At 47.1% G+C, this 109,964-nt stretch overlaps 2 protein-coding genes across 2 annotated transcripts; one reads left to right on the forward strand and one right to left on the reverse strand.

Moving 5' to 3' along the window:
- The first annotated feature begins 6,301 nt into the window (after nucleotides 1-6,301).
- On the forward strand, nucleotides 6,302-67,906 carry EBF4 (EBF family member 4). The gene is made up of 18 exons (XM_077160217.1): nucleotides 6,302-6,616; nucleotides 7,145-7,266; nucleotides 17,421-17,577; nucleotides 17,814-17,877; nucleotides 18,034-18,089; nucleotides 19,835-19,908; nucleotides 20,977-21,045; nucleotides 57,112-57,193; nucleotides 57,889-58,006; nucleotides 58,101-58,234; nucleotides 58,330-58,456; nucleotides 60,016-60,104; nucleotides 60,209-60,274; nucleotides 60,360-60,537; nucleotides 60,646-60,834; nucleotides 63,983-64,180; nucleotides 66,774-66,849; nucleotides 67,115-67,906. Exons 1-17 carry the CDS (start codon nucleotides 6,302-6,304, stop codon nucleotides 66,842-66,844), a joined length of 2,109 nt encoding a protein of 702 aa, XP_077016332.1. The 3' UTR covers nucleotides 66,845-66,849; nucleotides 67,115-67,906.
- Nucleotides 67,907-81,834: 13,928 nt separating this feature from the next.
- On the reverse strand, nucleotides 81,835-88,469 carry CPXM1 (carboxypeptidase X, M14 family member 1). Its single transcript, XM_077112328.1, has 14 exons — nucleotides 88,260-88,469; nucleotides 86,759-86,938; nucleotides 86,549-86,658; nucleotides 86,290-86,429; nucleotides 86,127-86,217; nucleotides 85,408-85,558; nucleotides 85,234-85,322; nucleotides 84,806-84,929; nucleotides 84,526-84,722; nucleotides 84,269-84,448; nucleotides 83,902-84,199; nucleotides 83,607-83,746; nucleotides 82,954-83,056; nucleotides 81,835-82,859 (listed from the first exon to the last, which is right to left on the reverse strand). The coding sequence occupies exons 1-14, from the start codon at nucleotides 88,408-88,410 to the stop codon at nucleotides 82,618-82,620; spliced, it is 2,196 nt and encodes a 731-aa protein (XP_076968443.1). The 5' UTR covers nucleotides 88,411-88,469; the 3' UTR covers nucleotides 81,835-82,617.
- Nucleotides 88,470-109,964: the final 21,495 nt, after the last annotated feature.

Genomic DNA, 109,964 nt, shown 5'->3' on the forward strand with positions numbered 1-109,964 from the left:
TTTATCAAAGCGTACACTTAATAATTTGTGCACGTTATGTAGGTAGTAAGTTATACCACAACATAAAAGCAAGTAAAAAATGTTTGAAATTAAAAAAAAAAAAAGGCATTGGGTCGACTTGATCACCCATAGATATTTCACCCATGTGAAAGGATCTTGCCAGCAAAACTGTCCAGATACAGCTTGGCACAGAACATGGGGCCCCATCGTCCAGCACTTGTTCAAGTGAGGGGAGACCTCAGTCACTGGAACCCACGCAGGAGTGTGCTGTAGCCAGCTTGAGGGCACTGGCTGTGCATGTCTCTTCCCAACACGCACAGTAACAGCACGCTGGGAGTCGAAATCATCTGTGGTAAGAACACGCATGTCATGAAAACTGGCAAATGCTACAAATTCAGTTTGTTTGTTTGGAAAGCCAGTTCCAAATGTTAAACACCATCACACCCCTGGACCCCCAGCCCCTCAGGCTGGGAGTAGGGATACCCTGGCCACTGGTCCCCCAGCACACAGCCTTACCCATGAAATTACTGATGCTGAGAACGATGTGATGACTTGCCCAAGGCCGTGTAACTGACACTCACACTCGGGTCTGCAGACTTCACCCCAGGGCCCTTTCCACATTCAGTGTACTCCAAGGACTCGGCTCCATCGGGCCAAGTGGCCACTGGAGGCTAAGGGAGAGAGGCCTTGATGCTCACTCTCCCGGGAGTGCGCCTGGGTGATGGGAGAGAACAGGGAGAGGTGGGAGGGGTGCTGCATCCATCAGTTCAGGACACCCTGCGGGACCCCAGGCACCCAATCAATCATGATGTCCTACCCTCTACTGCCCGGACAAGCTTTCGTTCTTCCAAAATTTACTGAGTGCTTACGGTGCGTCAGGCACTGCTCTCAGCACTGTGAAGACAGACAAATTAAACAAAGTCCCCACCTGCACGAGCTACAGGCAAGTGAGTAACTGCCCTTTCCTATCAAGACACGTCCCTGTTCTGTGGGTCCTGACATAATATAAGTCTTTATTATCTCCAATCTGAACTGTTCCTACGCCAAGTCCAGGTCCCAGGGGAGGACGAGATTTTGTGGGTCTGAAGTTTAAACAATTGGGGGCATGGGGCAGGTAGCTCTTTAAGGAAAAGAATATCTCATTATGAATCCACAATTATATATCAGCACTTGAACACACTGCGGGGACCTCATGAAGGACCTCGGAAGGGTCTGTGTTGGGGAAGTGGGGAAGGGCCCTGAAGCTTAAGCCTCATGGAGATTTGGCCTTTGATGGGTCCTCTCCCACCTGACTCCCAAGGAGGGGAGGGACCACCCTCTCCCACCTCCACCCCCCACCCCCTCCCCGACCTGCTCCACCTCAGAGGTGGCTTCTTTTCCTGTTGTCCCCACAGCGATCTGGAACATGCCTTCAACCAGGAATCTGAGCGTGCCCAACAATAAAAAATACATTTTTTTTTTTTTAGTTCAAATTTTCTGCCACTGCCTGTGGGTCATTAGGGACAGCCATCCCGGTAGTGTTGGGTGCTGTTGCAGTTTCAGGTTGGAAGCCTACAGGGCTGGCCTCTCTCTGAAAGCTGGGGGATGAATGAAGGGAGCTCTGCAAAACAGCCCGGAGTGGGCAGACCCAGCCGCACTTGGGGACTTAGCCTGGCAGTCTTTAATAGGCTTTGAGGTTGGGGGAGTGGAGTGTGGACAACCAGGGGGTAATGAGGGACACAGCCAGTCTCTGCTTCAGCCCAGACGATGGAGGTTGGAACTTGACAGTCAAGACAATAACTCAGCCCAGTTGGGGGGACAAGGACACATCCTAGAGCAACACCTGTAGTGGGGGTGGTTCCTGAAGCAGGAGTTAACAAGGAAGGCTTCAAGCTGGAGCAAGGGATGGCCGTGGCCTTTTTGGTTTTCTTCATGGGGCTATGGGAATAGCCATGCTGAATGCATGCTTTAATGTTTTTTTCTTCCTACATTTTAATTCCCATGAGGGAATGTGACAGGAAGAGATCCAAACGCCTGCCTGCTGCCCTTGGGCCTCCAGGGGGCACTACAGCACAACACTCAGCCTGGACAGCCTGCCGCAGCCTAAGGCACCACTGTGGATGTTTTCTTGAATATGACATCCCCCTTTTTTGAAGAGGTGGGGGGATAGGAGGGAACCATTCTTCTGATCTAAATATATAGAGAGAGATATTTAGATATAAATATATATATTTAAAGCCCCAGGCCTGCAGGAAATATTTCAAGCTCCTTAACACAGCCTCTTAGGTATCAGCCCAATGCTCCAGGTGCTGAAACCTCCCACCTTGAAGCAAGTGCACCAAACCCACTCAATGCGCATTGCCAGTCTTTACGTCTGCTGACCCTTCAGCGGGACCTCTCAGGCTCAGGCCCTTACCTGAGTGTTTACAAATCTCCACCCCAAGCCACCCCCACCAGACTGCGAGCTCTGTACGGGCAGTCTGTGTTCAGCCTTTGCTTATCCTCCAGCACTGGGCACACCACAAGCACCCTTCCCGCTGATGCAGGCATGACTGTCCATGATATATGGAGGAGGAAGAGGAAGAGGAGGAGGCCGAGCTCTGGGCTGGGGGGTTGGGGTGAGCCCCTGCTTGGGCCTGTGGGGCTTGGATACAGCCTCCTCCGTCTGTCACCACCACCACTCCAGCTCTCTGTGGCCACAGCCTTGGCAGCCCCCCCCCATTCCCTTTCGCATGGAGATGCTGCAGTTGTTGAAAAGGGACGTTCGCAAGAGGAACTAAGGTAAATAATGCAAAAGTAAGAACCCACATAAGGAGCTCTAAGAAACAGATTTCCAATTGGGTCTCAAGCAGAGATACTAATCTCTTACCCCACAGCCTGACTCAGAATTTGCTCATTAGCCTTCCACCTGCTGGAAGCAGGTGAGAAAAAAAAGCAGCCCTCCTGGCCCAGAGGCTTCGGCCCTTGCTTCTAACCCAGGACACCTTCCCTGGGGCTGCCTGGGAAGCCTGGCTTGCTTCTTTCTATTCCATGTTGTTAGAGTAGAATAGGAACTAACAGGCATCCTGAGCCTTACTTAGCTCAATGCTGCTTTCCCAGGTTGACCAGGTCCCTCATCTGCCCAAGTTAATTCTGAGCGCTTTTCCCTCGGTTCTGCTTTGGGGAGAGGCTTGCCAGAACCACTGCGGTCTGCAGCACCAAAGCACTTCAGCTATCATGAAAAGGAATGCTTCTTCCTCCCAAGAAGCAAAGTGTTCCAGCTGGAGAAAGCAGGCAGAATAAAAGCTTGGAGCGGAGAGCATGGGAACTAGTGTTTGGGAAACAGTGAGACTGTGTTAGGTGAGCAAGAACTCACAGAGCACGGAAATGGAGGGGAGGCTGGGAGGGGAAATCTGGATTGGGCATCAAAGGGCCTAGAATGTGCCTAAACTGAGCCAGCCTTCTATTTGGGGAGCCACGAGAGACATCTGAAAATTTCTAAGTGAGTGATTGCCTATGACAGCACTTTAAAAAGCAGTGGCAGGAAGGCAGTGTGATAGTGGCTAAGTGGCAGCATTCTCACCTGCCATGCCAGAGACCCAGGTTCAATTAAAACAAGTTAAAAGCAGTGGCAGGAGATGGGGGATGGTTGGGGGGAGGGGGCAGCTGGGGGCTGGGGGGAAGGGGAGTAGCTGAGGGCGAGGAAATGGATGAGGAGGCTGTGGCCAGAACCGGGGCAGATTTCTCCTCCAAGCCAGGGTGGAGCACAGCGGAGGGTAAGTCTCAATTCTAGATGTTAGCTGTGGGCACTGGGGTGCGGAGAAAGGCCTGGAAGGGAGAAGCCTTAAGACCCGAAGAACAGGTGGCTTCGGGAACAAGGCAAGGTATCAGAGATGACTCCCAGGCCCCAAGGCTGGCAGGCAGCAGGAAGAGGGGCTCTGGACAGATTCAGGAGTTGCTAGGTGTGGGGAACAGGCCCAAGCGTGGCCTGGGCAGGCAGAGATTAAGGACAAGCCACCCCACCATGGGCCCAGGTACAGAGCCACGTGTCAGGGGTCCCTCCCCAGAGACAGGTGCCCCTTTTCCTCTAAGGGATAAGCCCAGCCCTTTCCTCACCAGTGGAAGTCCAAGACTGGCGGAAGCAGGCCAGGGACCCACTCTTGGAGGTCATTTTCCCAGAGATGCCTCTGAGGCCACAGAGAGCAGGAGAGGGAGCAGGGCAAGGCCCAGCAGCCTGGAGCTACTCATGGGGACAAGAGGAGGAACGGAAGTTGCTCTGGCCATGGGGACGGCTCTCCCAAGCAGGTGGGGGAGGAGGAGTGGAGAGTCCAAGGCTGCAGGGAGGTCACAGGGCCTGGGGCTCAAGAGAGGCCCAGGGATGTGAGAGAAGGTGCCTGCAGCAGAGCTAGAGGGAGCTAGAACCTGAAGGCACAGGGTTGGCTCACTAGGGGGTGGCAAGGTACCGGGAACAGGAGGGCAGTTGGGGAGGAGGTGTAGACAAGGGAGGGTTCTCTGAAAAATGGGGTGGTCTGAGCAGAAGAAAGAGGGAGACTCAAGACACCAACAGGAGATCTGATGGGACACATAAGGGGCAGAAGAGGAGACTGAGCAACGAGGTTCCGGGGTCCACATCCTCCTCCGAGGCAGGAGGAGAGGTGGAGAGACTAGGGAAAGAGACTGAAGAACTGTGAAAACCATGGAGGGGCTGAGAGAGCTGCCAGGGACCTGCCAAGATTCTCTGCACTCTCTCCACTAAGTAAGAGGTAGGGAGTCTACCTGGGAACTAGAGAGCCAGAGTGAGGTCTGAAGGTGGGAGAGGGGTAGAGCAAGAATGGAACCACTCTGGAGGTTTCTCTAGAGCAACGCTTCTCAAGCGTCAACGTGTATACCCATCACCTGGGATCCTGTTCAAATGCAGGTTCTGTTTCAGCAGGCCCGGGTTGGAGCCTGAGCTTCTGCATTCCTAACAAGCTGCCAGCTGATGCTGGTGCAGCTGGTACGCCGAGCACTGTAAGGAGCCAGGTTCACAGTCAGATGGGCATGAGGTGGAGACAGTGATTGGCAGAATTCACCTTAAGGAGAGACCTACCTTTGCTAATCCCACTCAGGGTAAAAGCTAAGACCTTGAGGCACATGGGTGGAATGACAGACCCTGCAGGTGATGGGGAAGAGGGGAGAAGGGAATAGTAACAAGGAAAGAGGTCAGGAGAGGAGGTGGCAGAACCTCCCTGGGGTGATGGGAGGCTTGACCCTGAGCGGGGGCAGAACCCTAACCGCGCACACTTGGGGTCCCCCAAAGGGGATGGGAGTCAGTGGGGGTAGGAGAGTGAGGCCCAGGGATGGCTGATGGTGAGAGCAGCAGGCAGGGGAAGGCAGCTCCTCCCTCTCCCATCCTGATCTGCAGGAAAATGCTGGACTCACTCCGGGGTTGTTCGAAGCCTGGCCAGAATGTGGAAGACGAGGGCAGGAATGGTTCTGCCCCAAGGTCAAGGGCAAGATGACTTCCGTGCCAGGAACTAACAGAAGAGGGAGGAGATGTGAGTTGGGGAGGCCGCAGGGGAGAGGGGAGGGTGAGCTGGGCTAAGAGCCCTAACCCGGGACACTTGCCGCCGGAAATCAAGAGGTTTCAGAAGGGCACAGGTTGGAAACAGAAAGGTTTTGGGTGTAGACAGCCCAGTGGCTGCGAACTGGGGTGAGGGGCGCAAGGAGCTGCCCTGCTGGTCCTGGGGCCAGGGCCCCGGCCTCCGGCTCAAGAGCTTGCGTCTAGGCCGGGGTTAAACCGGGGTCAGAGGTGCCCGGGAAAGACAGAGAAGACAGCCCGGCCGCGAAGAGCACCGAGAGGAAGGGCTCGGAGGCGTCAAAATGAGCAGCAAGTCTAGAAACAAGGCGTCTGCGTGGAGAGTGCAGCGAGTACTTGGGGGAGGGAGGGGAGGCCGCGAAGACGCCGGAGCCTCGTCCCGTGGCGGTGAAGAGTGCGGCGTGGCACGCTCCTCGGGCTTTGGCCGGGCCCCCTCGCCGCGCCGCGCGGCCCCCTCCCCGGCCCGGCCTCCCGGGCCCCCGCCGGCCCCTCCAGCTCCCTCCCGTGGCCTCCACCAGGCCGCAGCCCCCAGCCCCGGCGACCGACTCGCCAGGGTCCGCCCCGCCGCGGCGGCCCGAGCCCGGCCGCTCCTCCCCCGATGATGTCACGTCCCCGGCCGCCCCTCGGCCGGCCGCGCCGCCCCGCCCCCGCCTCCCCCGGCCCCTCGTCCCCGGGGCCCGCCCGCTCCCGCCATCCCTCCTCCCTCCCGCGCTCCCTCCCTTCGGCTCCCGCTCCCCCGGGAGCGGCGGCGGCGGCGGCGGCGGGATGGCCCGGGCCCGCGGCCAGGCCCTGGGGAGCGACGGTCGGCGGCGGCCGCGGCGGGGCGGCGCGGGAGCCGGGCCCCGGGGGGAGTCGGCCGGACTGCTGCTGCTGCTGCTCCAGGTGCTGCCGCCCGGGGCTGCGGCAGGGCCGGGGCGCCGGGGCGCACGGGGCGCTGGCGGCGGCGGCGGCGGCTGCTGGCCTGGCGCTGCCCCTGCCTTTCCCCGGGACGCGCGGCTGCTCCTGCTCCTGCCGCCGCTGCCGCCGCTGTCGCCGCCGCCGCCGCCGAGCTCGGCGCCCGCAGCCTCCGCCTCCCGGATGGTAATCAGCGCCCCGCGCCGGCGCCGCGGGCGGGCGGGCGGGAGGTGGGGGTGGCGAGGGGGAAAGGGCGGGCAGCCCCGCGCCCCCGCCCTGTCGGAGGCAGCTCCCGGGGCGCTCGGGCTCCCCCACCCCCCCACCCCCGACGACCGCGGCCCTGGGCAGCCTCCAGAGCGCGCCTCTGGGGCGCCTCCGCGCGGACCCGGTTGCCGGCTCCGCTCCCGCCCAGCCCGCCCCGCGCGCAGTCGCCCGCTCGCCGGCGCTCAGGCCGCGGGGGAATCCCTCCATCTCCCCGCCCCGCGCTCCGGGAGGGGAGGGGACAGCGCGGGCGCTCGCGGACCCGCTTTCTCCGAGGGAGCGCCCGAGAGGCTAGCGAGCACTGAGGCGCCGAGGCTTGGCGCTGCACTGCGCTCCTGGAGGCTCCCGGTGCCGTCGGGTCGGGCTGAGCTGCGACGCCCTGAGCCTCCACACGGCCGGATCCCGGGCGGCCGGGGCGCCCACCCACCGCGCGCCCTTATGTTCCCCGCGCAGGACGCTCTGCCTCGCGGCGGGCTGAACCTGAAGGAGGAGCCGCTGCTGCCCGCCGGCCTGGGCTCGATGCGCTCCTGGATGCAGGGCGCGGGCATCCTGGACGCCAGCACCGCCGCGCAGAGGTAAGCGGTCAGACGGGACCCGGGCGCGCTCGGGCTGGACGGCTCCTCCCGGTGTTCGCTGTGCTTGCTCAGCTGCGGGAGTAGGGGGCCGGGGGGAGTCTCAACTCTGGACGGTCCCGGCAAGTTCTCCCGCCCACCCTGTCCTGAGCGCCTGTGCTTTCTCCTGAGGATGTGGGGCGGGCCGGGGCGGGGCTTCTGCATCCTCTCTGGGCTGTCCCGGCTTTGACTTCTCTGACAGTCGCTCTCCGGGTGCGGTGGTGAATGCCACCCGGGTCTGCAGGAGGAGGTATTCCCGCTGCCCGCGACTGTCGGGCCATGACCCACAGCTACCAGCCATAGAGAAACGGTTATTCCCCTCCTTCCTGGGCAGTCCTACTGCCTCCCCTTGTCCAATTCCGAGGCTCTCTGCCGGGAAAGGCAAGAAATCCAGCCCCTCCTTTCCCACGCCCCTCAGAGTTGGAGGGTGGGGTTGAATAGAGTAGGAGAAGCGGCTGGAGACTAAAAAGCCTGGAAGAGCTGAGGTAGGCAGTCGGCTTAGCTGGAGTGATTGGGGTTGGGACTGGGACAGAATCCTCAGGCCTGCCTCGCTTAAAGGGTTGTTTCTGGTGGTCATGCAGAACTGAGGGTCTCTAGGAACCCAGCACCCACATACATATCCTCTGACTCCTTTTCAGGAGTTTGAGCAAGAGGGCCTCTGAGGTGAATCAACTCCTGGATCTGGAAGATAACTTTACTACTTGATGGCCCACCCCATACAGGACAGGTGGGCCGCAGGCTGTGTGTACTTCCAGCTGCGAGGGCAGGGGGGCAAGTCAAGACATCCCAGAGGGAGCTCTCAGTGCATAAGAGAGAACAGGACGGTGCTGACTCTGGAGACAGCTGGAGCAGGGTGGGACTGGGCTTTCCAGAAGGTCTGAGCTGCTTTGTCCAGCAGCCTGAAAGGATTCTGCTAGCAGGTTGCCAGGGCACACCTGGCCTGGCAAAGGGGCCACACACTCACATCCCTAGCCATGTCCACAGGACACCAGCCATAGTCCAGCAACCCCCTCTCCCTGGAACAGACACACACCTTGTTTGAGGCTCAATCCGAAACCGTGTCCCTGTACTTATGTCCTTTCAGAGTTGGGTATCAGGGAGACACATGGGGCTCTGTCTGGGGCCCAACTTCAGGTGAGAAAGAGCCTATGTATGAGTTAAGTTCTGTAAGCGTTAAAATGGGTAGAAATATATTTCAGAAAAAGTGGAAAATAGAAAACAAAGTCCCACCTCTCTGTCGTAACTACTATTAACATGGTGGTGTGTCCCTCCCATCTTCCTTCTTTCTAACGTGTTTTTCCTGTGCTATCTGTACAATTCTGTCCTGCCTGTTTTTCTGTTGGCTTTTGACTTCTTATTTAACTTGTGAGGATATATTTCTTACCCCATCGTCATCTTCACCACTGGTTGGGTGGTGGGAGAACCTTGTAAGAGAGTTCCAGGGCCTCTGGGATTTAAAGTCCCCATTCCCCTCCAGCTCTCCCCTCTGTCCCTGCCTGGAGCCCACAGCCTCCGTGAGGGAAAGCAGGTGCAAAGAAGGTAGCTTATGTGGGTGCAGGGAGCGGGGCTGGGGTTCCCCCAGAGGATATGGCTGCCAGCACTGCTATTGGTAATTGGGGGTCTTGAGTAGAGTCCCCAGGGGCATATCTCTGGGACTCAGGGGGCGTCTCCAGTTTGAATAGGGACATTTTTTTCATGTCCAGGCTGTTCATCCCCAAATTCAGAACACAGGTTGGGAGCCCCCACATTTTCACTCAACTCTGCAGTCCCCTCCTGCCTTTCTCCTCATACTCCCTAGTAGTGCCTGTCCTCTCTCCCGTTTATATCTTGATTCGCAGTCTTCAGCTCAGGTCCTACTATCTGAAAACAGCAAAAACAAAAATTCCTTTCCCTGTCCCCACCTCCCTCTTCAGCCTCAGCCTGGTTGCTCTGCCTCTCATCTCGGAGGAACCTCCCAGGAGCCCCTGCTCCCTGCCCAGGCTGTTGGGATCTGAGAGTTGTCTTTGATGCCTCACCTCACAGCTACCTGGTTATCTAGGCTTACAGAATTTCCCTTCTCTTTCCTCCCAATTGCAGTGCCCACAGTCACCACCTTTAACAACACGCCACATTCCTCCCTGGCTTGAAGGCTAACTGTGCCCTGGTTTTCCTGCTCAGCCTTCTGGCCCACTGCCCCAGCCCCTCCCCCTACCGTGCCCTACCCCAAGCCACACACCTGGGCCACAGCAAAGTTCCCCAAGAACTTCTCTGATCATATCTCTCCCCTGATGTAAAACTTCAGTGACTCCCTACTTCCCCCCAGCTGTTCCACATTCAAGGCCCATCATGGTCTCACACTATCTCCCCGCCACCACCCCCTCAGTCTCTATACAATGCCTGGAATCCAATGATGTTGGAGAACCAGCTGCTCCAACAGTAAGTCCTATTACCCTAACATTTCATAATCACCCTGCCCCCTGGCACCCACGTATCCAGCCTTCAGAACCCATCCCATGGATTTTCTCCTCCCAGCCACCCACCGAATGGAATGGATCATAAGACTGCCTAAGGAGGCTTACCACAGGCCAGAGGCTCCTGCCTGCCCTCCCTGTCCTTGCCTGGCCAGCCTGGGCCTTCCTCTAGGACAAGGATGGTGGCTCATTCATCCTTGTGTCCATGGCATCCAGGACAGGCTTGAGCAATCAGTAGGGAGTCAATGAATATCTGCTGAAGAAAGCAGGAGTGCATCTAAGAAGGCTCCTGAAATCCCTTTCTGTTGTGTTCCCCTCTCCACCTTGATGGTCTCCAGGTTCTTCCTGAGTCCCAAAAGCCAGGTACTGAAGAAGCTACTGTTTCCCAGTTTAAAATGTCAAGGTTTTACTGAAGGTAGGTGAGGAGGAGAGGCCTAGAGCCTGCTTAGATCAATGAGACAGGCTCTGCCAGCAGGAAGGAAAGTTCTCAGCACAGGAGAAGTAGGGGAGAAGGCAAGAGACATAGTCTTAATCTGGAGGCAACAGAGAGGAAGGCTGGAGTGGAGGGCTTGCTGAGTCTCCCTAGTAGGGAGTCAGGAACTCTGCACAAGGCCCCCTGGCCATTGTTGCAAATCCCCTGCCCTGAGCCAAAAGGACTTTATCTCAGAGACCCCAGCCCACCTTTCCCAGACTCCCTGCAAACCTGGGGCACTCAGTGCAGAAGTCGTTCTCTTTTCCTTCTGATATGCTTCTCAGCTGGGGGAGACCCCTGGAGGGTCCAGGCCAGCCCTCCCCCTTGAGCTGGCCCCAACACACTAGCAGGGTCCCTGAGAGGGAAGCCAGTTGGGGCTGCCTTTCCTGTAAGCAGCTGCAGGCTAGCCTCCCTGCTAGGAAATGCTTTTGTTGGCTTTAATAATTAATAGCCACTCTTCAGCCTGGGACCTGGCAGGCAAGCTTGTAGTGGGTGGCAGGAGGATAGGCAGTCAAGTGGGGTGGGCAGCCTTTTGGTTGGATGGAGGGCAATTGTGAGGGCAAGAGGAAGAGTGGGAGAGCAGGCAGGTGAGATACTCCACCACCATCCCCCCCCCACCCTGGGATCTTGGTGGCTGAGCCATTTCCCTAGGGCAGGTGAGCAGAGGCTGCTCCTAAGCAGTGGAAGGAGGGACTGTCAAGCCTCCCCATCCCTTAAGTGCCCTCTCCAGCAGGACCCGCTGGACACAGGTTCTGGGCTGCTGCTTCCCCTTGCCAGCAAGCACTCCCTCTACCTGCCTTGCCCCACTGTTGGTGTGGATGGCCTCTGGTGAGCTGATGCTTTTATCTTCTCTGGTCTGCAGCACAGCCAGGCTCTGGACGTTGTCAGGGGCTGGTCCACAGGTCCTGACTCGGGGCAAGAATTCCAGGCCCAGTTTGATGCTTATTGGCAATCCCAGGGTCCAGGGCCTGCCTGCAGGGCAGACTAGGGGCCAGTGGGGTGCTTGGAGGATGGGAGGATGTAGAGGAAAGGAAGAAAGAAGCACCAAGGAAGAGGGAGCTGTGTAGGGGAATAAAACTTAAGTTTTATGGCAAATAAACTGGGACTGGGAAGAGCTGGATTTAGAAGAGAGAGGCTTTAGGGAAATCTGAGACCAGGAGAGAGATGCAGGAGACATACACATTTTTTGTCCTTGCCACTTCTCCAGGGGGCAGGGGTGGGGTCAACAAAGCCTCCTCCATTGTTGATGACCTCAAGGCTTGTCCTCTTCTCCCCTGCATCCCAGACTTGCAGTGGTTCAGGCCCAAGACAAGGCACTGCTCAGAACTTTGGGCTATCCCAGCCAGCAAGAGTAGGGGGAAGGGAGGGCAAAAGGCCTGGGGTTCCTCTGGGGCGAGGAGGGGGCCCCCCAGGCTCCAGCCCTAGTCACTTGTCCTCTGTAGGGTTGGGGACGGTTTTAATTTACTCTTCTTTATAATGAGCTTGTAGTTAAGGATGTAAAGGGTCACAAGCAGCCTTCTGAGGAGCAAGCACAGCTGGAAGGGAGGCTTTGACTCTGCTGGACAGTCATGGCAGCGTCTAGTGGCTGCCACGAGAGAGGAATCTGGGGCATCCTGCTCAGCCTTTCAAAGGAGCATCTCCAGGGGCGGGCCCAGCAATAGCAGCAGCCAGACAACTCTGCAGACCCCCAACAGGTCCCCACATGCATCCCCGTGTGTCCGGGCACCCAGGCCCCCTGAGTGGTCCCAGCTGTGAAGGTCAAGGTGTCTTTGATGTCACCTTTAACCTGGACTCCCAACTGTACCCACAAAGCCCGTGCACTGCCACGTTTGCGAGTATCTGTGCAACTGGTGTCTGTGCAAAACTAAAGCTTTCCTTGCACCACCATCTCCTGTTGGCCTGTTTCAGAACAGAAGGTAGGAAAGGGGTGAGTGGGGCTTGGTGGAGATTGGAAAAGGAGTACCCTTTCCTCCCATATCTGATTCTTCATTTCAGAGGCATATACCCCACCACCTCAGCATGCTCTGGAGTAGAGAGGAAAGTATTTTGAACATTTCGTTAAACATAATCTTTATAAGGAAGTGTAGAAATATGACATTCATTCTGGAGTCTTTCAAAAGCAGTGCATGTGGCTGTTTTTGTCACTTAGTGAAGTAAGCTACATCTATCTGGAAAAAAAGTTCTTCTGTGGAACGCTTTGTTCACTAACGATGCTAAGTGAATAAGAGGTTTCTGAATTCGGGGCTCCATCCGTAACCACATATGCCAGGTGAGGCGGGTCTTCCTTTTATTTGCCATAAACTGAACTAATAATACCTGTCAGGCTGCACCCTCCTGGCTGTAGCTTGAGTGGCTGCCCTGGCCCCCTGGCCCTGGATGGCTGGGTCAAGTAGTGCCCTCGGGATCCTTGGCAAAAAGCCTGCTTCCACAGCCAGCGCCTACTCCCCTCTGCCAGTGCCCGCCCTGCCCCCTGGCAAGGCAGGCAGGAGTGCCTGAGGAGTAGTACAGCCAGGTGACTGACTGAGTTGGTGGATAAGGACCCCAGCTCCTTCACCCAGCCCTCCGTTGGGATATCTGAGGCCCATGTTCTGTCCTGTTCCTGCAGTTCCCCGGTGGGTCAAGCTCAGTTGCCCACGGTGGACATGTGCTGAGAACCTGCCCCTCAGTGTCTCCCCCACCTGAGTGATCGTCTTGGGCAGCCCTACTTTGGAGACCACTGAATCAGAAGCGAAGGCCTTTACCCTCGTCTCTGTCTCTAAGCCAGTCTGAGAGCACAAGTGTCCCCCATGTCTCCCCCCCCCCCCCGTTTCCCACACATTTCTGCACTCAGGATGTCCTGTGGGGGCTCTCAAGCCACAGGGCTCCCCTTGTGTCTAGCTGCTCAGTTATGTGAGGAGATGTGAGCTTATCTCTGTGTTTCTTCTTGTTCTTTAAACTTGGTTTGTTTTCTCATTACAAGAGAATCAGCTATCCCCAAGGGAAGAAGCGCAAAACTTTCCCCTTCCCCCCTCCCTAGCTCTCTCCCTTTGGGGCCTGCATTTCCACTCACTGGGTGTTGATTGGCCACTGGCTGCACACTTCGGGGTAAGGTGCCTCGAGGGAAGGCCCTGTGCAGACCTGCCTCTCACCAGCTTCCTTCCTCTTCCTCCCCATGTGCCCTCCTGTCATTTCTCCGACTCTTGTTCATAGGAAATACTAGGATGCCGTTAAAATGGAAACTTTTCTCATTCTACCTTGACTTTCTCACAAGTGCCACAGCAAGTGGGGGTATGAGCAGGGTAAGCTGGGACACTTAGACAGGGAGCTTGCCCTGCAGGGGTCCTGCCCTTTCCATCCTCCCCTGCCTCTGGGGGGTGGGGGATGAGGGGGCTGGGGCTGTTGTTCTTTTGTGCTGGTGACAATGATCCTGCCCCTTGCATTGCATGGATGAGTGTGAGTCTGGGAGGGTGAGTGGGCCCCAGGCCCCCTGAACTGCAGCAGGCTTCGTGGGAAAGCGCTGGAAGGCAGGCCCCTGTGCTCGAGGTAGGGCATGGGCACCGAGGCAGTGCGGGCTCCTCCGTGGTCCTTAGCTCCCAGCCCAGGGGACAGGCCACAGACCCGAGAGGTACCTGCTCTCCTCTCCCTCACCGGTCCCCATGCCCTCTCTCTCTCTAGGAGGGCATGCAACCTTTTCTGTCTTCACTTGCCCTCTCTCTCTCCAGGAATCCCCTCCTGGGAGGAGGAAGAGACCTTTGGAGGGGCTTAGACCAAAATTCCCAGGTCTGGCGCTCAAGCCCCAGAGGCCTGGCTGGAGCCGGCAGGCAGCCAGGGCCCGGGAGTAGTGATATTTGCCAAGGGGGACGAGTGGGAGAGGAAGCATCTTCTACGGCTCAGGCCAGCATCCTAGATGTATTCTGTGCTAATTTGGCATTTGGCCTGAGTAACATAGGTGTATCTATGTAGAAAGCTTCTGGCGAGTGGTCCAGGTTGGGGGGTTGAGGGGCTTTATTATTTCTCAGCATCTGAATGGCCCTGCCTTGGGGACCAGCCCCATCCCCACTACTGCCTTTTTCCTTCTCTGTCCCCTTCTAAGAGCCTTCTGATCACGGTGCTCCACAAGCCCACCCCCTCTGGCCTTCTCTCCCCCAAGGTGGTCCTTGAACTTGTCCCTGGTGGAGTTCAAGCCAAGCTGGTCCAGAGAGACAGGGGGAGGAGCTGAGGGCTGGTGCCTCATTAGCATATTCATCAGCAGTAATCAGGGGCCTGCTGTGACTGAAAGCCCTCTTCGGGCTTCCCAGGCACTTGGCAAATGGGAGAGGGGGTGGCTGGAGCGGGTCAGGGCCTAGACCTGAAAGGACTGCAGCCTGAGAGGGAGGCAGGAGGGAGAGGATGGAGGTAGGGCCTGGTCCCTGGAGGAAGGAACCTTGCTAGAAGGAGCCTTAGGGAAGGGAAAAGAAAGTGTTGATGGGCCTCTCTGGCCCCGCTGGACCATTGCTTCTGCCTCCTACATCAGCATTTCACAGGGACCATTGGGACTCCAAAGCAGGAAGGAACAATTTTCATTTTATTATGTCTTAATTTTTGTAATCTGTATGAGTAAAAACATAATAAGCCCTATGAAATCCCAGATATGGTGGCTTACATGAAGCCGAGTAAAAGAGTGAGTTGATTTAAAGATATATAAAGGAAAATATTAAGTGGTGAGGAATCTGGCACATCGGCGATGGGAATCTTGGAAAGCTGGTCTAAATGACTTTCCAGGCAGTCCCACCATCCTAGTCCTCTTTCCCGCCTCCTGCAGCAGCTTTCCACCTGCCCCCCAGCCGCGCCCTGCCCACCTGCAGAGTCTTCTAAGGCCAGTCTGACACTGTGCACTGTCTGGCTTCAGGACGTTCTTGTGACCTTTAGTCATGTTTCCCAAACCATGTATTTTAGTTTCTTTGGCTGCCCAAGCAAGTACCATGCAATGGGTTGGCTTAAACAATAGGAATTTATTAGCTCACGGTTTTGAGACTAGGAAAAAGTCCAAATCAAGGCATCATCAAAGCGATGCTTTCTTCCTGAAGTCTGGCGTTCTGGGGCCGGCTGCCAGGGATCCCTGGTCCTGCACATTTCTGTCACATGGCAGTACACAAGGCAGCCTCTCCTGCCTCTCCCTCCTCTTCTGGGTTCCATTGACCTTCAGCTTCTTGCTTCCCAGGCTATCTCTCTGTCTGTCTGAATTTCATTCTGTTTCTAAAGGATTCCAGTAATAGGATTAAGACCCATCCTGACTGAGGTGGGCCACACCTTAACTGAAGTAACCTCATCAAAAGTTCCTACTTACAATGGGTTCACACCTATAGGAATGGATTAAGTTTAAGGACATTTTTTTCTGGGGTACATAGCTCCAAACCACCTCACCATAGCCCTCAATAAAAGTGCTGTATTGCTGCATAAATTACCTCAAAATTTAGCAGCTTAAAACAAAAAACATATCGCACAGTTTCTCAGGGGTAGAAATCTAGGAAAGGCAGAGTGGTTCTGGCTCACTGTTTCTCGTGTGGCTGCAATCAAGATGGCAGCCAGGCCTGCATCATATGAAAACTTGAATGCTTCCAAAGATGGCACACTCATCTAGCAAGTTGGTACTGGCTCTTGATGGGAAGCCTCAGTTCTCCAAGTGGACCTTACCATAGGGCTGCTTGAGTATCCTCAAGGCATGGCAGCTGGCTTCCTCCTCAGTGAGTGATCCAAGAGAGAGAGAGAGGGCAGAAGCCACAATGTCTTTGATGGCCTAAGTGCAGACTCACATACAATCACTCTGCCATCTCCTGTTGCCACACAGACCAATCCTGATAAAATATGGGAGGAGGATCCACAGGCATGAACACGAGGAGATGGGGGATCGTTGGGAGCCATCTTGGAGGCCCATTGTCACTTATAGGGAGCACTGGCCTGAGCCAAGCCAAATAAGGTCCTTTCCCGGAGGGTCGTGTTCAGATACACCCGTGTCTGCTTTGAAGTTGGATTTCCCAATCCCTGTTGCCAGAGCACCCTTTCATATAGGGGCATCTGGAGCCATGAGATCTAAGGAATTCACTTTGGAAGACCTTAACTCATAGAGAAAAGTCCACACTCCCTGGCCTGGCTTTTGTAGTCTCACAGGCAACCTTTTCTCTCTTCACTTTGCTTTTTGAAATCTGTGGTCCAGGGACACTAACACTCCCACTTATAGCCGTTTCTTACGCTATCTGTTCTGCCCTTTTGCCTCCTCCACCTGTTCAGCTCATTCATTCCTCAAGGCCTAGGAAAAGGCTACCATCTCCAGAAGTCTTCTCCTTAATCCTCACAAAAAGAATTCATTTTTTCCCCTCCATTACTTCTATAGTTTTCTATATGGTGATATCTTTTGGGGGATACCTAACACTTTGTCTTTTATTACAGCTTTCTGTATTTCTGACCTCCACCACCATGCATTTAGCTTCAACTCTTTGCTTTGCTTGGTACATCACTGGAGACCAGGAAATATTTGTTGAATAGGACTTAATTCTTCCCTTCATCCTACCCTCACCCTGGCTTTGCTTCTAGGAATGGTTTCTGTAGAAGAAACTCTTGGCAAGGACAGACTAGAAGTTCCTCCTGCCCACGGGGCCTGGGGGTTGTCCTCCAAGCCTTGTGGCAGGCCCCTCTGTACCAAGGAGGGGTTGCCCACTTCCAGTCCAGCTCAGGGTCCAGGCTGGGCAGACTGGTAGCCCTAAGCCCATTTCATGTCTCTGAGGGCCTGATGGATATCATTTCCCAGACAGTGTCGCAGGCTTATGGAAATCTCAGCCATTGGCTGGGGTACAGGGGATATTTGTTTCAGTATCCCCAAGCTCCCCCCGATGTCCTAAAGGGGGTGCAGTGGGCACTCACAAGGGCCTGTAGTTAGTATGATGGATTGATCCATACGTCTGGTTTTGGAGCTCAACCTTTCAAAACATGGAATCCAGGAGAAAAGACCTGGCAGGGTTGCCTCCCTTCGTAGCCACCTGCTGTGGTCCTTGTTCCCCAAAGAGCAGGCTGGGGGTGATATCAGTTCTGGGAAGCCTCTGGCTGGAACCGAATTGCCCCCTGGCCAGGGTGGAAAGGGCCTGTCCAATTTGATTTCTTCCAAACTCTTCATGCCAAGCCCTGGCCAGCCCGTCTACCTGAGGGTACTTTCAGTGGTTCCCCAGCTCCTTTCCTTCCTGCAGTGGTGTGGGCCTGGCACGAGCACATTTTGAGAAGCAGCCCCCTTCCAACCTCAGGAAATCCAACTTCTTCCACTTCGTGCTGGCCATGTATGACCGGCAGGGGCAGCCCGTGGAGGTGGAGCGCACAGCCTTCATTGACTTCGTGGAAAAGGACAGAGTGAGAGGCTCGTGGGCCCGGCTGGGTCGGGCACAGGGTGGGATGGGAGAGCTTCAGGGACCCCCCTTCCACCGCCCCACAACAGATGAATCGATTGATGGATAGATGAGTGGAGAAGAATGGACGGTGAATGGATAGAAGACAGGAAGGAGGGCTAGGGCTCGGGAGGAGGCAATGGGCAGGAGAGAATGGAGGGTGGAGAAGCACTGGCGCATCCTGCCATCTTGTCCCTGCAGGAACATGGGGCCGAAAAGACCAACAATGGGATCCATTACCGCCTCTGGCTGGTGTATAATAATGGTGAGTGGTGCCCACTGCCCCTCCCCAGGCCCTGACCCTGAGGAAGTCTGTCCTGCTGCACTGTGCAGGGTGGGGCCAGGTGGGGAGTGTGGTCCAGCTGTCGGAGACCGCAGCTCCTCCCCAGGAAGCAAGCCCTCCCCACCCTCCCACCTGCAGGACTTCGGACCGAACAGGACCTCTACGTGCGCCTCATCGACTCCATGTCCAAGCAGGTGAGCCAGCCAGGGTGCTCAGACCCGTCCTGCCCTTTTCTCAGACCCCTGTTCCCGATGGAACATCCCTTTGGTTTGAGTTTGCATCCTCGTTCCTGCCCTCCATAGGTGCTGGACTGCCTACAGTAGGAGCAGGTGTGAGTCATAGGCTAGAAAAGGGCAGCATTTGTGCAAAGACCCTGTCTTAGGTCCTCTTCCCTAAAAGCCCATCCTGAAATGGAAATTCAGGTGCATGTGGTTTATCGGGGGATGGGACAGAGGTGCTTTTAAGAAAAGGAATGAGAGAGGCAGGACAGGGCGAGGAAGAGAACTGAGCAAGGACGTGGTCTGTGCTGGAGTCTAGCCTCAGACTGATCCTGTGGGGAGCTCTGAAGAAGGAATGGCACAAAGGCTGTGTCCCACTGAGGCCAGGATTTTGTACCCTGTGTCAGTCAGTCATGGATGAGCCCTGGGGATCACTCTTAAGAGGAGGGTATAACCTCCCAGACAGCTTCAGAGAGGCAGTTCCCATCAGCTAATGGCCATCAGAGGATGAGTGCACTGGTCCAGGAAAGAGGACCCGGGTGGGGCTCCAAGAGCTTCTACTACAGGCCCTGCCCACCTTGCTGAAGTGGAAGGACCGAGGAAGGAGCCTCAGGGGACCGGCTCTTGAGAAGAGGAGAAACCATGGTGGCCTGAGATGGTCTTAGGGATAGTGGGAATTCCTCCCTTTCTCCCTCCCTCCTTCCTTCCTTCCTTCCTTCCCTCCTTCCCGAACATTTACAGAACACCACAGTGTGCCAGGCAGTGTAAGGATCTCAGGGAAATGGAATCCTGACCAAGATCTGATGATTTCTGCTGAGGCAGGGCCCCAGGTCTCAGGGCTTTTCAGAGAAGTTGCACCTGCTGGTAAGGAGGGAAGCGGCCAAATCAGTGAACCCAGCCTGCAAGTCCGGGACTGGGGCTTTCCCACCCCCTGCAGCCTCCACCTAATCCCAGGGCAGAGGAAGAATTGGTTTATTCCAGAAGGCTGCAGTCGCTGTGGTGGAGGAGATAGGGCAGTGGCAGTGTGGGATTGGGAGGGGCATGGATGTGGAAGTGCTTGGGGAAGTCCAGGGAGAGAAAACCCTTAGAAATGGGCTATAAGGCCCAGAGAGTGATAAGCTGGGAAGCCAGATTTACAGTTCAGGAGGCTCACTCCTTTCTTCAGGGCAGAGAGTTGAAGCTGGGAGGTCGGCGAGGAGGCTGATCCGACAGTCCCAGGGAGAGATGCTGCCTTGAATTGAGGGGAGGGGATGGGGTTGGGGGCAAGAGAAGAAGCAGCTGCATGTCCCTTAGGGCAGATTAGCTGGCACGGGCGGAGCAGCTGGCAGGGAGAGCACGAGGGGCTTGGTGAGCAGACCGCAGAGGTCCAGCCGGAGCCTGGGAGCAGCCTGCACATGTGGCCCGCGCTCAGCACAGGCAGAAAATGTGTCCACCCTTCCGGCAGCCCTGACTGTGGTCCCCACCCAGGTGGCACCCCTGGTCTGGGAGGAGGGATTTATTCTCCGCCTGGGCAGCCAGGCTCCCAGCTCCTGCTTGGCCCTCCTGGGCACCACCCCCCCCCCCTTCAGGTGGGACCACATGATCTTCCCAGGGGGCAGGGTCTCCCCTCCGCCTGAGCTTGGAGGATGCGAGGACAGAACCACAGGTCCGGTCCCCGCTGACACCTGCACTTGAGAGAAGCCTCCTTTCCCTCCAGTCTGTGCACTTCTCCCACCCCCCAGGCCATCATCTACGAGGGGCAGGACAAGAACCCTGAAATGTGCCGAGTGCTGCTCACCCACGAGATCATGTGCAGGTGAGATGGGCGTGGACACATGGCAGGGGTGGGGGGTGGGACGGAGTGGGGGGACACTTCGCTCCTTTGCCAAGATGTTACCAGGGGCTCCTGCCACGCCCTTCCTCTACCGCCCTCTGCTGGCTGCTCCCTGGGGAGGCGTGGGGGGAGGGGGAGGCGGGGAGGAGAGAGGCCCCTGGGCCCTGCGCTGGCTGAGGCGAGGGTCCTTGAGGCCCCATTAGCCCGGCCTGTTTATGTGGCTTCTCCGAGTGTTTTTGTAAGAGAGGCCTCCTGCCGATGCTGGGAAGCTTAACTAATAAAGCCCAAGGGAGAGGCTTTCTGGGGAGGTGGGGGCAGGGCCCGGGCCAGGCGACCCCCTGCGGCCTCCGGGATCCGCTCAGCCTCAGGAGGGAGGGCACTTGGCTGCCCCACGGGATGCTCGGTGCGCACAGCGGGTGCGCGACTCCCGTGGACACAGCCATTGGGCCCCTCTTCCCTGTGACCCCTCTTTGGCTTTGGTCGGCAGCGTCTCCCCAAGAGATGGAAGCCTCAGAGGCAGTGCCTTACGCATGGAAAAGGGATCCCTGTTCAGAACTCGGGGCTTGGGACCGTGATAGGGAGGGGGCACCAGGGGGCTTCTGAGGCGCTGCTCAGGTGGCATTTCTTGGTCTGGGTGCTGGTTACATGGGTGGTTCCGCCTCGTGATCATTCATGGGCCGCATGCTTACAGCGTGAGCTCTTTTTCATATGTAGATTGTACTTCAATAAAAAGTACCCTGTAGGGGCCCGTAGCCTGCCCTCTTCTGGATCTGCCTGGAGCAGCATGCCTCTGAGACAAGGGTTTCCTGGCCAACCTTATCCCCAGGGCTGGGGTCTCAAGGTCCCTGCGGAAAAGCCCTCACTGCTTTCCTCCCCGTGGCCTCTGGGAGCCCCCTGAGACCGGACATCAGCATCCTCACCCCTGGGCTGCCCTGGTAGAGGGGCTCCCCCACCCTACACACACACACACACGCACACGCACGCACGCACGCTGCAGTGTCCTCGCCTTCACTCCCTTCCTCCTTCCCCTCCTTCTCATCCTTCCTTCAGCCGGTGCTGTGACCGTAAGAGCTGCGGCAATCGGAATGAGACGCCCTCGGACCCCGTGATTATTGACAGGTACAGGAGGGGGTGGGGCCTGGGAGCTGCACAGCCCGAGGGAGCTGGCTGGGTTCAGCTACTCAGCTCAGGGGCTCAAGGAAGAGGCTAAGCCACCCGCCACCCCACCCCCGCCCCCAGCGCCTACGCGGGGACACCGTGTTGTGGGCCCTGAACAGAGAGAAACTGTCAGGGACCAGGGAGCCTCCAGTCATGGAAGGGAGGGAAGGAGGGGGAGCTGTGGGGAGGTGTTAGAGGGCCAAAAGGGGAACAGGGAGGAAGGAGGTGAACACAGAGAGAGAGAGAGGCGAAAAAGCCAGGTTCCAACACTTTTACACTGTTTGACTTGACTTCTCCCCGAAGTCCATTTCCTTTGTTTGAAAAATGGGGAAATACTTGGCAGGTTTCAGTCACAGGATTGTCAAAGTGATACATGTACGCCACAATCATTATCTTGCTTTTAAAATCATTCTACTTCTTTTTGAGTAGGAAATGCATATGTAAGGTACCAAACTAAAAAGGTACAAAAGAATAAGTAGGGAAAATAAGTCTGCCTCTCACCCCTATGTATAGCATATTGTACGCATTCTTGTGCACCTTTTTTTCAGTAAAACAATGTATCTTAGAGATTATTCCATATTGGAACATAAACCACCTGCTTATTCTCCCTTTAACAGATAGGTCATTCAGATGATTCAAAAATTTAAGAATCTTCAAAGGATTTACAAGTCTCTCACCCATCTATTCCCCTCCCAATAAGTGCCCATTGTTCATATATCATTTCATGCACATTTGATTTTATCTGAAGGATATTGCTAGAAGTAGAATTGCTGGCCCAAAGGATATGTGCATTTGTAATTTTGATAGTTAATGCCAGTTTGCCCTCTAGAGGTTATACCAACTGACATTGCTATCAGCAACTTTAAGGATGCCTGTTCCCCACACTCTGGCCAATTAAATGTGTTATTCATTCATTCAGGAAATCATTTTCAAGCATCTGCTCTGTGCCATAGTCTATTCTATATGCTGCGGATTCAGCAGCAACCAAAATAAACAAAAAGCCCTATGTTCATGGGCTTACATTTTAGTAGTGAAGAGAGACATAAACTAATTAATAAAATATGTACCATAAGAAAATGTATGCCATGTTAGATAGTGATATGGGCTAAGGAGAAAAATAAGGCTTGAAGGAAGATTAGGGGGTGCCAGGGAAGGGAATATTGCAATTTTAAATATAAGGAAGGTATCATTGAAAAGGAAGTAAGGACGAGCCATGTATATATCTGGGGGTGGAGTGTTCTTTGCAGAGGGAACTGAGTTTGCAAAGGCCCTGGGGCAGATGTGTCTGCAGTGTCTGAGGAACAGTGAGAGGACCAGATGGCTGGAGTGCGGGAGGAGTAGGACGAGGTGATGTCAGAGAAGCAGTAAGTGGGGCAGGAGAAGGGCCAGGTCATGCAGGGCTTTGGGGCCATCATAAGGCTTGAGCTTTATTCTGAGTGACAGGAAAGCTTCTGCAGGGCTTTGAGAAGCGTGATGGGGCCAACATCCCACTAGCTGGTTGGTTGAGATGAACCTGTTGAGGGGCAAGGGTGGAAGCAGGGAGATGAGTTGGGGGCACCATCATGATAATCCAGGTGGGAGATGATGGAGGCTGAGACCAGAGATGTAATAGAGGAGGGTACAAGAAGTCGTTGGATTCAAGATATATTTCACAGGCAGAACTGGCAACATTTGCTATGGAAAGAGAGGGACTGAGTAACAGAAAGTTGAGAGAAGTCAAGGAAATCTCCAAGGTTTCTGACCTGTACGAATAGAAGGATGGAGCTCCCATTTACTGAGGAGGGGGAGTTTTCAAGAGGAGCAGATTTGGAGGGAGGAAAATTGGGAGTTTGTTATTGGATATGTTGTGTTTAAGATGCTCACTAAACATCCAGGTGGGGATGTTAAGCAAGCAGTTGAAAATATGAGTTTGGACTTCAAGGGAAAGGACCAGTCTGCAGATATAAATTTGAATGAGTGACATCTTCCTGGGAATGAGCATTAATAGTAAGAGCATTAATAGTAACTAGAGGAGGTCCAAGAACTGAGTCCTGAGTCTGCCATTTAGTGGTCATGGAGATGTGGAACCAACACAAAAGACTCAACACAAAAGACAAAGGACTAGATGAGAAACTGTCCCTAGAAGGAGACAGTAGTTAGCTGTGTTATGTGCTGCTGACAGATGTAATAAAAAGAAAATTAGACTTAACAGTGTGGAGGTCATTGGTGAGTGCCATTTCAGGGGACTGGAAGGGGCATCCTATGATTGATAGGAGAGGATTTAAGAGAGAATTGAAAGACAGAAATTAGAGAACAGAGAATCCAGGAACGTTTTTGCATTTGGCTCTAAAGGAATAAAAGAAATGGAGTGGTAGCTGGAATGCAATGTAAGGTTAAGGAAAAAAAAATACATATATATATATATATATTTATATACACATATAATTTGTCCATATGCTCACGAGAAAGATCCTGTAGAGAAAGGTGAAATGGTGGGCAAGAGAGAATTGAGAATGGCTGAAATAACGTCCTTGCGTTGGCAAAGGGGTTGGGACCTAGTGAGCAGGAAGAATGACTGATTTAGCTGGCAGCATGGACAGTTGCTCCGTGGAAGCAGCAGGGAAGGCAAAAAGCTTGGGCACTGGAAGCAGGTAAGTGGGTATATCCACTGTGGGAGCTTATGGCCATCCTCGTCTGATTGCTTTGTTTTCTTGGTCAAATGGGAAGCAGAGGATGGAAGATGAGGATGAGGATGGAGAGAGAGCCATTGGAGGGGAGGAAATAGTTGTCCACAAGCATGAACAGAGCAGGGAAATGTCACATGTTTGCCAAACAGCACGAAGGGTCCACCTGAGGTGTGTGGTCATAATTTTAAAGAACTGTTTCCAGCCATGTTGAGCTGCACAGCTGCAGGAATAGAACAGGTGAGTTGTTGCAGTCAACCAGAGTTAGGGATTTGCCACGTGAGTACAAAGAAACCCGAGAGGGCAAGAGTGTGGAAGGTGGATGCAACGGGCCTTTGCAAAAATGAAATGAGATTTAAGCTGGGTAAGGAGGGGAATGTGGAAGAGTGGCAAGAAGAAAAAATGAATGGAATGTAGGTTCTGCTGGCGCCAAAGAACTGTTGGAGTTGAGGTACTAGAAGGGGCTTGAGCTGGGAAGTCAGGAGGTAGTTGGAGAACGGGTTGCCTGGAGGTGGAATGATTCAGGGTTGCATTGGCCAAGGGAGGGTAGAAGCCAAAGTTGTTGGAGGAGAGATGGAAGACTTATTTATGTTGATGTTGAAATCACCAGGTGTTATGACAGGACCAGTGTTTGAGAACATATACTGTATAGTGATCCTGGGGCTGACGTTTTTAACAAGTTTGGTAAATGACTGCCACAAGCAGAGGTTGCAAAATTTTAAAAAGAAAATTTTCACCATCTTGTAAGTGAACAGTCAGACCCAGTGAATTTCATTTCTCTTACTGTGAATGAGATTGGGCATGCTTTAATGGGTTTAAGGTCAATTTGTATTTCCTTTTATGTGAAATTTGTCCATATCCTTTATTGATTTTTTCATAAAAGGTTGGCTTTTCTTATTGGCCTTTAAGAGTGTATGTATATTAAGGAAATTAGCTCTTTGTCTGTCTTAACTTGCAGATTATTTTTTTTCTGCATGGTTGTTGTCTTTCATCTTTCTTTATGGTAAAATTTGAACAGTTCATCAGTCTTCTAAATACTCTAGGTTTTTTGTTTTTTGTTTTTTGCTTTTGTCGTATTTAGAAAGGGCTTTATCACTATTAAGGTTTTTTTTTTTCTTTTTTCTTTTTGTGTGGGCAGGCACCAGGAATCGAACCTGGGTCTCCGGCATGGCAGGCGAGAGCCCTGCCTGCTGAGCCACCATGGCCCACCCTAAGATTATTTTTTAAATGTCTCCTGTGATTTATTCTAGTGCTTTTATTATTTCATTTTTTTACATTTAACTATTTGACTCACATGAACATTTTTTATGATATCCTATATGATACATACAAATGAAAAACATAACTAATAAAAATTGTGGAGTACAATAATCAGTGAACACTGTGAATTTGTTCCCAAAATTACAATTAGGATATGAACAGTGCCCCAGCTCTGTGCCTCCCCAGTCTCATACCACTACATACTCTGCTCCTAAAGGTAATGAGACTCAGATGAATGCTGTGGGTATCATGACTTTGCTTTTCTAAAAAAGCAGAGTCACAGATTTTATAATGCTAAACAATATTCTGTTTAATTGCACTTGTATTTACCTTTACAAAAATTACACCATACAGTGGTAGACTTCTGCAATGTCCTTTTTTTCTTTGCATGGGCAGGCACCAGGAATCGAACCCGGGTCCTCTGGCATGGTAGGCAAGCATTCTTGCCTGCTGAGCCACTGTGGCCCGCCCTGTCCTTTTAAAATTTAGCATTGCATTTTTAAGATTCATCTGTGTTGCCTTTTGTAGCTGTAGTTTGTTGTGTCTGGTTATTACTATGAGACGCAAAGCTGCTCTGAACATTCTTGTTTGTGTCTCCGTGTTTGAATAGTTGCAAGAGTTTGTTTAGGATGGAAACCTAGGAACGGAATAGCCAAGTCAGAGATTGTGCACATGGCCAAGTTTACAAGTTAATCTCAAATTGTTTTCCAAGGCAGTAGTTGTACTGAGTAACCCTCCCACTCCCAGTGATTGAATTCCTGTTGCTTCACATCCTCACCAACACTTGAGAATGTCAGACTTCCTAATATTTGCCAATTTGACAGGTATACAAGGGAATTTTGTGGTGGTCTTGATTTGTATTTTCCTGATTATTAATGAAATTGAGCCTCTTTTCTTTATTGGTATGTAAGTTATTTTTTCTGTTACATGTATATTATAATCTTTTTATCCATTTTTAAATTATTTTTAAATCAATTTTGTGTATTTTTTTTCATAGATTCTAGGTACTGATCCTTTGACAGACATGTGTTATAAGTTTTATCTCAATGTAGTTGAGCTCATTTGTATTTTCTTCTAAGATTTTTTTCTATATTTTATTTAAGAAATCATTCCCTATGTGAGGTCATAAAGAGTCTTTTATATTTTCTTCTAAAAGTTTCACAGTTTTTCCTTTCACATTTAAGTTTGTAAACCATGTGAAACTGATATTCGGGTATGATGTGAATTAGAAATCAATATAATTATTTTTTCTTATGAGTCACTAATTATTCTAGTACCATTTATTACATAGCTTGTCTTTTCCTACTAAGCCATCTGTGTCCTAATCAAGTTTCTTTCTATTTGTGGATCTGTTTCGAGGCTCTGTTTTATTCCTTTGATCTATTTGGTAATCCCTGTACCAATATCACATTGTTTTAATCACTACAGTGGCTCTTTTTTTTAAATAGCTTTATTGAGGTGTTATTGATACACAATCAAATGCAGATATTTAAAGTATACAAAAAATTCTGAAGAGCTTTGACATGTATAAATACTCATGAAACATAACCACAGTCACTTCATGTGAACATATCCTTCACTTCACTCCCCAGTTTCCTTATGCCCCTTTGGAAGCCTTCCCTTTTTCTCCTCCCCTCCACCCCCAGGGAGCCACTGATCTGCTTTTAGTCACTAGAGATTAGTTTGAATTTTCTAAAGTTTTATATAAATGGAATCATACACTATGCACTCTTTTTAGTCTAGCTTCTTTCAGCAGAATTACTTTTTCAAGGTTCACCCATGTTGTTGTATGTATCAATAGTTGATTTCTTTTTATTGTTGTATAGTATTCACTGTGTTTCTAGTTTTAGCTACTACAAATAAAGCTTTATAAAAATTCATGTGCAAGTCTTTGTATGCTTTTATGTCTCTGAGATAACTACCTAGGAACGGAATGGTCGGATCCTACGGTGGGTGCTATGTTTAAATTTATAAAAAACTGCCAAACTGTTTTCCAAATCGATTATACCATTTTATATTCCTACTAGCAGTAAACGACAGTTGCAGTATCCTTTTCATCCGAACCAGCACTTGGTGTGGCCTGTCTTTTCAATATTAGCCATTGTTACAGGTGTGTAGTGGTATCTCATTGTGGTTTAATTTGCATATCCCTCATTAATATTGATGTTAAGCATCTTTTCATGTGCTTATTTGATGCCCATATATTTTCTTTGCTGAACTGTCTGTTCAGATCTCCCCTCCTTTTTTATTTTGGGTTGTTTCTTTCCTTATTACTGATTTTTGAGGGTTCTTTGTATATTGTAGATAATAAGTCCTTTTATTGCATATATGGTTTGCAAAACTTTTTTTCTAGTCAGCAGCTTCTCTTTTTATTCTCTTAAAGCTATCTTTTGAAGTGCAGAAGTTTTTATTTTGATGAAGTCTCATTTATCAATTGTTCCTTTTGTAGATTGGTTTTTTTGTTATCATATCCAAGAAATCTTGCCTAACCCAAATTCATGAAAATTTACCCTTATTTTTTTCCTGGAAGTTTGTTAATTTTAGGTTTTACATTTAAGGCTGTGATCATTTTGAGTTGTTTTTTAATAGATGGTGAGAGTTATGGACTCAAGGTGATTTTTGTTATTGTTTGGCTGGTTTTTGCATATAGATATTTAGTTTTTCCAGCACCATTTCTTGAGAAACTGTCCTTTCTCTATTGTGTTGTCTTATTCCTTTGTCAAAAATCATTTGTCCTAAAAAACCTCATTTGTCCATATATGTGTTGGGTTATTTCTTGACCCTGAAGTCTGTTCCATGGAGCTATTAGTCTGTATTTATGCCAATACCACGCTCTTTTTTTTTTTTTAATTTGTTTTTTATTTATTTATTTTTACTATTTTTATTGATAATCAACATGCAAACACAAGCATTCTTAGCGTACAAACATTCCATACATGGTATACAATCCGTAGCTCACAGTATCATCACATAGTTGTGTATTCATCACTGATCATTTCTTTCTTTTTTGGCATGGGCAGGCACTAGGAATCAAATCTGGGTCTCTGGCTTGGCAGGTGAGAGCTCTGCCTGCTAAGCCACCATGGCCCACCCCACTGATCATTTCTTAGAACAATTTGCGTCATTCCAGAAAAAGAAATAAAAAGAAAAAAGAAAAAAATTCATACATACCATACCCCTTACCCCTTCCTCTCATTGACCACTAGTATTTCCATCTACCAATTTATTTTAACATTTGTTCCCCCTATTATTTATTTTTAATCCATATTTTTTACTCATCTGTCCATACTATAGATAAAAGGAGCATCAGACACAAGGTTTTCGCACTTACACAGTCATATTGCAAAAGCTATATCCTTATACAATCATCATGGAGAATAGAACACAGCTCTGCAGTTTTCAGGCACTTCCCTCTAGCCTCTCTAATACACTTTAAACTAAAAAGGGGAAATCTGTAAAATGCGTAAGAATAACCTCCAGGTTAACCTGTTTTTGCTTTGTTGAATTTGTAGATAACTACATACAGATTTCATGTTAAACTGACAGAAGATGATTTCCACCTTGTTCTTGATCCTGTTTTAGGAAGGTTCTTTTTTTTTTTTTAATTTTTTATTAATTAAAAAAATTACAAGAAACAAACATTCCCAACACATACACTCAGCAATTCACAATATCATCACATAGTTGCATATTCATCATCATGATCATTTCCCAGAACATTAGCATCAATTCAGAAAAAGAAATAAAAAGACAACAGAAAAATATAACAAAAAGGGAAAAAAAATTTTACAGGCCATACCCCTTACTGATCCCTTTCATCGATCACTAGCATTTCAAACTAAATCTATTTTAATATTTGTTCCCCCTATTATTTATTTTTATTCTATATGTTCCTCTCATCTGTTGACAAGGTAGATAAAAGGAGCATCAGACACAAGGTTTTCACAATCACACAGTCACATTGTGAAAGCTATATCATTATACAATCATCATCAAGAAACATGGCTACTGGAACACAGCTCTACATTTTCAGGCAGTTCCCTCCAGCCTCTCCATTACATCTTGGATAACAAGGTGATATCTACTTAATGCATAAGAGTAACCTCCAAGATAACCTCTCGGCTCTGTTTGGAATCTCTCAGCCATAGGCACTTTGTCTCATTTCCCTCTTCCCCCTTTTGATCGAGAAGGTTTTCTCAATCCCTTGATGCTGGGTCTCAGCTCATTGTAGAGTTTTTCCCAATCCCTTGATGCTGAATCTCAGCTCATTCTGGGATTTCTGTCCCACGCTGCCAGGAAGATCCACACCCCTGGTAGTCATGTCCCACGTAGACAGGGGGAGGGTGGTGAGTCTGCTTGCTGGGTTGGCTGGAGAGAGAGGCCACATCTGAGCAACAAAAGAGGTTCTCTTGGGGGTGACTCTTAGGCTTAATTTTAAGTAGGCTTGACCTGTTCCCTGTGGGGTTAAGTTTCATATGAACAAACCCCAAGACTGGGGGCTCAGCCTATAGCTTTGGTTGTCCACACTGCTTGTGAGAATATCAAGAATTCAACTTGGGGAAGTTGAGTTTTCCCCCGTTCTCACCATTCCCCGAAGGGGACTTTGCCAATACTTGTCCACTCACTGATCACATCACTCTGGGATTCATCAGGGCATCACCTGGACAAACCAACAAAATCTCATGTCCTATACAAAGTTCCATGTACTTAAGGTATTCAATCAACTATCTACATAAGTTATATTAGGAGATTCACTACTCAAAGTATAGATTTGTACCAAATAAACATTTTTTGCTTTAGTCTCACACATTAGTTGAAATTTTAAAATATTAAGTACCATCTATTTTCAGCACACTGCAGTAATGACATTCTTTTGTTCTTCCTCATGCAAAAACATTTTTTAAATTTGTACATTTAGTCACTATCATTATACACTCTAGGCATTCCTAGATTACACCATCTCAATCTTTATCGTCTATCTTTTTTTGTGATTTCATTTATGCCCCAGCCTTCCTCCCTCTATCATTCTCATATGCAGCTTCATTCAGTGTTTTAACATAATTGTATTACAGTTAGGTAATATTGTGCTGTCCATTTGTGAGTTTTTATATTCAGTCCTGTTGCACAATCTGTATCCCTTCAGCTCCAATTACCCAATATCTTACCCTATTTCTATCTCCTGATGGTCTCTATTACCAAGGAAATATTCCAAGTTTATTCACTAATGTCAGTTCATATCAGTGAGACCATTCAGTATTTGTCCTTTTGTTTTTGGCTAATCATACTCAGCATAATGTCCTTAAGGTCCATTCATGTTGTTACATACTTCATAACTTTATTCTGTCTTAAAGCTGCATAATATTCCATCTTATTTAAATGTCACAGTTTGTTTAGCCAACTGTCTGTTGATGGACATTTTGGCTGCTTCCATCTCTTGGTAATTGTTAATAATGCTGCTATAAACATTGGTGTGTAAATGTCCATTTGTGTCCTTGGCCTCGTGTCCTTTGAGTAGAGACAGCATATAGATGGGTCCTGTTTTTTAATCCATTCTGCCAGACTATGTCTTTTGATTGGAGAGTTTAATCCATTAACATTCAGTATTATTACTGCATGGGTAGTACTTTCTTCTACTATTTTGCCATCAGGATTTTATATGTCATATCTAATTTTCCTTCTTTTTACCTTTACTCATAGTCTTCCTTTCTACACTCTTCTCCACACCTCTTTCTTCTGTCTTCGTATCTGTCTCTAGTGTTCCCTTTAGTATTTCTTGCAGAGCTGGTCTCTTGGTCACAAATTCTCTCAGTGATTTTTTGTCTGAAAATATTTTAATTTCTCCCTCATTTTTGAAGGACAATTTTGCTGGATATAGAATTCTTGGTTGGCAGTTTTTCTCTTTTAATAATTTAAATATATTGTCCCACTGTCTTCTACCTCCATGGTTTCTGCTGAGAGATCTGTGCATAGTCTTATTGGGTTTCCCTTGTGTGTGATGGATTGCTTTTCTCTTGCTGCTTTCAAGATCCTCTCTTTCTCTTTGACCTCTGACATTCTGATTATTAAATGTCTTGGAGTATGTCTGTTTGGATCTATTCTCTTTGGGGTACACTGCACTTCTTGGATCTGTAATTTTAAGTCTTTCATAAGAGTTGGGAAATTTTCAGTGATAATTTCCTCCATTACTTTTTCTCCTCTTTTTCCCTTCTCTTCTCCTTCTGGGACACCCACAGCATGTATATTCGTGCACTTCATATTGTCTTTCAATTCCCTGAGTCCCTGCTCATATTTTTCCTTTTTTTTCCCTATAGTTTCTTGTTTCTTGTCAAATTTCAGATGTTCCATCCTCCAGTTCAGAAATCCTATGTTCTGTCTCTCGAAATCTACCATTGTAGGTTTCCATTGTTTTTTTCATCTCTTCTACTGTGTCTTTCATTCCCATAAGTTCTGTGATTTGTTTTTTCAGATTTTCTGTTTCTTCTTTTTGTTCTTTCCTTGCCTTCTTTATATCCTCCCTCAATTCATTGATTTGGTTTTTGATGAGGTTTTCCATGTCTGTTCGTACATTCTGAATTAATTGTTTCAGCTCCTGTATGTCATTTGAATTGTTGGTTTGTTCCTTTGACTGGGCCATATCTTCCATTTTCCTAGTGTGATTTGTTATTTTTGCTGGCGTCTAGGCATTTAATTACCTTAATTAGTTTATTCTGGAGATTGCTTTCACTTCTTTTATCTAGGATTTTCTTGCTGGATGAATTTGTTGTCTATCTGTTCTTAAACATTCCATTCAGCTTTATCTGGACCTCTAGCTTAAGTTTTGTTCAACAGAGGAGATTTTTCAGTTCTTGTTTTCTCGTTTCTTGCCCTGCTTGTGTGGTGCCTTTCCCCTGCTCCCACACTTGGGAGGGTCTACTTAGATATTATAGACCCCAGCCAGGTTTTCCCAGACCAAACTGGCCTCTTATCAGGAAGAAAGAGTCACCTGCGTCGGTTTTCCCTGAGGGTGAGACCCAGCAGGTTGAAAGACTTTCCTGTGAAGTCTCTGGACTCTGTTTTTCTTATCCTGCCCTGTGTGTGGCACTTGTCTGACTGCAGGTCCCACCAGCATAAGATGATGCGGTACCTTTAACTTTGGCAAACTCTCCCTCCTGGGGGCGTGGTGGAGACAGAGGAGAGGTTGTAGGCTGGTTTTAATGGCTTCAAATGACCAAGCCCTGGGGTCTGAATTCCTTGATGGAGGGATTCCACCTGGATGGGGCTTCACCCCTCCCCTGGGGAAGGCATAGGCTCCAGATAAGCCCCCAAAAGAGCTCACTTCTGCCTATGCCTGGGGCAGTTGCAGCCTGAAAAGTATTGCCGCTGTATCCAGAGGCAGTCAAGCCTTTGTAGATACACAGCCACAAAAACCTCTGTTTCCTTTTTTTTTCCCCCCCTTTTTCTGTCAGTCCTGCTCCCTTGGCACCGGGGCAAAAATGAGCAACCTCCACTTTGATCAGGTTCACCTAAGCTGGGGGCCTATTTTTAGTAGTCAGAATTTGTTAATTAGTTCCACAATTGGCGTTTGATTGTGCCCAGTCCCTGCTGCTGGTAAAGTCCTTTCCTTTCCCCTCTGGGAAGCGGCCTGTCGGGGAGGGGCGCCGGCCGCTGCAGCTTTGGGAACTCAGGATTCTGGGGGGTGCTCGCAGCCCATCCAGCTGGTCCAGACTGGGGTACGCTGTGTGTTTGGTCACTATCGTGGCTCCGGGAGCTGTTCTGTACTGTTTCTGGTTATTTAGTAGTTGTTCTGGAGGACGAACACAATGTCCGTTACACACATTGTTAAGCCACCATCTTGACCCGGAAGTCGATATACCACACTCTTTTGATTACTTTAGCTTTGTAATAATCCTTGAAATCAGGTAGTGTAAGTTCTTTACCTTTGTCCCTCTTTTTCAGAGTTGTTTTGACTATTCTAGGTTCTTTGTATTTCCATGAGGATTTTGGAATCTACTTGTCAGTTTCAACAGAATAATCCACTGGGATTTTGATTGCAATTATGTTGACTCCATAGATCAATTTTAGGAAAACTGACATCTTAAGTCCTCCAATCCATGAACAATGCATATCTTCCCATTTATTTAGGTCTTCTTTAATTTCTCTCAGCAATATTGTTTTCAGTGGATAGGTTTTCACATCTTTTGTCAGATTTATCCCTAAGTGCTTCATGTTATTATTATTTTTTCGATTTCCATTTCTGATTGTTTATTTCTGGCATAGAGAAATACAGTTTATTTTTGTGTATTGACCCTTATATCCTGCAAACTTGCCTAACTCACTTTTTAGTTCTAGGAGCTTTTCTTAGATTCCATGGGATTTTCTATATAGACAGTCATCTTGTTTGCAGCTAAAGACAGTTTTATTTCTTCCTTTCCAATCTGAATACCTTTTATTTATGTTCCTTCCTGATTGTACTGGTGAGAATTTCTTGTACAGTGTTAAGTAGTAGTGGTTAAAACACACATTTCTCTTGTTCCTGATCTTAGAAGGAAAGCATTCAGTCTTCACTGTTCTGTATGATATGAGCATAGATTTTTCTCATATGATAGATTTTTCACAGGGCCCCTGTATCACATGGAGAAAATTCTCTTCCTCAACTATTTTGTTTGCTGAAAAATTTCATTAGGAATGGATGTTAGAGTTTGTCAAATGTTTTTTTTTTCTGCGTCTATTGGGATGAGATCGTGTTTTTTTTTTTCTTTTTAGTTGGTTAATATGGGGAATTACATTGATTGATTTTCTAATATTAAACCAATCCTACTTGTGTTAGGTAAACCCCACTTGGTTGTGGAGTATTATTTTTTAATACACTGTAGATTGCATTTGCTAACATTTTATTTAGAACTATGGCATCTGCGTTCATGGCAGGTACTTGTCTGTCGTTTTCTTATAACTTCTTTGTTTTTTGGGCATCACAGTAATGCTCGCCTCATGGAATGAGTGGGGAAGTAGGTCCTCCACTTCAACTTTTTGGAAATTTGTGTAGAGGTGGTATTTATTTCTTCCTTAAATGGTTCCCCAAAATTCACCAGTGAAGTCATCTGGGCCAGGGTATCCTTGTGGGAGGGTTTTAAACTACAATTTCAATGTCTTTAACAGATATAGGAGGTTAGCTCTTTCTTGGTTGAGCTTTGGTAATTTGTGTCTTTCAAAAAATTTATCTATTTCTTCTAAGTTGTTGAATTTGTTGGCATAAAATTTTTCATAAAATTCTCCTATCACCCTTGTGATATCTCTAGAGTCTCTTGTGATATCATCTCTCTCAGATCTGATGTTGATAAATCATGTCTTCCTTTTTTTCCTGATCAGTCTGGCTGCAGGTTTATCCATTTTGTTGATCTTCTCAAAGAGCCTACTTGTGGCTTACTGATTTTCTCCGCTGTTTTTCTGTTTTCTAGTTCATCGGTTTTGACTTTGGTGATTTTTATTTCCTTTCTTCTGCTTATTTTAGGTTTAATTTTTTTCTCCTTTTTCTAGTTTCTTAAGGTGGAAGCTGAGCTCATTGATTTGAAACCTTTCTTTTTGTCTAAAAGGCTTTTAGTACTCTACACTTCTTCCTAAGTACTGCTTTAGTGGCAAACCACAAACTCCGATATGTTTTGTTGTGTTTTCATTTTCATTCAGTTTAAAATATTTACTAATTTCCCCTTTGATTTCTTCCCATGTAGTTGCCGTTTCCAATGCTCTTCTTTTCTTGTTTAGATTCAGATTTACATCTGGTATTATTTTCCTTATGCCTGAAGGGTATCCTCTAATATTTCTCGTAGTATGGGTCTGCTGGTGATGAATTCTTTCCACTTTTGTTCTGAAAATGTCTTTATTTCACCTTTCTTTTAAAAGTGGTTTTGCTGGATATGGAATGTAGGTTGACAGGTTTTTTTAAAAAAAATGTTGCGCCACGGTTTTCTTTTTTGCATTTCTGATGAGTAATCTGATGTCATCTTTATCTTTGTTTCTCCATATATAATATACCATTTTTTTCTCTGCTTCTAAGATTTTCTCACTGTCATTGGTTTGGGGCAACTTGATTATAATGTACCTTAGTGTTATTTTCTTCATGTTGCTTGTGCTTGGGGTTCATTGATCTTTGGCGATTCATTACATTTGGAAAGTTTTTGACTATCATTTCCTCAAATATTTTTTCTGACTTTCCTCCTTTGAGGACTCCAATTACCCTTATATTAGGCTACTTGAAGTTGTCCAACAGCTCATTAATGCTCTTTTCTTTTTCTTTCTTTCTTCTTTTTTTTTCCCTCTGTGTTTCATTTTAGGTCATTTCAATTGCTGTTCCTTCAAGTTTACTAATCATTTCTTCTGGAATGGCTCAGCTGCCATTAACCCATCCAGTGTATTTCCCATCTCAGACATTGTAGTTTTATCACTAGATGTTTTATTTGTATCTTTTTAAAATCTCTTCTGTATCTCTTCTTAGATTTTTGAAGGTATGGAATACAATTATAATACTTCTTTGAATGTCCTTTTCTGCGAATCAAAATCTGTGTCTGTTTCGATCAGTTGCAATTGATTGACTGTTCTCCTCATTAAGGGTCATATTTTCCTGCATCTTGGCAGGCCTGGTAATCTTTGGTTGGATGCCAGACATTGTGAATTTTATCTTATTGGGTAATAAATAGTATTGTATTCCTACAAATCTTATTGATCTTTGTTCTGGGATATAGTAAGTTACTTGGAAACAGTTTGATCTTTTTGAGTCTTGTTCTTATGATTTATTAGATAGGTCCACAGCAATATTCTGTCGGGGACTAATTTTTCTCTCCTACTGAAGTAAGACCTTCCTGAGTATTTTTCTCAATGCCCTATAAGTTGTAAAATTTTTGGTCTGGCTGGTGGGCATAGGTACTCTTCCCAGCCCTGTGTGAGCATCAAGAACTTCTCTCTTTATTCCTCTTAGGTGGCCCTTTCCATGGCCTTTGGTAGTTTCTTCACAAGCACGCACTGATCAGTACTCTACAGAATACTCGTTTAGGACCCTCCACAAATCTCTGGGGTTCTCTTTCTGTGCAACTCTCTCTTCTCTGATACTCTGTCCTATGATTTTTAGCTATCACGGTCTCCCACTCCATCTCCTCAACTCTAGGAGTCTGCTGAGTTCTGCCTTAGTTCCCCCATTCTCACCCAGCTGCAGCCTGGAAACTCTCAAAGCATTAACTGGGATATCTGTAGGCTCACTTCTTTTGTTTCCCTCTCCCAGGGATCACTGCCCTTCATTGTGTGATGTCCATTGTCTTGAAAATTGTTGTCTTGTCTAGTTTGTTTTGTTTTGTTTTTTTAAAGGCCAGAGGGAAATCTTGTCATTGTTGCTCCCTATTGGCCAGAAACAGAAGTAGAAGTGTCTTTCCTAATTTCCAAATGGGTATTTTTCTTACTATCTTTTGTAACTATTTGTTAAAAAAATTTTGGACATATAATGGGGTCTACTCTTTTACGTATGTCCATTTACTCAAAATTATTAATTGCATTGCCCAGATCTGTCTTTGTTTATCATTGTATGTTTGACTTATGAATGATCGAAAGGATAGTTATAATCTCCCACGTGAATTCTCAGCTTATCCCTGTGGGTCCATCAATTTTTGATAAGTCTGTATTATTGAACATTTTATTGTGTGGATAGTTTAAAAATGTTATAGCTTCCTTTTGAATTGAATCTTCTATCGGTGTGTATTGACTCTTTATTTCCAATAATATATTTGAACCAAATCTGACCCAAAACTTGGTACACTTTCCTCTGGGAGGATCTGTATTTGATTCTGCCAGGACACAGGGGTGCCGCCAACCTGGGTGCTCTTTACACTCCCCCAGCACTCAACCATCCCCAATTATTTTTTATATGAACTTTGGAAGTAGCTGGTCTAGGTCCCTAAAAACAATATCCTGATGTCATTTTTATTGGGGTCCTGTTTAACTCAACATGAAATATTGATGATACTAAATCTTGAAAGTGCTTTGTAAAATGTAACTCATTTATTGGCTGAGCTACACCAGGAAGGATATGAAAGAAAAAAAAAAGCTTTAGTTTTTTTAACTGCCCTATAAACCTGCTCTTCTGGCTTATTTCAGCCTGACCCCGGATGCAATTATGGTCCATTCCCTCAGCTTTTTCCATCTCTCTCTCTCTCTCTCATAAAATGAAAATCCTCTGGTTGCTTTCAAGTGATAACATATCCAGAGGGTCTAACATAGAAATTCCAGGGTCTGTCTAGTGCTGAAGTATCTCTCCTCACTGGCTTGGTCCTGCCTCGGGCTTGGTGATGTGGGGAGAAGTTGGTAGGAGGGTCTTCTCTCTTTCTTTTCCCACTTCAGCCCTAGTTATTATCTGCAGTTTAGGGTCCTCCTCCAGGTGAGACAGGGGAAGGGAGGAGAGGTTTAGGACATAAAGCCTCACATGAAAATTCATAAAACCTCTCATAAAATTCCCTCCTGGGACCCTCATATCCATGCCTTCTGCATGTCGTAGATGACTCAGGGGGAGCTTTTGTGGATCTCCAGCAGCCCCCTCTGGTGTCCTCTCTTATGGCCTCCTCTGTCCCCCTCAACATCTACACTACCCGTTCCTGCACAGCAGGGCCACCTCTCCTGAGGTCTACAAAATTCCCTGGAGAGAATTTGAGATGTACAAACTTGGATATCTTTATTTTAACCAACTTCTGGTTGAGGAAACCTTTAGCTAACCTTTAACATTTCCTTCAATAGTAAGACTCTAGAAATAGATCGCTAGAGTATGAGCACTGTATGTAATTCTGTCACCAGAATAGGTGTTTTTCATGTCATGGTAGACTTGTTGCAAATCCTTTGGAATATTCTTAGACTCATTGCTAGTTCAAATTACTACAGTTATTAGACCTGCTGCTAGATGAATTAATAAAGAAGCATGTATGTACATAACTATCACAATTAAAAAATATTTTGAGAACTGTATTTCACTATAGTTGTTTTCCTTCATAATCCTAAGTATTTTATTTGTACATTTAGAGCATATTTTGAGAAGTGGAGGCCAGGATACCAAAACAGGTTCACAACTCCTGATTTAGAATCTCCCCATTCCCTTTGGGGGGAGCTTCCCTCCAAGAAGCCAGATCAGGCTAAAGAGAAAAATAAAGTCATGATCCCAGCCTAATAAGCTCTTGAAGAGCATCTGATTTCCAATGTCCCCACCCCCAACTCCTGTCCCTGCTCTGCTGCCCAGGACGAGCTCACCCAGCCCCAGCCTCTTGCTGTTACACTTCACAGATATGAGTTCAGTAGCATTTTCTCTGCTCTTCAAAACTAGGGACTTCTGTCACCTTCTCCAAGCAGTTCTTTGGAAGTCCCCATAGCCCGAAGGGAGACAGAAGCCTGCCACGTCTTCCCTTATGGAGAAGGAGCCCACTGCCACCTCCTGAGAGCTCCATTCCATACCACTCCTATTTTATACCCTAAAGATAGATGATCACAAGGTCCCAAAACCCATTTCACAGTCTGCTAGCAGGTACATCATAAGCAATCCAGCAGCTACTCTACTGTACGTAACTTTGAGGCCTCAGCTGAAACCAAGACAAACAAGTCCCATTTTTGCATCCTACTACACAAATGTAAGTAATGGTCATTACTATTTTGTAAACCTGTTTGTCTTCCTAGAAGTAGAGCCAGAGACAGGGATTCTTGTGCAAGGGATTTCTTGAGAAAGAGCTTTCAGGAGGAGAATGAAGGCAGCGGGATAAGTCAGGGGATGGAGCTAAGCAAGGAGTGGGCTCAGCTGAGTCCAGCCCCAGTGTGATCCCACAGGGAGCTCTGGAATGGTGACTCCACCCTGTGACAAGGGGGCTGTCATTTTGTACCTCTGCGAGAATAAGCCAGTCATGGGCTGCAGGCCACCCCTGTGGGCCCCCAGAGGGGCATTTCCAGGTGAGGCCATTCCCTGTCTGCTGAAAGCAATTGGCAGCTGGGAGATGAAAGCACTGGACTGTGTTTTAGTTCCTTAGGGCTGCCTGAACAAATCACAATGAACTGGATGGCTTAAAATAGGGGAAATGTATTCTCTCTCTGTTCTAGAGGCCAGAAGCCCCACCAGGCTCTAGGAAAGAATCCTGCCTTGCCTCTTCCAGCTTCTGGTGGCTGGTGGCATTCCTTGTGGCTGCATCAGCCCCATTTCTGACCTTGTCTTCACATTGCTACCTCCTCTTATGTCTGTCTCATCTCCTTCTGCCTCTTTTAAGGAGACTTATCATTGGATTTGCTCTCACCTGGGTAATCTAGGATGATCTCATCTCAAGTCCCTTAACTTAATTGCATCTGCAAAGACTCTTTTCCCAAATAATGTCACATTCACAGGTCCAATGTGAATGGTCATAGCCCTAGCCTTTGGTGAGGCACCATCAGCGTCCCTACACAAATAATTGTCAAGCCAGTAAATCACCCGAGGCAAGCTCTGTGGGCCTTGCTGTCCACATAACTGCCTGGGAAACGCATCAGCACACATCAGAAGGCACCCCAGAAGCACTTTTGCAGCCTTTCCCTTCAAGCATGTTAAAGCTTGCTTTTTTACCCTCTGGCAAAGGGCATACGGGGTGCCTGCCAGCTAAGTGGCAGTTCCACTGGTAGAAAGCTCCCTCCCCTCCCCCAAACCCCTTAGTCAGTGCTCCAACTATGAGGTCCCTTCCCTCTCACTCCTACCAGCCCCCTCCCCCCCACCACCACCATTTGCTGGCACTGTATGAGGTAGGGTACTCTACTGCAAGAAAGAATCCTCAAATGAAGTGGCTTAAATAAGATATTTAGTTATTTCTCTCTCACAAAATGGTCCAGAAGTGGTCAACCCAGAGTGGCTCTTCTCCACAGAGTAGAGCAGGCTGTCTCGTCCTCAGCTGTCCCCTGGGGTGACTTCCTCATCTCCATGCTCCAAGCAGGTTCAAAGACACCAAAAAGGGATAGAAGAAATGGGAGAAGCAAGTTCCTTATAAGGACATGACCTAAGGTCACACTTCACTTCTGTTCATGCCATTGGCCAGAACATGGCCATACGTATCTGCAAGGGAGGCTGGGAAAGTTAGACTTGAAATGGGCAGCCCTATACCCAGATAAAACTCAGAGATTTCTGTCATGAAAACAAAGGTAAGAAGATGGGTAACGGGGGGCAATGTTAATTCTCTGCTGCAAACACCTTCCCTCTGTTTGTCTGCTGTGTACAAACCAAGCTTCTGACTATCCATGTCTTCTAGAGTCCCTCCCTCTTGTGGGAGCCCCTGTTATTTATGGTATTGCTTTTAGAATGGGGAGCTGGCACAGAGCCCAGGCCTTCCTCTGCCCGTGATCTTAATGACCTTTGCCTGTGTGGATGTAAAGGGTAAATTCTTAGAAATGGAGCTAAAACCAGGCATGCCTCACCTTCCACCTGCCACTTCATGTCAGTGGAGCTTCAACACACACAGAACTTTGGCTTCTTTACCAATTGCATGCTGGTTTTTGGCCCCTATCAAACTTGAATCCACTAAAATATCTAGTTTCCCTACTACCACCACCTCAGAAACACCTGCCTGTCTCATTGCAGTTGGTTTTTTTAGTAACAGCTTTTTCAACATATAATTGACATGCCGTAAAATTCATTCTTCTAAAGTATACAATTAGTGATTTTTAGTATGTACACAGGATTGTGCAACCATTACCACTTTCTAATTTGGGAACGCTTTCATTAACCCAAAAAGAAAGTCTCACACCTATTAGCAGCCACTCCTCATGCCCCACTCCCTGCCTCCAGATTCTGGGAACCACTGAGCTATTCCTGTGTCTATGGATTTGACTGTTATCGATATTTCATATGAATAGTATGAGGTCTTTTATAACTGGCTCTTTTCATTTAGCTTAATGATTTTAAAGTTCGCACATGTTGTATCTTATATTCATACTACATTCCTTTCCATTCCAAACAGTATACCAGTGTATGATATACTGCATTTTATTTATTCATTTGTTGATGGATATTTGGATTGTTTCCATGACTTGGCTATTATGAATAATAGTGCTATGGACATTTTCCTATAAGGTTTTTTGTGGATGTATGTTCACAATTCTCTTGGGTCACATAATTACTGTAAGTTGAATTTTTTTGAGGATCTATCAAAACTGATTTCCAAAGCAGTTGTACTGTTTATACTCCTACTAGCAATGTATGAGTGCTCCTATTTCTCCACATCCTGGTCAATACTTGTTAATGTCCATCTTTTTATTATAGTTGTCATAATGGGCATGGAGTGGTATTTTGATTTGCATTTCCCTGTTGACTAATGATGTTGAGCATCATTTTCACGTCCTTATTGGCCATTTGTATATCTTCATGGAGAAACATCTATTCAAATATTTTACCCATTTTTAAATAGAATTATTTGCCTTTGTATTGTTGAATTGTAAGATTTTTTATATAATATGGATACTAGACCTTTAAAAGACATATGACTTGCAAATATTTTTTCTCACTCTATGAGTTGTCTTTTCGTTTGCTTGATAATATACTTTGAAATCCAAAACTTTTAATTTTGCTGAAATCTGTTTATCTGTTTTTTCCTTGGTTGCTTGTTCTTTAGGTTTAGTATCTAAGACAGCGTTGCCTAATCCAATGTTACACAGATTTACTCCTATGTTTTCTTCTGAGATTTTTTATTGTTTCAACTCTTGGATTTAGGTCTATGATTCACTGTGAGTTGATTTTTGTATGTGGTGTAAGGTAGGATCCCAACTTCTAGTTTTTGGAAGAGTTTGCTATTTGAACATTTAATAGTATGTTAATTAAAAGAATTGATATTTGTTCCACTTTGAACATTTAATAGTATGTGAATTTGGAGGTTTTAAAATTACTAAATCAGCCTTTTTTCTTCTTAAAGGTCTATTTAGATTTTTTAATTTATTCCTGAGTCATTTGGGGGGGGGGATTGTCTTTCCAGGAATTTGTCCGTTTCATTTAGGTTATCTAATTTGTTGGATACAGTTGTTCATAGTATTCTCTTGTAATCTCTCATTTCTAAATGGTCAGTTGTGATGAGCCATCTTTCATTCCTGATTTCAGTGACTTAAGTCCTCTTTTTTTTTCTTCATCAGTCTAACTAAATTATTCTTTTTGTTGAGGTTTTAAAAAATTTGTTTCAGGCGGGCCGTGGTGGCTCAGCGGGCAAGAGTGCTTGCCTGCCGTGCCGGAGGACCCCGGTTCGATTCCCGGCCCCAGCCCATGTAAAAAAAACAAACAAACAAACAAAATATAATAAAACAAGAAAATGTTTAAAAAATGTTTCCCTTTCTTCCATCCTTCCTTCCTTCTCTGTCTTTCCTTCCTTAAAAAAAAAAAAAAAAAAAAAAAAAAAAAAAAAAAAAAAAAATTTGTTTCATTGGTTTTTTTCCTTTTATTTTTTAGTTTCTGTTTCATTTATTTCTGTTCTAATCTTTATCATTTTCTTCCTTCTGCTTGCTTTGAGTTTTGTTTCTTCTTGTTTTTCATGTTTCTTAAGGTGGAAAGTTAGGTTACTGACTTGGACCTTTCTTCTTTTTTCTATAGGCATTTACAACTATAAATTTCCATCAAAGCACTTCTTTAGCTGAATCCCATAAGTTTTGGTATGTTGTGATTTCATTTTCGTTTGTCTCAAAGTATATTCTAAGGTAGCATGTGCTTTCTTTGACCCATTGGTTATTTAGGTGTGGGTTGTCTAATTTTTATATATTTGTAAATTCCCCAAATTTACTTCTGTTACTGGTTTCTAATTTAATCCCATTGTGCTCAGAAAACATGCTTTGTATGATTTAAGTCCTTGTTAAGTTTATTGAGGCTTTTTATGGCTTAATATGTAGTCTATCCTAGAAAATGTTCCATGTGACTTGAGAAGAACGGGCATCCTAACTGCTGTTGAGTACTCTAGAGATGTCTTTAGGTCTAGTTGGTTTATTGTGTAGTTCAAGTCTTCTGTTTAGTTGTTGATATTCTGCCTTGTAGTTCTATCCATCATTGAAAAGTGGGTATTAAAGTCTCCAACTGTTATTGTTGAATTATCTATTTTTTCCTTCAATTCTGTCCGTTTTTGTTCATGTATTTTGGAGCTCTATTGTTAGGTGCATATATACTTCTAATTGTTATTCCTTTCTAATGGATTGATACTTTTCTAATTATAAAATATCTTTTTTGTCTCTAGCAACAATTTTTGTCCTAAAATCTGTATTTTATTTTATTAGTATAGCTACTCTAGCTCTATTTTAGTTAGTGTTTGCATGATATACTTTTCCATCTTTTTATTTTTAATCTATTTTTATCTTTGAATCAAAAGTATGTCTCTTGTAGACAGCATATAGTGGATCATGGTTTGTTTGTTTTTTTATCCATTTTGACAATCTCTGCCTTTTAATTGGAATGTTTAATCCAACTACATGCAATGTAATTGCTACTAAGATAGGAACTTATATCTGCCATTTTGCTATTTGTTTACTGTCTATGCCTTTTTTGTTGTTGTTCTTCTATTCCTCCATTACTCCTTTTTTTGGTTTAAGTAGATACTTCCTAGTATACTATTTTAATCCCCTTGTTGTTTCTTTTACTAATTAAAAAAAATTTTAATTAGAAAAGTTGTAGGTTTACAGAAAAAAATCATGTAAGAAATACAATGTTCCCATATACCCCTCCTATTATTAACACTTTACATTAGCATGGTACCTTTGTTACAATCGATGAAAGAATATTATAATTGTACTGTTAATTATGCTCCATAGTTTAATTTAGGGTTCTTTTACTTTTTAAGGTTATTTTCTTAGTCACTGCCTTCAATATTACAGTTAACACTTTAATTTAAAACAATCTGTTTGGGATGAATACCAACTTAATTTCAACAGTATACAAAAATATTGGTCAAATATACCCCCATTTCCTTTCTTCTCCTTTGTACTGTCATTGTCAGTCGCTTTGCATGTTTTAACACTCTAAGCTCATCAATACAATATAATAATTATTACTTTATGCAGCTGTCTTTTTAATCAGAGAAAAAAAGTTACAAACATAATTTTGTTATACTGGCTCTCATATTTACCTATACAGTTATTTTTACCGGTGATCTTTATTTCTTCTTGTGGATCAAGTTCCTATCTAGCATCCTTTCCTTTTACCCCCTGAAATACTCCTTTTAGCATTTCTTGTAGGACAGGTTTATCAAACCTGTAACAAACTCCCTTAACTTTTGTTATCTGGAAATGTTTTACATTTTTCCTTCATTCTTGAAAGATAGTTTTGCTGGATATAGAATTCTTGATTGGCAGGGTTTTTTTTTTCTAGCCCTTTAATATGCCATCCCATTGCCTTCTGGTCTCCATGGTTTCTGAAGAGCTATTAGCTGTTAATCTTTGGGGGATTCCTTATATGTGAGCAGTTGCTTCTTTCTTGCTGTTTTCATGATTCTCTCATTGTCTTTGTATTTCTGCAATTTGTCTATGATGTATATATTTATGGATATCTTTAGGAATCATCCTACTTGGAGTTTACTGAATTTCTCAAATATGTGGATTAATGTTTTTCATCAAGCTTGGGAAGTTTTCTGCCATTATTTTCTCAAACATTCTTTCCGCCTTTTTTCTCTTCTTCTCTTCTTATGGGACTTCCATTATGTTTATCTTGGCATACTTGATGATGTCCTGCAGATCTGAGGCTCAGATCATTTCTTTTCATTCTTTTTTCTTCTTGTTCTTTGGACTGGATAGTTTCAGTTGACCTATTTTCAAATTCACTGATTTTTTTTATCTGCCAGCTCAAATATGCAGTTGAGTTGCTCTAGAAAAATTTGCATTTCAGTTCTCATCCTTTTCAGTTGGTTCCTTTTATAATTTATTTTTGATGTTCTCTATTTGATGAGACATCATTTTCATACTTTTCTTTAGTTCTTTAGACATGATTTCCTTTAGTTCTTTGAACATATTTATAATAACCAAAACAAAGTCTTTGCTAGTAAGTCTAATATCTGGACTTTATCAGGGACAGTTTCTATTGACTACCTTTTTATTTTTAATCCTGTGTATGGGCCATACTTTCCTGTTTCTTTGCATTTCTCATAAATTTTTGTTGGAAACTGGATATATTAGATAATATTATGTGGCAGTTCTAGATATCAGGCCTCTCCCCTCAAGATTTACTATTGTTGCTGTTGTTTTTTGAGTGACTTTTCTGGCCTGATTCCCTAGTGTATGGATTCCCTGACATGTGTAGCCACTGAAGTTACTGCTCAGTTAGCTTAGTGGTCAGTTCATGATGGACAGACATTTCCTTAAATGCCTTGAACCAATAAGTCTTCAGCCCCATACAAAGGGACGTTGTGTGCATGTGTTGGGGCATGCTTCAGTACTCGGGTGATTCATAACTCTGCCTTAGCCTTCACTTCCTGCTTGTGCAGGGCCTCAGGGTCAGCCCAGGTGAGGAATTAGGGCCTTCTCAGATCGTTCCTGGGTGTATGCTCAGCTTTTGCACGTGTGTGTGCCCTGCTAAATCTCAAGGAATATGTTGGGGCTTTTCAAAGCCCCCTGTGGACATTTCATTCTCCAGTTTTTCCTTTTAAGTTAAATTTGGCCAGCCTGTTGTTTACCTTCATTGGTATTGCTGCTTCAGGTAGACTGCAGTTTAAGCAATTGCCCTGGTTGTTTTCAACCAGCACCCTTGCGCTAGGGCTTTTTCCACTGATTAAGCCCTGAATTAGGTCAAATGACAAGTCCTGAGAATGGGACTTTTCCAGAGAGCTACCAGAAAGGTCAAATAGTGACAGTTCTCTGGGAATGCAGTTTGTTTAGAAGGTCCAAACTTAAATTGCCATTCCAGTGGCTGCTAGGCTGGTTTTCACAACTGCCATGGTTGTGAGTCTGTTGGTTTTCCAAGCTATCGCAGAATTCAGAAGGGTATGGGAATAGGACAAATTAAAATACCACAGTACTCTCTGTTCTTAATGTGGTTCAGCCATTTTTCTTGAATTAACGTTCCTTGAAGTGTTGCAAACCCTTGGTTAATTTTCAGACCTCTGAAAAAGTTGGTCTTCACCATTTTTGCCCATGTTCTCATTCTTTTATGGAGAAACAGACTTTCAAAGGTCCTTACTCTGCAATTATGGAAGTCCTGTCCTTACGATTGATATTTTAACCTGATGCAGGATTTTACATTGATCCCTGTTAAAGGTGATTTGGGTGCTTTGGTCCATCATTCATCCTGTCACAATAAATTTGACTCTTGAATGCTATCATAATTTAAGGAGTGCCTGATGTGGGCAGGCACTGGTAGATGCTGGAGAAAATAAAGAGAATTTTAAAAAATGATTCCTGCCCTCTGGGAGCTTGCAGAGCAGTAGAGAAGACAAGGCATAATTATGTAAACCTTTGCATAATGAGAGGAAATAGCAAACAGCCCGATAGCCAACATTCCCCGTTTTCCTCTCCACCTACAAAGCAAGTCCGTAATAGCGTCTCCCTCCTTCTACCCTGTCCAGCAGAGTCTCTTTGCTTTCACATTGATGATCTGAACACAGGCTTCTTCTGTCCAGGCCCCATTCTGGCAACTCACCCCTTGAGGTCCTGGAACGCCCCTGCTGAGTCAGTGCTGATGTGGGCTTGAGGTTTTCCTTCTTGCCAGCCACATAAATGACTTTCCCCCACTCCTAATCCTTTCAGAGGTGGGGACATTTGAAGGAGGGAGAAGCAGAGGGATTTCAAGAGAGATTCCCCCATGTGCCCTGGAAGTGACGTGGGCTAGCATGCCAGTCACAAGGACAAGTCACTCCTAATTCAGAGCAAGGACCTATGGGAAGAGCTCTACACAGCTGAAGCAGGTTTGGGGACAGGCTGGCCTCCATGCTGAGGCAGGGAGGGAACTATGGGCAGTGCCCTGGAGGTTATTAGAGGAAGAGAGGTGGCATAAACATAAGGAGGAGGCCTGGGGGCCATAACGGGCCAGGTGGGGGTAGGTGGTGAGTGATAAGTTCTCTCCATAATGCAAACTGTTATTCAGGTTTGGGGCACACCCAAGCCAAACTGAGATGTCTGGCCATGTGACTAGAGCAAGGTCTCATCTCCCTCCCTTCAGTTTTCTCCTGTATACAATGGAGCTGACCATTAAACCCAGCTAGAGGGGATGTGGTGAAGTCATGGTATTTCTCCTGTGTCCAGCACAGCACCTGCCACAATATCATTTCCTACCCCATCCCACTGACCATCTTAGAGGGTTAGTGCAAAAAAAGCCTAGACAGCAACCAGAGGCTCAGTTAGAGCTAAAGAAGAACTTCCTGACTCTGAGCATAGGCAAAGCTGAGCGTGAGAGAGTGTGGGCCTCTGCCGGGGACTCTGGGATGCCCGGGCTGGGAATGGGGTCCTTCTCTGAATAGGAAAGGGGCAATACTCCGCCTCTATCTCTTCTCTCTGCCTTGGGTCGCTTGGCACATTGTGGAATTTGCCTGGTCTTGCCAACCCCATCTTGGCCTCTCACATGACTCATAAATAGGAGGTGCCAAGGGACACATAACTTCTTCTTTCCTTCAGTCTCAGGACCTTCAGTTTTCCCTTTACATCCCCCAACTGCTCTCAGGCCCACCACCTCTACCCTTTCTATTCCTTGGCTTCCATTTACCTGTCCGTCCTCCCATCTCTCCATTCCTCCCACTCTCTCTCCATCCTGCCTCCTCCTCGGCTCCTCCTGTGCAACCCAACATCTTGCATTTCCAGAAGACTCCGTAGGCTGGGGGAGGGGGAGTGTGTGTGTAAGTCTGTGCCACATGGGCACGGGTGGGCATAACACGCAGATCGCCCACTGTAACCGGGCTCCAGCCTGTCTGCCACTCCACCAGGGGTGCCCCGAGGCCTGTGCCAGCAGCCTCTCCACGTCCCCATCCTCTCCCGTCACATCCCATCTGGGGAAAGTGGAGTTACCACCACTCTTCATGGGCAGCTGGGAGCCCCTTAGTAGTCTCTCCATCCCTTCTCCCCCTCTCTTCAGGCCCCATGCCCAGCCCTGAGGCTTGGAGAGCCTAGTAAGTGCCCTATCAACATGTTAATCAAATTACTTAGGAGCTAAAATTGACGCTGTTCATTAATTATACAAGATTATGCTAATTGTGCATGCAAATGCATGCAGGGGAACAGAAGGTGTTCAGGCGCATGGTGGGCCATTAGCATAGAGGATGGGGTGCGGGTGCATTGGCATGCTAATGTATGCGCCCTGGCTATTTATAGTCCCCCAGCCCATCTGCACTGCAGCCACCTCTGCCCCTGGTGAGGATCAGGCCCGTCCAGGCCTGACAGGTGGTCATCATAGCCCTGGGGACGCTCTGCCCTGGCTGCTGCCCCAGGCCAAGACCATGAAGCAGTCTGACCACCCCCCCCCCAGCTGGGCAACCTCCCCCTTCATCTTCTGTTCTCCAGCCTCAGCCCTTGGTGCCTGCTTCTCCCCGGAAGCAAATAACTTCCAAACAGCACAGCCAGTACCGCAGGCCCCTGCTGACTCCCCATCACCCACAGGGTGCAAATCCCTCCCGAGTTGGTGCCGACCCCCCAGATCCCTGGCCCACAGCTGTCCTCACAGTTTTGCCAGGCACCACTGGGCAGTCGTGCCATCGTGCCGTACGTGCCACATGGGCGTATGGACTGCCCCTGTCTCCTCTGAGAGGGAAATGCCCCTGGTCCTACAAGACCCCAAAAGCCTGCGACCACATGTGACCTCCATGAACCCTTCACCTCACCCAGGTCAAAGAAGTGGCTGCTCAGGTTACACTTGACAGATTACCCTGTTGGGTCCACCACTCTGACTTACGAGTTGTAGTTTTCTCTTTCCTCTCGGATCATAACTTCTTAAGATCTTATTCACCTCTCTCTCCTCACAGCCAGACACACAGAAGGCATTTAATGAATCTTTTTAAATAGGTGTCTGAATGAATGAATGAGTGAGTGCAGGCATCTTTATTCTTCCCCGACCCTGTGCTGGAAGGGACAGCAGACAACAACAAAAAAGGTGCAGTGCAAAGGTCCTGCTCCAGAAGATGTTCTGTTTCTCCTGAGGCTCCCGAGCTTAAAGGTGAGCCAGTCAGCGTGAAAATTAGCCAAGGACCTCCCAACCCATTTCCCCATCTCAGGCTCCAGTGCCAACCTTAGGCTTAATTAAAAACGAGCAAACAAACAAAATACCGTTTTGTTGTGTTCTACCCCCTGCTCCCAATCTGCTTTCTTCCCTGCTGCAACCCAGGTATCCATTTATATCACTCCCCTTTCTAGATCTGCACTGTCCAATGTTGTAGCCAAGAGCCATAGGTGGCTATTTACGTTTGTATTTAAATTAATAACATGAAAGGACACTTAGCCACATGCAAGGCTCAGTAGCCACATGTCGGGTTACTTGGGAGAAGTCCTCTCTGGCCAGCGCTGCACCTAGGCATCCGCCCCTTTGCTCTTTGCAGCCCCGGAGTTGAAAGAGCTCTTGGGCTCTGTGTGCAGCTGTTTCGGTTACTAACACTTTGAAAGTGGGAAGATAATTGCTGCCCTAAGTGTCTCACGGGGCAATGAGGAGGAGAAAGCCAGTGGAAAAGTCTTAGCTCTGTGGCTGGATTTCTAAGGATGGGGTGCCTAGAAGCAGAACCTGAGGTGGGGATTCTTAAAAAGTGGCTTCTTGGGGGAGAGCTTTCAGAAGAAGGGAGGGCCGGGAGCAGATGGGGCAGAGGAAGCAGCGGGGCAAAGAGGAGGTCTCAGCTGGAATCTAGCCTCTGCTTAATCCTACTGGAAGTTCTCTCGGGTATGAATAGCAACAAGAGTGGTTCCCTCCTTGATACAAGATGGTCAGGGTTTTGTACCTCTAAGGCAGCCTGTCATTGGCCCTAGGCTGCTAGTGGGGAGCATATGTCCCCAGAGGGCAATTCTTGGGGCAGGGGGGAGCAGCTGTGAGCCTTTTAACAGCCAACATTCACCGCCGCTCGGGCTTGGGGAGGTCTGGGAGACACCACCCCAGTGTACCGCCTTACCCGGGCATCTCTTTCCCCTCTGAGCCCAGAGTTCATGGTGGGCTCACAGCAGTTGCTGCCACATTTTCCTTGTCTCTTGAGGGTCTCTTGAGTAAAACCCTCAGTGAGGGGAGCTTTCCTTTTGCAGGAGTCATCCCTGAGAAGTTGTGAGCAAGTCGGATAGTTGCATTGAATCACATTCAATCTGGCATTTGCTTCTGTGGTAGGGAATCTTCCATTGACAAGGATGGCTCATTTTAATTTAATCTTGAGTTGTTTTTGCACAGAGGGATAAAACACATTTATAGAAGTGATTAGGAAGGTTAGAATAAGGAAGGCGTGCAGGTGAACCACTCTTACCTTTCATTTAAATCACAGGTATCAGAGTCACGATGCAGAGATAACTCCCTTTAAATATTTTCTTATCTGGATAACCACTGTGCACAGCTCCTCAAGCGGTCTTTTCTTAAACTTTTGATTAACAAACCACATGGATCCTCCACTGAGCTTCAACAATGATACTTTCTTGACTCATCTTGTTCCTCTCTTGGCTCACCTGATCATTGTGAAAATGTTCTGGGTCTGAGGGCAGCAAACACAACAGCCACAGACCTAAAACTAAGAGCAAGGGGGCTTACAGTTATCTCAATAAAAATTTCAATTAAGCAACACATTAAATTGCACAGATAAAATTGATAGGTGTTATTGTATGTGTAAATTATTCCTCAATGACGTGGATTAAAAAAATTCTATACGAGAAAAAAAAAAGAGCAAGTGGGCTTGAGTCACTCCTTTGCAACCCTGTTGAACTTTGTAACCCATAAAATAGCTAGGCTGGTCCCTGCGCAGCATGCCTCTCAGAGCTGCTTTTTTTTTTTTCCATTTTTTTATCGTATAGTATAACATATACAAAGCAAAAAAATGCAAAAGTGATAGTTTTCAAAGCACTCTTCAACAAGTAGTTACAGGACAGATCCCAGAGTTTGTCATGGGCTACCGTACGATCCTCTCAGATTTTTCCTCCTAGTGGCTCCAGAACATAGGAGACTAGAAGGCTTAAATATTTTTTTATCACCACAATTGACTTTTTTTCTTTCTTTTTTGTGAAAAATAGTATACATACAAAAAAGCAATAAATTTCAAAGCACAGCACCACAATTAGTTGTAGAACATATTTCAGCATTTGACATGGGTTACAATTCCACCATTTTAGGTTCTCACTTCTAGCTGCTCTAAGATATTGGAGACTAAAAGAGATATCACTTTAATGATTCAGCAATCATATTTATTTGTTAAATCTAATCTTCTCTGTATAATCCTACCATCACTTTTGATCTTTCTATCCCTCTCTTTAGGGGTATTTGGGCTATGGCCATTCTAACTTCTTCATGTTGGAAGAGTCTGTCATAAATATGGGGTAGAGAAATGGAACTATCTGATGTTCTAGAGAGGCTGGGCCTTCTGGGTTTCAGGACTTATCTGGACCACGGACCCATCTGGAGGTTGTAGGTTTCTGGAAAATTACACTAGTGCCTGGAACCCTTGTGGAATCTTATATATTGCCCTAGGTGTTCTTCAGGATTGGCTGGAATGGTCTTGGTTAGGGTTTGGCAGGTTATGATAGGTAACAATTAGTCTAACTGAAGCTTGTGTAAGAGCAACCTTCAGAGTAGCCTCTTGACTCTATTTGAACTCTCTCAGCCACTGATACGTTATTCTCTTCCCCCTTTTGGTCGGGATGGAATTGTTGATCGCACAGTGCCAGGGCCGGACACATCCCTGGGAATCCTCTCCCACGTCGCCAGAGTGACTTTCACCCTCTGAGGGCTGCTTTTGAAGAGATGGTGGGCTTGGGGTAGGGGTGGCACTGGGCTCAGAGGCCACACTGGGAAGGACTCTCCCGGGACTCTTGCCAGCATCAATGTCAGGAGGACCCAAGTTCATGTCCTGAATTAGGCATTTACTAGCTCTGTGACTGCATAACTTGTTCTTGTTTATCCTCAGTTTCCTCATCTGTGAAGTGGGAATGATTGCAGATCTACACCACCTCAGAATTGTGCGAGGGTTAAACGTATAACGCAAGTGACAAGCTTAGCAGAGTGCCAGGCGCTGGTTAAGTGCTCGAAAGATTGGGCCAGGTTCACTTTTTTAATTTTTACAAAATTGCCTCCCTGATAGGCATTTTACTTGTAACTTGGCGCTTGTATTTATGGTACTTTCTTTCCATAATTCTGTTTGGACTTGACCTTTCTCTCACCACCTTTTATTCCTGCTTTCTTCCCCGTGGCCCAGAAGAGGAGTGCATGCCCCAGGGAACCTCACAGCCTCCAGTGGGGATGGCACTAGGCACAGTTCTGACCTCAACTCAGAGGCATCCTATAAAGGTCACCCTCTGTGACGGCACCAAGTGGCCAGAGCCGTACACTTGGCCTGTAGCAGAGCCAGTGAAAATAAGCTTTCTCAGATTCACAGACCCACAGGGCTGAGGACAGGGGGGCTGTAAGAGAACAATCCTGGGCTTCTCCCACATTGCTTTCTACCTCAGATCCCTGTAGGGTGGTCCCGGGCCTCAGAACCTTGTCCTCATTTACCTACAAGCTGCCCAGGCTTTCCTCTTTCAAGGGAAGCACAGTGCCTCAGTTTCTCACCCATACGCATTTGTCTTCCCCTTCCCCGCGGATTCCCTGACCCTTCCCCAATTCATCCTGCAACTGGCTTCTGTGCAGACATGGCCGGGAGGCCCTGCCACTGCTGTATCCTCTTTCCTGATTCAGCCTAATCTTCCCCAGCTGTTCTGGGTCCTCCCCCACCCCGAGGCGTGGGACAGAGTGTCACCCAGGAGGTGTCAGCCTGTGGAGAAACTGCTATCCTCACATTAGCCCCCTAGTGCCAGGGGTGATGGGAGGAGTGTCTGTCTCCCTGCAGTAGCGAAGGACTGGGCAGGCTCTGAGCCCCACCCTGAGGGTGAGGGAAGGTGGGCACAGTTGGGGCAGAGAAGAGGTTTGGGCACCCCTTCTGGTTCTCCCAGACCAGAGTGGAGGTACCCCAACTCCAGGCCCCGGGACACAGCATTTCTGAGGCTAGCCTTGGAGGACAGACTCCTTTGGAGGCCAGTCACTCTAGTCAAGGTATAGTCTTCAAAACGTGGAGAACCTGATTCTCATATAAATTGTTAGTGAGTGTATTTGAGGACTTCAAATAACTTATTACTGAGGAAACTAGCCGCATGAAAAAGCTGGTTCAAAGAAGGCTAAGAGTAACTGAGATCTGTATGTATGTATCTATTTGTCTGTTTGTCTGTCTGTAATACTGAAATAAGATTACCAAGTTAGATACAAAGCTAGCTAGCATAGACAATAACATAGTAACCTTACGGGCTAACTTCTCTACTGAACAGAAGTTATTTACTTCTCCTCCCAGCAAATATCATTTGCATCTTATCAGTTTTCTGCAAATTAACAACTAACTTTACAGAGTCTGGGCCCCAATCAATAGTAAATATGAGTCAAAGTCACTTGCCCCTAGACAATCGGATGACGCCATAGGTGGCTTTGTAACATAACGTTCCAGAGAAGCATTGTCCAGTATAAATAGAACAGAAGCCACAGCCATAATTTAAAATTTTCTACAAGCCACTTTGAAAAAAGAAAGAAGAAATTGGTAAAATTAATTTCAATGATATGTTTTATAGAAACCAACATGTCCAAAATAGTACCAGTTTAACATGTAAGCAATATACAAAAAAGTTAATGAGATATTTTACATTCTGGTTTCCTTTTTTTTTATATTCTTTTTTTCTAAATAAGGCTTCAAAATCCGACGTGTGTTTTATACCCACAGCACATCTCAGATGGGACTAACCGCATTTCAAGTGCTCAGTAGCCACATGGGGCTGATGGCTGCTATCCTGGAGAAGACAGATCTTGAGCAGTGATTCTCAAACTTTAGTGGGCATCAGACTCACCCAGATGACTTGGGAAATCACCCCAAGAGTTTCTGAGTCAGCAGGCCTGAGGTGGGACCTGAAATTTCTGTCTTTCTAGCAAGTTCCCAGGTGATGCTGTCACTACTGGCCTGGGCACCACCACTTGGAAAACCACTATTCCAGTGACTGTCATCACTGTCATCTTTTTTGCTTCATTTCCATTCCAGGGTAATTTTCTTAATATGGCTCAGGCTAGCGGGCTGGGCAGCTGTAGCAGCAGCTCCCTGGAGAGTTTCGCACTGGCTCAGCCTCTGATGGGGCAGGCTGCTGGCTGGGTTACAGCCTCATGGCCACCAACCACATTTGGGGAGATTTCAGCTGCACTGCTGTTAATGGCACCTACTGTGTGCTGCTCTGACCTAGAGGCCAGGAGGCGGGGGAAAGGGGAAGGGACCCTCAACAACCCCACGGAGTGCCCACCTGGTGTTGCCTGCTTCTTACTCATCACCACTCTGTGGGTGATGCAACGAGGCTCAGAAAGGGAGATGTCCTAGGGTAGGTCACATAGGATGGAGGTGCTTTGGGGTGGGGGGGGTTGTCCACCAATGTGCAGAGTGGCCAGACAAGGCTGGCTTGACAGAGAGTGGGAATTAGTGCTGATGCTAAAGGACAGGTGGAACCCATATTAGAAAGGGGGAAAGTGGGAAGCCCTTCTCCACACGGGTGGAGGGAACAGGCCAATGAGGGGCTCCCTGGGTGCAAGTGGAACCCCACCAGGGAACTGCAGCCTGAGGCCATGAGAGGTTAGAAGAAAAGGAAGTCCCAGAGGCAGCACTGAAAGACACTTCAGCCTTCCTCTTTCTTCTGTACGTTTGGGAGTGGGCTTGGTGCAGTGGGCACATGTGGGTGTAAGGGAAGTGTGTGTGTCATCTTTGGGGGCATTCCTTGTAAAGGACTGAGCACGTGAACATTACATTCGAAAGAACTCCTCTGCAGAGTGCATGTGATTAGGGTGTCTATGTCCTATAAATGTGGGACCTGGGTGGGGTGATTACTGTGAGTGCAGCTGTGTCTGAACCATGGCGGGTATGGGAAGTGTTTGCACTGTGGGATATACTATTTGAGAGCATCTGAGGTGTCTGCACCTTGGGGTGACCTGCAGGGATATATAGGACATCAGTACTGTGGTGACTACTGTTTGGGGTCATCTGGGGTATCTGCACTTCACGGTAACCCATAGGAGTATTGGGATGGTTGTGCTATGGGGGTGCACTGTTTGGGGTCATATGGATAGCTGCACTTCAGGTGCTCTGTAGTGGAGAATACAGTGTTTATACCATGTGAGGTATTTCTGGGAGCTGTCCACTGTGGGTGGAACTGCATGCTGATGTAATGTCTCTGTAGAAAGGGAACCAGAGGGACATCCATTGTGGGAGGGAATATGAGATGCTGAGGGGTCAGCAGTGTAGACAGAGGCAGGGTCCTGGAGGAGGTGCACCTCCAAAAACCCGATGGCTACAGCTCCCAGTGAGGGGCTGCCCCCTTGAGACAGTTTTCCAGGGGTGGTTTCAACTCTTCCCAGTGCTTGGGGACCTCCTTTTTGGGGACTGAGTTTTCAGAGCCCATAATAAATTTTCCTCTGGAAGTGAATTTCTCATTTGCAGATTTTAGAGGCAACTCTGATAAATCAATTGGCATTCAGCTATGGGATCTAAAGCCAGAGAGTGATGGTAAAATGGGTACGTTCATACCATGGCCCAGTGCAGCACAGATATGGACTTGACCTGCCCACTGCACTCTAACTTTGTATGGGAGTCTCCTCACATGGTCACAGAGTCCTGCAGGGCCCGAGGCAGATGTTGATAGTTTCCTGAGTTTACCAAAGTGTAAGAGCCAAACCACTGTCCATAGTTACCGACCTGGGGGCGGCAGCACCAAGGCCCCATCATCCCAACTATTGCCCGGAAGGACTGGGGACCAAGTGCTCGTCAAAAAGCAGCTAAAAAGCAGCCCCATCCCTTTGTCACCATCTCTCATATCCTGTACTTTGTTCAAGTATTGTATATGAAAAAGATGTTCATTGTGTATCTGTATGGCATGTCTGACAGGTACACAGTATGTGTGTGCTGGTTATCTGTGCTTTGCGTAGATTTTTGCTGTGTATATAATAGGTGGAGAATATGTGCTGGAAGTTCTGCTGTGTGATGGAATCTGATGGGGTCTGCTGTGTGGGAGGGGCCTGTGGCGTGTGGTCAGGGTGATGGCTGTACAGTATTTGTGTGGTGATGACTGAACTTTTGGGGGATACTATACAACATGTAATGATGCATTCCTGAATGTGCTCTATGGTCCATATTCTTTCTGCACAGGTGCCTTGTGTGATGGCCCCACACTGTGCCTGAGGGGTATAGACACCGTGTGATTAGGATACATAGGTGTGTGATGAGGAGGTGCTGTATGTGGAGTCCATGATTGTGTGCTGGGTATACTCTGGGTCTGGTGGCTGTACACTGTGTGATGGGCCTGTCCTGTGAGTAATAGTGTATAAGGCATATCTTATATGCATAATGGACATACTCTTTAGGATAAGTATACAATGTGTGGGTGATAGATGTAGCCTGGGGAGGAGTGTGCTGTGTGATGGCTGTACTACTATGTGTGTGATGGGTGTAGATAAACTGTAGATGTATTATGACAAATCTACACCTAATGTGAAACATCGACTTTAGGTAACGGTGTGTACATGCTTTTATGGGGAATATGCATTGCATATGTGATGGGTGTACGGTGCGTTGGGTATAATTTATGAGCCATGGGTATATGCAGTGTATATAATGGATATACTCTTGATGATAAATACCCGTTGTGTGATGAGTGTACACTTTGTGGGGCAAATCAGCACCATGTGATCAGTAGCCCTGGTGGAGGGTGGGTGGGAGGCAGTTCTGTTCCTTATAGTGAGGCCATCAGGGTGTGACAGGCCTGCCCCAAGCACAGCAGACAAGCTGTGTACATGAGTTTGGGATGGGAATATGGGCGGGGGGGAGGGGGGCAGTGCCTGGGCATGAGTAGGCAGAGAGGGGCTACCCTCGGATGGGACATGGCAGGGAGCAGCTGGATCGTCATCTGTTTCCAGAACCCGCAGACCCTTGAGCCCACAACCACACTGTTTCAGGTTCTTCCTCAAGTTCTTCCTCAAATGCAACCAGAACTGCCTAAAGAATGCTGGAAATCCCCGGGACATGCGCCGCTTCCAGGTGGGCCTGGGGTGAGGGCTCCCCCAGCAAACCTGCCCGATCCTGACGGAGGAGGGGAGGGGTAGGAGGGCAGGCTGTGGCCTGGGACCTGCAGGGTCTGCTGCCTGCTGGGGGCGGGGCAGCTCTTTCGAACTGGTGCTGGTTGCCGAAGGAGGCTTCATTAGAGTCCCACTTAAGAAGATGCTAATTGTGACATTTTTACATGATTAACGACCCAGGTAATTTGCATAGCGTGAAGCCGAGAGCAGCTGCCCTTAGCACTTCCCCAACCTGTACACCTCTCCCAGTGCAGAGGCGGGAGAAGGCAACCCCTGACTCCTCCCCAGAACAGGGGGTGGTGGTGTTCTCAGGCTGATGCTGGCCTCCCTCGCCCCCTCCACCATCCAGACCCTCACTCCCACTTGCCTAAAATCCCATTCCTGCCTTGGAGCGCCAGGGATATAGCCTGGGGCACTTGTGTGTGCAAAAATAGTAGCCACTTTTTGCCAGTGTTTTTTTTCAGAGTTCCTATTTTTTCTAGCTTCTGAGAGTCAGTTCCTCTGACCCCTGCCACTGCCCCAGGGTCACCAGCCCTTGAAGGGCTGAAGCCCTCCCCAGGGACCTGGAATTCCAGCATTCACATACCATCTCCAAGTGCTGGTTCCCCACAACACCCCGGAGGGCTTCAGCCAGGCTGGCCTCGGCTCTCCCGGCAGGTGGTGGTGTCCACAACGGTGAGCGTGGACGGACACGTGCTGGCCGTGTCCGACAACATGTTTGTGCACAACAACTCCAAGCATGGCCGCCGGGCGCGCCGTCTGGACCCCTCGGAAGGTCAGGACCCCGGGCCCAGCCACTCGCCCCTCCCCCCGCCTCCCCCACCGACCCGGGCGCAGACCCCTGACCTGGCTCCTCTCCTGCCTCCCAGCTGCCACCCCCTGCATCAAGGCCATCAGCCCCGGGGAGGGCTGGACCACGGGCGGCGCCACCGTCATTGTCATCGGTGACAACTTCTTCGATGGGTTGCAGGTCGTATTCGGGAACGTGCTCGTGTGGAGCGAGGTGGGCCACCCCCCCACCAGTCTCCTACGGGGCCTCTGGGCTGGGCCCTCCCCTCGCGGGAACGGGACCGCAGGCCTCCCCCTCTCCCGTTGCAGCTCATCACGCCCCACGCCATCCGGGTGCAGACGCCCCCGCGGCACATCCCAGGGGTGGTGGAGGTGACCCTCTCCTACAAGTCCAAGCAGTTTTGCAAGGGAGCTCCCGGCCGCTTTGTCTACACAGGTGAGGAGTCAGGTGGGTGAGGGGAGGACCAGGGCAGGGAGAGGGTAGCCCCACTCCACCTTGTATGGCTGTGCCCAGCGAGGTGGGGGCCCAACCAGAATCCAGCGTGTGGCCGCGCCCCTGAGGCACCTGCAGCACCCACCTACACCCAGTGGCCTGCTCCAGCAGGAACCCTAAGACTCCGCTGGCGCGGGATTTTCTCTCCTTGAGAGTCTACGTTTTCCTTCCCTCTGGCTCCTCAGTCCCCTCCTGGGCCCTGCCTGAACAATCTTTCTGCTGAGGCCTTCTCACCAGGGCATCCCCTTTCCCCAACCAAGGTCTAGAATATCTCCACGGAGATGTTTATTTCAAAGATGGCCCAAAGAGGCTCACTGCTTTCCTGATCCTCCCTGAGTCTCTTGGGTCCTCCAGGTCACCCTGAGGCATCACTCTGTGCTGCACACAAGAACACACACCCCCCCACACACACACCCCTTGCACAATGCCAGGGTGAGTCATTAACACAGATATTTGTGAAAGGCACTGTCTGGAGATGCAGCATAGAACCCCAATCATCCCTGGCTCCAAGTGGTCACTCCCCAGCTCTACCTCCTGCCCTTCCCCATCCCGTCACCCACTCTCACCCCCACCCCCCAACAGATAGTCCCCAAGCCCTTCACAGGGCGGTGGACACTCCGTCATTCCGCAGCAGCTCCGGTCTACTGGAGAGAGGCCGAGCAGGGAGCACAGTTTGGCGTGGGGCACGGTCACCATGGGGCACTCATCAGAGAAATCAGCCTGGAGAAAGTGTGGGCTAAAACGGAACTGGGGAGAGAAAATGGAGTTAGTCAGATGGGGCAAGAAGGGCAAGTGCAAAGATCCAAGAGTGTCTTAAGCTTTGGGGAAAACGAATGGAAAGTCACTAAATGTAGAGTTGGAAGAACAGAAAGTAGAACTATGAGGCTGGTGAGTTAGGTTGGAGAGCGGCTGCCAAGGAGAAGGAGGAGGAGGAATCGCAGGCAAGAAGGGAGCTGTCAGGAAGCTCTGCCCGCCCAGGAAAACCCTGGATGTGGGCTGGTCCCTTCCTTGGGATGCAAGCAAACCTCTAACTGCTGAAAGAGGCTGAGTCTGCCTAAGCCATCATAGATAAATGGAGACTGTTGGGTTTTTTCTTATTTATAATAATCCAAATACTCCTATAACACCAAAATCCAAACAGAAAACTCCTCCCAATCTTGCCCCTAGGAATATAGAAATAATATATGTATACAGTTCCTCTTCCTTTCTAACCACAGATGGGGTCATATAATACATGTGTGTTAGTTCCAAGCCCCAGGCACAGGCCTGGCTCATTAAATTGTTGAGTGAATGAATAAAGGATGGAACTGAGGCAGCTTCTCGGCACCTCACTGACCCGGGTGTCCTGAGGCAATTTTCCAGGGGATTTGGTCTGGGCTCTAGTAAGGGGGTTCTGCCCCCACACTCCCAGACTAGGTGCTGGGGTGCGTGTGCATTTTGCGCCCAGTGTCCTGCGCCTGGCGCTGGCAGGGGGCGTCCTGCAACCTCGCGCTTCCCTCCAGCCCTGAACGAGCCCACCATTGATTACGGATTCCAGAGGCTACAGAAAGTCATTCCCAGACACCCCGGAGACCCCGAGAGGCTGCCCAAGGTACTCAGAGGGGCGCAGCGGGGCGGGAGTGAGGGTGTCCTGTGATGGAGGAGGTGAGGAGGGGCCCCCCGGGTCCGGCTCGCTGTCTCCTCCCCTGCCCGCAGGAAGTGCTGCTGAAGCGGGCGGCCGACCTGGCGGAGGCCCTGTACGGAGTGCCCGGCAGTAACCAGGTACAGCGCCCCCGCCCGCCTCCTTGAGCCTCCTGGCCCCGGCGCCTGCGGCTGCCCCGGCCCTGCCCTGCCCCTGTCTTCGCAGGAGCTCCTCCTGAAGCGAGCTGCCGACGTGGCCGAGGCGCTGTACAGTGCCCCGCGCGCGCCCGCGCCCCTCGGGCCCCTCGCCCCAAGCCACCCGCACCCCGCCGTCGTGGGCCTCAACGCCTTCAGCAGCCCGCTGGCCATCGCCGTCGGGGACGCCACGCCGGGGCCCGAGCCGGGTGCGTCCCGCTGCCCCCCCGCCCCGCAGTCCCCGGGCACCCCAATGGCTCCTGGCCCCCCCCCCCCCGCCCCGCGCGGCCCACCCCCTGACAGCCCCCCTCTCGCAGGCTACGCGCGCAGCTGCAGCAGCGCGTCGCCCCGCGGGTTCGCGCCCAGCCCCGGCTCGCAGCAGAGCGGCTACAGCGGCGGCCTCGGCGCAGGCCTTGGCGGCTACGGGGCGCCAGGCGTGGCCGGCCTCGGCGTGCCCGGGTCTCCTAGCTTCCTCAATGGCTCCACGGCCACCTCGCCCTTCGCCAGTGAGTGTCCCCTGCCCGCGCGCAGAGGGTGGGAGAGGAGTGGGCCGGGGCCAGGGGGAGCGGAATGGGACACAGCTTTGCCCCCCAGCCCAGCCCAGTAGGCTTCGGGCGCCTACCCCGTGGGGAGCGACCCTAGCCTTGCCCTCAGGCACATGCCCAGCCCAGCCCACCCCAGCGTGCAACCCCACCCTTCGGCCGCACACTTCGGACCCGGACCCGGGGGCCAGAGCAGTATTCGCATCTTTAACCTTCTTTGAAGATCCCAGTTGTGCACATCACTTCTAGCCCTCGGCTCTTTTTGAAACTGACTGTAATGGGAGGGACGTCCGGCAGGAACCTGCCCAAACGCCTGCTCCCTTTGCTTCTACTGCGGGGGCTTCGGGAGGAGGACGGCGCCCCCTGCCGGAAGTGCGTGGGAACTCAGGATTCAAGAGAAGCTGGCTTACGCCTGGCCCCACGCCCAGGGGAAACCCTGGCGGGAGAGGCAGGGACTTGCAGTGGGCCAGAGCCAGATAATCCTCTGTGGTCAGACAAAGATGATTTCAGAGTTTTGTTGTCCAAATCAAGAACTGTGTGGCATTCTGCAAGTTATTTTTCTTTTGGAACCAACATACCATCCCCAGTGTAGGGTTATTCTCAGGGCTGAATGCGCCAATGTACATAAAAGGCCCATACAAAATTCAAGAAAAGTGTAAGAGTATGGGCTTCATATGGCCTCTTGGGATGGAGCAGTCCAGAACTGGGTGGATGGACAACAAGGGCTTGTATACTTTTGCCATTTTAACACTGTCAAGACCCTCCTTCCAACACCAAGTCTCAGAATAGCATGTTTACAGCTCTTTTTAGCTTAGCTATTCCACAGACATTTATAAAGCACCTACTATGTGCAAAGCACTGGGCTTGAGGGGTGTAATTTTGCCCTGGCTCACCTGCAAGGAGCTTCTAGATCAATCATTAGAGAGGCCAAGTCCTGGGAGACCATCCTGCTAGTCTCCTCACACAGCCAGCAGTGGAGGAACACACAGCCAAATGTGCAAAAGCCAACCCATCCTTCTAGAGTTCTGGTTGGAAGCACATAAAAATGACCAAGGCTGCCTACAAAGGAGCTGGTTGTCCTCTCACTGCTCATATGTCCTGTGTTTGCCATCACTGACGCCATCTACTTAGCCTTCCTTGTCAGTGGCCTGCATCTTGGGTGCTGCTCTTTCTGGCTGAGGGTTTAAGCCTGGCTCTCTCCTCCTGACCTGGGCTCAAATTCTAGGACCTGAGGCTCTGTAGGCCAGTGTCCATGCAAAGTAATGGGCCTTGCGTGACCCTCCCTCTTCCAAGGCCTCTGCTGGCCCTCTGCTCAGGCCAGGTGCTACTGCTCCCCATTTCCCTTCAGCTCAGGGATGTACATCTCAACCTCTCTCTGGGTGCCTCTTGCGCCGTGGGCCTTCCCCAAGGCCAAAGGAATCTGAGCTTTCCCCTGAGACACCGTAGTGGGGTTTGGAACACCATCCCGCTAGCCTCCTCACACAGCCCCAATGTGCAAAAGCCAACCCATCCTTCTAGAGTTCTGGTTGAAAGCACAGATGCCAGTATTAGCTAGACCTGGTGCCTTCCTAGGCTGGGGGGACCTCGGACTTGCCTAAGGATTGGTCCCATCTTGTCATGTTGTCTTGACCAGTGCGCACAGGTCCCTGAGTTCAGGGTCTTTTGTTGAAAAACTTTAGGACATACCATTTCCATTGAGTTTTCCAGGATGTACCTGAGATGACATCCAGAACTGTATCAGCCAGAGGGTCTGGGGCTGTGTGCTCGCACCCCCATGACCATTCTTCAGCCTTGACCACCAGAGCCCTGTATTGACCCACAACTCCCAGCGTTACTGCAGCTACAAAATGTGCTAAGAGCCCCAGACCTTCGGGAGTTAGTTTATTTCCTGAATTTGGTCTCAAGCCCTTCAGGGGTCTCTGTGGGTCGTCGGCTAGCATGAGCATTGTCTCAAGGAGATGGTGCTCCACTGGGCTGAGGACTTTTGGAACAGGCTTAGGCATCATTACATCAGAGGTAGGGGACACCAAAGACATCAGGCTGTTGGTTCCACCCCAGGAACTTTTCCACATCTCCCACCTCACTTCTACCCCCCCATTGCTGGATACTTGAACAACAATCACATCATAGCCTTATTGATATTTAGAAAAGAGTGGCAGGGAATTGGGTTCAGATGAGGCTGGGATCCAGAGATGCCCTGGGCACCTGGAAAGGAGGCTGCAGGATGGGGGGCAGGCAAAGTTTGTGTTTAGGAGGTCTCCTGATAACTCCCAGGAGAAGGGTCCATAGCCCTGAGGGGCTAGGGACCTGTATAACAGGAACATTTGAGGAGGTAGATTCTGTCTTTTTCTTTAGAACTGACCAGTTGGAAGAGGGAGATACAGGAAACCTCCAAGACCCAGGCTGGAAATGACAAGGACCTGCATTAAGCTGGAAGGGGACATGGTAGCAGGGGAGGAAGTGCAAGGGTGGAAGAGAATGACAAGGCGGGCGTATATAGAGAGGAATTTAGGATGCTTCTTGTGTGGGCTGTGGTCCTGGCCAGAGAGACCTTAGAGCTGGAGCCTGTATATATCCCAAACTGCATCTCTAACCACTTGCCCCAGTTCTTCTCTGAGCCCTGACCCTTGATTCTAACTTTGGCACCCCAGGACCCCTAAACATTCTTAGCACCTCTAAATCCCGTTAGTCTTCTGTGGGGACCCTAACTCAGTCTGTCTTCTCTTACTAACCTCTGCCTGGTCTTTGGGATGCCACCAAGTGTTTGGTTAGTTGGGTGCTTTGCTTTTGCTTTTGTTTTATCTGGCCTGGCTCTGTCACCTCCAGCCCTGAAAAAGGGTGCCCAGAATCCCCAAGGATGCAAGGACTGGCCCAGGAAGACTTCCCAGGATCCCTGGGGCCCCCACCCTGCCTCAAGACCCTGCCCTATCCTGGCTTCCATAGGAGCCTCACCACCCCCAGTGAGGTCTGAGCCAGTGCCAGGTTTACAGCCCATGGGGACCCACTGCCCATGCTGGGGCCCCAGCCGAGCTGCTCACTCTGGTGCTGTTTCCCTGTTGTGTCTCCCACCGCCTTCCCTGCTGTACCTGCCCCTCTCTGCCCCGCCCCGGAGTCATGCCCTCTAGCCCCCCGCTGGCCGCCGCCTCCTCCATGTCCCTCCCGGCCGCTGCCCCCACCACCAGCGTCTTCTCCTTCTCGCCTGTCAACATGATCTCCGCGGTCAAACAGAGGAGCGCCTTTGCCCCTGTGCTGCGCCCACCCAGCTCCCCGCCCCAGGCCTGCCCCAGAGCCCATGGAGAGGGGCTTCCAGGTGAGTCATCCATATGGCCCCACCATAGTGGCCTGAGGAAGCCAGGCTTCGGGGGCCCCTCCATCCATACTTCACCAGTACCACATGCTGGTTGACCAGTTCTCCCTGGTGAGTTGAGTGCAGGGAGAGTCCATCTGGATGCCATTTCCCTGGGCTCCACAACTTGGGGAGAACACCATTGTGGTGGCTATCAACTGGCCACATGGCCAAGGGGAGGAAGACTCAGATCACAGTAGAAGAAGATCTGGAAACCAGTCTCAATGCCCTGCCCCCATCCAATTAGAGCCTAGAGCAAAGACCTAGCACTCCAAGCTGGAAGTAGCCTGTGTGCCACATGACTTTGACCTGTGCCTCCCCGTATGCACTTAAAGGGTAGCAAACACTGGTGTGTATAGTGGGGTACTCGCTGGATGGAAGGAGACCGACCTTCCCCTCCTCAATTTTACAGATAGGGAATTGAGACCAAGTAACGCCCCCTCACCCCATTAGTCAGATGGTTGCTCTCTCACTTTACATACATGCAGCAGAACCCTTTAGTCAGAAGAACTTTTCCCATCCAAGCATTCATTGGAAATTCACTAGGAGTCAGGTAGACAAAGGGAGAGGGTGGCTATGGGAAAGAAGGCGACGGGATATGGGGGGCACGGTTGGAAGAGGGTGTCTTCACTGAGAGGCTTTCAGGTTTTTCCATGTCTGACTGGGAAGGGGGTGTTTCTAGGGGCTCCCCTAGCACTTGGTCCCAAGTTTAGCATGTACCTCATTGCCTGGCTCACAACAGGTGCATAATAAATAGTGGCTGAATTAGTGAATGAATAAATGAGTCCGAGAGACAGCCCTTAAGCCCCCAGGCAGAGGGCTGTGCAGTTTGCTAGAACAGGGATTGTGCAGGTCCTATAGGGCAGTAGTGGATATTCATTAAGAAAGGAATAAGTTTTCAAATAATGTAAATGGGTTTTTAAATTGAATTTGTCAGAGCCTTTAATGAGCTAGGGTACATTGTGTTATCTTCTAGGAAACAAGAAAATGCAAATTTACTTGCACATCAAATGTGTTTTTCAAGAGTTTCTTGAGATTAGTGTCAGGTAAAGCCATTGGGGGCAGAGGGAGAGACTTCCCAAGTGGCGGCTGTGGCCTGATGTGGGGGCTGGTCAGGCCGGGCCGCCAGTCACAAGAATGAGACCAGTGTCCTGGGCCCCAGAATCATCTCCAGACCAAGGCAGGGACAGGTGGGAAGGCCCTGTGCCGAGGCAGGGGAGGGGGCTGTGGGCTGTGCCCAGTGGTGCCTCCGTGCCCCAAGGTCCCTGCGTAAGGCACTTAAGATCGAAGCAGCCAGAGAACACAGAAGAAGGGGCTGTGCTGAGTGCAAGCAGAGCAATCCAGGGCAGTCTGGATATTTCTCAGCACCCTCTCAAGGATGGACTGGGAACCCCTCCCGGCAGGAGCTTATCACCTCCTCAGGACTCATAGGCAAGCCCATGGCAGTGACTCAACAGACTTTTGTGCTGGGGGGTGTGGGGGCTGCTTGGTGATTCACCTAGAGAATAGGGCGTCGCCAGAGAAGGCCTTGCTCAAGCAGGGTTTGAAGCGTGACTTGGAGTCTTCTATTGGGGGAGGAGTGCCCTGGACAGAGGAGCCCTCAGCATGAAGGGGTGGAGGATGTGGGGAGGTAGAGCCTACTCACTAAAAGTTAGAAACATAATGCATACAAATGTTCGTGCAAGATTTATTTACTCATTAATGAGGGACCAGCAGAATGACAGAGCAGCTTAAAGGAAAATATGAGACTGAAGTCAGTGAAAGAAAGACTGCTGAAATAAGATTGCTAAATTAGATGCAAAACTGGTTCTGTTGGGCGATAAAACTATAAGCATTGGGATCCCCTTTTCTACCAATTAGGAAGCTTTTGCCATTTATCAAATCTCTTCTCATATCACTTTAACAAAGCCTGGGTCCTAACCAGTTGTGTGTAGCATGTCAAACAAAGCTCCCTTTCCCAGCATAAGATGACTCAGGAAGGGCTTGGTAGATGATGCTACAGGATGACTCTGAAAGGGCATGCAATCATTTTTTGCCTGATTTCCAAGTTTTGGATAATTTTTCTTAACCTAAGTGTGTCTGGAGCTTAAAATATGAGCAGTGGGGAGAGCAGAGGGGCTCTGATTTTTCTCTTGCCAACAAAGGGAAGCATGGGAGCATATGAGGCAGGGACAGAGAAGCAAAGAGGGGATGACCCTACCATCTTCCCTTTTCAGAATAATAAGGCTTGGGTAGGGTGGTATGTGAGGGGGAGAGATTAATTTCTTATGGCTAAGGAGGCAAAATGATGGTGCTGCTGCACTCCTCTTTCCTTTTTTGTCCTGGGACTTGGCCATCTCCTTCCTCATCCTGAGACTGGCCCTCTGTCACCTGAGGAGGCTAAGGGAACAAGGGAGGCAGCTGTGGTCTTGGGACTGTACCTCTTAAGAGGTCCAAGGGGCGCCCCTCACCTATCTGTATAACGCTGATTGCTCCCAAGGCTCCCGAAAGCCTTGTCCAGAGAAGGGCAGGCACTTAAGGCTGTGTACTCATGTCTGCTCTCTCCTTGGTTATGCAGACCCGCCTTTTGAGGATTCTGACAAGTTCCACTCCCCGGCCCGGGGACTTCAGAGCCTGGCATACTCCTAATTACGGTAGGTCTCTCACTGGGTCTTACCTCCACCCCTGGCTCTGGGATGGCTTTCTCTCTAAAAGATTTTAGCAGGGATGGGGAACTAGGGTCCAAATCTCCATCCCCGGGGCCTGTCCAGACAGCTCTAGAGCCCCACAACCCACCTAGAGCCAGTTAGCCCTCCCCAGTGGTCCAAGCTGGAGAACAGGTAGAGAAAAGGCTTCCTGTTCCTTGGGCAGCCAGCCTTCCTCCGGGACCTTCTCTCCTTCTCCCTCTTCCCCCACCAGGTCTGCAGGCGCTGCCCACACCAAGCCTGTACCGGAAGTCTCTCCAGGATTCGCACCCATGTCCTGGATGGCACACAGGCAGATGCAGGCCCAAGGCTGCAGGCAGACCTCAACCCGGGAGCCTGAACTGGGAGAGACCTTCCTCCCTGTGCTCAAGGCCCACCCAGCCCTGCAGGCTTCTCGCATCTCCCTTTCATGGGGCTAGTCAGAAGCCCAGCAATGTGCTGATGCTCTGGGCAGGAGAGCATCCCCAGAGAGGTGCTGGGATGCCAGGCCTCATTTGCTGGGTCAGTTCCTCTGGAAGAGATGGATCTTATTCATACCAGGGACAGCGGGTGAGGGAAGCATGGGATGGAGACTGTGGGAAGGAGGACAGCTCAGGGAGAGATGGCCTGGGAAGGTCCTGTTTGTATCTGACCCATCTCAACAGGCCGAGCATCCCAACTTCTCTCCAGGGCAAGGGGTGGTGCCCAGCAGCCTCAGGAGGCCCGCCCAGGCTCCCATGGAGCTTCTGAAGGCCGCATGACCCCGCGGCTGCCCCTCTTCTTTTGAGACCTGCACACTCATGCTTGCCACATCGTGACTCCTAATGGGGGCTTTGGGCATGGAGGGTGCAGAAGAAGGGAGGCCCGGGATTTTGAGTCTTCCCCTCCGATGGATGTCTCGTGGACTCTGACTGACTCAATCTGGCTGGTCCCACGGATAGGGGCCAGCTGCCCCCCAGGTGGCCTCATACTCTTCTCTGCTCTGCTGAGTTTGGAGAAAAGAGAACAATAAACAGATGCAGGTGGCTGCCTTGCCTCTCTTGCCTCCTTCCTTGGCATGGGTTTTTCTCTCTCAGCAGTTCTGCAACTCTCATGCGGCCCCTCCAAACCATGCCCCCGGGTAGTCCCCTTGAACTGTGGGCTTTTTAAACAGCCTCCAGTTCAACTGAGCAAGTATGCTCTGCAATACTCCATCTCTTCTTGGATATGAGAGGGGCAAGGAGGTCGGGAGCAGGCCTGAGGCCCCACGAGATGGGCTTAGCACGAGAGCTCTGGATGAGTGCACAGTCAGGCCACTGAGGATGCTCCAGTCCTCCAGCTGTCTGGCCAAGACCAAGGAAAGGACTGTCAGGAGACTACTGGGAACCAGAGCAGATCCAACACACTACCCAACTGCATGGAGGCTCGGAAGTTAGGTCCTGATGGAGACTGCAGAGCCCCACCTTGGCTGGATTGATCAGCTTTTGGCCCCTAGGCGCAACCATCTGACCTACTCACATCCCACCTTCCCAGGCCTAGGCACCTTCTCGCTGGCCTGCCTCAGGGTTTGGGAGGAGTGGCGGTGAGGAGGCAGGAGCCTTAGGCCCACTCACTCCCCTAGGGTGAATCTGTCATCCCCCTGAGACACATCTCCTAGGCCCTAAAGGTCTGGCTGTCTGACCCTGGAAGACATTTTTTAAAATACATAAATATTTCTTGAGATATCTTCACACACACACAGCCCATCCAAAGTATACAATCCATGGCTCATAATGTATCACATAGTTGTGTATTCATCATCGTAATTATTTTCAGAACATTTGCATTATTCCAGAAAAATAATGCAAAAAACACAAAATACTCATACATGCCATACCCCTTACCCCTCCCTCTCATTGACCAATAATATTGTAATCTACACATTTTTTTCCATTTTTACTTTTTATCCACCCCTTTTTATTTGTTTATTTATTTGTCCTTATTTTTTTACTCATCTGTCCATACCCTGGATAAAGGGAGTGTCAGCCACAAGGTTTCACAATCACATGGGCACATTGTAAAAGCTATATAGCTATACAATCATCGTCAAGAATCAAGGCTACTGGAATACCGTTCAATAGTATCAGATACGTCTCACTAGCCACTCCAATACACCATCAACTAAAAAGGAATACCTATATAATACAGGAGAATAACCTCCAGGATAACCTCTTGACTGTTTGAAATCTCTCAGCCACTGAAACTTTATTTTGTTTCATTTCTCTCTTTCCCCTGTTAGTCAAGAAGGCTTTCTCAATTGCATGATTCTGGGTGCTGGCTCATCCCAGGGAGACCTGTCCCATGTTGCCAGGGGGCTTGCACCTCTGGGAGTCATGTCCCACGTAGTGGGGAGGGCAGTGAGTTCACCTGCCAAACTGGTTTAGAGAAGCCACATCTGAGCAACAAAAGAGGTTCTCTGGAGGTGACTCTTAGGCATAATTATAAGTAGGCTTAGTTTATCCTTTGCAGGAATGTTTCATAGGGGCAAGTCCCAAGACTGAGGGCTGAGCTTATTAAATTGATTGTCCCCAGTGCTTTTGAGAATATCAGGAATTCCCCAGGTGGGGAAGTTTAATATTTCCTCTTTTCTAGCCAGTCCCTCCAGGGAGCTTTGCAAATGCTTTTTTATTTTCTGTCCAATTTTATTGTGGGGTATAGCAGGGCATCACACCGATCTATACAAACCAACAAGAGCTCACTCCCTATTCATGATTCCATGTAATTATGGTGTTCAAATAAACTGACTATACAAGTTAAATTAGATATTGTGGTACCAGAATATAAATTTTGCACCAAACAAGCATCTCTTCCTTTGGTCTCACACAGAAGTTGAAGTTTTAAAATATGGACCATATCATCCTTTACTTTGTATTCTGGTTTACCTTAGTCCTATCCAGATCAGCTTCGTTCATTTCTCTAGTTAAAGTTTGATCACTTTTTCAATTTTTTAAACAGTTGTTGTACGGGGTAAGGCTGACTTTCAGAGCTTCAGGGCACTAACTCTGAGTCTTAGGCGTCACACAGATGCCCAATGTGGAAGACACTTTTTCTTGATCCACTAACCCAGAGTCCCTCCAGTCCTCAGCCTCTCCTCCTTCACATGGCCACGCTCCCTGGCACTGGCCTCTTGAAACTTCTGGCCTTCCCCAACCTTTGTATCCATGCCCTCCTGCCCTCTGGACAAACCCACCGCCAAGACAGATGGACTGGTCATGTGCTAGAGAGACTTCCAGGGCCAGCTCCTAGGAGTCATCTCACCTGGGCCCATGATAGGAGGAGACTTCTGGTCATCCTTCCTATTCTCAGTTCTTCCCTGGCCTGCCCTTAGTTCTTGCATCCAGTCTGTGTTCAGGCTCTGAGCAATTCCCACCACCTACAGCTCACCCAGACCGAGCACCTGAGAACACTAGTCCTCTGATTAGATTCGCTGGTAAAGAAAAAGTCCATTCTTGAGGCAGGTGGTCATGCCGTGGTTCCCGGGATGGGTCAGGCACCGTGGTTGCTATAAATGAGACATATCTGTCCTCAAAGATCCCACAACACTGTGCCAAGCCACCACTTCAGCCATCACCGCCCTCTCCCTCAGCCACAGCAGATGTGGTTAATCAATTATGATGTCCTTTTTGGGTTCCCCTAGAGGCAGAACCTGAGACAGGTTCCCTGCTGGGGAGAGCTCTGGGAGACAGTGTAGGACACACCCCAGAGTTGTGCCACCCAAAGAGTGAGGGGTCTGGGATATTGATCCTCTGTCATTGACTGAGGGCTTCTCCCAGGAGACTAATACACTGGCACTTCTGGCATAACCTCATACGTGCACTGAGAAGAATCCCCCAGCTAGGCAGTCACATTGCTTGCTATAGGCTGCCGTAATGTATAAGACCTACTGGAACAGTGAGTCTGAGGGCATATGGACAGGCGTCAACAGCCTCTTCTATGCCGCAGAACCATCAGGATCACAGAATCCTTTTCAATACAACGACTACCCATGGCTCAGAAAACTATTAGCCAAATCTGGTAAATATCACAACTGGTTTGAGGTAACCAATAAATTAGTGACAAGTCAAACAAAACCAATATCATGGATCAGAAGACGATCAGCTGCCAGCAAAGCCTGGGCCTGTGTCTGGGTCTTTTGCACCTCTGAGCACCTCTGACAGCAGCTGAGACATTTTCTGGGCTTCGCAGACAGAATGCCTTCCTGGGTTCCCTGCATTCTTGTGTCAAATGAAGTTCCATTCTAAGTGATGGCTCCCACGGTCCTGAGTGTGAGGATGACATTAAGCTGAGTGGCAGAAACTCAGTCCTGACCTTGCATAAATCTATTGTGGAGACCCCCCTGTCCAATAAATGTTGTCAGATAGTTGAGCTACAGTCCTGAGGTCTTGTACACAAGACAGAATTAATTGTCACATCATTATTGATCTAAAGGGTTAGACATCGCAGACCAGTGAGGGAAATCCTAGCCTTGACTCCAAGGTCATGGGGGCACCATTCACCTGGAATGGAGATTGTCTTAGTTTCGGTTCCCTCAGGAGAAGGACCTGAGACAAGGATGTGGGTTCAGGGCAGTTTATTTGAGAAACAATCCCAGGCTACGCTGCAGGGGAGCAGAGAAATGAGACAGGGGAGAAAAGGAAGCCCAATACAGAGGGTTATTGAGCAAATTACTACTGTGGGTTTTCTGGAGTTTACTTCCATATATAAAACGCCTGCTTCACAGAGTTCCTCCGTGAGCGGTGAGGGAGCTGGGGTATTTGTATACCAACTCCTGTCAGTCACTGGTTGAAGGCTTCTGGATGGAGCGGGAGGGGAGCTCTAACTTCTTGGAATTTCCAGTCTGCTCTGTAGGTGACTACATGCTCTGGCAGCTAGAAAAATTCCTCAGGCAAAGAGGTACAGGTGCTGACAGTTGGAAGTCAGGCAGGTGTAGACCAAGGAGGCAAAGGTGAGGGTTTTGGATGAGGCACCACCTCATTTGCTCTGACAATAGTCCCTGGCAGTCATTCTATGGAGGAGAAAGTCGGCCTTTCCTGCTTCAAATAAGTTGGGAATGGGCATGAGTTTTCCTTTGTCTGCATGTGCCGCCTGTCGTGGGACCTGGGACAGAGTCTCTGTCCAGGCTGTTTTTAGTTGAGGTGCCAGGATGCCCAGGTAACAAAGGGACCTCTCTCTTTTTTTTTTTCACAATCACACAGTCACATTGTGAAAGCTACATCATTATACAATCATCTTCAAGAAAGATGGCTACTGGAACACAGCTCTACATTTTTAGGCAGTTCCCTCCAGCCTCTCTGTTATGCCTTAACTAAAAAGGTGATATCTATTTAATGCATAAGAATAACCTCCAGGATAACCTCTCGACTCTGTTTGGAATCTCTCAGCCATTGACTCTTTATTTTGTCTTATTTCTCTCTTCTCCCTTTCGGTCAAGAAGTTTTTCTCAATCCCTTGGTACTGAGTCCCAGCTCATTCTAGGATTTCTGTCCCATGTTGCCAGGAAGGTCCACACCCCTGGGAGTTATGTCACCCACAGAGAGGGGGAGGGCAGTGAGTTTGCTTGTTGTGTTGGCTGAGAGAGAGAGGCCACATCTGAGCAACAAACGAGGTTCTCTTGGGGGTGGTTCTTAGGCCTAATTTTAAGTAGGCTTAGCCTATCCTTTGAGGGGTTAAGTTTCATATGAATAAACCCAAGATTGGGGGCTCAGCCTATTGCATTGGTTGTTCCCACTGCTTGTGAGAATATCAAGAATTCTCCACTTGGGGAAGTTGAATTTTCCCCCTCTCTCACCATTCCCCCAAGGGAACTTTGCAAATACCTTTTTATTCACTGTTTAAATCCTTCTGGGATTTATCGAGGCATCACACTGGAGAAACCTATGAAATCTCATGCCCTACTTAAGTTTCCATGTACTTATGATGTTCAATTAAGCTGTCCACATAAGTTATATTAGGAAATATACTAGTCAAAATATAAATTTTGTACCAAATAAATATTTTTTGCTTTAGTCTCACACGTAAATTAAAGTTTTAAAATGTTAATTACCATCTATTTCAAACACCCTGCATTATTGACATTCCTTTATTCTTCAAAGGGACCTCTCTTAATGTCAGCCCACCTCCAGAGATATTTTCCACAAGGCCAATGGGGAAGGTGATGGGGGGGGCAAGATAGGAGCCTGACACTTGACTGCTCATTCTTGAGAGACAGAACATCTCCAGGAAATCCTGCTTTCTTCTCACGTAAGTTTCCTAGCAGAACCAAGCTGCTGTGTTCTGCATCCCACCTCATTGGGGATCGATAGCCTCTGGGCTCCATTTGGCTCAGAGAGAACCTGCTGTGGACAGGGCCTCCCTGGCTCAAAGGAAGCAAGGTAGCAGCTCTGGCCAGGCCTCCTCTTTAGGATCTTCCAGAAAGAAAAAGCTCCCGGAAGAATGGAAACACCTGTGTAATGGAGAAAGGATAGTCTTTTCAATAAATGGCATGGGGTCAATTGGATTTCATATATCCAAACCTGACCTGTACTTCACACCATGCACAAAAATACGTTTCAGGTGGATTTGGGATCTAAATGTGAAAGTTAAAACAATAAATCTTCTTGCCCTTGAAGACAAAGAACCTTTGCCTGCATGACTTCCACCTTCTATTTTTCCAACCACATCCCCAACTTTAGAGTGAAGCAAACACTGAACATGCCTAAGGGGTTCTAAAGACCCCCAAATCGCCTTTCTCTTCTCTAGGATAACTTTTCCAGATAGTTCATTTCTCCCCAAGAAGAGACATGTCCTTCACAGCTGGGGATTCTCTGATGCTCGTAGCTCTTGAGCCTAGGGTGGTGTGCTGGTTTGAAAGGATGTATGTACCCTAGAAAAGCCATATTTTAATCCTAATCCCATTTTGTAAAGGCAGCTGTTTCTTCTAATCCCTATTCAGTACTGTATGTTTGAATCTGTAATTAGATCATCTCCCTGGAGATGTGACTCAATCAAGAGTAGTTTTTAAACTGGATTAGGTGGAGACATGTCTCCACACATTTGGGTGGGTCTTGATTAGTTTATTGGAATCCTATAAAAGAGGAAACATTTTGGAGAAAGCAAGAGACTCAGAGAGAGCAGAGAGTCCACCAGCTAGCACCTTGGAGATCAAGAAGGAAAACACCTCCTAGGGAGCTTCATGAAGCAGGAAGTCAGGAGAGAAAGCTAGAAGATGATGCTGTGTTTGCCATGTGCTCTTCCAGCTGATAGAGAAACCCTGGCGGTGTTCGCCATGTGCCTTCTCACTTGAGAGAGAAACCCTGAACTTCATCGGCCTTCTTGAACCAAAGTTATCTTTCCCTCAATGCCTTTAATTGGACATTTCTATAGACTTGTTGTAATTGGGACATTTTCTTGGCCTTAGAACTGTAAACTGGCAATTTATTCAATTCCCCTTTTAAAAAGACATTCCATTTCTAGTATATTGCATGCCGGTAGCTAGCAAACTAGAACAGGTGGCAACCCTCTAACAGCCCCAACTTTGCACTGAACTCTCAAGCTTCCTTTCTCTGCTACCATCTCAGAGGCAGGAACAAAACACACTAGAGGACAGCAGAAAATGAGCCACTGCCTTCAGGCCAAGTCTGGTGTTCACGAGGAGAACCCAAGGATAGTCCCAAAGAGGATGGAGCATCGACCACTCCTGGGGAGTCCAGATCTGCCTCTCCCTTCTTTCACACTCCCCTTCTCTTTACTCTCATTGCGGGATTTTTGTTGCATAAACTTTTTTAATGGAATGTAGTCTGTTATCAATCTTTTTGTGTGTGTGGTAGTGCTTCTTGTATCCTGTTTAATAAATCTGTCTACCCCAAAGTCAAGAAGATATTTTAGAAGTTCTATTGTTTTTCGCTTTTCTATTTAGATTCATAATCCACCTGGAATTGATTTTTGAGTGTGGTGTGAGCTAGGGGTCCGATTTCATTTTTTTCCCCACAATGCATAGCAGTTGGTTCACGCTGTTTATTGAAATGACTGTCTTCTTCTCTTGTCCTGCAGTGGCATTTGCATAAATCATGTGTTCATATATGTGTGGGTGGGTCTGGTCTGGATTCTCTATTCTTGATTCATTAGTCTTTTTGTCTATTCTTACCAATACCACAGTATCTTAGTGACTTTAGATTTATGGTAGGTTTTGATATCCAGTAAGGGAAGCCCTCCAACGTAATTCTTTATGACTATCTTGGCTATACTTGACCCTTTGCATTACCACAGAAATTTTACAATCAATTTATTAATTTCATTTTTTAAAAAACCTGCTGGATTTTGATATTACATTAAATTTATAGATCATTGAAGGGAGAATAGAAATCTTAAAAATATTGAGGATTTCAGAATATGAATATTGTATTTATTTCCTGTTTTAGTTTCCTTGGCTACTCAAGCAAATACCATGCGATGGGTTGGCTTAATGGGGATTTCTTAGCTTATGGCTTTGAGACTAAAAGAAAGTCCAAATCAAGGCGTCATCAAGGTGATATTTTCTCTCTGAAGATTGTGGTATTCCGAGGCTGGCTGCTGGTGATCCTCGGTCCTGGGTCCTCTCACCTGTCACCCAGCAATGCAATTGGTGGCCTTTCCTGGCCTCTCCTTTCTCTTCAGGATTCCACTGACCTTCAGCTTCTTGCTTCCCATGGCATTTTGCTTATAAAGGACCCCATCCAGTAATAGGATTAAGACCCATCCTGACTGAGTTGGGCTATACCTTAACTGAAGTAACCTCCTCAAAATATCCTACTTACAAGGGGTTCACACTCACAGGAGTGGATTAAGTTTAAGAACATTTTGTAGGGTACATCACACCACCTTGTCCCTTTCCCTCCCTTCCCCCCTCCCTCCCTCCCCCTTTCCTTCCTCCTTCCCTGTCCTCTTCTTCTCACAGAAGGCACCCACTGACTCTTGCCCTTCCTCACCTCCTGCCTCTCGTCAAGCAAGTCTTCATGGAAAACAAGACCCAAAGCTCTGCAGAGCACCTGGCTAATCTGCCTTGCCATACAGCTCATCTGCTACCTGTTATAGTGGTTTAGGGGAAAAAACACAACAGGAACAAACACAAACTACAGGTGTGTGGGTGGCTCAGTGGTAGAATGCTCACCTTCCATGCTGGAAACCTGAGTTCGAGTCCCAGACCATGCACATACACACACACACACACCAAAAAAAAGAACATGCAAATTAATCTTTTATTAAGTCACTCCACTTTGCTTCTAACCCCCAGCTGGACTCTCAGCTCAGGGTCCCCTCTGTTGGATTTCCAGGCGAGCACTCATGGGTCATTCATCCAGGCGCCCCTGCCTCCTCTCACTTTCCTAAGGCACGAGTTTCCAAACCTCCTCCTCCTTGCCGGTGCCGTGGCAGGGGAGTACAGGGTGGCAGGGAGGGAAGGCTAGTTCTGGGTTTGGAGCCGCCAGGACCGCTGAGGTGGGGGGACAGGAATGTTCTGGAAGCACAGACCCCCTGGAGACAGAACGGAAGAGATCTCATGACTCTAAAGATGCAGAACAGGATTCCCAGCAAGTCGGTAACAGAAACAAGATGCTTTTTACACATACCCCTGGCTATTTTGTTCCTTGAGAGAGAAAGTGTCCAGTGTTTAAAAAGGGAAGAGGAAAACACCGTCACGGAGCAGGTTGGCTCCCAGCATCCTAGCACCTCATTTCTCCAAAGCCTGTCCTGCCCACATCCCTGCCAGCGGGAAGTGAAAGCTGCCCCTTGCCTGCAGGGTGGTTTACTCTGGCGAAGCTGTGAAGGGATCCCAGGATGCGTTGGGAAGGAAACAGAGGCTGAGCTGCTGGCGCCTGGGAGAGAAGTGTGGGTGCTCCCCAGGGAACGTGTGTAAAGGGCCAGCCGTCTGGCACTGTCATCAAGGGCCACTCCACAGCAGAGGGGCATCACGTGAGTCTAGTTCCTGAGGACCTGCCTCAGGCTGGTGTATAGGGCAGGAAAGCCCTCTGGTCTGGGCCACTGCTCCTGCCTCTCTTGGGGTCTGCCCACCTGAAGACCTGCCCCCTCCACACATCCAACCACACTGACCCAGCCAGTGTTGGCTTCTGTGGTGAATCCTGGTTTGTCTGGGCCGCTCCCCAGGCCCTCCTTGGAGCCAGGCCTAGAGGGCCACCTTGCCAAGACAAACTGTGGCTACTGGCTAGAATGTGGTGGAGTGGCTATGAGCAGCCCCAAACCTGGCCAAGTCCCCAGGGTCAGGCCAGGGCAAGAGCAGGTGCCAAGAGACTCCTGGTCATTTCTCTGCCCTTTTGTTGAAAAAGGCAGGGGGTCACTTCTCTTGGTCTCACCTGAAAACCAAAAAGCTCATAATCAAGTCTCAAGATTGGCAGAAGTCCTCCAAATCCACCCCCTCAGGAGAGCAGCTCAGTAGCAAATGGTGTCTGTTTGTGTATTTGTGTGTGTGTGTGTGTGTGTGTGTGTGAGAGAGAGAGAGAGGTAGGGGCTGGTAGATCAGGAAAAAGAGCTCAAGCAGGGCCTCTTCCTCCATCCACACAGCCCAAAATGATGGGGCTACTTGACCATTGGACTGTCAATTTTTTTCCCACTTGCTATAAGCCTCTTATCTTATGTTAGTTCCCCTGGAAGCAGAGCCCGAAATGGAGATTAGGGTGTTCATGAAAGTGTCTGGAGAGAAGGAGTGAGGGACGCAGGGCAGAGCAGGGGAAGGAACTAAGAATGCGGTCTCGGTGGAAGTCTAGCCTGGTCCCAAAGGGAGCTCTAGAGTGTGCACCTCACCACAGTTGGACCTTCCAGCAGCAAGGCTTTAATTCCTCTGTGCCAGTCGGACATAGGCAGGAGGCTGCAAGTAGGGTGGAGCATGTAAAACCTCCTGGGTAAAGCAGCTCCCATTTGGCCAAGGGCAATTCTTGGGAAAAGGGGGCAGCTATGAGCTGTTAGCAGCCAACACTCATCAGAATTAGGGGATGGGTGCATGGACTGGGAAAGAGGACCTGGGTGGGGCACTAAGAATCTCCACTATACCCATCTACCTAGGACCTCCAAAGAGCAGAGCCTTGGCCTTCCCTCATGCCACCACTACTCCTTGGATGGCAAGGACTCCCTTCTATTCCAAGTGAGGCTTATAGAAGTGACCTGTTCAATGAAGGGCAGAGGTTCAATCACGGAGACCAGATGGGGCTGAGCAGAGCACCGCAGCAGAGGTGGATGCATGGAACAGGAAGAGCTGACTCAGCAGTCCTCACTCGAGGGGGCAATGGGTGTCATCAACATTGGCTCCGCTGACCCAGTGCTTGCCACAGAACTCTCCGAAAGGTGACTTGCCCACTTGTCCCTATCCTTCTCCCATGTGCCCTACCCCGATTGGGCCCCCTTTCTCCTCTCCTCTACTTCCCAGGACAGATGACCCTCAGCCAGTTCCCAAGGGAAGGGTAGAGATCACAGTTTTGCTATTCTTCTAGTTTCTTTCCAAGATGTCATCTTGGCATCAACTCCTGCTTCCCTCAGGCCTTCCTTTTTAATACTCAAAGGCCTGTTTGTAAAACAAAATATATTTTCAAAAAATACTGAGCTTGCTCTGTGTCTCCCTCTGCATTGCTGGGACAGCAATCCTAACTCTCTTTTAGGCAACATGGACACTGTTGATTGACCAGGGGGAAGATCACATGAATGAGGAAAAGAAAGGAGGGGGGAAATCCAAAGAGATGAGGCTCAGAGCCCAGAGAGCAAAGTGTCCCACTGGGAGCAGGGACAGCAGTGGCTCTGGAAGGGTGCGCTCTGGGAAAGGAGCACTTAACAGGGAAGCGAATGGTGGGGGTTGGGGGAGAGGCACTAGAAAAAATTAAAATATGTGTGGAAAGCACTTTACGAACCAAAAACAAACAAAGAACAAAGCAAAGAGCATTAGAGATTTCTGCTTCCAAAAAGATGGAGTAGATGCACTTTTCCCTATTTCTTTGCTAAGTTTAAATAAAAACTTAAGATGTTATATAAAACAAACTTTAAAAGACTCTGGAAGGTAGAGAGAAGACAGATCAGCTAGGAAACTCAGCAAACAAGGAAAAACACTGTCGTGAGTTTTCTGAATTTTCCTTTTGCCTCATATATCCCAGACTTGGAGCTAAAGAACCCAGCAACCCAGAAACATCAATGAGTGAGGACTAACAAACCAACAAAAGTCTGTTCTCTCTAGCCAAAGGAGCGACCTAGTGAGACTGAAACTTTTAGACAATAACCACTGCAGTCAGCCAAACACCACAGAAAAAAAACATGGCCCCACCCACACCAGCAGAGGCCAAGGGAAGAACCTAGATTTCTGCCTTTGCCCCAAGATCTCTGCTAGAGGAGTGTCAGAGAAGCTCAAGTAGAGTTGAGAATTTCATCCATGCCAGTTGGTAACGAGGCCCTTCCCCGTGCTATCACTGGCTCCTCAGTGAAGAACACATGAGAAGCTGGACTTAAGCACCCACTGGAGTAACAAAATGCCTCTTCTCTCCCCTCCCTGCTGGGATGGTGTCAGGGGAGGCCTAGTGGAGAGTCAGAGGTTGTCATTGGACTTTAGCCATGGGTCAGGGGTTGTCCATGGAGATCATGTGCACAGCCATGCCTCCTGCACCACCCGTCAGCAATGAGGGACACCCCCTTCCCGGATGCCAAGGGAAGTCAAGTAGGGAACCTTGATTTCTACCTCTACCTGGCAGTAACGAGATGGCACCCCACCCCTCTGTGCCTGACAGAGTGGTCTCAGAAAAAAAGTTAAAACAGAAAGTTCAAATAAAATCCAGAGTCTTTCCGTGTTCTGGAGCAGCTGGAAGGAAAGATCTGAGATGATGGTATGGTAGCCCATGACGAACTCTGGGATCTGCCCTGTAACTTGTTGAAGAGTGCTTTGAAAACTATTGCTTTGTTCTTTTTTTGTTTGGTATATATGTTATATTATACAACTTAAAAAGTGAAAAAAAAAAAATACAGAGTCTCATAATATGGAAATATCCAGGATTCAATAAAAAAATCACCTGTCATAGCAGGAACGAGGAAGATCTCAAACCAAATGAAGAAAAGATAATCAATAGATGATAGAATTACCTGACAAAAACATTAAAGGAGTTGTGATAAAAATGCTTCAACAAGCAATTACAAACATACTTAAAACAAATGAAAAATTAGAAAGCCTCATCAAAGAATAGAAAGTCTCAGCAAAGAAATAGATGATCTAAAGAATAACCAAATGGAAATATTAGAATTGAAAAATACCATAACTGAAATTAAAAACTCAGTGGATAGATTTGCCAGAATGAAGGGTAGAAAGGAAAGAATCAGTGAACTGAAAAGCAGAACAATAGAAATGATTGAACCTGAATAAAAGAGAGAAAATAGACTGAAAAAAGTAAACAGAGCCTTGGAGATTTGTGAGGCTATATCAAAATATGTAGCAGTCATATCATGTGAGTCCCAGAAAGAAAATAAGGGTGAAAAAGTATCAAACAAATAATGGCCAAAAACTTCCCAAACCTGTCAAGAGATTTAAAAAACTGAGCAAAGTCTAAACAGGCTAAGTCCAAAGAAATCCACACCAAGTCATCATCATTATGCTTCTGAAAACTAGAGACAAAGAAAAAAATCTTGAAAGCAACTATAAAAAATTGATACCTTACCTAGAGGGACAGAAAGCATGGTGGCCAGAAGGAAGTAGCACAATATGTTTCAGACGCTAAAAGAAAAGAACTGTGAACCCTTGAGTCCTATAACCAGAAAAAATATCCTTGAAGAAAATCAAGACATTTTAAGATGAAGGAAAATTATGAGAATTTCTTACCAGCAGAGCCACCCTAAGAGAATAGCTAAAAGAAATCTTCTAAACAGAAAGGAATAATAAAGTAAGGAAACTTGGAACATCAGGAAGGAAGAAAGAACACAGGAAGAGCGAAAATATGGGCAAATAGAATAGTCTTTCTCCTCTTAAATTTTCTAAATTATATTTGACAATTGAAGCAAAAATTATTAACACCATCTGATCTGGTGCTCAAGGTATGCAGAGGAAATATTTAAGAGAATTATATTACAGACAGCGGAGAGTACGGGGATGTTAAAGGGAGACATTTCTATACCTCACTTACTGTAAAATGACGATGCAAATAGATTGATAAGTTAGGTAAATATAAGGTAATCAAATTAGAAATCAACAGAAAGATAATAGGAAAATCTCCACACACTTAGAACCTAAACAACACAATTCTAAATAATTCCTAAATCAAAGAGGAAGTGTCAAGGGAAATTTAAAAATATACTGAACTGAGTAAAAATGAAAATATAGCCTATTCATATTTATGGGCACAGCTAAAGAGTGCTAAGACAAAAATTTATATCATTAAATGTATACACTAGGAAAAAAGAGTCTCGAATCAATTATCTAAGCTCCCAACTCAAGAACTTAGAAAAAGGAGAGCAAACTAAACAAACCCAGAGTAAACAGGAGGAATGATATAATAAAGGTAAGAACAGAAATCAATGAATTATAAACAAACACAGAAAATCAATGAAACAAACAGCTGGTTCTTTGAAGAGAGCAAAAAGAGACTGACAAAGGGAAAAAAAAAAAGAGAGAAGACACAAATCACTAATACAGGAAGGAAACAGAATACCACTACAGAGCCTGTCAACATCAAAATGATAAAGAAATACCATAAATAACTCTATACACTTATATTTGACAACTTAGATAGGAAAGGACACATTCTTCAAAAGACACGAACTACCACACTCACTCAAAATGAAATAGATTATTTGAATAGCCCTATAATTAGTAAGGAAATTGGATTCATCTTTTAAAAGTTCCACCAAAACAGACTTCCATGCCCATATGGTCTCACTGGACAATTCCACCAAATACTTAAAGAATTTAACACCAACTCTATACAATCTCATCCAGAAAATAGAAGAGGAGGGAGCACTTGCCAATTTATTTCATGAAGCTGTTATTAGCTTGATACCAAAACCAGACAAAAACAGTACAAAAGAATTCAACTACAGACCCCGAGATCCCTCATAAATATAGATGGAAAATTCCTTACCAAAACATTAGCAAATCAAATTCAGAAATATGTAAAATAATATACTTTATGAACAAGTGGCCAGATGGTGAGAGTGGCAATTCCTCTAGAATATTCCACAGCAGGGTTGGGCATTTCTCCTTCTTTGTTGCCACTGGCCATGTTGTTTCTGGTTGTGTGGCATCCAAGCCCGGTTTCTAGCCCTCCTGGAGATTGTGTCAAGCTTCCTAAGATGTTTTAAAAACTAGTTAGAGTGGATTTCATTGTCCCCCTGCCCCCTCCCTTTTGACTGGGAGCCCATGAGGCTGAGAGTTTGCACCGTTTCTCCTTGACTCCTTGGATGCACGGCACTGAGGAGAATGTTTAACAGCTCCATAGAGGAGCCTGGAGCAGAAGTGATGGGCAGAGATGAGTTGTTCTGCCAAGCCCTGGGTTTGAGAGGAGCCCGGGTAGCACCCCAGAAATCCACTGAGAAGACAGGAGTTGTGGGGCAGGCTGAGGGTGCCCCAGGGGACGACCCGGGACACAGTGACCACAGGAAGCCTAGCCAAGGTGCCCAGTAGCTTTAATGAGCCCAAGCACCTCTTCCCCCACTTCGTCCCTCCCCCCCTTCCCCACCCCCACTCAGTTCTAGCAGGTCCAGCCTGCCCAAGGCTCTGGGGCGCCTCTGCTGGAGGTGTTAACCCTTCTGTTCCCTCAGCCGTTCCAGCCGCCTCCGGAGGTCTGGGGGAACCTTGGCCCCTGCTGCCAGCAGCTCTCGCAGTCTCTGTTTGGGAGTCTTGGTGAGGTGGAAATTGCAAGGGGCAGGGCCCTCTTCAAAGGTGACCCGGCAGTTCCGTGTCGCGGTGTGGTAGCCCTCGGCACTGGCGCTCACCACGTAGTCCCCTGGGGTCAGCAGCCTCCAGTAATCCCCGCCCCACGCTGAGGAGAGTGAGGAGCACTCGGTCAGGACCTGCCTGGCCTAAAGCCCTCCAGCACGCGCGTGTGCACACATACAACACGCACATGCACACACCTGTCGTGACGTCATGGTTAATCCCATCCACGGCAATGATGGCGTCGGCGATCCCGAGCCCCGTGTCCTTGTCCAGCACAACGCCTGCTATGCCCATGCGTACCTGTGCAGGGAAAGGTTCTCAGGACCCTCTGTCCCCCCGCCTGCGACTGTGACCTTCTGTGGTCCCTCTGGCTCTGTTCCCCTTCAATCTGATAAGGGCAGTGTGTCTACTCTGTTGCTGGGTGACACTGCTTTTGATAAAAAAAAAATGTTTCTTGATTGAGAAATGGCCTCTGGACTGCGAGAACTTTCAGCACCTGATAGGACCCACATTTTTAAGCTTCCCCAAGTTCGGTGATTCCTGTTGCTGGATTTGTCTTTTGCAGAAACCTCAGAAGCTTTGCCTATGGAGCCAATACAAGAGATACATGCTCCTTCCTGCAGATCATGCAGTTTCTGTGCCAGGGAAGTTCCTGCACTCGTCTCCTGGGGGTCATTTCTGAGACTTCTACGTCAACCTGATGCCAAGTGCAGCCCCCGGCACCATGTGCACTTGAATCTCCCACTGGACCTTAGAAGACCCCCTGGTGGAAACTGCAGCCGAAACGAGGAGCTGACAGGTGGTGGGAGTGACTCAGGAGGGCTGAGGACCTGGGGAATGCAGACCCAACCTGCTCAAGGTAGGTGAGGAGGGCTTCTTTGTTGTTCTCCCACTCCTGGGGCAGCTCGTTCTCGTGAGGGAACTTGTCACAGGACAGCTCCACGGTGACCTCAAAGCAGTTGGTGTACAAGTAGCTGAAGTCATTCATGCCTGGGGGTACCACAGACACTGGAGCCTCAGGAGGCAGCATGGCAGCCCCACCCTCCCCTGGGAGACCCGGCCACGGGGCACCGACACCCATCGCATATGTAACGGCCCGCTGCCTTCCTCGGGGAGCGGGCTGACTCCTCCCCTAGGGCACGCACTCCCAGGGACCGTGTGCCAGTCGGCCCCGTTGATGATGTTGCCGTGCAAGGAGAAGTCTTGGTTGTGGCAGGGCCGGCGGTCTGTGTCCTGCATGGCCGGGTTCGTGCCCGCGTAGACCGTGCTGAGCCAGCGAAACACGGGGTCGTCGGGCGTGGGCGTGAGTTCCCGCGCAGCCCACGGGGTCCGAGTCATGTCGAACGGGTAGGACACCACGAGCTCGCCCCCGTGGAGGTTGGCACTCAACACAAAGGGGATCCGCTCCATCCACTTGATCACTGCCCACGTTTCGGGAGCCACCTGGACAGAGACGGGTCAGGAAGGACAGGAGACAAGCGCCCCCAGGGTGGCCACCCCCAGAATACTCACAGTGGCATTGGGCAGGGTGTAGTACGTGGGCAGTGGCAGGTGGTGGTTGGGGACGGCGTGTGGCACCAGGCCGTCCTCCTCCGCATCCCACAGTGGTGTGTTGAGGTCAGCGAAGTTGTGGTTAAGGTCAATGCCCTGGTGGTTCCAGCGGCCCTCTGCCCAGCCCACCAGCTCCGAGCCCTGCCAGGGAAGAAGGGTGGGTCAGACCACGGACGCCAGGGCGGAAGGGGCAGCAGCCCTCGCACCAGGCGGCCTACCCGGCGGTAGGCGGTCTCGTAGCCATCAGGGTTCATGGAGGGCAGCAGGTGGATGCGCATCTCCGAGAGCAGCCGGGTGACCCGCGGGTCCCCTCGCAGGAACTCATGGCACAAGTACTGCATCAGGAGCAGGAGCAACTCCCGCCCCAGGGCCTCGTTCCCGTGCATGCCGGCCACGTAGCGCACCTCGGGCTCCCCTGGGAGACACGGGGGCTGGCCGCTGGCTCATGCCCGGAGCCCCTGTCCCGTGCCCGCCTCTCTCCACCCCACCTGTCGGTACCCAGCTCGTGCTGCCCAGGATGGTCTGACAGTTCCATCACGTACAGCTTCAGGCCCTGGTGGCTCTTCCCGATGCTGTAGATGCGGGTGATGTTGGGGCACTGATCGTTCACCTCCTTCATCAGCTGAGGCCGGGGTGCAGCAGGGCATGGGGGGAAGGAGGATTAGACCCCGGGGTCAGACCACCACGGAGGGACTTAGAGATGTCAGTGGTGGTCCCCTCCCATGGGGCATCGCCAGAAGGGAAGAGCAGCAGACACAGAAGCGGGTGAGAATGGGGCCAGGGAGAGGGGTCATAATGAATGAAATGGGCAAAGGGAAGGTGGGGGGTGGCTACAGGGGACCCTGAGGGGAGTCATAGTGAGCCATGCCCGGGTGGGGAGAGCCTGAGGCAGGCCCTCCCACCCAGTCACAGAGGTTATATCTGACCTTCCTCATGGCTTTATAATTATGATGCTGAAAGTCCAGCTGATCAGAAGATCCCTGCAGAGGGGTCTCAGGGAACAGGCTGTTAGGATCTGGTGGAGGGCAAGTTCACAATGGAGGGTGCAAGGGTGCAACCTGCAGCAACCCCACCCATCCAGGCCTTGCCCCATTGCCCACCTGAGACTGGACAGGCCAGGATCTCCGCCCGGAGACAAGACGCTCCTCCCTGGAGCCAGGTCTGGGGCAGCAGGCGGATGAAGCGGGCAACCTGGGGCTCTGGCAGGAGGTTCAGCACTGGTGTTTCTGGGTCTGAATTAGCAGGAAATACCTGGGGACATACCAGGAAGGAGCTCAGGTCTCCAAGCTTACCACCTAACCTGCCCTGGGTGGGTCAGGCTGGAGATCAGCTCTCTGACGAGAAAAACTCACAGCCCTGCGTCCAGGCAGCCGCAGGTGGCAATGGTTTGTGGCTTGGTCACAGCTGATCAGATCGATGTGGCCATAAGCCTTAGGGGCAGCCAATGCTCAAGTTAGCCAGGACCCCACCCCACTGCCTGGTTGAGAAAGTGGGGAAGCCAGAGGCAGGAGGAAGCCGAAGAGTGACAAGGGACCAGAGGCCCATCACTAGAAGGGGCCCTCCAGCAGGAAGCTGTGGCACAAAGCTGTACCAACTGTGAGTGGAAGTACCTGAGGAGGCATGTTCCAAACCATGCTGGCTCCTGTGGCTGCCCGCTAGATGCCACCTATCCTGACACCAGCCCGCTTTTTCCTGGGTTCCCAGAGCAGGTATCTCCTCCTTGTCCCCAGAGGAGTCCTAGACCATCCCAGCACTCTTCAATGGGCTGGGTACCCAACTCCTGGCAAAGGGGGGGCTCCAGCCACCACGGCCCACTCACCGCATCCATCCCACTGCTGCGGTTCCTGCTCCCCCACCAAATCCGACTGTCGTTGCTGAACTGGACCTTGTAGGACGTGACCCAGTCGTACCTGGGCAGGAAAGTGGGCGTGATCACTGGTACCTCCCAAATTCCCCAACACCCCAGCTCTCCGGTGCCTCACCTCCAGACAGAGTTCCTGCCCTGCGTGATGATGCCTGAGAATCGAGTGGGGTGCCTGGCATCCACCTGAAGCCATGGCTCGGTATCCTGCTGCTCAGCACACCAGGCCCCGTCATACAGGTCTCCATCCTCCAGGCCAGACTGTGGGCACAGGATGCAGCAATCAGGCCCTTGTGAGGTGGGCCAGGTTTGGGGGGGGGGGGGGCCAGGGGTTGCCTTGCCTAACCCTGAGACATAGGCTCTGGGCAAGGGCTGCTGACCTGGATGTTGAGACGCCCTCGGTGTGGTCCAAGACCAAAGGACTGGCTGGTGGATGCCTCAAGCTGGTGATCTGAAACTCGCAGGGATTCCAGGCCCAAAGGGGGACAGCCTGAAGCAGGAACAGAGCAGTGAGATGCAACCTGGGAGAGGTTGGTCAGGGCAGACTGAGAGGGCGAGGGGGCCTACACAGGTGGGTAGAGGGACAATACCTGGTTCTCGCTTGTCAGGGAGCTCAAGGTCTCCTGTGGGACTGGTGGTCACAGGGGAGCTGGTGGTCACTGAGGGACTGGGGTGAGTTAGCTTCTTTCGCTTCCTCAGGAAGACTTTTTTCTTCTTGATGATGCGAACCTGGAAATTCTTTTTCGGGGTCCCTGGGGACCAGGAAGGCACTACATAGGGAGTGAGAGAAATGACTGGAGACCCTAGATGGAGAGTTCTCCCAGTCCCAGAAGCATACAAGCCCACAGCAGGCTCTACCATGGCTATCTAAGGGCCTGAACATGGCATTCGAAGCCTGCAGTCTGACTCCAACCCACCTCTCCAGCCACTTCCTTGGCTCCTTCCTCCTTTCTCTTCCTGACATGACTGCAGCTTGGCCAGCCTCACCTCTGAACTCTCCAGTGGAGAACCATACCCAGCCACTAGGAACTGTTTGCTCCAAAGAGCTGAGTTTGGTTCTTTCCTGCTGGGATTTGCATTGGCTGTTCCCTCCCATGTAACATCCTCCACCCCTCTGACTCCATTGCCAAATTCCCACTCCTCCTTCACATTTCACCCCAGATGCCCTTTGGGGCACTTTTCCTAGCTCTGGGAAAGCTAGGAAAAGCTAGCTCTAGATTGAGTCTCAAGCCTCTGTGCCATCATTACTGCATCTGCCCTCTGGGACAAAATGCTCTGTCTTTAAATCGATCTGCCTGGATGCTCAGTTTTCTAGGTCTGAGCTCGCATCCTGCTCATCCTTCAGCACCAGGGCAGAGACCACCAACTCTCCACCCAAGCTTCGCAGCTGCTTCAGGAACATGCTGGACATTTTTGTGCCTGGTGCCCCAGTATCTTTGCACATGCAGTTTCCTCCTCCTTTCCATTGTCTCTCTTTAAATTCTCCCTGATTCAGAGATACTGCCCCTTTAGGACCCAGTTTCTCTGAGAAGTCCTCCTTGACTGCCATCCCCTAAGCTCTTCCTCTACGTTCCCACAACTGAAAAGCTGGGAATCAAGGAGCCTGCCTCTCCCCTTCCCCACAAGCCTCAGCTTTGCTCTCCTTACTTTTCTCTTGTTCTCTCCCTCTAACCCTGGCACTCGCCGTCAACCCACTCCCTTCCTTTTACTCCGCGCCTGTTAATTCTCCGTGCCTTCGTCTGTACTTCTTCTCACCCTTTCTTCCCCCTCGCTTCTCGCAGCTCTGGGCCTCAGTTTCCCCATTTGTAAAAAGGGAAGGCTGTGGGCTGGAAGGAGCCGCGGGTCCGCTAGCGCGGGTCCTGAGGCTGCTGACTCGGTCAGGCGGGAACGGGGTTGCTGAGTCAGCAGACTCTGCGCCCTGGCGGGGAGGGGTGCGTGCGTGCATGTCTGTGTGTGCGCGCGTGTGCGTGCGTGCGTGTGTGTGTGTGTGTGTGTGTGTGTGCGTGTGCGTTGAGGAGGGGTCACCACACCGGGGACGGAGTTGGGGGACGGTTCTAACGCGGAGAACCGGGACCCGGTCTGGGGGCTCACCTCTGTCCAGCACCGGCTGCTGGGCCGGGGTCGGAGTCGCGGCCTCGGTGGCCGCGGTTGGCGCCAGGCCCAGCGCAGCGGTGCCGGGCGCCCCGAGACCCAGGCCGACGGCAGGCGCGAGGACGGCCAAGGCGACCAGGAAAGCCCACATGGCGGGGACCTGGAGGTGCGGGCGCGCCGAGTCCGCCGCCGCCGACCAGCCCGTCTCTTCCTGCGCGGTGCTCTGCAGCCCCCCGCCCCTTCCTGCTCGCCTCTGCCGTCCCCGCCGCACGCCCCTCGGCCGCCTCCGGCCCGCCCACAGCTCGCTGCGGGCCGCTCGACTGCGAGAGGAGGGGAGAGCCTGGGCGGAGCGAGCCGGGCGGCCCCCCGAGGGGCTGCGGGCTGCGGGCTGCGCTGCCCGAGGTCCCTGAACCCCCCGCCCCCGCCCCCTCCTCGGGTCGTCCGGAGCCAAGGAGCCTCCCTCGTGCGCTGCCCTTTACAGTCTGCAAAGTCCCTTGACGCTCGATTTCGCTGAATTCCGTGAGGCGGCCGTCTCACAGTGGACACCTACTTTGCACCATGCACGATGCCAGGCACTTTTCACGTGCCCTCTCAATTAAACCTCATATTACAAACTGGTAAACTGAGGCTCAGAGTCGCTACTTGACTTGGCCAAGGCAGCAAAGCTGAGAACTTTGGGAGGGAAGTTACAACCCGAGAGGGAAATACATACAGTGGCAGAGAGGTCCCTTGCCCAAGCGGGCGGGACAGGAGAGAGAGGGAGCGAGGGGAGACCGAGGCGGGGGCTGGGGCGCAGGGGGAGAGCAGGCCCGCCAGGAATCCTTCGGAAATACAGCCAAGAGTCCCAGCCAGAGGAGGCGTTCCCCTCACCCTTCCCGGCCCCGCCTCTCCTCTCTCCTTTCTTCCAGCCTCTCTGCAATTCCTTTGCTCACCCGGCTGCCACGTTCCGGGGTTACATAACCCGAGGAGCGAAGCCGGGAGCCGAGCCCCAGCCCGCGGGGCTTGGGGGATGGAGAGGCCGAGGCTCGACTCGCGCCCGCCCGCCCCGCGCCTCTCCCGGAGCCTGCAGCCCTGGGTCTCTGTTTGCCCGACTGCCCCAGATTCAGGCTTCCAGAGCGCGGCACTCTCCCCATCCCCCGTCGGGTCCCCCTTAGGAACCCCCACGCCAGGGTCACCTCCCCAGAAGGAAGGAAACGCGTTCGCTGCACGTCTCTGGTCAGCGCTTTGCATTCGCGGGGCAGAGGGACGCTCCCATGCCCACGTGAGAAGCGATGCCCAAGGCAGCTCGCGATCAGTCTCCGGAGTACTGGGGCCGCCCGCGAGCGGCAGTGTCTATATAAACATTTGGAATCACCCGATCACCATCCCGGCGATCCCATTTTACATGATCCCGTGAAAGAAGTAACGTGCATTGCTGTTGGAACTGAGGCGGACCACCGGGCGGGGGCGACCCCCTAGGGTCCTGGGGCATCTGCCCTCCCCCAGCCCCCCCCCCCCCCACCTACGCGCACACGCGGGATAAAGGGACAGAGAGAGGGTGGGAGAGGTAATTACAGAGATAGGAGGCTTGCGTCCCGTACCCCATCTTGGAGCACCTCGCCTGGACGGCACTGTCAGGTTCCAGGCACTAGAGGGGGATTTGGAAAATTTCAAAGAAGGGATGGGGGTGGGGAGGAGGCGAGGGTCTGGACGGGTCAGGGCGAGGCAGGCTGAGGTTTCCAGGGTGGGAGGACAGGACAGGCTGGGATCTAGTTAGAGGCAGATTTGAAAAGATCCTGTGGAACCTCCTCCAGCCGAAATCCAATCTGATCACCTCCCAGTTTCTGGCCCCCAACTGCATTTAAGTTTCCACGGAGGGACGCAAAGTGGGAGGAGGTCCACAGGGGGCATAAGGTGTTGCAGTACAACTTAGCCTCCAGGCTCCTGTCTCCTCTCTGGTCCTCCCCAAGCCGTTCACCATAGAACAGCCAAACTGGGTCAAGTTCTTTCTCGTTTAAGCCCTCAGTGGTTCACCTGAAGGCCCTTCATGACCAGGTTCCTTTCCACCTCAGCAAACTCCTCTCTCCCCCTGACTCATTTCCAACCAGCCAACAGCATTCTCACTGGGGGTCCAGTGTACCAGCCCTCACCCAGCCTCAGTGCCTTTGCACTTGCTGTTCACCAAGCTGGCATTCTCATCATTTGTTTCCTTTTATGTTACCTGCTTCCAAAAGCCTTCTCTGATTAAGCTCTACTGCTCAGCACACAGTCTATACCCTCACTCCCGTTTATTGTCTTCAGGGCACTCAACATTGAAATTATCTTGTTTCATTTGTTATGTGTTCACTGTGGGTCCATCCCTAGAAAGAGGACCCTCCAGAGAAGCCCAGACCTCAGGGGTCAGCATGCTGCTTAATCCCTAGTCAGCGCACAAAAATATGTGTATACAACTATGTGATGATGTTGTGACCCAATGATTGTACACCATGTATAGAATGTTTGTATGTTTGTTGTTTACTATAAATATATATATATATATATATATATATATATATATATATAAAGAAATATGTGTATAATATGTTCAAGGTTAGAAGGGGTCAAGCAGGGGCAAAGGGAAGCTGAGTTTTCCAGGAGAGGAAATCACTGGCTATGAGCTGGGATTACCCATCCCCAAAGTGCTGGAGAAAATGGGGAGAGAGAAGTATACCTATTTAATACGGGTAGAGAAGCAGAATGGTGCAGCCCCTCCAGAGGTCAATGTAGCAGTCACTGGAGGCTAAATATAGGGTCACCATTTGATTAGGCAATCCTGTTAGTAGGAATATATGCTTGGAAGAACTGAAAGCAGGGACTCAAATAAACATTTGCAACTGATGTTTATGGCGGCATTATTTACAGCAGCCAATGGATGGAGATGGCTGAAGAGTCTATCTACTGATGAGCAGAAGGGAAAACTGTGGTGTATACATATGATGAAATACTGTGCAGCTACAGAAAGGTGTGATGTCGTGAGGTATGCAACGAGGTGAATGAACCTGAGGACCTTATGTTGAGGAAATTAAGCCCGAAACAAAAGGAAAAATATTGTATGGTCTCATATAAAAAATACTTATAAGAACATTAGGGCCTGTATTGTAAACTCTTACACCAGTTGCATTTATTTCTGAGTTTTAAGTGCTATTTCTCAATTCTGAGATGCTGTGCTCTTTGTTTATAACCTGGTAGTTCCTTGGATCAATGGGTGCCTGTGTGACACCTAAGACTCAGAATAACTCTGAAAGTCAGTGTTATTCCATGCAGCAACTGTTAAAGACGCTGAAAAAGAGATCAGATTTCAATTGGAGGTATGAATGAAGGTGTTCTGGTTGGGACTAAGGTAAATTAGAAAACAGAGTAAAGAATGATAAGTGTCTATATTTTAAAACTTCAGCTTCTGTGTGAGACCAAAGGAAGAGATGTTTATTTGGTTCCAAATTTAAATTTTCTGTAGCACACTATCTAACTTAACCTGTCTGGCAAGTTTACTTAAATGGACCCTAGGGTAGGGAATGAGTTCTTGTAATTCTGTATAGCTTAATTGTACTACCCTGATGCATTCCAGAGTATGTTGGGCAGATAATAAGAAGTATTTGCAAAGTCCTGTGAGAGACTAGAGAAGAAATATGGAACTATCAAACTTTCCCATCTGAGACACTCCTGATATTCTCTCAAGCATTAGGGACTTCCAGTTCAATAAGCCAAAGCTCTCGATTTTGAGGCTTGCTCTTACAAAATTTATTTCTGTAACGGGGAAGCTAAGTCTACCTATAATTAGGCTTAAGGGTTACTTCCAGAGAACTTCTTTTGTGGGCTCAGAAGTGGCCTCTCTCTCTAACCCCAACTCTGCAAATAAACTCATTATCCCCCTACATGGGCATGACTTGCAGGGGTGTAAGTCTCCCTGGCAATGTGGGACATGACACCACAGGGATGAGCCCGGCCCTGGCATCATGGGATTGATGATGCCTTCTTGACCAAAAGGGGGAAAAGAAATGTAACAAAATAATGTTCCAGTGGCAAGAGATTTTAAATAGAGTCAAGAGGTCATTCTGGAGGTTACTCTTATGCAAGCTTCAGCCAGATATTGCAAATTGCCACGGTATGCCAAGCCCCAACCAACAGTATTCCTGAAAACCCTAAACAATACTCTGGGCTCTATCTCTGACTCTATAATAGTTTTACTTATTAAGTTTATTTTTCAGAAACTTAAAACCAACTGTTCCTATGCCAAATAAACCCCGAAACCCAGAGATACCAGTTTCTCCAAGACCATCAACCAGTTGCTCCCCCTACCCCATACTGTCAAAACCCCTTATCAACATTAGGAAGTTCGAGTGGTCATTGCCCAACTACCCCTGAAAATTGTGAGAAGGCTGAAATGAGAGGGAGAAGTTGTAACAGAAAAGACAGGGTTTAACAAATGATTATGACTGCTGAATCATTATATGAAATATTTCTTCTTAGTTTCTACTGTGTTAGAACAGCTAGAGGAAATACCTGAAATTGTGGAACCATAACCCATACTATATTTTGAAATTTTCTTTCTAACTACTTGTTAGAAATTTTCTTTCTAACTACTTGTGCTTTGAAATGTATCACTGTCCTGCATATATGTTATATTTCATAATAAAACTTTTTTTAAAGTGTATTTCTGTTATATATATATATATAATTAGTACTCCTGGAGTCCCAGAGAGAAAAGAAGCAACCCTCTAGGCACCATGGTTCAAGACATTAGTATTTGTAATGACTGTAAACCAACCTGGACATTGGAAGATGTGCCTGTTTGAAAGTATTATGTACCCCAGAAAAACCATGTTTTAATCCTGATTCAATCTTGAGGAGGCATTCAATCTTGGTGAGGTAGCCGTTTCTCCTAATCCTGATTCAAAATTGTAGGGTGGAAACTTCTGATTAGATTTTCTCCACAGAAATGTGACACTCTCAATTCTGGGTGTGACTTTTTGATTAAAGGGAGATGTGACTCCACCCATTCCAGGTGGGTCTTGATTCATTTAATGGAATCCTTTAAAAGAGGAAATATTTTGGAGAGAGTCAGAAATGACAGAGCCAACAGAAACAACAGAAGCCTCAGAGTTCACAGAAACCTCACAGCAGAGCTGACACAGATGGGGACACATGGAGAACAGAGGCACAGATGTTTGGAGATGGTTGGAACCCAGCAGACGTTACCATGAGATGTTAAGCAAGCCAGAATCTGGAGAGAGCCAAGGGAAGCCATGAGATGAAAACCAGCCCCAGAGAAGCAATGTGAGGGTGCTGGTTTGAATTTGTGGACCCCAGAAAAGCCATGTCCTTTAATACTCATTCAGTATTGCTGGGTGAGAGTTTAATTATCCATGGAGATGTGACTCACCCAGTTGTGGGTGGTAACTTTTGATTAGATGATTTCCATGGAAGTGTGTCTCCACCCATTCAAGGTGGGGTTGCTTACTGGAGCCCTTAAGAGGGAACTATTTTGGAAAAAGCCACAGAGCCCACACAGCCAGAGACCTTTGGAGATGAAAGTCTTATTTCCTATTCTTGAAATAAGAAGCTGGGAGAGAAAGCTAGCAGATGCCTCTATATTTGCTTTGTGCCTTTGCAGTTGAGAGAGAAACCCTGAATGTCATCAGCCTTCTTGAACCAAGGAATATGTCCCTGCATGCCTTAGATTGGACATTTTCACGGCCTTAGAACTGTGGACCTGCAACTTAAATTCCCCCTTTTGAAAGCCGCCCTGTTTCTGGTATATTGCATGCCAGCAGCTAGCAAACTAGAGCAGTGAGCAACCCTCATAGGAACAGAGGCTGAAAGCAATGGAGCCCAGGAGCAAGGGACCAGCAGATGCCAGCCACGTGACTTCCTAGCTGAGAAAGATGTGCCTTACCCTTCGGCATTTCTCGAGGGAAGGTAACCTCTTGTTGGTGCCTTAGTTTGGACACTTTCACTTCTTTAGAACTTTAAACTTGTAACATTAAATTCCTCTTTTTAAAAGCCATTCTGTTTCTGGTATGCTGCGTTCCAGCAGCTTTCAAACTAACACAGAACAAAACCACCATCTGGAATTTCCCAAAGACAGCAGAGGGCTGCCTCAGGAAATGGCAAAGACTTTTCCTATTGTCCAGGTAACAGCTTTAAGCAAAATAGATCTAATAATTGGAAATAATTAAAAGAAGGGCACAGGGACTCTTATCAAACATTAAAGCCAGTTTAGGGGTCTTAAATCCCATCGCCGTCATTTAAAACTTGCAAATGCAAATACAACAGACCAGCCCTCATTCTTTTTACCTCAGCTATCCCTGCCCTCAGGGCCTCTTAAACCTGGTCTAAATATGAACGAACCAGCTAAGGCAGCTATGGGGGAGGAGTTGAGTGAAGAAAGATGGGGGAGGTATGGGCTTGGTTTAGAATTCTTTCTGCTCAGCCTAGAGATTAGAAATGTTAGGCACAGCAGAAATGCTGCAGAATGGGCTATGTGTGTTCTGAAAGAATTCCCCAGTTAAAATTCTTTTTTTCAGTAGTACCTTTGCAATGCTAACCTTAATAAACAAATCATTATTAAAATATAAATAGTTTTGGCAATAGGCTGAGCCCCCAATCTTGGGGTTTGTACATATGAAACTTAACCCTGCAAAGGATAGTCTAAGCCTACTTAAAACTAAGAGTCACCCCCAAGAGAACCTCTTCTGTTGCTCAGATGTGGCCTCTCTCTCTCAGCCAACACAACAAGCAAACTCACTGCTCTCCCCCTCTCTATGTGGGACGTGACTCCCAGGAGTGTAAACCTTCCTGGCAACATGGGACAGAAATCTTAGAATGAGCTGGGACTCAGCATCAAGGGATTGAGAAAACCTCAACCAAAAGGGCTGAGAGATTCCAAACAGAATCTAAAGATACCCTGGAGGTTATTCTTACGCATTAAATAGATATCACTGGTTTAGCTAAGGTGTAATGGAGAGGCTGGAGGGAACTGCCTAAAAATGTAGAGCTGTGTTCCAGTAGCCATGTTTCTTGAAGATGATTGTATAATGATATAGCTTTCACAATGTTACTGTGTGATTGTGAAAACCTTGTGTCTGATGATCCTTTTATCTACCTTATCAACAGACAAGTAAAACATATGGGTTGAAAATAAATAAATAATAGGGGGAACAAATGTTAAAATAAATTTAGTAGATTGAAATGCTAGTGATCAATGAAAGGGAGGGGTAAGATGTATGGTACGTATGCATTTTTTTCTGTTTTCTTTTTACTTTTTTTCCTGAATTGATACAGATGTTCTAGGAAATGATCATGATGATGAAAATACAACTATGTGATGATATCGTGAGTTATTGCTTATATAACAAGAATGGAATGATCATATGGTAAGAATGTTTGTGTTTGTATGTGGATATGTTCCATAATATATATATAGTTTTGGGATGGGAGTAATTGAATGCCTAATTTCAGTAAGTAAAGGAAAATGCCCTTGAGACCTATGGGAAACTTTTTCTGGATTGACGCTCAGGACAAATTAAACAATTGTAGAATATTTTCCAGAGCTTGGTAGTCAATATGCTTTTGAGGTTGCTCATCATTTTGGGATATTATGAAAATAGAGATATTTTTTAAAACCTCTAATAGAAAGAATAAGAAAGAAAATACAGGCACAAAAAATGCAGTGACAAAGTCTAGTCTTATTCCTATTATTATGATGAGTTTTTGAGTCAAACAAATAAAATTTTATACTACTTAGATATGTTCTTCCTAAATTTATAGAAGTTCACTGATAAAATAAGCTAGCATTGTATCTATTAGATCTTCATTATGATAAAAGAAGGAATATAAGTTTATGTTTAATGAAATTAAGTTATTTTCACAAACATTATTTTAAATATAATTATGTTTTGTAAAATGTTCAAAACCGTATCAAATATCTTCTTGGTAACTTAAAGCATACAGGTATGTAAAATATAAAGATGTGCTTTGTTAAAGAAAAGTGTGGAGTGTTACCCTCAAGAATGTGTCTTCTGGGTGGGCCATGGTGGCTCAGCAGACAAGAATGCTTGCCTGCCATGCCAGAGGACCCGGGTTCGATTCCCGGTGCCTGCCCATGTGAAAAAAAAAAAAATGTGTAGGACAAAGCCTGAGTGAATATGCAAAGTTATAGAAGGTTTGTGAGAATGAATTTTGTTTGTTGCTCTGAATGTATATGGAAAGTTGAAGAAGGTTTATGAAAGTGAATTTTGCTTATCATAGTCAATACTGACTAAAATTTGATAGGTTTGTTTAAGGGGATATTGTTTGTCCTAAAGTAAAATGGTTAGTTTTAATAAATAGTACAAAACTTGAATGGGTATGGAAAATTATAGGTTTGTGAAAGTGAATTCGCTCTGTCATAGTCAATGCTGATCAAAACTTTGATAGGCTTGTTTATATTAAAAAAAAGAGTTTTTGTGTAAAACCATGCATTAATACAAAACTGGAGTTTAGTTTTCTCTCTGTTAAAATAATGTAGATTGTTGGTCTGTCCTTAATGGAATGTTATAAGCTGTTTTTCTTAATCTAGTACTCTGTCTAGAAGGCAAAGACTTTATATCATATCAGAATAATATCTTTGTTGATGCTTATATTGAACTTCACAGCTTTTATTTCAGAAGACAAATCTCAGTTTTAAAAGAAAGCTGTTGCAAAGGGTTTGTTCTTTCACCTTATAAAAGTGAGGTGCTAAAATAGTTTATGACATAGGAAATTATTGGGAAATATTACAATAATTGAAAGTGAAATTCTATCCTTCTGTTAGCCAAATTCATATGGCTGGAATCTATTCATATATTTGGAGATTGCATAAAAATATAAAGGCTTGACAAAAGTCTCACTGTCCATGTTATATCCTGATACTGATCTGCAAGATGTTAGACAACATTATGATGTTGTTAGTCATGGTCTTAATCATTCTTAGAAAAAGTTAACAGATCATGGAAACAACCAAATTTACTTATCAGTTGCACTACTTTGCTCTAATGCTTTGCTAAAAATGCATGTAGTCAACTATAACTCAGTATTTCATCTTCAACAAAAAGGGACTTTCAAAGAGAAGCAAAGCAAGTATGTAAATTATGTGTCACCTGTTAATTAATATAACCCTGGTAAATATGTAAATGTGAGACAAGACAAAACTTCTGCTATGGTTTGTGGTTGATGACCTTAATATAACTCAACTGTCAAATGTTTTTATTTCTGAAAATATCCTCATTTAGAAAATGTTTATTTTAAAAATTAGGGTTTAAATTGTAAGCTCCTACAGCGCTCACATTTATTTCTAAGCTTTAACTGTTATTTCTGAATTCTAAGATGCTTTGCTCTTTATATATAACCTGGGAGTGCCCTAGAATTTTGGGTATCTGTGTGACACCTGAGACTCAGAATTAGAATTCTGCAGCTCTGAAAGTCATTGTTACTCCATACAGCAACTAATAAAAAAGCTTAAAAAGAGATCAGACTTCAATTAGAAATGTGAATGAAGCTGATCTGATTGGGTAAAAGATGACATTGTCTGCATTTTAAGACTTTAACTTCTGTATGAAAGAGATATTTATTTCATCCAAATTTAAATTTTCTGTAGCACCCATCTAATTTAACCTGTCTGGTCAGCTTTTGTTTTTGTTTTTGTTTTTAATGTATGATCTCATTATGTGAAATACATATAATAAGCAAACTTCACAGAGACAGACAGATTGCAGGCCACCAGTGGCCATGTTGGTGAAGAGGGGATAGTGGGTGTGGCAAAGGGGAAGTAGTTGTTTAATGGGTACAGAGTTTCTGTTGAGATGATTAAAAAGTTGAGGTATGGATGCTAGTGATGGTAGCTCAGTATTGTTGATAGAATTAATGCCACTGAATTGTACACCTGAAAGTGGTTAAAATGAGAAATTTTGAGTTGTATATTTGGTACTACAACAAACAGTATAAAAAAGATTAAAGTGAAAAAAAATAATTCTGTCTTCAATTTCCCACCTCTCTTCCCAAGAAGTAACTAGCACGAGAGTGAGGAGGTATAACTGAGAAATTAGGTTTTGTTTTGTTTTTTAAACTTTTTTTATTAATTAAAAAAATTAACAAAACATTAAGATACATTCCATTCTACATATACAATCAGTAATTCTTAATATCATCACATAGTTGCATATTCATCATTTCTTAGTACATTTGCATTGATTTAGGAAAAGAAATAAAAAGACAACAGAAAAAGAAATAAAACAATAATAGAGAAAAAAAGATTGTACATACCATACCCCTTACCCCTCGCTTTCATTTACCACTAGCATTTCAAACTAAATTTATTTTAACATTTGTTCCCCCTATTATTTATTTTTATTCCATATGTTCTCCTCTTCTGTTGATATAGTAGCTAAAAGGAGCATCAGACACAAGGTTTTCACAGTCACAGAGTCTCATTGTGAAAGCTATATCATTGTTCAATCATCATCAAGAAACATGGCTACTGGAACACAGCTCTACATTTTCAGGCAGTTCCCTCCAGCCTCTCCGCTACATCCTGAACAACAAGGTGATATCTACTTAATGCATAAGAATAACCTCCAGGATAACCTCTCAACTCTGTTTGGAATCTCTCAGCCATTGACACTTAGTCTCATTTCACTCTTCCTCCTTTGGTCGAGAAGTTCTCTCAATCCCTTGATGTTAATTCTCAGCTCATTCTAGGGTTTGTCTCAGTCCCTTGATGCTGAATCTCAGCTCATTCCAGGATCTCTGTCCCACGTTGCCAGGAAGGTCCACATCCCTGGGAATCATGTCCCACGCAGAGAGGGGGAGGGTGGTGAGACTGCTCGTCATGTTAGCTGGAGAGAGAGGCCGCATCTGAGCAACAAAAGAGGCTCTCTTGGGGGTGACTTAGGCCTAAATTTTAAGTAGACTTGACCTATCCTTTGTGGGGTTAAGTTTCATATGAACAAACCCCAAGACTGGGGGCTCAGCCTATAGCTTTGGTTGTCCACACCGCTTGTGAGAATATCAAGAATTCAACTTGGGGAAGTTGAATTTCTCCCCACTCTCACCATTCCCTGAAGGGGGCTTGCAAATACTTTTCCAGTCACTGATCAAATCACTCTGGGATTCATCGGGGCATCACTCTGGACAAACCAACAAAATCTCATGTGCTACCTGAGATTCCAAGTACTTATGACATTCAATCAAACTATACATGAGTTATATTAGGAAATGCTCTAGTCAAAATATAAATTTTGTAACAAATAAATATGTTTTGCTTTAGTCTCACACATAAAGTGACATTTTAAAGTATTAATTATAATCTATTTTCAGTACCCTGCAATAATGACAATCCTTTGTTCTTCCTCATGCAAAAACATTTTTGAAATTTGTACATTGTACATTTCACTATTATTATACACTCTAGGCATTCCTAGATTATATCATCTCAATCTTTACCATCTATCTTTCTTTCTGATTTCATTTATGTCCCCAGCCCTCCTCCCTCTATCATTCTTACATGCAGCTTCATTCAGTGTTTTAACATAATTACATTACAGTTAGGTAGTATTGTGCTGTCCATTTCTGAGTTTTTATAATCAGTCCTGTTGCACAATCTGTATCCCTTCAGCTCCAATTACCCAATATCTCACCCTATTTCTATCTCCTGATGGTCTCTATTACCAAGGAAATATTCCAAGTTTATTCACTAATGTCAGTTCATATCAGTGAGACCATACAGTATTTGTCCTTTTGTTTCTTGCTAATCACACTCAGCATAATGTCCTTAAGGTCCACGCATGTTGTTACATACTTCATAACTATTCTGTCTTACAGCTGCATAATATTCCATCTTATGTAAATGTCACAGTTCGTTTAGTCAACTGACTGCTGATGGACATTTTGGCTGTTTCCATCTCTTGGTAATTGTTAATAACGCTGCTATAAACATTGGTGTGTAAATGTCCATTTGTGTCCTTGGCCTTCTGTCCTTTGAGTAGAGATGGCATATAGATGGGCCCTGTTTTTTAATCCATTCTGCCAGACTATGTCTTTTGATTGGAGAGTTTAATCCATTGACATTCAGTATTATTACTGCATGGGTAGTACTTTCTTCTACTATTTTGCCTTCCGGGTTTTATATGTCATATCTAATTTTCCTTCTTTTTACCTTTACTCATTGTCTTCCTTTCTACACTCTTCTCCACACCTCTCTCTTCTGTCTTTTCTTATCTGTCTCTAGTGTTCCCTTTAGTATTTCTTGCAGAGCTGGTCTCTTGGTCACAAATTCTCAGTGATTTTTTGTCTGAAAATGTTTTAATTTCTCCCTCATTTTTGAAGGACAGTTTTGCTGGATATAGAATTCTTGGTTGGCAGTTTTTCTCTTTTAATAATTTAAATATATCATCACACTGTCTTCTCGCCTCCATGGTTTCTGCTGAGAGATTTGCGCATAGTCTTACTGGGCTTCCCTTGTATGTGATGGATTGCTTTTCTCTTGCTGCTTTCAAGATCCTCTCTTTCTCTTTGACCCCTGACATTCTGATTATTAAATGTCTTGGAGTATGTCTATTTGGATCTATTCTGTTTGGGGTACACTGCACTTCTTGGATCTGTAATTTTAAGACTTTCATAAGAGTTGGGAAATTTTCAGTGATAATTTCCTCCATTAGTTTTTCTCCTCCTTTTCCCTTCTCTTCTCCTTCTGGGACACCCACAACACGTATATTCATGTGCTTCATATTGTCTTTCAATTCCCTGAGTCCTTGCTCATATTTTTCCATTTTTTTCCTGTTTCTTGTCGGATTTCAGATGTTCCGTCCTCCAGTTTTGAAATTCTATGTTCTGTCTCTCGAAATCTACCATTGTAGGTTTCCATTGTTTTTTTCATCTCTTCTGCTGTGTCTTTCATTCCCATAAGTTCTGTGATTTGTTTTTTCAGACTTTCAGTTTCTTCTTTTTGTTCTTTCCTTGCCTTCTTTATATCCTCCCTCAATTCATTGATTTGGTTTTTGATGAGGTTTTCCATGTCTGTTCATACATTCTGAATTAATTGTTTCAGCTCCTGCATGTCATTTGAATTGTTGGTTTGTTCCTTTGACTGGGCCATATCTTCAATATTCCTAGTGTGATTTGTTATTTTTTGCTGGTGTCTAGGCATTTAATTACCTTAATTAGTTTATTCTGGAGATTGCTTTCACTTTTTTTACCTAGGATTTTCTTGCTGGATGAATTTGTTGTCTATCTGTTCTTTGACATTCCATTCAGCTTTATCTGGACCTTTAGCTTAAGTTTTGTTTAACAGAGGAGAATTTTTCAGTTCTTGTTTTCTTGTTTCTTGCCCTGCTTGTGTGGTGCCTTTCCCCCACACACGCTTAGGAGGGTCTGCTTAGATATTATAGACCCCAGCCAGGTTTTCCCAGACCAAACTGGCCTCTTATCAGGAAGAAAGAGTCACCTGCATTGGTTTTACCTGAGGGTGAGACCCAGCAGGTTGAAAGACTTTCCTGTGAAGTCTCTGGACTCTGTTTTTCTTATCCTGCCCTGTGTGTGGCGCTTGTCTGACTGCAGGTCCAACCAGCATAAGATGATGCGGTACCTTTAACTTTGGCAGACTCTCCCTGCTGGGGGCGTGGTGGAGACAGAGGAGAGGTTGTAGGCTGGTTTTAATGGCTTCAAATGACCAAGCCCTGGGGTCTGAATTCCTTAAGGGAGGGATTCCACCTGAGTTGGGCTTCACCCCTCCCCTGGGGAAGGCACAGGCTCCAGACAAGCCCCCAAAAGAGCTCACTTCTGCCTATGCCTGGGGCAGTTGCAGCCTGAAAAGTCCTGCCGCTGTATCCAGAGGCAGTCAAGCCTTTGTAGATATACAGCCACAAAAACCTCTGTTTCCTTCTTCCCCCCTCCCTTTTTCTGTCAGTCCTGCCCCCTTGGCGCCGGGGCAAAAATGAGCAACCTCCGCTTTGATCAGGTTTACCTAAGCTGGGGGCCTATTTTTAGTAGTCAGAATTTGTTAATTAGTTCCACAATTGGTGTTTGATTGTGCCCAGTCCCTGCTGCTGGTAAAGTCCTTTCCTTTTCCCTCTGGGAAGTGGCCTGTGGGGGAGTGGTGCTGGCCACCGCAGCTTTGGGAACTCACGGTTCGGGGTGGTGCTCGCAGCTGGTCCAGCTGGTCCAGACTGGGGTACGCTGTGTGTCTGGTCACTAACGTGGCCCCAGGAGCTGTTCTGAACTGTTTCTGGTTGTTTAGTAGTTGTTCTGGAGGACGAACTAAAATGCGCACGTTGTTAAGCTGCCATCTTGACCCGGAAGTGAGAAATTAGGTTTTAACAAATGGGCTGTGACTTCTGCCTCATTATATAGATATTTCTTTTTAATGTCAGTATTTTAAAATAGCCAAAAGGAAATACCTAAAGATGTTGAACTGTAATCCAGTAGCCCTAATCTTTCATAATGATTGTATAACTATATGGAGGGGGAAAAAGTCAGTTGTCTGTGTTCATATGGCTCTAGTTCTGGATATTTTGTTCTGTTAACTAACACTGTTTTAGTTAACCTACCGCTATTGTAATTCTTAAAATTAGGTACATGGCGGTGTGATGGTGGCTCAGTGGCAGAATTCTCACCTGCCATGCTAGAGACCTGGGTTTGATTCCTGGTGCCTGCCCATGCAAAAAAAGAAAAAAATTAGGTACAGTGCAATACTGATGGTCAATAAGAGGGAGAGGTAAGGGGTACAGGATGTTTGGGATTTACATTTCTCTTTTAATCTTTTTTTTTCTGGAGTAATGGTAACACTTTAAAAATGATTATGGTGATGAACACACATGATGTGAACCATTGATTGTATACTTTGGATGGATTTTATGGTGTGTGAATAATCTCAATACAATTACATTTATACTAAAAAGAGATAATTAATGTTTCCAGGTTTTGAGCATCTTTGAAGAGAAATTGTAGGCATAAACAGGTCTCTGGATTTATGTCCATTCCCCACATAAATGGTAGCACATTCTACGTATAAAAGATAACTCTTCAGGGGACTTCCTGAGTTAGCATACTATTTCTCCATCTTTATTGCAATTATTCAATCCATTGTTGAAAAGTACAAGTCTGTTACTTTGTAGAATGTTACTCAGTTTTGCTTGTCTTGTGTTTCCTTGTGATTAGATGAAGCATGCGCAGTTTTGGTGGTAATACCATAGAAGGTATGTTGTGTCTTTCCTAGATGCTTCATTTCAAGAGGCACCTCACATCAGTCTGTGTTATTATTGGTAAAGCAAATTTCAAGCACTTGGTTAAGGTGGAGGCTGTCGGTTTCTCCAACACAAATTTACCAATTTTCCTTTTGTAATTAATAAGTAATCTGTGGGTAGGTTCTTGGAGACCATACATATCTTGCTCTTCATAAAACATCCACTTGGAGAATTTTACATCCACTGATGATTTTTGCCTGAATCAATTATTACTGTGATGATTAAAAATGATATGTATTGAGACAGATTTTGGGCCACTAGGTCATCTGCTCTCCTACTATGTGCCTAGTAATAAACTCTTTCTCTCTTTGAAACCCCAGTGTCTTAGGAATTGGTTACTGAGCACATCAGGCAAAAGAATCCACGACTTTTGTCCGGTAACAATTTGGCAACCATGAAGGGATGAATTCCCCAATTTCTGGAGTCCCAGCAGAGCAGGTGAACCAGGTAATTGAGCCTTTAGTGGTCACTTGACTGAATTTAGTCTAGAGGCTCATCAACCAGGGTTTCTCTGTTCTGCTGGCCTTCCAGAGACTTTTGGCGCCTTGAAAAGTTTCAAAGAGAGAAACCATTTCCAGTTCCATGTCCGGACATCTGATTGGGTGAGTGGGTCACCAAGGTAAAAGTGGACTGGGGAGTAAATAGGGTGGTTCAAGTCCCCTTGACCTAGGCCTGAGTCACGCTTTCAGAATAATCCCCTTTGCTCTGACCTCTACACCTTCAGATTTTGAGTACTGTACTATACAGGGTTTGAAGCCCCAACATAATCCAACAACTAATTGGTGTCTGGCTGGGTTAGTAGGTCATCAGGGTGAAAGTGGATTGCGGGGGTGGGCAGGCAATGGTGGCGTAGTGGCAGAGTCCTCGCATGCCGTGCCAGAGACCCAGGTTCAATTCCCAGTGCCTGCCCATGCCATAAAATAAAAAAAGTGAATTGGAGAGTAAATAGGAGGTTCCAGTCCCCTTGACCTAGGCCAGGGCCATGCTTCTAGAATGTTCCCCTTTGCTCTGACCTCTACATATTCTGATTTAGAGTACCATACTATACAGGGTCTGAAGCCCTGACCTAATCCAACAATTAACTGGTGTTCAATGAAATCAAGTAGGCCTGTTTAAGTGTTAACTGGTGTGTTACCTAGGTATTGGTTAATTGTTAAATTGGTGTGATAATGTTTTGTGTCTGTTTATTGTTAACTGATGTGTTCAGTCTGTGTGCTGTACCAGGCTTGAGGCCCTGGTCTAAATCGGTCTGTTGACTATACTCCTAAAGAATGAGTAATCCAACAGTCAATTGGTATTTAATGAAGTTAAGTAAATGCTAGCTGGTGTGTTACCTGGGATTAGTAAAGAGCTGATGTTTGTTTAATTGTTAATCGGCGTGTTAAGCATTTACTGTCTATTTGTTAGCTGGTGTTTTCAGTCTAGTTATTAATTGGTATGTTCCTACATTTGTATTGGTCAAATATTCCTAGCTGGTTACTGATTATGGAAATACAGCCTTTGGGCTGTATTGAAAATTGAAAAGATTTTGGCTATGAGTCTATTTAAAAAGGGTTTTATTTCTGTAATCTAGTCTGGCCTCAATATGATTTAAAATGAAAATACTACCACTCTATTAGAGTGGTACAGTTAGAATTGTTCTGCAAAGAGGTAGAAATGGTATGAGATAATATATTCAATCTTTTATTTGTCTCTCTCAAAAGTATTTCTCTTTCTGCTTCGTGTCACAAATTTTCTATTCCGGCCCATCTACATTTTCAATGTATATTCTCATACCTCCAGATGGTCATAGCGAATTAATAAGAAAATTCTTAAAGAGCTCTTTTTGAATGGCTTAGAAATAATTAGGTGCCTGATATAAATATACAAATTGGTACTTCTAAAGTAAAAGAGGAAAACTCTCTTAGTAGCAGGATTCAAAAACCTTAGTTTTGTAATTGGGTTTGCAAACAAAGCTGAACATTAGAAAGAAACCGGCCCTGGAATTTCCTAAAGGCAGCAGAAAACTGCCAAAGGGCTGCCTCTGGAAAAAACAAATACCTTTCCCCATGATCCTGGCCACAGCTTTTAGTAAAATAAATCTAATAATTGGAAATAGTTTAAAAGAAAGGCATAGGAACTCTCGAAATTCCATGGCCCTCACCTAAAACTTTCAAATCCAAACTCAACAAGCCTGATATCTTTTTGTTCTGTGCAATCTATCCCTGCCCTAAGGCCCTGCCACCTAAAGCAGCTATGGGGGAGAGACAGGCACAGAAAGATATGGCGAAGTGTGGTTTAGAATTCTTTTTTACTGAGCCTGGAGATTAAAAATGGTAAACATGAAAATGCTATAGAATAGCCTAGGTTTATTTTTAATATTATTTTTTAAAGAGGTAAAACTAATCAGATTATTACTAAAATATAAATAGCCTTGGGATAGGACTAACTGAATAAAACTTAATTATCAAATTTCAGTAAGTAAGATAAAAGATCTTTGAGAGATATGGAAAAGTTTTTCCTGAATTTAGGTTTTGGACAAATTAAACAATTGCAGTTTATTTTCCAGAACTTGATATTCCATGTACTTTTCAAATGGTTTGTATTTTAAGATATTATGAAAAGAAGAAGATTTTTGTTTCAGCCTCTGATAAGAGGAATTTTATGATAAATTTTGAGTTGAACAAATGTAATTTTATTCTGTTTGGAATTTTGAGGAATTCTCAAAATTCTTCCTAAAATAGCCTAACTAGATAGGTTAGGTTACATGAACTGAGCAATATAGCTGGTAATAAAACTTACATGAAGTATTATTAAGAATATGCTGATGCTTCAAATATACTCTATTTAAGAAATTAAGTGTAGTTAGAAATATTGGTGGATTTTTTTTATAACCTTGATTAACTGGATTTCAAAGAATCAGCCTTTTGGTTACTTGGCCTCAGTATGTGAAATAATTTGAATTTGTAGTGGCTTTGTTAATGTCAATCAGAATATTTCTGTTAGTAAATGCTATCACAAATAGAGAAAACCTAATTCTTAGCTTCAAAGTGTTTCGTTCTAGTTAGAATATACTTTCACAAGGGCGACGTATAAGATAGTGATAATGAAAGAATAAAAATGCTGGAAGAATTTAAAAAGCAGATAAAGAATGACCTAAGAAGCCCTCATAGAAGAGATGACACTTGTAAGACCTTTAAATGAGAAAGTAGCATTTAAATAAATAGAACACTGAACTAGTTTTTAGAAACCATAACTTAGTTTTGTAAACTAACATATTTCTGCTATTGTTTAGCAGTTGGAAATAAAGTTATTTATGAAAACATATTTTTTTCTGTATATAAATCCTTTAAATATAAAAAAGCTGATTACATTTCAAACTTGGGGCTTTTCTGACCTTTGAAGGTAGTGCTGAATTGGACTGAGAGATTTTAGGCATATTGCAAATAATTATTTGTGTGTTCTGAGTATAAAGTATATAAATGCCCGGCTGTGTTCCAAACCCAAACATAAATGTCTTCGTTCTTCCACTATTTTATAGTATCTCTGGCCCTTTCATGAATACTGTTATTGGAAGGGAGTACGCAGGTTCAAAAGCTTTGTGTAGCATATATTTTTAAAAAGAAAGTTTTTGTGTTAAGCTGAATATTCATACAAAACTTAAGTTCCATTTTCTCCCTGTTAAAATAACATGGATTGCTGGGTGTGTGAGGGTGGATCGGTGGTAAAATTCTTGCCTGCCATGTGGGAGACCCAGGCTTGATTCCTGGCCCATGCACTTCCCCAAAACAAACAAACAAGCATCCTTCAACAAATGGTGCTGCAATAATGGGAAACTCCCATGGAAAAAGAATGAAATGTGACCCTTGCCATACAGCATACAAAAACAAAAAAACAAACAAACAACAAACAACAACAACAACAAAAAAAAACAAAAAAACCACTGTGGATTGTTACTCTATTCCTAATGTGAAGTTTTTTTGGTTTGTTTGTTTTTTTTTAAAGTGTTCTTAATCATTTGAGTCCTCTGCCTACAAAACAAAGATCTTCCATCAGAATAATATCCTTGTTAATATCCTTGGCCTTCTTTATTTCAGAAGACAAGTCTTCTCACTGTTAAGGGAAAAACTATTACAAATAATTTGTTCTTCCAACCTTGGATAAGAAAGGTACTGAAACAGTTTAACCTGTTGCATGGGAAGTGTTCAGGAAGTATGACAGAGGTTAAAAGGGATTTTCTATCCTTTTGCTAGTTAAAATTGTCTGGGTAAAATATCATCCATGTATTTAGAGATTGTATAAAATTCCTAAAAATTTGGCAATGTTCTCATTGTCCCTGTTAGATGCTGATACTAATCTGCATGATGTTAAGCTATGGTACCGTGCTGTTAGCCATGGTTTTAGTTATTCTTAAAAGGCTACAGATCATAGAAAAGCCAAACTGTCACTGGTTTGCTCTAATACTTCTCTAAAAGTGTATGTGGTCAGCTATACGCCAGAGCTCTGTCTGCAACAAGGAAAGTGTTAGGTCTGGGGAACAGGGAAGGTCACCATGACGCGAGCTGTGTAAAATGTGCCGCCCCTTCTAGATGTCACTTAACCCCATTGCTTAAAAACCACCCGCACCAGGACCCGGCGGCGAACTCACAACTCCCTATCTTGAGTTCTGTGACCTCCGCCCCGGGAGCACAGGAATAAACTTGCTCACTCTAAGGTTTCTTTGTCTGCCTCTTCTCCCTTTCGCCTCCTAAACCTTACAGAAAGACTTTAAAAAAAAAAAAGGCAGGACAAATATATATATTATATTTTATCTGTTAATTAACATAACTCTGGTAAATGTGTAAAATGAAGCAGAGCAAAACCTTTGCTATAATTTCTTAATATAAAACAACTGTCCAGTGTTTTTATTTCTGAAAGGAGCTCATTTAAAAATCCTTATAAAAATTAAAGCTCAGGTTGTAAGTGTTGACCACTATCTTTAAATTCTGAAATGCTTTGGTCTTTATATAACCTAGTAGCTCCCTGAAATTTTAAGTATTTGTGTGATACCTGAGACTCGGATTTAGTTCTCTAGCTCTGAGAATCAGCGTAAGTCCTTACAGCAACTATTTAAACACACACACACACACACAAAATGAGAAGAGATCAAACTCTGATTAAAGATGTGATGAAACTGATCTGGTTAAAACTAAGGTAAATCATATACAAGGTAAAGAAAATACTGTCTGCATTTTAAACTTTTGTGTGAGACAAAAAGAGAAATGTTTATTTTGTCCAAAATTTACACTATTTAATTTAATCTGTCTAGTTAGTTAGACAACCTAATTCAGCTTTATTTGATATAGAACCTGGAATAAGGAACAAAATCTTAATATTATGCAATGAAGCATTTCAGGGTATTTTGGGCAGAAAATGAAAAAGTGTTTGCAAAGTCTCTTGAGGGACTGAGAAAAATAGGACTATTAAGCTTCCCCACCTGGGGAATTCCTGACATTTTCTTAAGCAAGAAGGGCTCTCTAATAAGCCAAGGGCTCAATTTTGAGGCTTGCCCTTATGAAACTTATTTCTCTAATAGTAAACTGAACCTACTTAGAATTAGTGCCTAAGAGCCATCTCCAGAAAATCTCTGCTGTTGCTCAAATGTGGGCTCTCTCTAAGCCAAACTCTGAGCTTCCCTCCAACATGGGACACAATTTCCAGGGGTGTAAGCCTGGCACTGACAGCTTGAAACATAGCTGGCCCTACCATCATGGGCCATAACTGACCCCGGCATTGTGAGACATAAATTCCAAGGATGAACCTGGTCCTGCATCATAGATTAGTTGACCAAAAGGGGGTAAAGTAACTGAGTTTCAATGGCTAAGAGATTTCAAATCGAGTCGAGAGCTCATTCTGGAAGTTAACCTTATGCAAGCTTCAGCCAGATATTGCAAACCACGGCAATATGGCAAACTCCAACCAACAGTGTTCCTGGAAGCCCTGAAAGATATCCTATGCTCTAAAAAATTTTTACTTTTTAAGCTTTTTTTTTTTCAGAGATTTGAAACCTTCAGATTGTTCCAACGCCAGAAAAGCTCTGGAACTGAGAGATACTGGACTCTCCAAGAACAGCAACTGGTTTCATCACTTTGCCCCTTAATAACAATGTCCCTTTTCAGCCTTGAAGCAGTCAGAGAGTCATCACCCAGATATCCGTCAAGATTGAGAGCTAATTATCAAATCAGAGGGAGGAACCGTAGCTGAGAAATTAGGATTGAAGGGGTGATTTTGATTACTGAATCATATTCCCTTTTGTTTTCTGGGCCCCGAATATTTGCAAATCATATCAGCTAGATGCTGCTATTGAAATATAACTTGTCTTCCTTCCTTTTGGCTTACACCTCTAGTACAGAAGTGATAACTCTGCCTCTCCTCCTTTCAGCTTATGTTCCCCTATTGAAATGATAATGATATC

This window comes from Tamandua tetradactyla, chromosome 1, assembly GCF_023851605.1.
Source record: "Tamandua tetradactyla isolate mTamTet1 chromosome 1, mTamTet1.pri, whole genome shotgun sequence".
Taxonomy (NCBI): domain Eukaryota; kingdom Metazoa; phylum Chordata; class Mammalia; order Pilosa; family Myrmecophagidae; genus Tamandua; species Tamandua tetradactyla.

What these genes read in the sequence shown, in the direction of transcription:
- CPXM1 (XM_077112328.1), bottom strand. Translation starts at nt 88,410, where the DNA reads ATGTGGGCTTTCCTGGTCGCCTTGGCCGTCCTCGCGCCTGCCGTCGGC. An exon ending in GCAGCAGTGGGATGGATGCG is followed by an intron (nt 85,559 to 86,126) that starts GTGAGTGGGCCG and finishes GTATGTCCCCAG; the next exon opens with GTATTTCCTGCTAATTCAGA. An exon ending in CCTGGCCTGTCCAGTCTCAG is followed by an intron (nt 85,323 to 85,407) that starts GTGGGCAATGGG and finishes GCCCTCCACCAG; the next exon opens with ATCCTAACAGCCTGTTCCCT.
- EBF4 (XM_077160217.1), top strand. Translation starts at nt 6,302, where the DNA reads ATGGCCCGGGCCCGCGGCCAGGCCCTGGGGAGCGACGGTCGGCGGCGG. An exon ending in ACCCCGAGAGGCTGCCCAAG is followed by an intron (nt 60,105 to 60,208) that starts GTACTCAGAGGG and finishes CCCTGCCCGCAG; the next exon opens with GAAGTGCTGCTGAAGCGGGC. An exon ending in CACGCCGGGGCCCGAGCCGG is followed by an intron (nt 60,538 to 60,645) that starts GTGCGTCCCGCT and finishes CCCCTCTCGCAG; the next exon opens with GCTACGCGCGCAGCTGCAGC.